Raw genomic sequence first — 138,891 nt, forward strand, 5'->3', positions numbered from 1 at the left:
GGCATGGGGTGCCACTGATGTTAATCCCTTGTAGTTTATCGATGAAGTCTCCTGTATCGCGAATATATGTGCTACTGTTGGTTACCAGTGGTTGAAGATGGTGGTCGATAAATATAGCTAGGGGCTGTAGAAGAGAGGATCTCGCAGATATTATGGGCCTCCCAGGTGGGTTGGTTTCTGATTTGTGTATCTTGGGCAAAGTATATAGTATAGGGCATACTGGGTGTTGTACTTGCAGAAATTCAACTTCCTCTTTTGTGAGCCACTTATTTGTTAGGCCCTTTTGTAGTAGGGCGTCAACCTGTTTTTTGAAGGTCGGGATGGGGTTGTGTCCAACTGATTTGTAAGTTTGCGTGTCTGATAATTGTCGCATGATCTCGGTGTGGTATTGTTCCCAGTCCTGTATTACCACCGCGCCACCCTTATCCGCAGGGCGGATTACTATGTCTGCGTTTTTTTGCAGGATGTTAAGGGCTACTTTTTCATCAGGGCTGAGGTTCCTGTAACGAGGTGACCTGGTTGTTTTCAGGATGTCTTGTTCGACCATGCGATTAAAGGTTTTTATACTTGGGTCGTATGTTGAGATGGGTTTAAAACCGTGGGTTTGTTCAGTGCCGGCGGAGTCTTTGAATTGCTCATGCAATCTTAATTTTCTGTTAAATTTATACAAGTCGACCGTGGCGTCGAATGTGTCGTGGTCACTCGTGGGGACGAACGATAAGCCTTTAGTCAAGAGTGATGTCATGGGGTCCGTCAGTGGAAAAGTGGAGAGGTTAAAGACTAGATTAGAGCTTGCTTCCGGACACGTTTGCCTAGTACCTCCACGTCTGGGGTGAGGCCTCTGCCCCTTCCTCTTGGTGGTTTGTTCCTTCTGTTTTGGGATCCACCGGGGCCTTGTTCTAAAAAATCGGTCCTTGTGCCGGATTGGTCTGTGTCAGAAGCAGAAGTTGAAGACCCTGTGGTGAATTGGTAAGGGTTCCTTTGTTGACATCTGTTGAAGGGGGGTCTTTGTTGTCGTCTAGTGCTTTGTTCACCGGTTAGCCACCGGTATACTGTATGGTTTTGGTAGTCTGCTTTAACGGTTGCAAGTTTATTCCTCTTGAAGGAGATTAGTTCTGCTTTGTAGGTTTCCACCTGGGTACGTATCTTCTCTATTAAGTTGCAGGATTTGTCGCTCTTGATCGTGGCGAGATGAGCAATCCCAAAGTCATCAATCTCACTCTTTACTTTTTTTAGCTCGGTCCCCACCTCCTCAACCACGAGTAGCATCAAGTCTAGCGAGCATTTGTTTAGGACACCACACCATCTGCTGCAAAATGATGGGCTATTTCGTCCTATGGTGGGGATGTTTGCAATACGAAAACCACGGGGGATCTGTTTTTTCCTGTGATAGTCTGAAAGGAAATGTCCATGGAGTGTTAAATCTGTCTCACGTTTTTTCAACTTCAGTAGGCGTTGATAGAGGTCGATGGGGGAATCTGTTGGTAGTGTATCAAAGTCGGCCTGATTGAACAGGACTTTTTCCGCGTCGTCGTCGGTCAAGGATATTATTCCTTGTTCAGCCTGGGATAGAAGGACCTCGTCCAGGAATCCAATGCCTCCACTGGCCATTTGGGGAGCGGTATGGAATATGTTTATGAAGTTTGGACTAGCAGGTCCACCTCTGGGTTCAGTCCTGTGTTTGGTGGAAGTCCAAAGGTTTGTGGGTGACCGGTCAAGAGTGGAGAGGTTTGTGATGACCTCTGGCTCATAAGTAGATTCTGTGGAAGACCGCACTCGCACGGGGTGTGTAATAGTAGCAGCGGGCGGGGTGCCTAAAGGGAGTTCATTTCAAGTATGAACACCTTAGTACAATCCGAGGGTTTCTCCGGGGAGAAAATAGGCACTCTCCTAAGTAAAGTCATAAACTTGTTGTAATCCAAGTATTTTGATTTATTAGTCATCCAATAAGTTGGTACAATATATTGTGCTCAATGATACTCCGACGTTTCGGTCCAATATAGGCGGACCTTTATCAAGGAGCCTGTATTGTGTAAAGGACATGCAAACAGCAATGTGAGAGCATGCAATCAAAACAATTACAGTGATGCACAAAGAAAAAACATAGGTACAAAAAAAAGGAACTTACATGAGTCAGCAAAGTACACATAATCATCGATGGGGCAACATGAAGTATGTTGGAAAACCTCCTACTGCAGGAGGACACCATGAATGAACCTGCCCGGGCCCGACCTTTATACCTGTGTGTTTGAAATCATGTGATGCCTGGATCCCCGCCCACCGGTGAGGCGTGTCCGGCCAGAAACAGGAAGTTGCATCACCGGAAGTGCAGGTCTCTGATGTACCACACCCTGCCACGTCTGAGTCCCCGGAGGCGGGTCTCAACATATGCTTTTTTAGTGCAGCTAATTGCAAGGGGCGTGATCGCCCGGAAGTGGGATGTGCGGCAGTGTCTGTGGTACTGGTGCATCACTGCTGAGAAAATGGGGATATCCGGTTTAAATGCAAAACTGTAAACCTAACAATTTTGGTATAAATCACTATATACAGGAAGGTCGGGGTTCCGGGAGGGATCACCCTAGTACTGGGGTAGCCAACCCTAGTCCTCGAGAGCTACCAACAGTGCATGTTTTGCAGGTCTCCTCACAGAATCACAAGTGACCTAATTAGCTCCATCTGAGTATCTTTTAAAATGTGTCAGTGATTAATGAGTGCAGCTGTGCAGCAGCTAGGTTGTCTGGAAAATGTGAACTGTTGGTAGCTCTCGAGGGCTAGGGTTGGCTACCACTGCCCTAGTACATCTACATGGTTCTGGATGGAGAACAAGTCTCAACACATTAATAATGTTTACATTTATACACATTGCATAAGTTTTATAAGGTGCCGATGTACATTTGTCAGGGGATCGCTTCTTAGAACAAATGAAATAAACATATCCATACCGCTGGACGTGGGGAATGGTTGAAAAAATGGAACAGCAACAAACATTAAAAAACATTAAAAAACATTATTAAGAAAAATTGTTGAGAAAAAGTGTATATTGGAAACACCAGTTGGGGTGCCAAATCATGCCTGTTAGGCGCTAAAGATGGGATGTTTAATTTTTATATTGTTATGTGTGATATTTCAGATGTGGATTCTAAGTCTAATGTTGGGTATTAAGTAGTGGATCTAGGGATTTTTAATTTTTAGATTTTTAGCTAAAAAACAAGGGGGTTATTGTGCTTTTATAATGTCAATCGAACAGGACAACACAGTATTTTAAGGATTCGTATACGGAACTAGTAATGGGGGAGTGATGCTCACACCTTAATGTCATAGAAAAAATGTTATTTAATTTTTTTTTTAAAAAAAAATAAGTGTCTGAAAAGTGCCAGTTAATAGGCCAAATGGTGCCAGTTGGGAGCCATTAGTCAATTCTTTAAAGATAATGATGTTTTTAAGAAAAAATATTCGGGGGGAGATTGAATGTTTCATCCATCTCTTGAAAAAATGCTAATGGTGATGAAAGAATATTTTAACTATATTCCATAGTTATTATATTTTATATTATTTATTTTATTATAAATTTTTTATTTTTTAATTTTTTTTTAAATTTTTTATTTTTTGTTTATATTTAATTTTTGAAAAGGTATATACACACACACAAACACACACACAGGTGAATTGGGCCTAGCAGAGAGGAGTGCATGGAATACTGCAATGGTGGACAATGGTTATATCTATATGTATATGTGTATATATATATATATATATATATATATATATATATATATATATATACACACACACACACACACACCAAACACACACACAGGTGAATGGGGCCTAGCAGAGAGGAGTGCATGGAATACTGCAATGGTGGACAATGGTTATATCTATATATATATAGATCTATATATATACACACAAACACACACACAGGTGAATGGGGCCTAGCAGAGAGGAGTGCATGGAATACTGCAATGGTGGACAATGGTTATATATATACACACACACATGGCGCCCACCCGAGCAAACAGTGACATGGTCGGGTGCACGGTTGCCAAACCAGTGCTCTATACACACTATATACATTGGTGGCAACAGTGGGCATGCATAGGAGAGCATTGGGAGTGCAAACATACCAGGTTGTTGTTCTGGGAGATGAGACAAGAAGGAGAGTCCAACTGCTGCGCCAGCACTGTTTGCTATGTGGAAAAACATGGCGCCGGGGGAGTGTTTAGGAAATGCCACTCAAATAGGCTATATCAAACGACGGACGCACCGACGGACGGCCGACGGAGGCGGCAAAAAACACTCACGATCTGCATGTGATTGACGGTCGGTCGGCCTGGGATTGACGGATCCTACCTGCAGGACGTAGGACCAAAGATGCGACCAAACGAGTGGCGTGTACGTGCATCGGATCGGAATCGGATCAAATAAATGACAAAAATGCACAAAAGTACATACAATCTGCATACAACCGGTCGGAATTGGATCTAAATTGACAGAATCGGGCCCTAGTCGTCCTGGTGTGTACCCAGCATTACCCTTCACAGAGAACGTATCAACTGAATATACCCATGTAATTCAAGAACAAAACAAGTTTGAGGCTGGGGCAGGAGTAGACCAACCTTCCCCCCTCCTTCTATACTAGTGATTTTTTGCTACAAGGTAGGGGTGGCCATCGATCATTGATGATTTGAAATCATTGATTGCTTATAGCCAATGTTGAATAGTTTTGCCATCGATGGGGGGAACCAGATGGTTTCCCTTCATTGATGGCACAGCAAAACAATTTTTTATTTTTACTAAGTGCCGGGAAACGGAGCATAGCCACACCCCTGTTACCCGCAAAGCCCCGCCCCCATGTTTTAATTGGACCACAGGCCAATCCATTAAACCCAATGGGTGACCATCGATAGGTAAAAATATTCCCTACACACCCTACACCAGTGGTTCCCAAACTGTGTGCCGTGGCTCCCTGGGGTGCCTCGGGACACTTGCAGGGGTGCCTTAGATTGGTGGTCCAGGACTAATTCAAATTAATTATAGTCAATGTAAAAGGTAAAAACATTGCTGGTAGGCCGTCAATAATAAAATATGTGGACAAAAAAGAAGCTAATCCTGTCCCTCATCCATAATTAAACTTTGTATGACACATAAAACAATTTAATTTTTTTATTTCTGAATAAGAAACTTTTGACCTAGGAGTGTTGTGAAAGATATTCTGATGCTCTAGGGTGCTGTGATTTGAAAAAGTTTGGGAACCACTGCCCTACACCGTTCCCCGTTCACCCTGCAGTCGCCCACTATCAGACTAAAATTGTGGGAAGATGGTGCCATTCACCCTGAGTTGCATCCTTGTAGCCTCACCCACCGCACATTACAATGCCAGTAATGCAAGCATTGTATAGTGGGGGCGGGGCCATGATCACATCGCTATGCCCTTAGACCTCCCCATTTTTCTGAGCCACTGTGGAGCTGGCCAGGCTGCTGCTTCCTAAATGTAGTGAAATAATCTTTTCTATTCACTGTCCTGTGCCATATTTTTTAAAGATGTCGCTGCATATGAGGGGGGACCAGTTCTCTAGCACCAAGTAGGTATGTTCTGGGTGTAGGGTGTGTGCTGGCCGGCCTGCACCCATTATAAACACACCTATGTTTTGTAGGTGGTTGTGGATTTTTTATTTCCTTTTCTTGTGGTGGTGCTTGGTGGTTACGCATACATTACTGACATTGTTTTCCTACAATTAAATATGTTTTTTTTTTTTTTTGTATTTACTGCTGTAATAAATAGATTATAAAACCTCATGAATGAGAATTTAGCCTACTGTCCTCTGCGATAAGCGTAAAAATAATAATAATAACTTTCTCACAATTGACTCATTGGCCCTTATTCTGGTTCACTTGCAAAGGCAAATTCCTTCTCAAATGGACTAAACCATGTGCACTGCAGGTCGGGCAGATGTAACATGTGCAGAGAGTTAGATTTGGGGGAGTTATTTTGTTTCTGTGCAGGGAAAATACTGGCTGCTTTATTTTTACACTGCAATATAGATCTCACTTTGAAGTAAAACCCCCACCCAAATCTAATTCTCTCTGCACATGTTACGTCTGCCCCCTGCAGTGCACATGGTTTTGTCCATTTGTGAAGGAATTTGCCTTTGCGAGTGACCCAGAATAAGGGCCATTGTGCACTATGGGGGTTATTCTGGTTAATTCCACCAAACCCCGCCTTACGAATGGTTGGCTGGCGCCACCCATTTGCAAGGGTGGCTCACTCGCAGGGGCTTGCGAATGGATGGTACACAATACCATCCATTTGCAGCCTAATGGGATCCACCCACATCATTCGATGGTCGACGACCATCGAATGATGGGATAGATGCACGCATATAAAAGTGACTCTGAAGTCACTTACATATGTGTACATGCTAGTAAGGAAATGGGCGGGCAGCTGACATCCGGTGATGTCAGCTGTCCGCCACCCCGCACCCACGTCATGGTCTCATTAGCATGAGAATGACCAGCGTTCTCATGGGAATGCCCATGAAACACTGGGCATTCCCATATGCTGATGGTGACGCCCGCCGACCCACGCCCCCCTCTCTGCCCCCGCCCGCTGTCCTGGGTGTGTGCACCTGGTGATCAGTCTGTTCAGGGTGGGTGCATGCACCCTGCGTATGCACATGCGCAGTACAAAAACATTGGCCCCTGCTGCGAATAGACCAGATTAAGGCCTATATTTGCATTTAGAACAGAAAATACAAAAATATGTGATAAGAGAACTTAGCAGTAAGGTCATATTTTGATTAGGAACTAAATGGACATTAGTGAAATATGTGAGTAGGGACAGCTTCAGTCTTGTCTCGAACCTGAAGAGTGCGCAGCTGAACGGTGTATACTTACCCATTCATACGTTATGGTCTCTCTGTCAGACGGGCGTTTGGCTGGTGATGTCCAGCGGGTGGGGGTCGCGGGCAGCTGCTTGTTATCTTGGGTTCAGAATACTCTCTGCTGGTTCCCAGAGACGGGCATCACCATCTTGGGCTTGGTCATATGACAACTTATGGCCAATATTCCTATACTGCTACTTTCTTTGACCAATGGCATTCCTCCCTGGGGTTTAAAAACCGCTCTCAGATTTTCTCCTGTGCTGGAACAACTTCCATTACAACCCGGAGTGTTTGGAAGCTTTGCTGAACCTCTTCTCCAGTGCTGCCGCTGTCTACATTAACTTACAGCAGTTTCAGTTATTTAGGTGTCTCCAGATCAAGCCTTCATTCACTGAGTCCAGGTGCAAGTTCCGTTATTCCGGTGTCCCCGGATCAAGCCTTTGTTCACTGAGTCCAGGTGCAATTTCTGTTGTATCCCCAGATCAAGCCTTATAGTATCGAGTCCAGGTGCAGTGTAAGTTATTCCGAAGTTCCCGGATCAATCCTATATCAATGAGTCCAGGTGCTAGTTTCGTTTCTTCGTGTTCCAAAGTTTAGTTCATATCCTGCCATCATACTCCAAATTAATTGTAGATATTCCTAGCAGAGAGCCACGACCTGCTTGTCAGACACAGCAAAATCTAAAACTCCTTGCATGGGTCCAGAGGAAGACCACTGCTTAGGGGATTTACCTTCTCCAACATTTGGTTGGTTTATGCACAGGGACTACATCCGTCCACCTTACGCTCACCAAAGCTGCTTCAAGCTGTCCACCAGAGTCGGATCCTCAAACCTCATCTACCATGGCAAGTCTGAGGGCAGTGAGTACTATAGAGTTGGAGCTGCAAAACTTGACCCCCATATGAATTCAGGGAGATCCTACAGTAGGTACTGCTAATAGTCCTTCATCTCCAGATCACAGTAGGTGAGTGGAGAAAGGTCAGAAGGAGTGTCTATTCCGCTCCTTTGTCCGGATCACATATAATTCCCTTTTTTTTTTTAAATCTTTTGTTTTTCACACTATTTTTTGTGTTATTTCTTTTTAATTCCCTTCAACTTTTCAGCAGTAGTGGTGCTGCCCTTCTCTAAATGTATGAACATATGCAATGGGAGAAGAAAAAAAATAGAGATCTTTAGGGTGCACACTGGGAATATTTATGTGAAAAATAAATATTCCCAGTGTGCAGATCTCTATTCTTTTTCTTCTCCCATTGCAAGTGGAGAAAGGTAACTTGTGCCCTTGTTATGTAGGTGTATGTATCTCTTGTCTGCACTCTTTCCCTGACTTTCGGCCTGATTTGGGCAGACACCCCGCAACCCTGGTGCTTCCTGGGCAAAGAATGTAAGCTCTCACGAGCAGGGTTCTCTACCCTTGTGTTCTTTTCCTTCTCTTCCTGAAACCATTATTGATGACACCAAATTCTCACCAAACTTGTTTTCTTTTGTATTCAGCTGTAAAGGTGGCCATACACTATAGGATATGGCCCTTTTTCACACAATTTCGGCCCATTGAGCCATAAATCCTGTAAACAGCGCCGTATGTGTTTTACCTCCAAACCGGATCCGATGCAAAAGGCGCACATGTGATTTATCAAAAGCGATCCTGCAGCTCCTTGGCAAGTAGTTGGCATGGTATTGCATGCAAAGAACACATGCGGCCTGATTAATTGGTCTGGGAGTATTCAGCCACCCTACCGAGCTCCCTCCACCATGTGCACGGCTTCAAATGTATTTGCAGTCAGAAAATGACTCACCATCAAATGATTTTAACCCTGCTCACAGCGTTGAGTAAGTCTAGACTCCCTGGGCCCTGTAAAGGCCACGGGGAGGAGACCGCTGCTGACGTCAGCTGCCAGGAAACACCTGCATTCCCTGGAAAATGCCAGTGTTACATAATTCGAGGGTGCACAAAGAGGGAACAGGGGTAAAATTATGCTGGGAAGGAGTGAGCGGGGATCTGGGCAGGCAAGGATACAGGGGGGGGGGGGGGGTGATCGCCCCACCGCTAGGGTCCTTCCACCTCATGCTCTCTGCTGTCTTCAGGCTGGGGCCAGGCGTCTGGGCAGGACGGTCACAAATCACTGTCCTGCTGCCATCTACATGGGCTGCACTCTGTAGGGGCATTACTGTTATCCTCATCCTGTATGTGATCTCTGCACTACAGCTACGTAATGCACAGGTCTACGATCATCAGCATCTATACAGTGGATGGGACTTGGAGGGTTATATCGGCCATGTAATAAATGGATATATTCCCCATGTGGTGCACTTTGACTGTAATCTGTCTGCGTTTCTTACGGTAACTGCAGCCCGGGGATTTGTGGAGTGCTATCTGAGGCTACATCCTCCGAGCACAGAGCCCTCTTTTTTTGTCATATATTACAATGACAGGCTAATCTTAATTTATTAGTATGCCAATATGTAATGTGTGTGTTTCAAATACTCTTGCGAGGCTGATGTCACAAGGAAGTAGGGATGGCCATCGACCATCGATGATTCAAAATCATTGATGGTTCATGGCCGATGTCGAATACTTTTGCCATCGATGGGGAGAACCAGATGGAACAGCAAAACAATGTTTTGCTTTTTTTTGTTTTTTCTTCTTCAAAGTGCCGGGACACGGAGCATAGCCCCGCCCCTGAGAACCACAAAGCCCCGCCCCATCCCAAAGGCCAATCAATCAAACACAATGGATGACCATCGATATATAAAAATATTGATGGTCATCCATTGCATAGTTAAGCACTATCGATGGCCAGTTGCAGAATTGGCATCGATGGCAATGGCAACGATGGCCATGCCTACAAGGAAGGTGCTAGTGTTTATTGACTACAAGCTATAGCAGGACTGGAAAGAGGAGGAGCCATGACTTGGAAGGGGAGGAATCAGGACTGGGAAGGGGAGGGGTCAGGACTGGACAGGGGAGGGACAAGATTAAATTGTAAACCACCCCCCCACAAAAGAGTCTAGATCAGCCCCTGGATTTGGGGAACCGATTTCCAGCACCTTCCCGGCCATTCTGTCAATTATGAATTGGGTGCTATGGATACCTTGTGGCGTATAAACAAAGGATAATATTTATATTAATAAACCTGGGTTGGATCACTGGGTAACTGGACCCAGATTATTTTCCTAACACCATCACCTGGTTAATCGGACAATAACCCCTATTGAATAAACTTTGAAATTGCAAAATTTGGAAATCCAATTTATATTTAAATATTAAAATGATATATGTGTGCTAAGAAATATATACATATTGGTCAGATGCAGGGAGTAATGTACCATTATCTGGCTCTGCTGCCTGTGGTAAGTGTAACAAAGACACTCGTAATTATTGCTGCGCACATATATAGCCCGCCGCCATTGCTCTCCCATAGCGGGGAAAGGGCTGGTGGGTGACGGGGAGAGAAAGAATAACTTTTCTCTCCCAGACTTCAGCAGCTGCCCGCCCATCACCACCCACACTAGCAGCAATCCCCCAATCATTCCCGGCGGAAGTGCTGAGTCTGGCTGAGTGCGCCGCAACAGCAGCAGCAGGTAATAGTCCACGCGCAGGGACACGAACCCTCACGCCCTTTCAGTTCCCCACATCCAGCGTCTCGTTGCACGGCGGAGGGATCCGGACGCGCGGCGCGGGGAGGGTTTATAGGAGGAAGGAAGGACGGAGGCCGCCATTTTACAGCTTCGACTCAGAAAAACGCACGGAGAAGAAACAAACAGAATAATATAATAATCCTAATAATAATAATAAGAACGAGTAGTGATCATACTATATAACGCTATACGTCGGGAGACACCGCAGCGAGACACGGCCGGAAGAAGAGGAGAACACGGCGGGGAGGCATCGGACGTGTTCGGGGTGCGTTGTGTGATTGGGACCCGGTGGGTGAGGGAAGGAGGGTGCGGGTTGGGTGACGGCCTTTCGGGCCTTGTGTACAGGGGAAGCCGAGGGGGTTGATGGCGGGGTTTGGGCTGGCTGTTCGTACTGTACTGGGGCGGGCAGGAGGTGGGTGGCAGCTAGGCCTCAGCCTCCCCTCCCCCCCGCTCTCACACAGGGTTAGGCCGGCTTGTTTACTTGTGGCTGTATAGGAGGGGTGTAAGCCCTTATTAGGCGTGTGTAACCCGGATATAGCCGCTCAGTTCGCCTCCCCTGTGAGTGTACGTGTAGCCTGGCTGTACATACTGCTAGGCCGGCAGGTATGTACAGTGCTATGGAGGGGGACCCTGACCAAATGGGTAGGATTAGGTTATTCGGGAATGTGACTTAAGGTGCCCGTACACTAGGGTGGTTCCCTTGCATATTTGGTCACTTTGCATGTGATTGAGGTGACCAATTGCATGAAAAGCATTAAAATCGCTTGTGATTGTGCATCACAGCCTGAAGATCACTCAGGCCTCAGGTAACGCATCAGTCACATCGCCATATCCGGGATTGTGAACGATACAATACATCATATGCAAAATTATGACGTACAATGTATTGTGCGGTCCTTCTGCCCTGGAGATTCCCAGGTGGTTCAAGGAGGGATTGTGGGGGACGCCATTATGTATGGCCACCTTTAATGGGTAAATTTACTAGAGGTATGAGGTGTTGACAATAGCAACCAGTAGGATTCTACTTTTCCTTTTCATCCCACGCTTCCAAATACACTCACTTCAGTAAACTTACCCCTTAAGGCCCTCATTCAGTAGCGCAAGGTACAGCTGTTATACTGTACCTTGCGCTACTGAATGAGGGCCTTAAGGGGTAAGTTTACTGAAGACGGCAGGATGGCATATGGTACACCGTATGCGCTCCTTTCGCATATGATGTATTGCATGCAATCCCAGTCATTGCTGCAGGATCCAACAAATCCTTGTGGCAGCCTTGACTATCTCCAGAACCAATCCTCACAGGGCAGTGGATCATAATCAGAGGTAAAACACATACAATATAGCACTTTTCACACAATTTTATAGGCCAGACAGGTCAAAATCGGGTGAAAAAGGGCTGTCTCGTGGAAGTGCATGGGCACCTTTAGTTTTTGATACATTCAGATGTTAGCACTGAGCTGCTGCTGTGTGTAATACAGCGGTTAAGGTCATATGGGTTGACCCATATTAGGTTGCCATGGCTTAGGTTGACACAAACGTTAGGTCAACAGTCAAAAGGTCAACATGAGTGTTTCCCACGAATGTTGACATTGTGCTCACATTGCTCGCTGCACTTGACATTCTTCGGTCCTGGTGCCTCACTGCGCTTGGCACTCTATTCTCCCTCTACGCCCTAGTGGATGGTAGGGCATGAAATACCTCAAAAACATGAAAAACTCATGTCGCCCTTTTGGCTGTCGACCTTAGCCATGGCAGCCTATGTCATCTGTCAACATTAGCCATGTAGACATTAAGTGGTCGACCCAATGCGTGTCTACCTAATGACCGTTTCCCGTAATACAGGTGTCAGCTTGTTTGCTTAATCTCTGTAGGAGAAATCACCCCCAACATAGTTTTGCTAGGCTTTTTATGTTTCATATGCACAAATGTAGTATTTCTAGCAAGCCAAGCTGTTAGGTAAACTCTTGATCGATGCTATTGTAATAATGTAATGGTCCACCAATCAGCACAAAGTTCTGCCAGGCATCTGTTATGCCCGGCTGGGCACAGGTCGGCAGATTATGGTAGCCCCCCAGCGATGTGAGGCAGAACTTGTGTGATATAGTGTCAATTGTGTTCTCAACCTCTTTAAATCTTGAAGCAGGCTTGTCCAATATAAAATGTTTTAACTTTTGTTGCATTTTCCTGCAGTGATTGAAGGCAGCCAGGGAGGAAAAAAACAGAGCTCTGGCCTTAAAAGATAATGACGTTAAAAAAAAAAAAAAAACTACTGCAAATACAGCGGTGTTCCTCCACAGCTGTCCCTAGATGGTGCTTGTTTGATCAGTTCAGGTGCATTTACTGCAGGGTGATGAGCTGCACAAAAGTTCATGGTTTGGACAACTCCTTGACAAACCTGCCCCAGCAATACTCACCCCTGTTCCTGACTTCTGGTCTCCTTCAATCTTATTACTGTAGCTCCCTGATGCCATTCACACTGCAGCAGTGACCAGGTGGGGGATGGGACTCGGGTGCCTGAACTCCCCGAGCAGGGCCTGCCACCTTGTCACTGATGCAATGCGAATGGCGGCAGGGGAACTCGGGTGTACGATCGCAAGAGGTCAAGGGGGAGCACCGGGAGGATGCCACTAGAGGCGGCGTACAGCTGGAAGCAGCACTAGCACATCCGTACCTACTAGTGGTATGCCCGGAAACCACCCGGGACAGCCTGCTGCGGCATACCACCAAAGTGGTAAAAAGCTACTGTATGCATGGGTAAACCATGGCAAATACCCCTTTTAGACATAATCGCAAACTACCAGGTAAAGCAGTTCTACCTGGTAATCTGTGTAGTCTGAAAGGGTCTAGCCGGGTCTTAAATCCCGGATTACTGAACCTGCTTTTTACCAGGTCGTGGACCTTGGGTAGTCCCTTTCACACTACACCTGGGGTAGCCAACTCCAGTCCTCGAGAGCTACCATCAGTTAAGGTGCCCATACACGCACCGATATTCATGTGCTGTGCGTTTTGAACTGTAAAGGTGCCATGCTATTTTGGCACCAGAAGGGAATCGTTTTAAGCCCACAATTCTGATCCGATGCGCGTACCCGCCGGTCGTAGGTCGGATTGAAGATCCTACCTACTGCAGTAAAGATCTGTCAATCCGACCTCAGATTGGGGGGATCGTTTGACGATCGTAAGTAAAAAATACACCATCTTATGCAAATGTGAGTCTGGGCCCGGGGTAGCGCTCCTGAGAAGTTCACAGCAAATTGGTTCACGATCGACGCACGATCGTGATCGTTCTGGTGTGTACGAGGCCTTATCGCCCGACAGTATCCTGCATACAGGAGAAATCTTGTGAGATCGCTGGTCAGGGCCCTTGTTCTCACCTGGGGAACACTGGCACTGACAGATCGCTCGGCACACCATGCTGACACAGCGCTGTGTGCTGAGTGATCTCCATTGCTCAGCAGTGTCACCCTGTGTGTAGGCCCCATTAGTCTCCACAAATGTTTTGTTTATCATACTACGACTACCAGAGGTTTTCAACCAAGTCCCAACATAATTATTTTGAATAGAGATTTAGTCTTACATTTAACTTATGCTAATTGAATGTGGGCCTTAAGGTGTGACCACATAAAAATTGCCTTGCCTGCACATCCTCTCGATGGTAGGCGATTCTGACTTTGCTGGGCGGCGCATCTGTAACTTTAGCAGGGGAAATGGTGAGATTTTGTCTAACCATCTAGGCAATTTTTACTGTACTGTCCAAATCGCCTGGAAAATCTCAGTGTACACCCCTTATCTCTACTTGTGATACTGACCAGGGCTGCGCATCTGAATTGCAATGGTGCCCATATAATTGTACGATGTGGGACGATTTTATCAAATCCAGACGGATCCGGCTGAGAAATCGGCCCAAGTCGGATGTATGGCATCTTGTCCGACCCGATGCGCGGTACTCAGATCAGACCCATCAGTGGCACATTGCGGTGCTTTTTAGCACCCCCAATATTTTGGTCCGATCCGTAGGTGTGACAGCGGTGAAACACTGCTGTCACACCTATGTGCAGCTGCGGTGTCCGTGCAGGGCATAGTCAGCGGGGTCTGTCACATCCCCCCCCCCCCCCCCCTGCTGCCTCTACCAGCTCTATGAGGAAATACATGCAATAAATCGCATGCGACTTATTGCATGTATACGTTGGCACGTCAAGTGCCAAATCTTGAGCAGCCTGCCGGGGGGGCTCACAAGGGCAAACTGGGACAAGTCGAACTAGTGTATAGGGGCCTTCACCACTATGTTAATTTACTGTATAATTTTGACTAGTCAAAACTTTTAGCCAAAATAGTAGAGAGTACACAGCTTAAGGGTATGCTGTTCAGGTGCCATACCTGTATAAATTTCCTCTTTGGGAAGGGGAAACTTGTCAAGAAGTGGGGTGTTCCAACTTTACTTCCACTATATTGGGAAAGACAAAAATCACTTGAGCTCCATTTAGTGTATTCACAGCGTTCTCTGAAAATGTCCCTAAAAATATATTGCTTTAGCTCCTGCGAGTGTAGTGATGCCAAGGAGCTCATTAAAGGTTACACTGAATTATGGTTTTGAGAGTTTTTTTTTTTTTTTAAATACCTCTATGGACTGCATAAACAAATGTGATATTAGTTGCTGAGCCGTGCCCAAACATTGGTAATGCACAAATGAAAGTGATCCCATATATGTATATGGTGGCATCTTGCGAATTGCTGTGACAACAGTATTGTTGGGTTGTGTATGTCCCCGTCCCCCCCCCCCCCCCCCCCCCCCGCGCTGATTACAGCAAGGTGAATACTGATTGCAACAAGGTAAATATTTTTCCTCTGAATTGTAGAACTCTCCCTCTACATATCGCCCTAAATGTGCGCACCCAATTGTGATACCACTTTTAGACCGCACTCTAGACCCGGGTTATTGCTGTCTCCTTGCAGCCCCAACACGGGTCGAGGTGCGGTAGGAAAGGGCCACCTCGGTTCAAGCAACACGGCAGTTCTACCCTGGTCACGACCAGGGTTGAACACTGCTCTAACCCATGTCAGGTGCCTGGGTCGGGCAACAAGGGTCCTGTTCACAGTATGGAGGAGGTGCTGTCAACTCCAAGCGCTGCCTCCCTAGCTCCCTCAATGACACGCCGTCGCTCATCCCTGCCCCATGTGACTTCACTGACCAGGCAATAAGCCAGGTCAGATGCGAAGCTTTCAGACCGCAAATATCGGGTCGCTCCTGAGATGGACCAGTGTTCTGATCCCGGGCGTGACCTGCACTTGCGATCTGAAAGCGGTAGAAGTCACAACTGATCACTAAAGCATTCAGTTGCTGCTTGAATAGAATGAACATTGCAACATGCAGTATATTATACAGGCCCAAAATGCCAATTCAAATGTTATAATTGTAAACGTTTACAATTGTGCTGGCATCACCTGATTGCAAACTGACCATCAGTTCCCCTGTTTACAAATAGCTGATAGTGTTATACCACTCGCATCTGAATTTATCCGGCAACTTCCCCATTCTTATGGCTATTCCAGGTAACAGTGGTGTTCCTGACCTTTCATTGCACTAAATTGGATTTGTAGTTCCTTTTGTGACTGCACCAGATTTTGTTTTGACTTCATTCATTTGTCTTCATTACTGTCAAATTACTTGGTCAGTGGACTACAAATTCTATAATGATTCTCCTTGGAAAACATTTTATCTAGGTTATTAGCTGGTACATAACTGGCAGTGTAACAGTGTTAGGAATTGTGGGCCATGTAATTTGGACAAGGGTTTGACTAGTGAAATGCTTTCTGAAGTACGTTTGGCCACAGTGTCAGGACACTGGCTTGCATCTCTGCTCTGCAGTGGCTTCCAGCTAGCACTTATTACAGTGATGGCATTTGTACAATCATTGAACATTAGGCGCTAGCTGTACAGTCAGCAAGTAACCTTGCATGCTTGGAGTTCTGGACTTCAGAGTATATTGCAAGCAAACCACTTTAACAATCCATTGGAATTCTAGCTCTTATGGACAGCTTGTGTCTGCTAGAATGGAAAAGGCTTCTAGATACAGCCCGCAAGCATGATGCGAGTGCTTGTTCGTATTTACTTACTGGAGCAATCTGGACCTGGCCAGTTGATTCTTTGCCTCTGAAATTACTGTGTTAAACCATGTGTGGAATAAGTGTGCTTTGGTTCCCTGGTAAGACATGAACCATGTTAGAATAGCTCAGTAGCTACTGTACGGCTAATAGTTTTTAGCGTCTCTGTAGTCCGATTAAAGCAGATGGTGGTACTTGTCTCAGGGATATATGATGAAAATCAGAAGGTCTTTTGCTGTAAAAATAATAAATATTGTATCAGATTGACTAAAAATTTAGTGCATCTTGTTGCCTGTTACTGTACTACGGGAGCGGTTTAGTTGCTTCTTGAGGTGAGAAGCAATGTGTGAAATTCAGCGGCTTGGGCAAAGCAAGTGCAATATATAATTAATGGGTGCGGGAACAACTGCATTGTGGAGCAGTGCACAATTGAATAGTATTATTTTGCCAGGGTGCTATAATTGAAGTGTGCACTAGTGATTCAATTATTTGAAGACACAGCTGCAGTGGTGCAATTCAATTTTTTTTTTTTTCTGCGATAGTTTTGTCTATGGAAAACAGATTGAGAGTGTGTGGTTGCTGGTGCAGCTACACCAGGTACTAACAGGCACGCACTTGTAACTGTATGTCACTGGCTGTGTTTGTAGAGGAAGTGAGATGATCCAGATACATTGCTCAATTTCTCCAGTAGTCAAATATTTTTAGAACTATCACAATGTACTTAGGGCCGTATGCAATTGTCATATTGCATCTGATCACTGCAGAAGATCGCAGGATGATCCGAGGTTGATAGTTTTTCAGGCTGATCGTGCTCATTAAGGTCATTAACTATCAGCAGTACCACTGGTCAAACAAAATGCATACACACCGAACGATGTTAGACGTCAATCCATGATGTCACTGGGTCTGAGGCTGTGAATGCATTGACGACATGGGGGTGTCAATAACTATGTGCCGCACATTAACGATATTCAGCATAGACACTACACTTTTTTTTTTCTTGATGTATATCGGAAGGCCCCGAGCGATATCTTTGTATGGGGCTTTACTTTGCAGCTCCCTTAATCATAGTGTATGACTGTTCCCAATCAATTTTTTTTTAAACCCTGTCCCAGGGTATCAGAATTTTCTTCACGGCACCCCTAGCCCAAAAGTTGATTGAGAAATTTAGAAAGAAAATTAAATTTAAGTAAATTGTATTTAGAAGTTATCCTTGGGTTCAATTATGTGGTGAGGGACAGGATTCACTTTGTATTACATATTTTGATTGGAAGCCGCAAGCATTGGTTTTGCCTATTACATTGATCATAAGTTATTTAAATTGTCCCAAGCCACCCCAGGGTGCCACGGCACACTGGGAACCACTGGTGTAGGTGTCTACACATAACACATGCTGTCAAGGTAGTTTGTAAATATATTTATATATGTTTATTTTGCAGCTATGTAAAGAACTACCTCAGCTTGTAATGCGTATCTGTTAATAGAGCGCTATATCAATGCCTGAGGCGCTCAGCAGTTTGTGTTCTCCTTGTCAGTGACGTTCTAGTCTGACTCATCAGCTGCTGAATAAGATCACATGGGAACGCTGTTGGTTTGTGCTTAAGCCCATTCAGGCCCAGCAAAGGCAGCATCACTAAGCAGTGATTTAAGAAATGAGATTAAGTGGTGCATTTTAATAAGGGGGGGGAGAGAGAATGAGTTGTGAGTTATGGATGCTATATTGCGCATACCGGCATATGCTGCTATACTCGGAATGAAGGCTTGTAGAAGCAGTCATCCGTGGTGGAGCAGTCGTCACATCTTCTAAAGCTGAATTTCAATGTCTACATGTATTTGCAGCTGCTATTTACATGATGTAATTGTCGTTTCTTTTCTTCTAGAGAGCATTGATAGAACATACGTGAAATCTATGTCTGAGGGCTTTTTTTTTTATAAAGAAGGTTGATTTGGTGCATCAGAACAAGTGACTTCACAGTTCAAAGACTTTTAGCAAGAACAAGCACTTGTTTACGTTGCAATAACAAGGACTCATTTATTGAGCAAGACTTTATCTCTTCATTTTGAAGAGTCCTATAAACTGTTATTACAGTCTCTGTACTGACTTTCAAACCTTGTGAAGTTGAAGAAAACTTTCAAAGGGACACTTTAATAGAAAACAAAATGAGCACCACAAGAACAGAGAACCCTGTTTTAATGGGTCTGTCCAGTCAAAATGGGCAATTGAGGGGCCCAGTGAAACCCAATGCCGGGCCTGGAAGTGGGGGAATACAGACGCAGCAGATAAACCTGCTGAAAAATGCCAGCACAATCAATAATGGAAGTCCGCAGCAAGCACAGAGTATGGGCAGTGGTATTAAGTGAGTATTGCATTTTTGTTTTTTTGTCTTTCTCTTCTTATAAACTCAAGGGGAGGGGGGGGGGGTGTAACTCAACTGTGCACTGTGACATTGTGTTCATTTGAAGTTGTTCCTAATTTGTAATATTTGTAACTTCTTTAGTTTTCTATTTTCTACACATGCCGAGCAGGAAATATCTTTATACAGTTTTTTTTTTTATGGATTGTCCTGATTTTATTTTCCCAGTAAAAAATTTTTTATTGTAATGCATCATACATTTTCCTAAACATGGATATTTGTTTTGTCCCGTGTGACAGATAGCTACATAAGGAGGAATTAAATTGTGTAATTGCAGCAGTTTGTAAATGGCGATTGGTGGAGTAATTCAATTATTGCATCCATTGGGTGCAAGTGTGGCTGGCACATACATTCCTGGGTGGGGAACAGAAGTGAGGTTTGGGCGGGTTTAGCTTTTAGGTGCGACAGGCATGATTGGCATCCAATTGAATTTCTCCCTTGGGCCCACATTTATTATAGCTGCCCAAAAACAATTGAGTATTGCCCCCTTAGTGTGGACTATTCACATCGGAATTCCTCATTTTTTACATTTCCAGATCTTTTTTCCTGCTTTTTTTTTCCATTAGGTATTTGAGGTTTGCAAATATGACCGGACAAGTAGTTTTTATAAATTGGGACATTGACATGCACTTGTTTTCATTTACTGAAGCTAGTGGTTCTTTACACTGATTACTTTCATTCTATAACTTTCATTTAATGTGACTTTGAAAACTTACTGCAGAATAAAGCCTGAAGTATGAGATACTTTGAATAAAAGAACAAACCAGTCCTGTTGATCAGCTGAACATCTTATGGATACAAAATTCACTGTTCCAAACTGTAATGGAGGTACTTGTTTCCTATCTGGGCGCCCACGATTTTAATCGGGGGTAAAATCGGGGCCATCGTGGGCATCGCGGTCGATAAAAAATCGGGTGCGATGGGCCAGACGCGATGCCCGCGATTTTCCCATAGAGAACAATGTTAAATGCCTCAATTTACCCGCGATGACCGCGATTTACCATAGGAAACAATGTTAAATGGATCAATTTCCCCAAATTATCATAGGGAACAATGGGAAATGTGGCAAAAACACCCCTGAACATAAAAATGTCCCCCCAAAAGTAGTTGACTCCACCCCGCCATCAACGTGAACCTGAAGCGTGGCGAGCGCAGCGGTACGCGTCCTCCGACCTTTTCATGCCCTACTATCCACTAGGGCGTGGAGTGAGAATAGAATAGTGTGGCGAGCGCAGCGAGCCACCGAGCCCGAAGCGTGGCGAGCGCCCGCGGATACCTTCACAGGTAAACGCGTCCCTTCGCGGGCTTCCCAGGTGTCCGCGACGCCATGGACACCTGGGAAGCCCGCGAGGGGACGCGTATAACTGTGAAGGTATCCGCGGGGCTCGCTGCGCTCGCCACGCTTCGGGCTCGGTGGCTCGCTGCGCTCGCCACACTATTCTATTCTCACTCCACGCCCTAGTGGATAGTAGGGCATGAAAAGGTCGGAGGACGCGTACCGCCGCCCCTCGCGGGCTCGCTGCGCTCGCCACGCTTCGGGTTCACGTTGATGGCGGGGTGGCGTCAACTACTTTTGGGGGGGACATTTTTATGTTCAGGGGTGTTTTTGCAACATTTCCCATTGTTCCCTATGATAATTTGGGGAAATTGATCCATTTAACATTGTTTCCTATGGTAAATCGCGGTCATCGCGGGTAAATTGAGGCATTTAACATTGTTCCCTATGGGATAATCGCGGGCATCGCGTCTGGCCCATCGCATGTCATTATAATGACATGCGATGTACCCGTGATGCCCGCGATGGGCGCCCAGATAGGAAACAAGTACCGTAATGGACTATGTAGTGGGAATATTTTGCTGAACTTTCTTAAAAGTTGCATTTAATGCAGGTGTTTGATACTGATTCAATGTTGCGCTTTGCAACATGACTGCCACATTTTATTATTTTATTTATAATGCGCCAAAAGTGTTTCGCAGCGCCGTACAAAGGAACAATACAGGGAGACAAAGCTTGGCATAACATTGAATAAATAACAAAAATACAGTACAAATAAAGAGCGCCACAGATCAATACACATTACAGCTTAAATGTAAGTAGTGAGGACTCGATCAACATACAACTAGAGGCTAGATGCCAATGATGGAGATGAGTATGCGGACAAAGATGATCACTGAGTGTTGGAGTATAGGAGAGCTGTGAGTGACATGTGAAGAGAAGAGGGCTTTGACAACAGGAGGGAAGAGGGCCCTGCTCAGAGGAGCTTACAATCTAGTAGGAAGGGGAGACAGACCGATTACAAGAGGTGCACGCGAGTGGGTGGTGGTTAGATAGCAGTATGTAAAAAGGCAAGGTCGGAGAACCAGCTGGTTTATGCAGTGGAAGGGTATGCTTTGATGAATAGGTGAGTTTTCAGTGCCCGTTTGAAGCTTTGGAAGGTCGGGGAGAGTCTAATGGAGCGAGGGAGTGCGTTCCACTGAAGGGGGGCAGCACGGGCAAAGTCCTGTACTCTAGCATGGGAAGCAGTGATCAGGGTGGAGGAGAGAAGACAGCCGTCGGCCGACCGTAGAGGGCAGGAGGGTGTATGAATGGAGATGAGGTTAGAGATATATGGAGCAATGGAATTAGAGATGGCCCTGTATGTGAGTGTGAGGTGTTTGAAGAGGATTCTGTAGTGGAATGGAAGCCAGTGCAGATTTTGTTGAAGGGGAGTGGCAGAATTAGAGCGGCGGGAGAGGAAGAGAAGCCTGGCTGCAGCATTGAGGACAGATTGGAGAGGAGCCAGTTGGGATTGAGCGAGGCCGGTGAGGAGAACATTGCAGTAGTCGAGCTGTGAGATGACCAGTGAGTGGATGATCAGCTGACTGCTTTATTACCAAGTGTGATCTTAAAATGGTGGAAGATGGTCAACGTAGTCCCATCGGTTAGTTTGGGTTCTAGAGCAGTAGCTTTCAAACTTGGTCCTCAGGAGCCCAAACTGGTTATGGTTTCCAGGTCACTTGTCAGGCGGACAGGTGTAATCATTATTCCCAGACACCTTTTAAAGATAAACCGGTTCAACTTATACCTTGTGATTCTAAATAGACTTGGAAAACATGAACTGTTGGGGTACTGGGGGGAGAATCAGCGCTCAAAAGAAATATGGATTACAAGTGCTTGCATCAATGCAATAAAACATTTAATAATAATATAATTACATACACATACATTAAACATAAGAAAATAACAAATATGATTATAAAATGATAAAAATAGCAATGGACCTATTGGGAGAGCTGGGGTATAGGTATAGTCACCCATATGGTGTTAATGGGACCTGCACTGATCCAAGGGTGTGTGTCCATAAAAGTCCAATGAGCGTCTGTGTGATGTTGTGGCCTTGTGGGGGTATGTCCTGGTAGCTGCCATACTTTTAGGCTCAACACGGATTCAGAGGGGAGTTCTTTAGGACAGGATCAGATGGAAGTAAAGCAGGTTGTCAACACTTCATTATAGGGTTTGTTTGGGTCTCTCTCCAAATAGTGTCCAGCAAAACACCAACGCGTTTCGCTGTGTTGGCTCACAGCTTTTTCAAGGTGTCACCTTGAAAAACCCTATAATGAAGTGCTGACAACCTGCTTTACTTCCATCTGATCCTGTCCTAAAGAACTCCCTGTTGAGCCTAAAAGTATCCTGATTGCCTAATCCAACTGGAAGGACATCCCGGGCTGGCTATACACCATCATTTTTTGCCAACGGGCACACCTCCTAGGCAGCTACCAGGACATACCCCCACAAGGCCACAACGTCACACGGACGCTCATTGGACTTTTATTGTCCCCCCTGTCCTTGTTTATAATTTTACTTGGGGAACTGACCATCCCCTGAATCAGCTGCTCTATAAGGAGTCCAACTCGTATATAAGCGCTCTAATAGATTGACATAGGTCAGTCATTTTTCCAATTCACTGTTGGGGTACTGACTACAGAGTTTGATCTGTAATCTAGATGGCATAGCGCTCATTTGAAGATTAAGTGGGGTATTCAATGTGTGGCGATATTTGGAAATATCGTCGCACATCTATTTAATGCGGCAGATTTCGACTGCATTGAAACCCATGCAGAGTCTGCATTGTCAAGCGGCTGCTGGATTGTGGAATCGACGTCTGTTTTCATCCAACCACAGCCATTCCCGACTGTTCCAGCCATGTCTGACATTACATTGAATACCCCCTAAATACTGTGGTGTCTCTCAACAAGTATTTTCCCAAGCAGAGTACAGTCTTGTCTCTCTTGCTAAAACTATTCAATTCATGGTAAGTGAAAAACTTTGCGTTAAACTAGTTCTAACCAAGCTTTGAGAAGTCCAGTGTTGATGACCAGATCATATTGCTAGATCTGCAAGACCCAGCTGCTTACAGCGTGCAAGTGGCTTGTGAAATTAACTACCTTTTATATTTTTGGTCATGCATAGTTTTTATTCTTTAAAAAAAAAAAATATTTATCTCTATCATAAGGTCTTTTAATCCACTGAGTTATTAAACATAGGTATTGCATGGTAAAAAGCATAACTTAAACATGAATATTGGCCTGATTCTGATGTAGCTTAAAGGGGTAGAAAATGGTTTTGGATAGATTTCTGCTATCTGTAGTTTCACGTCTCTTGTATTGTTTATAGACCTGGTGATGACTGGAAGAAGACCTTAAAGCTCCCTCCAAAAGATCTTCGAATCAAGACTTCGGTAATATCTGGCTTCTTTCTGTTTCTAATATTGACAAAGTAGTGAAGTTGCTGGTTTAGGGGGAAATGTAAATGTTTTGCATGCCTAAAATTGAGATTTTCTTTTCCAACTAGTTTGTGGAACAGTGCCCATTACATGTTGCAAATTAATGCACTTTGTCTAGATTTGTAAAGTAGCTAAACCTGTCAGTACTCGTTTAGTTTCACGGCAGCCTATATATCGGATGCGATATCGGCCCATGCAATTTTTTTTACCTAGAACAAAGAGCAAGAAGTGTAAAGTAGCGCTAATGTCAAACAATCAATTAGCCTGATAAACCCCGCTGCTAACCAATAGGGACTACCAATCCCTGTAGAAAGAGACAATAATACAAACAGGAATAGAAAGCGCTCAGGTTTATAGGCAAAGAAAAAAGCCAGTTTAAAGTATGTAATATTTATAAATACACAAATTATACAGTAAAATATCAGAAATGGATCTCATAAGGTACCGGCCGATACCAAGCATTAATATTCTAAATAAAATAAATTCTACTGGGGATAAACCCAGAGAATAAAGTAAAAACATAAAAATCACACTGGGTGTTGGTGGGTTAGGATTAATCCTGCTGTGAGTTAGTTCCAACTTGATTAAAGTCTTGCTTAATTCTCCAAATAATGCAAAAATCAAAAAAGGTAATATAAATGCAGCCAGTCTATTAGTATTGAATTAGTAGGCAAGTATTCCAGCAATCAAGATAACAAATAGCTGATTTCAATGGTATGCAGGTATATGAGGATAAAGTACTCCCACAGTTAGATTCCTCAAACGTGTCCCAGTTGTTGGGAAGTAAGCCAAGCTCCAATTTAAGGGTGCAGATACAATTTGAATGGAGGAGGCCGGCCGGCTGGTCCGTTTGAGCAGAGATATGTTGTGGATCATCCTTCTCCATTCGAATTGTATCTGGACCCTTAATTTGGAGCTTGGCTTATTTCCCAACTACCAGGACACATGTTTGAGGAATTTGTGCATAGTGGGGTTATGAACAGATAAAAAATCTTATCGTCCGATATCACATCTGATATATCAGCCGCCGTTAAACTAAACAAGTACCAACCTGACTAAACTTTTAGCGTGCTGCCAAAAATGTGTACAAACCACTTGCACATGTCAGAGCAACAATTGAATACCATGCTTCAGGGTTGGCTTTTTTTTTTTATGTTGTAACTTAAAAAAAAAAAAAAAAACATTGAGGGAATTTCTGGTGGCATTACACATTCTTGTTCCTTGCAGTCTTTATCGAAGTAAGCAGAACCAATGCAGTAAATAACACACAACATACATATAGGGAGGGGAATTGGATAACAGGTGCCAAGTCCGCCTATAATCAAGCTGGCCCCCCCCCCCCCCCATCAACATTCATTAATCCAACTATTTCCCATTATTGAACAACTTCTAACTGCTCAATCATCTTCAGCTAGTGTAGAGTTTTATCTATTTAACTTTAGTTCAATTGAAGCAACAGTCCCTTGTAAAGGTGTCAGTCCCTTTGTAGTCTTCGTAGTGCGCCCGCCATGGCTGCCTCATCTGGTACTCTTGTGGATTGGATGAAAAATACATGGACCTGAGTATACATTGAAATCGCCCATTTTGGGTAATTGGTTTTATGGGTAATCTATTCCACCCATGGTAATCCTACGCAGAGCGCCTAAAATGGCTGCCGCACCTGGTAAGTTGACGGGGTGGAGTACACAACCCATGTAAGTTATTATCCAAAATGCTGCACCAATCCTGCATTATGCTTCAGGGTTTCTTTTGTCTGAGACTTGTCTGTTGTTGTACTACCAACATCCTCTGTATTATGCGCATTGGTTTTTAATGTCTGTAAAGTGCCTTGAGTCCTGTTGGAGAGTGCACTATATAAATTAAACTTGCTTACTTTGAAACAGAATGGGAATTGAAACTAAACTAGTGGTTTTAGTAAAAATGTTAAATGCCATTGACCCTTCCATCAGGCATTTGGTTATTATTTTTTTTTTTTTCTGGCAATCCAGTTCTGGATATTCTTTTGAATCGTTTGAGTGAAAGCAATGTTGGAAACGGGCAGGGTTTCTGAGAGATTGCTTTGCCTGCTGGAGACAGGTGAAAAAAAAAATCTCTGATAAACCAGAGGGAGCATCAGTCTAACTGGGTAAATTGGATAGCCCCTGGCAAGCCAATTAGCTGTAATTACTGATCAGTTCAGTATTTTGATCTACAGGTTTAAAAACAGTTTGAACTAATATCGAAACATTTTTTTTTTTAATAAAGTTCCAAAAAGGTAAACTAGCCGTAAAGAACCTACCCTTGGGATCGGCCTATTGGTAACATTGGTTCCCTGACTACCAGCCATCACTCTACTAATCTCCCGGTTCTCATCATTGCCTTGTGAAAATGTGGCACTGCAATGCTTTCAGTAGTTAACATTTCCATTTCCCTACAGGATGTCACCTCAACAAAAGGCAATGAGTTTGAAGATTACTGTCTAAAAAGAGAGCTGCTTATGGGAATTTTTGAAATGGGATGGGAAAAACCATCTCCAATTCAGGTAGGTTCTAGTCCCATCCCTCCACCACAAAATACCGAATGCTCCACTTTTATCACAATGGTTTTCTCCCTGCTAATCTTAGGAGGAAAGCATTCCCATTGCATTGTCTGGTAGGGATATATTGGCTAGAGCAAAGAATGGAACTGGCAAGAGTGGAGCCTACCTCATTCCCTTACTTGAACGGATAGACCTAAAGAAGGACTGCATACAAGGTAAGGAACAGTCACAGCGGTGTTACATGAAGCTGTGACTTCTACACCAACATCTCTTGTGGACTGCTGCTGTGCCGTGTACTCTAATGAGGGGTTTTCTGCTTCTGTCTACAGCAATGGTGATTGTACCCACTCGAGAGCTTGCACTTCAGGTCAGTCAGATCTGCATCCAAGTCAGCAAGCACATGGGTGGGGTTAAAGTAATGGCAACAACCGGAGGCACCAACCTGAGAGATGACATAATGAGGCTGGATGATACAGGTAATTGTTTTCTTCTAGCTTAATAGGTTAGCTTTGGACTATTGTGTGGCACTATTTATAGCTGGTTATACAGAAGTCAGACATCTGTAAATATTGCTTTGTTTTTCCTAGTGATTAAATACATAGTAAGAAAATGCCTACAGAATGATGCGTTACTGTTTATCTTAAGGGAATGTAACAAAAGTTTGTTAATCATGCTTAACAAGTGTAACGCTATATAGCCATCATAGTCTGTGATCACTGTGTACATACCTTGCGCAGAGTTGGGGAAGGAGGGGTAGCGCCTCCCTGTCATCTCTTGGCTTATGTTCCTCCTTGTGTCTAGACCTACCCCAATGAAATTCCTTCCCTTGCCAGTGACCCATGATTATTGTATCGGGATGATTTTAATCTTCTAACATTTATGTTGATCTCTTAAGGCAGGGCTCGACAAAACCCGGGGCCAGGTCGCCATGGCGACCAGATTCTGCTTCCTGGCGACCAGATTTATTTTGCAGGGAGGGTGGAAGCAGAATCTGGTCACATCAACGGCGCCCGACACCCCCCCCCCCCCCCCACCCCCCTTCCTGCAGGGAACAGACATAGAAGCGGCAGTAACGGAGAGCCGGGCAGGGGGAGCTGTCAGTGCTGAAAAAAAAAAGCCCATAAAATGAATGGGCAGCCTGTGATTGGCTGGGCGCTCTCAGCCAATTGCTGACTGGCTGAGAGAGCGCTCAGCCAATCACAGGCTGCCCATTCATTGTATGGGCTTTTTTTCCCAGCGCTGACAGCTCCCAGCTCCCCCTGCCCGCCTCTACGTTACTGCCGCATCTGTGTCCCCCGCAGCGTCCGCTGCCTCTGCACTACTACCAGCGTCCCCTGCACCCTCCACCTGCACGGTGCATTAACAGCTCCCTGCTATCCCTGCCCAACTCCTTCGCCGGCGGGGACCAGTCCGGGGAAGCGGCAGGAGCAGGCTGGGAGCGTCAGGAGATGGAGAGCAGAGACAAGGGGGCGTGGCAAATCCTATTCAAAAGACTGGGTGGCCACTGATCGGCTGAGAGCTCAGCCAATCAGCGGCCGCCCGGTCTTTTGAATAGGAATTCTTCCTATTCTCCTGCCGCACCCCCGGTCCCCGCCTGCCGCTCCCCCCGAACCGGTCCTCGAGAGGGGGGGGGGGGTCGGGCTCTGCTGCCCACGGCCACACTGGATCCAGCAGCAGGGGAGAAGACACTCCAGACTTGAATCTGGATGCTGCAGCTTCCTCCCTCTTCCTGTCACTCCCTAAGCCTCTTCTCTCCCGTTGTGCCAGGCCGCCTGCCCCTTCCGGTGTTGTGCCCCACCAGTGCCACTGCTTATTGCTGCTGGGACTATTGGCGCTGCATGGCTTCCTGCATGCAACCCCTGGCATGTAATGGGCATTATGGCACTTGCAAATTTTGGGTGTGCGCCTTTGGCACGCACTGTCGCTCTTATTATTTTATCTGGCTCCTAAATTTTCATCCTGGCTCCTAGATTTTAAATAAGTTTGTCAAGCCCTGTCTTAAGGAAAGCAAAGTAAAACCATGAATGACCTATTGACATCTGATTATATAGTTTTTGCAGTATACATTACTATTGTATGTTTTTAATTAAGTAAATTTGGTTTAACGTGTATTTAATATTCACATTCAGTGTAAGGATTTCTAGTTTAGAGTTTCTTATTCCAGTATGATTGTGGTGGTGTTAGTAGTTTGTGTTGCAAAATCCTCTTGTAATTAAGAAGAGTAAAACTGATTTTACTCTCCAATTAATACTGTTAAGCCCTTTAGTCTTAAAGTCTATTTAATTTTGAATCTTGCAAATATTTTTCACTCCCTGCAATGTGCTGCTTGAGAACACCCTTAACTTTCTTTTTTTTCTCCCTTTTTTGCAGTTCATGTAGTGATTGCAACCCCCGGGAGGATTCTGGATCTTATCAAAAAAGGCGTAGCTAAAGTAGACCACATTCAGATGATGGTTTTGGATGAGGTAACTATTTTGTTGATCTTTGAACAAGTTTGACCGTGGGTGACCATGCTTTTAGCCTCTGGATCAGGATTGATTCTCCAACTTTGTAGGAATAGCAAAAGTTCAAACATGCAGTGGGCTTGGCTGCTTGCGGCCTAAAGCGTGTACACACGGCAGCGATATGGGCTGATATTGCTGGCAATATGGTGACGGGAGTGTGCTCTGGCGATAATCGCCCGGTGCATGCTCCCGTTTTCAGTGCCATTATAATCACTGACCAGCTGATTACCTCTGCAGCTCCCCCGGCAGAGGTTTCTTTTCATCAGCGACCGTCTCTGGTCGCTGATGAAAAGGAGACATTGAGCGATATATTGCCCCGTGTGTACGCACCTTAAGAGTCATTCCTTTCTTCAAGGAATAGTGGTTCACACTTACCCAAGAGCAATAGGTACAGGTGTACATTTTGATCCCATGAAGCTGCTTCACCAAGTCATATTGTAATCATTGGGCTCCCCAGAGATCATGCAAGATGTCAAGCTTTCCGGGCCATTTATATTTTCCATCTTGGTGATTTATTTGCAGTGCCTGAAAATTGAAGTAAACCAGTGAAAAATGTATTCCAGAAGCTGGGAGGTTTCTCAGCAAGTGTTAACACGCTCGCATCAGGTCAGAGGTTGAGTCACCTGCCTGTAAGATCGACCGCTCCGGTGTCTATGCACATTGTGGCTGCTCTTTAGCAGCTGCAATATATACCTTCTGATTTATCGAAGTACCATCGGCAGCTCCTCGGGAGTCCTTCCATGCCAATTTTTTTTACATGCGCTATATCATGTAAAAATAGCCCATCAAACAAAATATGATGGTAGGACTCACTGGGAGATTAATTGGAATTTGATGCAACAAGTTGCAGTAATGTATGGGGCTTTAAGATGGGGTCTGATAAGTCAGTGACTGTGAATTAGTTATGGATAAACAATCTGTGTGTTCCATTCTGTTAGTTTACTTTTTCGTGTATTGTTGCATTGTTTAGGTCTGAGTCTAGGGAAAACATCTTCTGAGACCGCAGCAAACCTCCCCAGATACACAATTCAGCTAATTGCAGTACTAATAAGACAACCAAACCCTCAGATAGTTGCTGCAAAGTCTCATTGTGGATCAGGTTATGGAGTCTAATGCTTCTGACTTGTTTCCAGCCTCTGTTCCAATCTCAAGAGTCTGACTTCAGTTTAGGTTTCATAGATCTAGTGAGAACCTTATATTAAATCTGAAGCTTAATGAACTCAACTTGCAGGAGGTATTTTCTTAGAAGTCCAAGTAAAGCCCCATACACACAAGAAGATATAGTGAGAGCTATCAGAAAGCCCATTCTGAAAGATAGCTATTACTTTTTCTTCCATTGTCTGTAACAATGTGCGTTAACTACCCCCTCCTTATCCAGTCTGTCTGGGCAAGGGAGGCCCTCGTTAATGATGGCCATGCGGCAGCACGGCCATTGCACCCCCACCAGCGATGTCTGCAGTGTTTCTTAGTGTGTATGGGGCTTTAAGGAATCTATATTGACCCCTTAAATATAAATTGAATGAGTAAAAGCATCCGTTGCCTTTTTACCATTGAAACACTGCAGATATTTGAATGCTTATATCCCCAAAGTCTATAGTCTACTCAAGTGGATTCTGAGAAGTATTTGGTGTAAGTACACACCTCTGTTCAAGACTCTGAATCCAGTGTATTTGATAATTTCTTAATTACCTTTTATCTGGGCTGGATATGATCATTTAATTAGCTTCTATGAAGAAGTCAGCAGGGAGGGTCGACTTAGTGTAATCTGATCGTGCTTCTTGATTTCACAAAAGCTTTTGACATGACACATTAATTCACAAGAGGTTATTAATAAAACTAGGTAACTTAGAGTTAGGAGATAAAATTTGTAATTAGATTAAAAACTGGTTGCACAATCAAGATCACTGGTTGTAAATGGCATTCAATCCAGCTGGAGTCAAGTCCAAAATTGAGTCCTGCACGGTTCAATATTGGACCCACCTTGTTTAATGTATTCATAAATGATATAGGTAGTGACATAGAGAAAGATTGCAATATTTGCAGACACAAAATTGAGTAAGGAAATAAACACAGGAGACTATGTGGATACACCACAAAGTGACTTCAGTAAACTGGAAAGGTGGAAAATACGGTTTAATGTTGAAAATTTTTAAGTCATGCATTATGGCAACAAAATAAACAAGCTACTGGTAGGCTAAATGCCGTTCTTATAGGGAATTCTGCAATGTAGAAGGACTTGCAGGTAATCATAGATTGGCTAATAGTGCACACTGCTTAAGTGCCGCAACAAAAGCAAACCAGACACTGGCATGCATTTTAACAGGGGAATAGATTCAAGGAATGCTAATGTGATGGTGCCTCTTTACAAGGCATTGGTGAGACCACACTTGGAATACTGTGTTCAGTTCTGGGCACCGCACCTTAACCCCTTCCTGACAGAGCCAGTTTTTGCGTTCCTGACAGAGCCCTTTTTTTCAAATCTGACATGTCTCACTTAAGTGGGGATAACTTTTTTTTGCTTTTACTTATCCCAGTGATTTTGAGATTGTTTTTTCGTGACACATTGTACTTCAAATTAGTGGTAAATTTGGGTCGATACAGTCTGTGTTTTTTTGTGAAAAATACCAAAATATCGTGAAAAAATGGAAAATTTAGCGATTTGCAAAATGTTAAATTTTCTGCTTGTGAGACCAATAATCTTACCACTCAAAATAGTGAATAACTAACATAGACCATATGTCTACTTTATGTTGACATCATTATTTCAACTTCCTTTTAATTTTTTGGGACACTAGGAGGCTTCAAATATGAATAGCAAATTCTAAAATTTTCAAGAAAATTTCAAACACTGATTTTTTTAGGGACCAGTTCAGTTCTGATGTGACTTTGAGGGACTTGTATGTGAGACACCCCCATAAATGATGCCATTTCAAAAACTGCACCCCTCACAGTATTCAAAACAGCATTTTGGAAGTTTGTTAACCCTTTAGGTGTTTCACAGGAATTAAAACAAAGTGTAGGTGAAATTTCAAAATTTCTTTTTTTTTGCAGATTTGCAATTTTAATACATTTTTCTAAGGAACACAGTACATTTTACTAGAGAAATGTGACTGAAAATTGATTCCCCCAATTCTTTTGTTTTCATAAATATCCTATATGTGGCCCTAGTGTGCACGGTGACCAAACCACAGGCTTCATAATAGAAGGAGCACCTACTTGATTTTGGAGCCTCCTTTTTATGAGATTATTTTTTAGGCACCATAAGATGCTAAAAGTTAGGAACCCCCCCACAAGTGACCCCATTTTGCAAACTACACCCCTCAGGGAATTCATCTAGGGGTATAGTGTACATTTCAAACCCCCAGGGGTTTCACCAATTGTGGTACAACTGGGCAGTGAAAATGAAAAATTATTTTTTTTACACAAAAATACAGTTCTGGCTCCAAATTTGTCATTTTCAGAAGGTATGAAGGAGACAAAGCACCCCAAAATATGTGCCCCAATTTCTCCCGAGTACGGCAATGCTTCACATGTGACCAAAAAATACCAGTTGGGTGCATGGCAGGACTCAGAAGGGAAGGAGTGATTTTTGGATTTTGCAGCTCAGATTCTGGTGGAATTTTGGTGGGTGCTATGTCGCATTAGCAAGACCCCCAAAGCACCAATACAGTGGAACCCCCCCACAAGTCACCCCATTTTGAAAACTACACCCCTCAGGGAATTCATCTAGGGGTATAGTGTACATTTCAAACCCCCAGGGGTTTCACCAATTTTGATACAAGTGGGCAGTGAAAATGAAAAATTACATTTTTTTACACAAAAATGCAGTTCTGGCTCAAAATTTTTCATTTTCAGAAGGTATGAAGGAGAAAAAGCACCCCAAAATCTGTGCCCCAATTTCTCCCGAGTACGGCAATGCCTCACATGTGACCAAAAAATACCAGTTGGGTGCATGGCAGGACTCAGAAGGGAAGGAGTGATTTTTGGATTTTGCAGCACAGATTCTGGTGGAATGAATGGTGGGTGCTATGTTGCACCAATACAGTGGAACCCCCCCACAAGTCACCCCATTTTGAAAACTACACCCCTCAGGGAATTCATCTAGGGGTATAGTGTACATTTCAAACCCCCAGGGGTTTCACCAATTTTGATACAAGTGGGCAGTGAAAATGAAAAATTACATTTTTTTACACAAAAATGCAGTTCTGGCTCAAAATTTTTCATTTTCAGAAGGTATGAAGGAGAAAAAGCACCCCAAAATATGTGCCCCAATTTCTCCCGAGTACGGAAATGCCTCACATGTGACCAAAAAATACCAGTTGGGTGCATGGCAGGACTCAGAACGGAAGGAGTGATTTTTGGATTTTGCGGCTCAGATTCTGGTGGAATTTTGGTGGGTGCTATGTCGCATTAGCAAGACCCCCCAAGCACCAATACAGTGGAACCCCCCCACAAGTCACCCCATTTTGAAAACTACACCCCTCAGGGAATTCATCTAGGGGTATAGTGTACATTTCAAACCCCCAGGGGTTTCACCAATTTTGATACAAGTGGGCAGTGAAAATGAAAAATTACATTTTTTTACACAAAAATGCAGTTCTGGCTCAAAATTTTTCATTTTCAGAAGGTATGAAGGAGAAAAAGCACCCCAAAATATGTGCCCCAATTTCTCCCGAGTACGGAAATGCCTCACATGTGACCAAAAAATACCAGTTGGGTGCATGGCAGGACTCAGAACGGAAGGAGTGATTTTTGGATTTTGCGGCTCAGATTCTGGTGGAATTTTGGTGGGTGCTATGTCGCATTAGCAAGACCCCCCAAGCACCAATACAGTGGAACCCCCCCACAAGTCACCCCATTTTGAAAACTACACCCCTCAGGGAATTCATCTAGGGGTATAGTGTACATTTCAAACCCCCAGGGGTTTCACCAATTTTGATACAAGTGGGCAGTGAAAATGAAAAATTACATTTTTTACACAAAAATGCAGTTCTGGCTCGAAATTTTTCATTTTCAGAAGGTATGAAGGAGAAAAAGCACCCCAAAATCTGTGCCCCAATTTCTCCCGAGTACGGCAATGCCTCACATGTGACCAAAAAATACCAGTTGGGTGCATGGCAGGACTCAGAACGGAAGGAGTGATTTTTGGATTTTGCAGCTCAGATTCTGGTGGAATTTTGGTGGGTGCTATGTCGCATTAGCAAGACCCCCCAAGCACCAATACAGTGGAACCCCCCCACAAGTCACCCCATTTTGAAAACTACACCCCTCAGGGAATTCATCTAGGGGTATAGTGTACATTTCAAACCCCCAGGGGTTTCACCAATTTTGATACAAGTGGGCAGTGAAAATGAAAAATTACATTTTTTTACAAAAAAATGCAGTTCTGGCTCAAAATTTTTCATTTTCAGAAGGTATGAAGGAGAAAAAGCACCCCAAAATCTGTGCCCCAATTTCTCCCGAGTACGGCAATGCCTCACATGTGACCAAAAAATACCAGTTGGGTGCATGGCAGGACTCAGAAGGGAAGGAGTGATTTTTGGATTTTGCAGCACAGATTCTGGTGGAATGAATGGTGGGTGCTATGTTGCACCAATACAGTGGAACCCCCCCACAAGTCACCCCATTTTGCAAACTACACCCCTCAGGGAATTCATCTAGGGGTATAGTGTACATTTCAAACCCCCAGGGGTTTCACCAATTTTGATACAAGTGGGCAGTGAAAATGAAAAATTACATTTTTTTACACAAAAATGCAGTTCTGGCTCAAAATTTTTCATTTTCAGAAGGAATGAAGGAGACAAAGCACCCCAAAATCTGTGCCCCAATTTCTCCCGAGTACGGCAATGCCTCATGTGTGACCAAAAAGTGGCAGGACTCAGAAGGGAAGGAGTGATATTTGGATTTTGCAGCACAAATTCTGGTGGAATGATGGTGGGTGCTATGTCGCATTAGCAAGACCCCCAAAGCACCAATACAGTGGAACCCCCCCACAAGTGACCCCATTTTGCAAACTACACCCCTCAGGGAATTCATCTAGGGGTATAGTGTACATTTCAAACCCCCAGGGGTTTCACCAATTTTGATAAAACTGGGCAGTGAACATGAAAAATTACATTTTTTTACACAAAAATGCAGTTCTGGCTCAAAATTTTTCATTTTCACAAGGAATGAAGGAGACAAAGCACCCCAAAATCTGTGCCCCAATTTCTCCCGAGTACGGCAATGCCTCACATGTGACCAAAAAATACCAGTTGGGTGCATGGCAGGACTCAGAAGGGAAGGAGTGATTTTTGGATTTTGCGGCTCAGATTCTGGTGGAATGAATGGTGGGTGCTATGTGGCATTAGCAAGACCCCCGAAGCACGGTGAAATTATGAACCTAATATTCCATAGATGTGTGGTATATTTTAAAACACTCCTTTATACATAGGCCGGGTTTGTCGGGGCAAGTGTCACACTGGAAAATAGTTTGCTTTCTTATTCCCTTTTTATAGCAAACTTTGCACCTTTTTTGTGTCCTGCCCTTTTTTCCAGTGGAGGGGATTTCATCAGGAAAATGCTGCCCTGGTACAATACGGGGGCCAGTACTAGAAGTACTGGGGCCCTCTGCCTGCTGGTTCCCAAATATTAGGCCCTTTATGACTTCCTCTTGAAAGTGCATAAATGTCCCCCTCTGGCCGGTAGAACGGAATAGCACGTAAGCGTTATACAGTGCCATCTGGATGATATACACGGCCACCTTCTTGTACCAGATTTTTGTTTTCCGCAGGGCACTGTACGGCTTCAGTACCTGATCTGAAAGATCCACTCCGCCCATGTACCTATTGTAATCCAGGATACAATTAGGTTTGGAGGTGTGGGTACTGGTACCTCGTACAGGGACGGAGGTGGTACTGTCTCCGTGAATTGTTGTCAGTATAAGGACATCCCTCTTGTCCTTATATTTGACCAACAACATATTTTCGGTGCATATTCCCCTGCTTTCACCCCTTCTCATTACTTGGGCAATGTGCGTTTTTGGGAGGCCTCTTTGGTTCTTGCGCACAGTACCGCAAGCTGCTGTACCTCTTGAACCAAGGGCCTTAAACAGGGGGATGCTAGTGTAAAAGTTATCCACATAGAGGTGATAACCTTTATCCAGGAAGGGGTGCACTAAATCCCAGACAATTTTCCCACTAACACCTACGAGGGAGGGGGGGCATTCTGGCGGTTGAATTCTTGAATCCTTCCCTTCATAAACCCTAAACCTGTGGGTGTACCCTGAGGTGCTTTCACACAGTTTATACATTTTTATGCCATACCTTGCCCTCTTACTGGGAAGGTACTGGCGGAATTTAACCCTTCCTTTAAAATGTATAAGGGACTCGTCGATACAAATAAATTTTTCAGGGATGTACACCTCTTCAAATTTGGCACTGAAATGATCAATGACCGGCCTGACTTTGAATAGCCGGTCAAAGGTGGGATCATCTCTGGGTGGGCACTGTGCATTATCGGTGTAATGTATAAATTTAAGAATTGTCTCAAATCGAGTCCGGGGCATGGCCATACGGTAAAATGGAGTACTGTACAGAACATCTGTACTCCAATATTGCCTAATTTCTGGCTTTTTTACTATGCCCATATGAAACACCAGACCCCAAAACGTCATCATCTCTACTGCATCTACAGGGGTCCACCTAGCAAATGATGACGTGGGGTTTTGAGCAATAAACTGCTGGGCATATAAATTAGTTTGGTCCACCATTAAATTTATAAAATCATCAGAGAAAAATAATTTGAAAGTCAATTTCTCTGAGACCTGTGGAATCAAATTGGATTCCTGGCATGGCCAAAAACTCAGGAACCTGGGGCTCAAAATTGTCTGGTGGTGGGGTCCATACTAGATCAATTATTGGGGGGGGAATCTCAGCTGATCTACGGGGGCGTCTTTGAGGGGGTCCCTCATCACCAGAGGAGGAAGAGGAGCTTAAGACGAATCCTTCAAATTCCCCGCTTGCATCACTGGCTGTGTCAGAGTCAGAAGCAAGCATGGCATATGCCTCCTCCACTGAATACATTCTCCTGGATGACTGGGAGGACATTTGGGAGGACATTTGGGAGGACATTTGGGAGGACATTTGGGATGCCATTTTTATTTTTGTGTTACTGGTAGTGAAATGTTTCAACACGTGTATAGTGTAGGGGGGGGTACAAACTTTATTTCAATCCGGGGGGTATGTAGTGTGTATGTGGTGCAGAAAAAAAAAATACTTTATACCAATAAAAAAAAAAAAAATGAAGGGGTTAAAAATAAAAAATTGAAGGGGTTAAAAAAAAAAAAAAAAGGTCCTGCGCCAAAAATTGAGCACAGATGTTGGTCAGTAACGTCTGTCACTGAACAGCGCTCAAAGGCAACAGGAATCTGATAAAAAAAAAAAAAAAAAATTGATCAACCCTGTACCGAAAAAGCTGATCAGTGATGTACGTCACTGATCGGCGCACAGTGGCCACAGGACACCCACAAAATCAGTGTGTGTAAAAAAAAAATTAAAAAAAGACCCCACAGCACTCACAAAAAAAAAAAAAGGTGATCAGTGATGCGACACTGATTACCAGTGAGGGACAGCAGGTGCACAACCTTTGGTGCAACTGACAGTGCAACTGGCAGCAACTGACAGGTATATATATAAAAAAAAAAACCTCTGCGCCCCCAAAAAGTTGCTGATCAGCACAGATATACTGATCAGCACAAAAGGGGGGGTAGCAGACACAAAATATACACTCTCTATCACTCTCTGTCACTATCTCTCTCTATCTCTCTATCTCTCACTATCTCTCACTATCTATCACTCTAGGACACTGCAGCAGCAGCACTGACAGTTATATGTATAAAAAAAAACTGCACCCCCAAAAAGGGGGGGTAGCAGACACAAAATATACACTCTCTATCACTCTCTGTCACTATCTCTCTCTATCTCTCACTATCTATCACTATCTATCACTCTATGACACTGCAGCAGCAGCACTGACAGTTATATATATAAAATAAAACCCCTGCACCCCCAAAAAGGGGGGGTAGCAGACACAAATCTCTCTATCTCTCTACCTCTCACTATCTATCACTATCTATCACTATCTATCACTGTATGACACTGCAGCAGCAGCACTGACAGTTATATATATATAGAAAACCCCTGCACCCCCAAAAAGGGGGGGTAGCAGACACAAAATATAGCTCTCTCTGTCACTATCTCTCTATCTCTCTCTATCTCTCTCTATCTCTCTCTCTATCTCTCTATCTCTCTATCACACTGCAGCAGCAGCAGGAAGTCTCAGGAAGTCAGATCCAGGAAGCGTCCAGCACGCTACAAGCAGTGATAAGGTGATCAGGTAAGGTATTTGCAAGGATCAGGTAAGTATTAGCAAGGATCAGGTCGGTATTCACGGCAGGCAGGCACGGTGACCGTTCTGCACGCTATTCCAGACCGGAATGGCGTCTGCAGCGCAGTCACCGTCAGTTTAAATGTCGCGCCTTGGCTGTGATTGGTCCGTGGGTCCCACGGACCAATCACAGCCTTGGGGGCAGGTGGGATGAGGGTGGGGTGAGGTGTCATCGTCACCGATGACCCCCTCATGCCCCCTGACGCCCGGCGGTGATTGACACCTGTGTTACCGAGCGTCCGATTCGCTGGTAACACAGGAAAACGCTGTGAATGGCTGTTCACACTGAACAGCCAATCACAGCGATCGCCGACGGGGGGGCGACATCGCAGCCCCCCCTGGGCATGCAGGGACATGTCTGCTGTCAGGGACAGCAGACATCGTCCCTCTGTCACTGCGTCTCGAGACGCAGTGACAGTTTAAACTCATGACGTACATTTATGCCATGTGTCGGGAAGTACCTCCCGGCCATGACGTAAATGTACGTCAAATGTCGGGAAGGGGTTAAAAAGGACATCTGTAAATTGTAACCGGTGCAGAGCGGGCCAACTAACCTAATAAAAGGTCTCTAATCACTAGAATACAAAGATAGGTTAATCAGGTAAATGTGTTCACTCGAGAAACTGAGGTTGAGAGCACACATCTCATTGCACCCAACAATTGTACAGTGTATGGGCACCTTAAGGAAATCCTATAGATAAGTCAGTTACAAGTCTGATAGATTGAACTCAATGGACGAACTTTTTTTTTTTTTTTTTTAAACCTTACTATGTTAGGTTACTATGTCACATGTGAAAGTGTTAGGACATTCTGTAATGTCCTGATTGGCTGTTCACAGGAATACAAACATTCACTCGTTCTAGTCTCTGAAACGTTTAAGACTGATAATAAAAGACTTGCAGCAGACATGCTCCTTGTGGTTTTTTTTGTTAACTTTAATCATGGAAAAACTTTGGAGCAAACACTTGGAAACCAGTTTCTGTCAAGCTTTTAAGCTGCTTAACTAAACAAGGGCATGAGCCTGTGCCCTTGTTTGCTAACATCTTTACAGAGACTTTATGAACTTTCTTTTGTAATCTTGCTGGTTTTGTTCATCCAACAAACTGCACAGGTATGTTGACGTTCCTATGTTTAATGCATCACTGCAAATATAATTAGCTAGGTTGCTTGAATTGGGTAGGCCACCTAAAAGCATTTGGCTGCTTTGTTTTATAAAGGTAACTCGCTGAAGTGATGGACATGGAACACAGGTGACTTTCATAAGTTAGTGGTCACGCAGCATATATCTTCTACTTACTTCAAGGAAGCCGGTTTTGTGCCTCTATTATTGGTTGGATCAGATTATTAGCTAAACAGGCAGATAATTAAATAGTGTATTCCCATAATGGAACAGTTATTGAGGGGTATTTATTGCCTTCGATGAGGGAGTTTGTACGGCCAGGATGGCTATTCCTCTCTGAAAACAAGGCGAGCCTGCTATTGTAATCGCCGCACTCACTGTTTCCACCTTCCCTCAGGAAACATTCGAGATGGAAACAGTGAGTGAAGGAGAGAGAGTTGAATACACTGACGACGAACTATCGGCAGTTCTCGCCATCAGGGAATTGAATATACCCCATTATGTCGGACATGCAAACTTCAGCATGTCTTTAAGATCAATCAGTGGCATCTGGCAGTGTGCAAGTCACTCCTCATGTTCCTTAGCAGGCAAGGAATGCAGATATTGTGGCAACACTGAGATCTCAGTGTATTGCAGTGATATCTGATGGCTTTCTGCTAGTCTGATAATTGGTCTGAAATATATCCCAGTGTATGCCCAGCTTAAGGCAGGACAGACTGCTTTGTATGATCAGTATATGTACACACCCTCATTCAGCTCTGTGGCTACTGTTCTGCCAGTATTAATACTGAAACTGCCTTCCTGTAGCTTTGTTATCTGATTGAATCCGACTGTTTTTTAGTTTTGTGTTTTCACCTCCTCTAATAAATGCTGAATAAACTAAATCTTTACTGTGTTTGCAGGCGGATAAACTGCTGTCTCAAGATTTTGTGCAGATAATGGAGGATATAATTATTACGCTACCTAAAAACCGGCAGATTCTCCTTTATTCAGCCACTTTTCCACTTAGTGTACAGAAGTTTATGGTATGTACTTTTTTTTTTTTTTTATAATTGTGGAACGTTATGGCCTAATGACCTCTTCAGGAATCATTTTTAAAGTTGAAGGTTTTTATTCTTTGCTTTGTTTTGCCCTAGACTAACTTTACAGCACTTCATCTCCATATAAATTAAACCTGCAAGTTAACCTGTTTTGAAACCTTGGCCTGTTGAGCTTGTATTCATAAAGTAAGAATTAAGAACGCAGTAAAAAAAAAAAAAAGTGCTGCTGTATTTAGCTATTAATGAACACTCACTTTAGATGCGACAGCACCAGGCTGGGCTTTCTCTGACTGGTCGTATAGTCATGACCAGCCAATCTGCTCACTGCTGGAATAGAATTCTTCCAGCAACTACCACTCTGGGACCGCCCAGCCTCTTCTTCCTTGTTGCCTGCCGTGCTGGTCACTTCACATCGAGCAGCCCAGTTGCGTTCCACACATCATGTTTGCAGATATTTAGAAGCTGCTGGGGAAATGTAATAGTGCTACTTACCTTGTGTATGCTGTTTACATTGCTGCACAAAATCAGCCGTTGAGAATTTCTGATCAATGTACTGATATTTCAGTGTTTTGTTTTTTTTAATTAGTTATAGCAATTGTAAAATAAATGTAATGCTTTTCAATAGATTTTAACCTAATTCAGTCATTAAAAAAAGCGCAATTTTGAAAGGTTCTGCCAGTTAATACCCCTTTCACATCACAAACATAACGTCTAAAGGGGCCTTTTTTTAAATTTCCCTTTTTCGGCAACCTGGCATTCTGACCCAGGTTGCTATGCAGTGTGAATGGGGTAACCTGGGTCTAGTGACCCAGGTCCCTTTTTATACTATCGAGGAGGCAGCCCTGCCTCCTCACCCTCCCCTGAGGAAGAATATACTTATTGCTGTTCTGCTGTTGGCTTCTTAACATTACAAATGCCAGGTCGCTTCCAGGACGGACCAGTGTCCAAATCCGAGGTGTGACCCAGCAAGTGGTTCAAACTAGTAGGCCATTTAATCTGTGCTTTCCTCTAGATTGCAGTTTAGTCAACAGCACTTGTGGGTTTTGCTTAATCGTTTGTTCTGGTTTTGGATATATACAAACTAAACGTAAGTTTATACAATTCTTAAGTGCAAATTTTAACATTTTTCTTTTTCTGTTCCCTCTTCACCTCACTCCAATAATTAGTCCTCTCACTTGCAAAAACCATATGAAATTAACCTGATGGAGGAGCTCACACTGAAGGGAGTAACGCAATACTATGCCTATGTAACAGAGAGGCAAAAAGTTCACTGCCTGAACACGCTCTTCTCCAGGGTAAGTATCACTGCAAGACCTCACTACAGCTTCACTTATTACCTGATCACATCTATGTGGTTCTACAATTTGCATACTAGTACTTAAAGGGAAAGTGTGTGTATGCTCAGAAGCATTTCAAAGGTGACTTTAAAATGTTTCCTGTTGACTCTGCTACTTCAGTAGCTTTCTTTTGCTGTTCACTTTCATGTCCTAAACGTTACAAATGTAATATAACCTGTCAGTTGCAGTATGTAAAGTACATAAATCAGACACCAAACAACTTTAACTTTCAGAATCAATGTCAGCACTAAAGTTTTCTGCTTACTAACAAAGTTACCGTAGGTTTGCGTGCAGTGCATAATCAGTGCCAATAACTTTTTAATAGTGATGGGGGGGCACCATGTTAATACTGAGCAGAGAATGGGAATCCTCGGTAGTTGTAGTAGCCAATGTGGTGTGTAATGCTCAGTAATAAGTGACTAGGAAGTGCAACTTTCTTACAATTACTGCAATTTGCGGAGAGAACCTTCCAATTTAACCCTTTTGAGTGCCGACCTTTTGAGGTGCAAAAAGCTAAAAATGCCAGGGTCGCTCACATTTGTTTATTTTCAAATAAAAAATGTGTATAAATTTCCTATGCAAGGTAAACCTTACAGGTCATTATGATGAATAAAAATGTTTGTACATTTTTACACCTGTTTTGACAAATTCGCTCAAAAGGGTATATTCAATGACTTTTGCGAGATGTGACCGTATTCAACTGACCTCATGCATACTGTTTCCACCTCACTAGGTTTTTGTAGCAAAGGGGAAACTGTGTGCGGCCACTAAAACACGAGACTCGCGGCTAAACGCAGCGGGCTCCCTGCATTAGCCATGAGGATTCCCCTGAATTTGAATAGGGCAGGCGGCGTGGAGGTTAAATGGCGAGGATCGCTTGTTTTTGGCTATCCTCGCGGTTTAACACCCTTGCTGGCTGCATTGAATACGGCCCAAAGGGTGAACCATCTTTGTAGGATTTTATTATACAGATGGAGCCGGCCATCTGTATCTGCGAAAGGGGACGCGCGCACACGAGATGCGCGCGTCCCCTTCCGACGGCGCTTCCCCGGGGTCTGACGTGCTGCATGTCAGATCAGTTGGGATTGGGAGCAGATTTCATGTGCTTTTAAGAACATGCAATTTGTCATTAGATGGCTCATACAACCAGTCATGTGACACATTAAGACTAGTTAATATTGGCATAGCACAGCAGATGTGAGCAGGTTGATAGTTGCTGGCAACCTGTAAGTTAAAAAATCGCAAATTTGAGTTTTTGGCACTCTTATTCTGTTGATCCTAGTAGGCCAGACCCCTATTTAAATGAAGCTTCAATCATGCAGCAGATCCATTATATGACAGATTGTGAGTACATTGTGTCCAAAAACCACCAAGGACTGCTGGGGAGTTGAAGCGAAATTGGACACACTGATGAATTTAAGACCGGTCTTTCTTATGTATGGCCACTTGAACTTTTTTTGTTTGTTTCTCCCTCTTCTAGCTCCAGATAAACCAGTCCATAATTTTCTGCAACTCCTCTCAGCGGGTTGAGCTTTTGGCCAAGAAAATCTCTCAATTGGGTTATTCCTGTTTCTATATACATGCAAAGATGAGACAGGTTAGTACAGTGTGTGATGTGGTTCATAATTTACTATTAGAATGTGGGAATGGGTGCTTCTGACCATGCACAGTCATTGCATAACTTCAGAAGCAGAGGCCAAATTATGCAGCGCATGACGCAAAGTTGTTCACCGGCTGAGACACAGCTTGAACTGCTCTACATAGCAACTGACCTTTCAAGGCAAGATTGTAGCATTCTGTGAAACCCCTTTTTAACAGACCCAGCTGTAATGCTGCTGCAACCTTTAAAAAAATTGTAATAGTTAAGCAAATGTATCCAATTTCCACACACAAACGTGCAAGCACACTTGTGTGCTCTCTTTAACCCCTTGAGTTGGTGGGTTTTCCTAGGGCAGGACAAACCTACCAGGACAGGTTTGTCCTGCTCCAGAAATACTCACCGAAGGGGCGACAGGCTTCGGCTGTTCATGGCCGTTTGGAGAAGTTCCGGGTGTTTGGGTGCCCCAACACACTGGGGGGGAGGGGTGGTGCCAGTGACTCATCTCTGTAGGTACCACTTGCCCACTTTTATTTTATTTTTTTTACACTGCCATGCCCTTACATTTCTCAGGAGAGCTCAGAGGCAGCTCAGTCCGAGAAATTTCCTGGCATACAAATGAAGTGGGTAAGGGAGATGTACTGTACTAAGCCTTGAAAATTGAATAATGGGTAGGAGCTGACTGGTGGTTTATTACTCTCAATGTTATCACTTTTCAAGCTTCGTACATCTGGCTCTAAGTATTGCACTTCAGTACCTTGCGTGTGCTGGTGTTCGGCTGTGCAGAGCCAAGTGTTGCATTTATGTAATAAGTAATTCTTACCTCCGTACCTTTGAACCCAGAGATTAATGCTGTGCATAAGTGATAATGAAAGGCTTTACGAGCTTTGCCTGAAAGTTGCAGTTTTTTAGTTTAGGGCTTGGTTGTAAATGAAGGTTTCCTAGTTGAAATGCCACGAAGTATAAGCAAATACTTTTAGCATCTTTATTATAGGCACAATGGTATTAAATATGTCTGACACTTCAGAATCTGGCAAATAAGCTATGTATTCCTTAAGGGCCCCTTACACTTGTGAGATTTCATCCAATTTGAGTCAATTTATCTGACGAGATCTGATGTGCCGTCTGACAAAATCTGATGTGCCTGATGTGTAGGACACAATCCACAATCCTGTGCCATTGAGTATAACCAAGAGATTGGAAGAGATTGAACCTCCTGCACATAGGATAAATCTCGAGTCAATCGGGTTCAATTTGTTGAGACAATAAGTTGACAAGTGTAAGGGGGCCTTAACACTTTTAATCAATCTAGAACACTATACCAGTCGGAGCCCTTGCAGTACCTCTCTTCTGCCTTGGTTGTCAGCTCTAGTGCTGCAAGCACACTCTGGTCTGTGTCACAACACAGATCCAGACCAGAGTGTGGTAGTAGAATTAGAGCAGTAGGCAACACCCCAGGCAGGAAACCATGTTCTGTGCGGTGCTAGAAGGAACAACTTTTTTTTTTTTTTTCGAGAGAAAGTGACTAAAACAGTAACATTGTATTCACAGGAGCACAGGAACAGAGTATTCCACGATTTCAGAAATGGCTTGTGCCGTAACCTTGTTTGCACTGGTAAGTCCTCCCCTGCTTTGTGTTCTCTACTGCGATCTGTGTTTTTCCTCCAGAAGCTGACATTACTATTTTGTTTTCCCCGCCTCTCTAGATTTGTTTACCCGTGGTATTGATATCCAAGCTGTGAATGTGGTGATAAACTTTGACTTTCCAAAGCTGGCAGAGACCTATCTACATCGTATAGGCAGATCAGGTAAACAGCCTCCTAAGTAGTGGTCTGTTACCCAGCAAACATTCATCTACCCATCTGTTGAATCTTGTTTTATATAGAGACTGGAGTTATAGGTAGCAGGCCACAAACATGTTGGCTTTATGGAAGTAGTATTTATGTTTTCTTAAAAGTGCATCTTCCCTCCTATGTCAACAGGTCGCTTTGGCCATCTTGGCCTTGCCATAAACCTGATCACTTACGACGACAGATTTAACCTAAAGAGTATTGAAGAGCAGCTGGGAACAGAGATCAAGCCCATCCCCAGCAGCATTGACAAAAGCTTATACGTGGCAGAGTATCACAGTGAATCCGGAGAGAAGCATTAATCTGCATGTCAGTATCTTGTGCTTCTCATCTTTCTCCCTCTTCAAATGCAAAGCCTTTGTATTCTGGTGCTGGTTGCAAATGGATTACTGACAATATAGCTACTGTTTGGCCACTGGTGTTTAATATGGTGGTGGGAAGATAATCAGTATTTGTTTCCTAGAACGGCGCCCACTAAGCTATTTGCTTATTGGGCTATTCTGCGTAGTGAAATCGCATCGCATGGGCCATTTTAGTGCCATGTGATGCAATTTTTTTCATGTAATTTATTCACTGCTCTGTGCCCCAGGGCATCGCATCTCCGGCAAAATCGCATGCGATTTTATAGGGTATGCGATGCCATTACATTAGGTATATAATATGATTGTATAGGTCCTAAAAAGCGTTACGCGCAACCCCCCCCCCCCCCCCCCCCCCCACTATCCACGCCACCCCAAAGCGTGGTGAGCGGCGGCGGAATGTGTCCTATTTTTCATACCCCCACTATCCACGTCGGCGTGGAGTTGATTTGATATAGTATAGCGAGCCACCGAGCCCGAAGCGTGGCGAGCGGATGCGGAATACATGTAAAGTAATCCGCGGGGCTCACTGCGCTCGCCACACTATATAAAATTAACTCCACACCGACGTGGATAGTGGGGGTATGAAAAAGTCGGACGCGTTCCGCCGCCTCTTGCTGCGCTCACCACGCTTTGGGGTGGGGGGGCTAATGACCTGGCATCGCACACCCTATAAAATCACATGCGATTTTGCGGGAGATGTGATATAGTGGAGAAAAGATATCATTGAAAAATCGCATCACATCGCCTGCCGCTATAATGGCCCATGCAATGCGATTTCACTACGGTGCCGTATGTATAAAATCTGGGCTCCATTCTAGGAAATCAGTACCAGATAATCGCACCTGTGTTATCAGTTTCCTTATTGATTCTTACATTGGGGGGAATTGGCAGATACTTCTGTGACGTGCCTAGTAACTCAGCACTACATGCGGAGCAGGGCTTTCTCCTTCCTAGGTTTTTATATGTATAGCTTTTTTTTTTTGTCTTGTTTAAAAAATTTGCTTTTTGATTTGTCCTTGAATTAAGACCTTACATTGCTGATGCCATATTGAATAGTTGCTTTGTGTTGTAATTTGACAGGATTGCGTTCTTTTTCAGGTTTTCGCTGACCCCCAGAAGATAAGAACCTGACCATGCATAATTTCCTTGATGAGGGTGTCTCTCCCCCACTTGCCTCCCTTCATTTTTTTTATTTTTTATGTTCGGCCTCCTGGAACACTGACCAGCATAGTTTGAAGCCTAAGGATGTGTTTCTTTACCCCCAGATAATTTACAGAACCCCAGTTATCGTTCCCTGTGCAGTCACGGGATTTAATGTACTGTAGTTGCACTTAATTGCTTTCTCACATTGCATTCCCATGGGAGAAGGCAGCAAGCATTCTGGAGCCCCCTCTAACTTTCTTGAGGGCCCTTGCATTATTGGGCCTTGTGTTCAATTATCTTATTTGACTGCAACAGAGCCAGCAGTGCAATACTTTGTTTATGGCTGTCCCTTTTTATTAGAAAGTTGCAAGCAGAACAATGCTAGCTTTATATCATAATTCCTGTGCATCAGTTTGTGGCAGTAAGGAGTTCATGTCTTTAATGTGTGGTTTTTTTTTTATTTTTATTTTTTTTCTTGGTTTCCCCTCCCCTCCATAAAGCAAACTATTTTACTTGTGCGAAGTGCCTTATGCTACAAGACCATTCAAGATTCTCTCCACTGCAGCCCTTATAAGATGAGAAACAATAGTTCCACAACCTTGCTTCATTTTGTTTTTAAACTACATGTAAATCTGTACGTTACTACGCTGGTGGGTTTTTAGATGAAAACAACTAGCTGTGAAACTCTTCCATATGTACATTATTCCCCTTATTTTCATCTGGAATGCAAATGATTGCAATTTCGGGGGTACCCATAGTTTGTAAATATGTATACCTGTAATTACACAAGCAAAAAAAGCCAGTGTCAGATAACAATTTGGGAGGCTTAAGTGCAAGTTCTATTTTTTTTTTTTTTTCTCCAAACCTCCCTATTTTGGGGGCAGTTGCTGGTTTGAGTAATAGTTGTTCCCAGATAAACACTAAAATGTGTGGGGTTTTTCTTTAAGAACCAGCTTTCAGCAACACTTGTTCAGACATATTCCAAAGCCATGCTCCCTCTTACAAAAAGTGTCCCTTGCATGAGGGTAATGGGGGTAATTCTAAGGAATTTGATGTGTATACTTGTACAAAACAAATGTAAATATTTTTGTTTGGGGGGGTGGGAAATGTGGGGGGGGTATTTTTTTTTCTTCTAAGTTTCTTTTTATGATGGTTTGCTGAAGGTTTCTGTGTGGTTAGGACTGCAGCTCAAGTTGAGAGAGGTTCAGTTCGTAACAACATATTACAGTAGAGCGGTCTGAAAAGGGGGTGGAAAGAACCGAATTTAGTATTTTTTGTTTTTTTCCTTTTTATCCTCCCACCCACCTCCCTTGGTCATATGAAGTGACTCTCAGCCCAATAACTTCATCAGACCTCGGATTTAAAGTGTAAGAGAATGAAAACATAAGATGGGTTTGCAAGCTCTTAATCACCCACTAATGAAAATGCAAGTGTTGTTTTGAACTGACCCTCTCCCAGTATGCTAGATGCTTGGCCTTATCTACAGGCATAATGAGTGAGGAGCCATCACTTGTTCGTTTAGTTTTATTGTCCCTACAACGCCAATCACCTGGAGCGTGCAGTGCAGTAGAATATCAAAATTGCACATTTGACCATAATGGTGTATCCCTTCCTTATTTGAAGACTTCTGGATCGGATTCTGGCCTCTAGTACTGCACATCCAGGTGCACGTTGACGCACAGGACTGTACATACAGCTCCTGTGTAAGAGAACCTGAAACTTCAGTAATGCAAGAGCACAATTGGCAATTTTTTTTTTCTTGTTAATGGGGTGAATTATTTAATATACTAATTAATGGAGAACTGCTCTATTGCTCTGCTACTGAAGGTTTGCTCTTAAATATTTTTCTCTTGTGTTTGGATCATGGTGCAATAAGCGATTTCCTCTTGCCCAGTTCTGTCTAAGTTGCACCTTTCATTGTGCAATTATTTGCCACTGCGACGTTGAGCGGCAGTGCCATGCTGGTGCTAAGTCCATGATCCTCTAATGAATCCTTTGTTTGTTTTCCCCTCTCGCCCTTCTAAGACCCTATACACTGGAGGTAGTTTTCTCCAAGCGCCTCCGTTTGCACACAAGGGTTACACCTATTAAGGACTATGGAAATACATGTCGGTAGCAGTGTAGATGCGGCTGCCTCCTTTTTAGGTGCCTGCAAAACGGAAAGATGCTCTAAAATACCCAAATTTAATATTTTTGCCCCTTCCAATCAAAGTGCTTACTTAGATTAGTCAATTTGCACAGCAGTCTTCCGAACAAGCTGTTAGAATTCCAGATCTGCTGCTGTGCAAGGTGTCCGAACATGACTGCAAGTGAGATAGAAAAGGCAGCGTGGCTCTATAGGAGACTCCCAAAGCTGCCAGCAGAGCTTCTGGAAACCATTCTATCGGAATGCTCAAAGTACATCCTGAATATTTTATGCAACTAATTCGGATTCGTCTCCAAATTGGGTGTGGGAACAATGACGTAGGTTTAAATGTTTTTATTTTTTTTAGAATGAGATGGGAGCATCTTTCCTTTTGCATGAATAAAAATATAGCCAAAGCTGTTTGGACAGCAGATAAAATATGGTATTACTGTTTGGTGTCAGAGGAACAGGAGTCAGGGAGCCGCTCTGGCACCAAACAGGTTTAACGTCTCATTCCGTTACATTGTTTTATGGGGTTGGGTAGGGTTAGGATCTGCCGTTGAACATACCGGGATCAATCCCATAAGTAATATCAAATCTAAAAATGAATATTTATGTTCTTTGATGAAGATGAGTTTCCCCAGAGAGACTACGCTAGATACAGTATCTTTTTATTTCATGGGAAAGTATCTCTTCTGTTCCCACAGGAAGAAGTGGGAGGCAATTTCCGAAATTTGTTTTTTTTTCTCAGTTTCTTGTATGTTTTATGGCAGATCCAAATGGGCCAAGGTGGGGATGGCGGGTGGGAGGTACAACTTAATTTGTACCTTTGAAATATGGGGGGGTAATAAAACTTTGGCTGTCAAACCATTACAAAGCAATGCAGTGTCTTCAGACATATGTTTGGCTAGCCTGATCTCCGCAATGTGACCTTCTGATGCTGTAGTCCCTGAGACTTGAGCTCTGAAAGGTTTAGTAATGCCATTTTCTAGCCTACACACCTAATGTAGGTGACGGCTTAGTCGCAGCCACTAAGTTTGTGCAGTGGAAGTGAATACAATGGTAACCGTGGGGTGACTAAGCTGCTTTCATCTTTAACTTCATATGAAAATGGCCCAGTGGGAAATTTATATATTTTTTTTTTTTTTCTTCCATGTCATTGATGGGGACTGCAAGATCAGTCTGATATGTATGATAGAAATGGTACAATCTGGGTTGTATGTTTTTTTTGTTCATCCTAATAAAATCCCACTGGAAATCAAGTGTCGCATGGTCTCTTTAATTACTTTACAGCTTAATAGGCAGTGGCAAAGTCCTATATTTTGCTTTTGTTCTCATTCTGCCTTGTTTAGATCCCTGATATATGAAGTGTAGGCCAATTTCTCTACTTGTGGTCACTACCTGATTGTAACTACTGGCAGTTTAAAGTGGAATTTTATCTACGCATTCCAGAATGCAAAATGTCCAAAACTGTATTTTGCATGGGTTGCTTGTTGCACATTGAGCACTGTTTTGCCAACACCCCCCCCCCCCGCTTGGCAAAACCAGCAGCTTCTGTGTCCACAATTGCTCCAGCCTCCACCATTGACCACCTGGACATTGTCGACCCATTATACAGTATACCGTAACCTACTCAAGTGGCAGTTATTGATGTTGCACTTAACATGCCTACATAACATTTACAAGGTTTCTATTTGTGCTGGGTTTTCCTGGACATTACAGGTTTATCTTGCTTTAGAATCCCTTATTACAATTGCAGCATCAGGATCGAAAGCCGAAATAGACTGTGCAGGCAAGTCTAGATCTGCTTCGATGCTAGATCGAAAGGAGGCCTCCCCACTGTTCCTCCCTGTCTGAGTGTACACCCCATTATTAACATTGTATGCATGGAGATTTTAGCAATGGGCCGCTATTGCAGTAAGGGCCCCCCATACACTATGCGATTTGGGCAAGATTTCACCCGATTTGGATGAATCGGGCCGTGAAATTGGCCCAAATCGCACTTGTAGACAACCCATCCGATGTGCGGATCTCAGTCAGGAGGTAGGACGGGCTGCACATAAGATTTGCTAAATCTTATGTGCATCCCGGAGCCATGCGGGGTTCGTCTGGGTGGGATATGCCGGCTAATAGAGGCTGGGCAGGGAGAACTTTAAGCCGCTGGCTGCCGGACGGCGGTGGGAGCCGGGAGAAGCAGGACACTTGAGAAAAAAACCCCATAGAGGTGGCTCATTAAATCAGTTCTGGTTCCTTTGATAGCTCGACCCAGTTACTTGGATAACTGGTAATTCTAGTACCATACTCTTAGCTTCCTGCCTGGCTCTCTATTAACCGGCATCCCCCGCCTGCTGACTTCCCCTGCACGGCTCCCTGGGGACTGCATATGATAAATCCAATGCAATTTATCATATGCAAAACTTGCCACATAAAGTGCCTAATCGTGTGTCCCCCTCCTGGAGAGCGGCAGGGGAAATCAGGTTTGACTTGTCCCTAGGACAACTCTGACTAATGTATGGGGGTCTTAAGCAGTCCTTTGCAATAGGACACCTGGGTTTAGAATTGGGAGAGTTAAGGAAATTGGATTCCCTTTAGCAGGGAAATATAAAAGAAGCCCATAGGCTTCTAAAGTGCACTGCCTTCTAAAGATGGCATTGACAACTGCATCAAAGTCCCAGAATATATCACATTGTGGGTCTTGGTGCATGTGATTACCTCACATGCACCAAGACCCACAATGTGATATATTCTGGCAGCCAAACCTCTGTGAACTGCATTTTTTGGTGGGAAGTATGGCCACAGTTTTCATAATGAAGCATTGATGCTGATGTTCCATTGTATTAAATGTAGGGGTGTGCCCTGGACATTTTTCGTGTTTTGGATCTCCAGTAGTGTTCCGATCTGGATTGGTTTTGGCAAAACCACCTTTTAGTTTTGGAAAACTAATTTTTTTATTTTTTTTTATTTTATAAAAACTGCTAAAATCACTTGTGTATTGTTCCTGCGCTATTAACCTAATTAACATTAATGTCCACTCATTTTCAATCTATTCTGATCACCTTACAATATTGTTTTTAGGTAGATAGGTTGCACCGAGGTATGGTAGCTGGATGACTATTCAAAGTGGCACAAGTGGACGGCAGGATGGCAGTTGTAAAAACTAGGCTCCAAATCATATATAAAAAAAAATGCATGATGAAATTGTTCTTGGGCCCTTCCACCCACACTAATGAATTATAAATAGGATATTCAGTGTATTTAACAAACCAATCCTTTCAGCCACAGGGTCTAACATATCACTGTGGCTGAAATCAAAATCTGCTTTATTGGCCAGGTATACGTGCGTATACTAGGAATTTGTTTTCGGTTCCCTGTGGAACAGCCAGGTGGGTAACAAGTAAACAGCATACCGTATAAACAGGTGCAGGAACATGTACAGTCATACAGAAACATATTCCCGAGGGGGCCACATGTTGGGCTATGTGCAAAGGGTTATGGCGCGACTAGACAGGTGTTCATGGGTTTTTGTGTGGCAACAGGTGAACTGCTTGAGGGAAGAAACTCTTTAGGCTTCCGGTGGGATTAGCTCTGTAGAGTCTGGCTGATGGCAGCGGGTTAATCAAGCCATGGCCAGGATGTAGTTGGTCCTTGACCATCTTCGTTGTCCGCTTTTTTTGCTCTGGGAAGGTTAGTCCCGATCTCCGCAGTTCTGACTACCTTTTGGAGTCTGCATTTGTGTCTGTCGCTGGCGGATCTGTGCCAGACCAGTATTAAGGATCACAGTACAGACTCCACAATCGCGGAGCAGAAGCTTCTGTGGGATGCTGAACTTCCTAAGTTGCCTAAGGAAGAATAGCCTCTGCTGCGCTTTTAAGGTCCCAGGAGATTGTGGTTCCTAGGAACTTGAAGGATTTACTGTGGCCCACAAAAGTCATTAATCTCTCCCTGTACAAACTGGCTCTACAGAGGCAAATGGCATATGGTCACTAGGTCTACAGCTGAATGGCTGACATGCAGGAAGGTTGACATGAGGTTTTTAAAATAAAAATTGAGCTGACGTGCAGACAGGCGGTATTTCAACGCTACATTTCAGTGTCCATGTCGACTAGAAATTCGGAATAATAAAATGTGAAAAACCCTGTGTTGACCTAATGACCCAGTCAACCAAACCCATGTTGACCATACTGCTGTCTACCTAATGATCCATACCCAGCAAGATGTCCCCCTTCCCATTAAGTGTGTACATTCTCACAGATTATCAGATCTGCGTTCCACAATCGCAGATCCCTCTGGAGGCAATGGACCAGGTTCCTGGCTGCGCTAAAAACTCTTTTGGAGTACACACTGGAGGGGGTTAACTCAGGTAAAATAAAGGCAGTTTGTACAGTGGTCTCCAAATTGCAGACTGTCTGACATGTCTACTTGGATGCTGTCACCAATGTAATCCACCACCATTTGTTCAATGGTGATTGCATTGTATGCAGTGACTAGACTTGTTGGTAGGTTCTTCAATCCAGACCAGGTGTCCAAACTGGCTCCTGCATCACAGTCAGTGAGTTGTTAGAAAATCTGAGTTGTTTCTTTGCAGCCACAGGTGTGGGAGAGAATGAAGGCGGAGCTGTGGCAGTGTCACAGTCTGCTTAAGATGACAATCTCCTGACCAGCAGGCTGGTGCATCTCTGCAGACTTGTGTCTGCCGGTAACAGAGACACAACATAGGTTTTAAAATGAGGATTGCGCACGGTGGCCAAAATGAAGTGCTCTGACGTTAATAGACTGGTCATCCTCGTATCCTTGCAAAGCAAATTAAGGGCTTCATCCACAAGAGCTACATGCTTCATGGAATTGCTCCTCCACTTTCTCCAGCTCCTTCTGCAACATCCTGTTCAGGGGAATGACTTGACTCAAGCTGGCAGTGTCTGAACGGACTTAATGTGTATCAAGTTCAAAGGGTAGGAGAACCTTGCACAAACAGAGATCAATTTGCGATGCGCTTGAGTCGGGTGCATCTCCCCGCCTTTGTTACAGGTGGTTGTGTAGGCTTGAATTTTCCTTTTGCTGCTCCTCCATCCTCTGCAGCACCTTGTTTAAGGTGATTCAGGAGGGTTTGATGGTACTCCAGTCTTTGGCAGCCAGTCATAGAATGGCAAAAATATCCTGCTATTTAGTGGGCCACCGCAAGCATCTCCTGCACGCTCCTGTCACTTTTCAGGAAATGCTGCACCACCAAATTTATTGTGTGGGTGAAACAACGGGACATGCTGGAATTTGGCCAGATGTAATGCCAGCAAAATATTCGGTGGCATTGTCAGATACCAAAGTCCCCTGGAGATTCTTAAGTGGGTTACACCATTATGCTATGATTTCCCTCTGTTTCCCTAAGAGCTTAACTGCGTTGTGCCTCTTAGCGAAACTAAAGCTACACAGTGTAGCCTGCTGTGAAATGAGCTGGCGTTTCAGGGATGTTGTTGTTGGGGATGCATCTACCAAGTGGGCTGTCACAGTCATATAGTCCTTAGTTTGCCCTATACCACTTGTTTGTGGACGGTGGGTACAACCGCATTTTTCAGGACATTGAGGACACTTTTTCGGACATATCTATACATCCCGGGTATCACCTGCCTTGTGAAGTGGCATCTAGACAGAATTTGGTACCAGGGCCACACTATCTCCATCAATTGTCTAAATCCCACTCCACTGACGGCGGACACTGTATGCATGTCTAACACCAACATATCGGTCAAGGCATGATTAATCCGCTTTGCAATAGGATGACTGCTGTCGTACTTCCTCTTCCTGCCAGAGGACTGTTGGACAGTCAATTGCTTAGTGAAAGTAGTAGTGTTTCTACTTCCTCTCTGGGGTGATGAATGACTTCCAGCAGCGGCAGAAGGGAGAAGAGTCAGTCACATGGCCTGAAGGAATACTACCCTGACTGAGGAGAAAATTGATGAGGAGGGAGTTGGTAGTGTGGATGGCAGGCGCTTGGTTACAACAGGAGGCCGAAGGAATTTAGCTGTCACTGGAATGCCTACGCTTTTAGTGTAAAAACTTGATCGTGACTTATGACGAGCGGCAGATGATGTAATAGGGAGGCTTACATCCTTACCCCTACTACTTTTAATATCACATAGGGTACATATGGTGACACAGAGGTCTGAATTGGGGTGGTAATAATTACAGACCTATGACGTGGATCTTGTGGTCCTCTGCCCAGGCATGCTGACGTCCTTTTTTTTCTGCCAAACTGACCACAACTGTCTCACCCGGTGCCTGACTTAAACAAACCACATCACCATCCTCCTCCTCAGCGCCAGCTACACCCATATCGTCATCCTGGTGTACTTCAACAGTGCCATTCTGATTCTCTCGGAAAGGCAAAATCACTCTCTAATGGACAAAACCATATGCACTGCAGGTGGGGCTGATGTAACATAAGGATAAAATAGTGCTGAAGCTGCTGCCACTAGTCACGACATAGATGATGAAATGCCATCAACGTCAGCTGCCAAGGCCGATGCTCTATGTCAGGGGTGGCCAACCGGTCAGAGGTAAAGAGCCGAAAAATATCGGTAGTCAAGCTAAAGAGCCGACATTATGTGTGCGCTGAAGGCGCATGCGCCAAATAAAAGGGGCGTAGATTATTTTGACCTCTTGGGTGTGTGTGATATAAATATGCCTCCAATAGTGCAGTGCCATATATACATATGCCCCCAATAGTGCCAGATACACATATGCCCCCCACGGTGCCAGGTATGCCCTTATGGTGCCAGAAAGCTGGTATGCCCCCACAGTGCCACAAATTGCTATGCCCCACAGTACAAATTTCCCAGCAGCAGCACTCACCGTTGTTGCTGCTGCTGCCGGGTGGGGAGAGGACAGTCTGGTGTCCCCCTGCAGTCCTCATATCATGTCACTGATGGGAGGAGAGCACAGCACAGCACACCGCGCGTCTACTTCCTCCTCTCTTCCCTGTGACTGGGCTGTCCACCAATCAAAGCTCGCTGGCCGGCTCCTGATTGGCTGCTGGCCCGCAAGCTCTGATTGGCGGATGGCCCAGTCACAAGGATGCACAGTAAGGGGTAGGAGAGATGCGCGATGCGTGCTCTCCTCCCCTCAGAAGAGGAAGGGATTCAGGGAACCGGCAGCAGGGGGGACTGGGACGGACAGTGGTCAGCAGTGGGAGCAGGAGCCTCACTTTACAAGGGGGAGAGCCGCATGAGGCTCAAGAGCCACGGGTTGACCACCACTGCTCTATGTCATAGAGGGCATGTCATATAAAAAAGCCAAAGTTCAGTAAAATCACCCAAAAAAATGATATTTAAATCATGAGGAGAAACATAAACTTAACAATATGCCATTTATGACATGAAGTGGCAAAGTACGGCTAAGGCACTGGCATATGTTAATGACTAGTGGTTCAGCTTCACCTGATGATGGCAGCCCTCCTCCCGCTCGTAAAAATAAAAAAAAAATGAAGCACCACACGCTGCGATTTTGGATAACTTGCTAACACACCTTATAAGGTCCATACACACAACGATGATAGAGAAAATATCTGGGTTGAAAAAATGCTCAGTGCATACACAAAATGTTTTTCACCCGTTTTTGCGATTTTCCCCAGGGTGGACTACTTTATATAGCAGGACGCTATGGAATGCCATCCACTCCGCCACTCATCTGCTGGTAATACCTGAAGATAAGCGAGCAGGCCAGCGATGATGTGGGAGTGGGCATCACCGCTCATGGCTGCCCCGTACACACTGGGGTGGCTTTCGAGCTGAAAGCAGCTCAGACCAGTGTGTACGGGGCAGCCATGAGCGGTGATGCCCACTCCCACATCATCGCTGGCCTGCTCGCTTATCTGCTGGTATTATCATTTTAAGAGAAAGCTCAGTGTGAAACGCGCGTCGGCGTTGTCACATGAGCAGGGGCACCTTGTCCTACCTGTAATTGTGAATTGTATGTTATATTGTATGCCTAGATAGGTGAAGTGCGCCAAATACTGTCAGCCCTTGGGCGCCGAGATAAACTTCCAGCCGGTGTCGACTGTGAATGCTCTCATCAGCAGCCACACCGCAGTGAGATCTCCTGGTGTGTATCGGCGCTAGGAGATATCTGGGCGGCATAGGGGAATCTGTCAGCCCCCGGGCGCCGTGATAGACTTCCAGCCGGCGTCGGCTGTGAATGATCTCAGCAGCCACGCCGCTCTGCAATCATCTGGTGTGTTGCGGCGCTAAGTGATATCTGGGCGGCAGCACAGGGGATGATCATCACATCGTGGTCTCCCTGTCATGCTACAATAGTGGTATTCTTTTGAGATTTACCTGTTGTAACCAATATACAGAGAATGGAGCGGCCAGGACGCTGCCCGCACTGCTTCTCCCCTCTATTAGTAACGTGAAAAACACACTTTGTATATATGTAACATTATGTTACCATAACTAATTCTGTGCTACAGTGTGTTATACTTATTATAAGCACCCACTTCTGACATCTTTATACTACAGAGGTATTATTGACAAATGGTCCCCTGCCATGTCAGGATTTATATCCTTTTTAAATGTGTCCATCAGTGTGTAATTGTTGTATGTGTATTTTTATAAAGAATTTGCGGTACTTGTTTCCTAGAACGGCCACAATCGTGAGTGATCGTGGCTCTTAATTAAGGGACACGATCCTCACGATGTGGCCGATTTTTTGCAATTTTTTCCATTTGATTGACAGAAATCGGGTCAATCGGTCGGTCGCGACCAATTAAAATCGGCCGCGATGCGACCGACCGATTGACCCGATTTTTCCATAGACTTCAATGTTAAAAAATCTTTTAACATTGAAATCGGTCGGTCTTGTGCCATTATAATGGCACAAGATGAGATGGACTTGATTAAGTCCATCTCACATAGGGAAAAATGATAAAAAAGGTGAAATGGGCCAATATGACCCATTTCACATTTTTTATGTGCCCGCCATGACCCCACGATAGACGTGAACCCGAAGCGTGGCGAGCGGCGGCGGTGCGCGTCCTCCGACCTTTTCATTCCCCTACTATCCACTAGGGCGTGGAGTGAGAATATAATAGTGTGGCGAGCGCAGCGAGCCACCGAGCCCGAAGCGTGGCGAGCGCAGCGAGCCCCGCGAGGGGACGCGTATACCTGTGAAGTTAGACGCGTCCCCTCGCGGGGCTCGCTGCGCTCGCCACGCTTCGGGCTCGGTGGCTCGCTGCGCTCGCCACACTATTATATTCTCACTCCACGCCCTAGTGGATAGTAGGGGAATGAAAAGGTCGGAGGACGCGCACCGCCGCCCCTCGCGGGCTCGCTGCGCTCGCCACGCTTCGGGTTCACGTCTATCGTGGGGTCTAGCACACTTATTAACATTTGGGGGGGCAATTTAAACAAATCTGGTGGAAAAAAAAAAATCGGGTGAAAAATCGGTCGATCGGATCGGTCGCATCGTATGCGACCAAATCGCATGCGATGCGATCGATCCGATTTTTTATCTTACGACCACAACGATCTAAATCGTTGTGGCCGTTCTAGGAAACAAGTACCGAATTTGCAGTTCTTAATTGAATCATATAAAGTAAATTTTTAGGATTATTTTTCCTCTTTGGTGCACCCAATACGGACATTATTTTCTTTCCAAAAACCCTCAGAGGCCCAGAATGGCAGTCACTAAGGTGGTTTAGGACAGGGAGGGCTGCCAGAGACTGGGTGTCAGGAGTGGCATTGGGTCAAATGTTGAAGCAGGGAGTGGGCGAGGGTAATGGATGATGGCAAGAGGGTGTGGAAAAAGCAGAGGTCAATGGAGAGGCATAGGTTGGCTGGGTGATGGGATGGTGGAGATTGCCAGGGTGATGGAGACTTATGTCCACTTTGGGCCCTCCATGGTTATCTTTATGTAGATGAGGAATCCAGGAGTGCAGCCTGCTGGCGGCAATGGGCGGGATAGGAGAGGCGGAGCACTGGGTGAGGGCAGGCTGCCTGATGACTCCTCAGATCTCTAAACCAATGATGCAAGGAGTCTGAACAGACAATTCAACTGATTTGTAAAAATCCCCTGATCACAGATCATTTGTTTCCAAATATACTATTCATTTACATCTAACCAGCCCGCACTGCTATAACTTTATATATATTTGTACTCATAAGTTTACATACCCTAGCAGAATTTGTGATTTTCTGGCCATTTGTCAGAGAATATGAATAATAACTCACAAACTTTTCTTTCACTCATGGTTAGTGGTTGGGTGAAGCCATTGCTAAACAACTGTGTTAGCTCACAAACTTTTCTTTCACTCAAAGGGCAGTATTCAATGAGTATAATTGTGATGTGCAAGTTGCAACGAATCCTGTTTAGGATTTGCTGCACAGTCGCCGTGTTCCGAAGGGCTGGAGCCTTCGCTGCCAGCCCTCGCTGACACACTAATGCCGCAGGGGTTTGCTGCACCATACGGCGAATGTTAACCCCGCAAGGAGCCGGGGGACGGTGGCAGGCAGGGAGATGGAAGTCTCCCTGGCTGCCCCAGAATGTATGTGGGGGGTAGGAGAGCTCCCCGGGACCCAGGCAGCACAAGCTGCCCCCCCCCCCCCCGGGAGAGCTAGCAGGGGACCGGGTAGGAGCCGCTAACACTGCTCCCGATCGTGCATATGTAATGATCGGGAGCAGTGAATATATGAACATGTAATGAGCGGCTCTTGGCTCCCGGCCCCCTGCTGGCTGTTATGTGTAAAAAATATATATATTTTTTAAATTAAATATATATTTATGTGCTGTAAGCACATTAATAACAATAGCATGCCCCTTCTCAGAATAACATTCCTGATTTTTTTTACACCAAAAAAAAAAAAAAAAAATTTACTACACGGTGACACATGGCGAAAATCACTTAGAAAGCAATTCGCCATCTTCTCATAGAATACACTCACGGCGAATCACATTGAAAAACCCTTTGAAAAACCACAGCGAGTTGCGGAGAGTATCAGACGGCGAATTGTCTGTCATTCACTGTTCGCAGACAGTGAAAAGTGCACGTTGAATAGGGTGATTCACTTTCTGACACAAAAAATCACCTTCCAAAGTGAAAATAGCACAAATTTGCCATGAAACATGGCGAATTGGCCTCATTGAATACTGCCCAAAGAGTAAACACAGTTGTTTGACAATGGTTTCACCCAACCACTAACCATGAGTGAAAGAAAAGTTATGTTGTGAGTTATCATCCATATTCTCTGACAAATGGCCAGTAAATCACAAATTCTGCTAGGGTATGTAAACTTATGAGCACAACTGTACTAGAGAAGTCAGTGGCCTGACTTAAGCAACATGGAATTGTCTCCCCATGCTAAGATGGTCGCAACCTACATTGGGGTCATTACCACAGTCTGAGCACAGCTGCATTATATCCATAACTATCGCCCAATCCTTGTGCTGGCTACTCAGAGTGGATGATTGTATAACCAAATACTGTGGAATATTACGTACATAAAGAAAAAAGAAGCAATGGTGCATACATGTCAGCTTGAACACAAAATTATATTGGCCTTTGAGGCTCAATGTATCTGCTGTACAATGTATAACAACTGAAAACTCGGTACTTGTGGATTATCACGGCTCCCATCGCATGCCATCGCATGCCCTATATAGTGGCATGCGATGCGATTTTTGCAGTTTTTAAAAGTTTTTTGACAAAATCGCATGCGATTTTTTAACAGAAAAGCATCCAAATGTATTGAAATCAGTATGAAACGTTCAATGTTCATGTTGGTTGCCCAATGCAGTGGCGTAACTATAGAGGGTGCAGGGGGTGCAGCTGCTTGTGGGGGCCTGAAGCCCAGCAGATATCCCCCTGCACCCTCTTGAAGATTTATGGGTACTTATGTAATATCTGGGCTCCCGTTTTTCTTATGAGACCGCGTCCGCTCGCCACGCTTCGGGCACGGTGGCTCGCTGCGCTTGCCACACTATATAAAATCAACTCCATGCGTAGTTGGATAGTAGGGGTATGAAAAAATGGGGTGCATTTAACATGGGAGCCCAGATAATACATAAGTACCGCGGAAAATCCCATTCTCCCCTACCCCCCCCCCCCTCTTCCCCGACCATCACCTGTGTGCCACCTCCAGAGAAACTAAGCGTGAGTCAGGTAACTGGCTTTGGTGATACCCCCTCCCCGGCACTGCTGATCACGAAACCTCAGGCGGTGGGATGTTGCTGGGGAACTGGCATTGTAGACTACCCTGTCCGTCTTGCCGGCTCCGCCTCCAGCACACTGACCATGAGACCCAGCGGTGGGGACTTGGAGGCTCCCTCCTCCCCCCAGCACTGACTACAAGACTCCCGGCCAGAGTTTGGCGGCCCCCCTCTCCGTTGGGACGGTGCTGGGGAACTGGCATTGGAGGCTCCTCAGTCCGTCTCACCGGCTCCACCTCCAGCACACTGACCGCGAGATCATGCGGAGTTGGACTTGGAGGCTCCCTCCTCCCCCTGCACTGATCGCAAGACCAGAGCTTGGTGGCACCCCTCCCCCGGGAATCATTGTAAAACCTCCATGGGGAGCTTGATGGCTTCCCCTCCCCTGGCACTGGTCCCAGCAAGCCCCAGCACTTATCCTCAGACCCAGTGGGGGGGGGGGATGACTTGGTGGTTCCCTCCCTCCCCTGCACCAGCACGGATCAAGGAGGACCTTCATGCAGCAGCAGCTGGAGCTGGATTGTGCAAGCCAGAGAAGCAATCCCCAGGTCAGTGCTACCAACCACTGTCCCCAGCTCAGTGCACTCATGTCCTCGACCCCAGCCAGTGCAGCTCCCATCTGACCAACCATCCCCAGCCAAGTGACCCCATCTAACCAATCATCCCCGTCCCCAGACCAGTGCCCCCCATCCTCTGTCCACAGCTCAGTGCCCTCCATCCCCTGTCCTCAGCTCAGTGCCCTCCATCCCCCCAGTTAACCAACCATCCCCTGCCCCCAGCCCAATGCCCCCCCCCCTTCCCAGTGCCTTATCACCCTGCCCCCCCTTCCCTACTCAGTTTACTGCCCACATCCCACTGCCCACCACCTAACCCTCAGCTGGTACAGTCACAGCCCCCCCATGACCTTAATCCTCACTGTCATGTCACCTCAACCAGTATCCAGTCTGTCTGGTCCTGCCGTCTTCTGTCATACCCCTCCCTATCTACTAATCTGACCCCATACCCCCCCCCCCCCATTCTGGCAGAATACTGGGGGGCCCTTTCAAAATTTTGCAATGGGGCCCAGACAGTTCTAGTTACGCCTCTGGCCCAATGCAACATCCCATGTGAAATACAACTCACATCTTAGTACAGTAATTTCACTGTGTGTTATATAAAATAGTATAAAATACATTCAAGATGTTTATTTAATAGTTAGACCAAGAAGTAAAGAGGGTACTTCCACTCAGACTTACTCATCCCAAAAAGTGAAATCCAGCTGTCATCAGGTGACGAACCTACAGGCACATTTCTGCCATTTGCGTAAAGGTGAATACAAGTGAGTAATGTTTATTTGGTGACATGACTGTTTGCTTATTACGTAGCCATCTTTGTGCCTTAAATTTCAAACATACTTTCTTCATGTCCAGTTCCAGATGACTGAAATGAATAAATGTATTTTGCAGCCCCCTAACCCCCTAACAAGTGGACAGGCGTGCCCTGATTTGTACTTGGCATAACTACCTGTTTACAATGTGCATTGTGGTTGGATCTTACTCAGTGATATCACTGAGAGTCACAACTCCGTGAAATCCCGACAAGCCATCATCAACTTTTTTGTGTATAGTTTTTATGTCCTTTTGATAATTGCATAATACACAAGCTGAAATTAGCTCTTGGGAAACTAATGTGAACTTTGCACATCTGACGTGGGCATAATATTCCCTAATATACCTGTATGGATTAAGGGAGCCTTTCTGAGTTTCGTGTATGCACCCTGCAATGCGCTCAATGCGATCTAGAATAGTTTGCCTTAACAAATATATATATGTGCAGTTCGATTCTCCAGAAATCTACTCACCATGTTTCTGTATTTGCGTGAGGCCTATCAGTGCCTTAACTAGACATTATGGTGCCCCCCCTCCATAGTCACAATAGGGACATTGTGTGCCAAAAATGAATAGATGTGCCTTCATGGGAAAGTGGCGTGTCCACATAATAGTACCAATAACACTGTAATGCCCATTACACATTATACTGCATACCGTAATGCCCATTACACATGATTCTACACAACGTAATGCCCCTTACACATTATGCTGCACACCGTAATGCCCCTTACACATGATGCCGCAGACCATATTGCCCATTATACAAGTTGCTGCACACTGTAATGCCCAATACACAAGATTCTGCACGCCATAATACCCATATCACATTTTTACACATCATGCCCCCACATCATGCCATTAGTAGTGCCCCTTATACGAAGCACCCAAAAATGCCACTTACATTTTGATATGAGGACCAGCCCAGATTTCACTTCTGCTGCAGAGAGGGGAGGAAAGCGGAGTAGCTGCTACAATGGTGAGAGGAGGAGAGTGCAGAGCGCACTTCTGCTCCCCTCTTGGTGAGTGCAGCGGTAATTTTAAATATGGTGCTGGCTCTGTGAGCTCTGATAGGCTGGCGTCTGGCACCACATTTGTAAACTTTGTCGGTGGGGAGTGGGGATCAGCTGGGGGTGGGCCACTCCTGACTCCTGCACAAGAAGTCAAGGAGGAGGCAGCAGGGAGGGGCAGAAGCTGCAGGGCCACTCTGCCCAACTGGGCTGCTACAGGAGAAGCAGCCCTGAGGGTGCTGTGATAAGTAGCCATCTAGCTGTGCAGTGCTGCTGCTGCAGCTACCACTCGCAGCTGGCACAGACAATCCTATTGCAGTAGGCAGTGGAATCCTGGGGCCAGGTGCTGCTAGTGGTACTGCCCCCACAGTGCATTTGTGCTGTGGGCAAGGCAGCACCAGCACATCAATAGTTACGTCCCTGGGGCCTATGAAGAAAGACAGACACTGGCCAAGAGTGTAGCGGATCCAGTACAACCTGTCATGATGTATGGTACTGTTCTCCTATTATTCTTAATACTATACTTATATATGTGGGGGATCTGAATAATAGGTCGACATAGACAAAAGATTGGCACAATCAAGTTTGATTTCCTGGATTTTATAAACTTTACCATCCATGTGGACTACCGCAGCATGGTGCCTAAAGTGGTACACTGATTGGGGGTTCATGTGCTCAGGTGTCAACAATGATACCCAGAAAATGCAAAAAGCTCATGTTGACATTTTTCAGTGCCTACCTTTTGGGGGTCAACTCCATGATCCACATCCCATATGTGGGTAGTTCCTAACTGCATTCTAATACTCAACTGATGTAAGGAGTACAAACATGAAAGCTTTGCTTGGCTCAAAGGGAAGATATCTCATTTATTTGTACTCACGTTTATCTACTTACGTGTATTTATTATGTTCAATACCTTAACAGCAAATGTCTCATACCGTGCTGATCAGGGATTCCTCATTGACGAGCCATCCACTAAAGGATAATTCATCAAAGTGCATCTAGTATCTTTCCTTAGGGGGTCTATGTACTAGGCCTGGACATAGATAAAGTCCCAGCCAATCAGCTCCTAGCTGCCATGTTACAGGCTGTGTTTGGAAAATGAAAGTTAGGAGCTAGTTGACTGGTACTTTATTTCTGACCATGGCTTAATAACTTGACCCCTTAGGGCTATTTCACATGCTCCGGCTCCTACCGGGCGGCGAAACCCTGCACGGCCAAGAAGAACCCGTGCCGCACTCAGAAGTTTTCAATGGAGGGGATGGCCACAGCCCGGCAGCTGTCTCTTCCAGTGGTGGGATCCGGCTGCAACCCCGTGTGAATGGACACAATCGTGTCCATTAACAACTACTGTGTGCGGCACGGCATTTGCCCGTGCAGGGTTTTGCACCCCCGGCAGGAACCAGAGCGTTTGAAATAACCCTAAGTCTTCAAAGCCTGTATAGTTACTATAATATTTTGATTGTCTAAAAATTTTAATTTGCTGTAGTGTAAACAATAAGTTTTGAAAAAAATAATTGACAATCAGTGTTATGTCAAATTGGAAGTATAATAATAGCACCTAGGGTTCTCTGCTTCCTAGTGGCATATCTGTAATTGGTACAGTGCGTGTGGTGTACATGCACCCCTTAGTTTAGGGGGACCCCGATTACACAATCTGCACCCATGTTTTGCAATACTTTCCAAAGTCTGGAATAGACCCTGTGCATGGGAATTATGACAAATTTAGAACATAAGTTCTGTGCGACAAATCTAAAGAACAAGATATTCATTCATATCAGCTGTAATCTTTTTTTTTTTTACCAGGAATCTTGATTTGTCTCAATTGTCAGTTGGGACACGATTCTGGATGTACAGTATCTGCCAATATTTATTTGAGATAAAAAAATTTTACCCCCCCCCCCCCCCCGCCCATGTAAAGGGTGTAGGCTGTGCGGTGCACTCCGCCCTGTCGAAAGGTCGATGTGACAAAGGTAGACAAGATGAGTTTTTTTACATTTTGGGGTGTCAATGTCGACGCTATTGAGGACGACATGCATCGGGTTAACCACTGAAGGTCGACAGGGCTTAGGTTGACACCTGAAATAGGTCGACATGGCTAGGGTGGACAGTATTGGAAGGGCTACACAAGCATTAGGTTGACAATAGGAAGGTTGACATGAGTTTTCCACTTTTTTTATTATTTTTTGTAGCTAACGTGCCAACAGGTGGTATTTCATGCCCTACCATCCCCTATGATGTGGCGGGAGAATAAAATAGTGTGTGTGTGAGCGGACACGGTACACTTTGATGGTGTCCATGTCGACTATGTACACATTCGGGACAAAAACGTGAATACTCATGTCGACCTTCCCATTGTTGACCTAATGCTTGTGTAAACCTTCGACCTTCAGTGGTTGACCCAATGTATGTCAACCTAAATAGGGTTGACCCAATGACCCATTCCCTCGACAAGGACCCCGATTTTTGTACCGTGTGCTATGCTTGGCACACTATTGTTATTCTCCCTCTATGTGACCTGAATGGTAAAGTAAGAACAGGCCGGTATTAAAAAATATGTCGCCCTTGTCATGCGTCTACTGACCCTGTCGACATTTTGACCTTGTTGACCTATTGCATGCCAATCTTTTGGGGTGGACCTATTGACCATCTTTCTAGACACTGTAGATCTATCAACCGGAACCAGCGCGGATCAGCATTTCACCATAAAGAGACACCAAATATGACATGTCGGGGGGGCTTGGGGAGAGGACTGAGAAGGTCTGATGTTCCTGAATTTTTTAATTCATTTAAAAAAAGGCGATTCAGAGATAAAATGAAATCCTTTAGTTCTGTATACTGTACTTTTCCCACCTTCCCATTTGTGCACTTGTCCCAACTTCTGGTTCAGTTGTTTACAGAAAAGGTTTCAAGACTTTGTACTAAGATCAGGTTCATAACTTAGGTCAATGATCCAGATGTAAGGAGTTAAAGTGACAAAGCACATGGGCGGAGGAGGAGAGACAGTGGCATGCCAGGAGGCAGAGTATTAATAACTCACTCACCCTGATCTCTCCTGCTGTTTTCCCTCTGTGGACCTCTGAGCAGGACGTGGTTGGGTTTTTGTCTCTGAGACCTACCATGGCAGGGTGGCTAGACTGGTGGGTGACTTTCTCCATGGCGCTATGTGTCTTGCACATGTCTGGTCTTGCTGAGGACTTACCTCCTCCATGTGATAGGTGAGTATTCAGCTCATTTTAATATTCCAGAAGGGTTTGTATTTGACATATTAGAGACATACTGTAGAACAGGTGTTCCTAAGCTCGGTCTTCAGGACTCCACACAGTTCATGTTTTCCAGGTTCACGGCAGGTGCGCTCATTACTCATTGACACATTTTAAAAGATCAACAGGTGGAGCTAATTATTTCACTTGTGATTCTGTGAGGAGACCTGGAAAATGTGCACTGTGTGGGGTCCTGAGGACCGAGTTTGAGAACTTGAAACCTAGAACATGTATGTATTTGCCGATATGATAAAATATTTGCATTATGGACTTCATGCCCAACATTAACAAATAATTTTTCAACATATAGGCTTATAATAACAATTCTTGGAATATGGGTTATCAAATGTCCTTATAAGTAGCATAAAATAACACCTGTACCAGCTAACTTCTGCTGGATGTAGCATGTGCACAATTCAAACCAGTTTCCGACACAGCTTGTATTGGAAAAACATCTACATAAGATGTCGGAAACAATGGTTACAGGACTGGAACAAGACACGTTTCTCACATTCCAACTTGGCGACATTGCCAGGTAAGACTTGGCAGCAAATAATACACTCACTAAAATGTACATAGTTACATAGTAGGTAAGGCTGAAAAAAGACTTGCGTCCATCTAGTTCAACCTGGTATAGATATCCATTGCTGATTTGGTTGATTCTGGTATTTTACAGACAAATTATATTTCTTATTTGTACCCATGGATGTTTTTCTCCAGTAAATGTTTGTCCAACTTTGCCTTGAACGCATTTAATGAGCCAGCCGTTACCACCTCTCTGGGAAGAGAGTTCCAGAGTTTGACTGTTCTGACCGTAAATAAATTCTTTCTACTAGCTGAATGAAATCTTTTTTCTTCTAATCTATACTCATGCCCTCGCGTCCTAGATTCCTTTCTAGTAGAAAATAGGGTGTGTGACAGTTCCTTATATTGGCCCTTGATATACTTGTACATGTTGAGCATGTCCCCCCTTAAACGTCTCTTTTCTAATGTAAATAGTCCCAAATTGCTTAATCTCTCCCCGTAGCTTAAATTCTCCATTCCCCTAATAAGCTTTGTTGCTCGCCTTTGGACTTTTTCTAATTCTATGATGTCCTTTTTATAGTGTGGGGCCCAGAACTGTACTCCGTACTCTAGGTGAGGTCTCACCAATGCTTTATATAGTGGCATAATTACCCTTGAGTCCCTAGTTTCCATTCGGTAGACGGTAGATCAAAAAATACATCATGATCAGATTAGGTATTTATCAAACAAATAGATTAAAATGCTGGCGGATAAACAGATTAATACATCTGGCACAGCTAAAACGTCATTCGGAAAAAGTCAAATAAAACAATAATATTTATTCTACGCTGAAATCCAGAAAGATGTAGAGTTTGGAGCAAGCGGACTCCGGGCGGAGGCAACACGCATGAAGCATAGAATTTTACATGTGATACATCCCGCCACTGATTGCAAACATAGTAGCATTTAGTAACACTCTATGCTGTCCTTTGTGATATAAGGATTTCTGGATTATAACGCAGGTGACCTACAGCGCATTGGCTGCCATTGGCCAGCGAGCCATGTCTAGATACCTCTCTGTGTACAATGCAGTGCGAAGACTACTTATTATTAGGCAATACCATCTATAGATGATGTTACCAAAAATGGCACAAATGGGGAATGTGGCCAAATCTGCTTCGAAAGTTGAGATTTGGTCACAATTGTGCCATTGATGCATCCACCCCATAGGTCTTTATTCATTTAAACTTTTTTTTAAAGGAAATTGCTATTAGTAAGTCCACGTTTCTGTGCCCTGACCATTTTGTGTCATTCAAAGTGCCTAGAAAACTAGCCATTCTGCCATATCAGTCTGGTATCGGTGCCCATATTCATCTCAATCTTCCACCAGTGGCCATATCACTCTGGCTCCAATGCCCATATCAATCTGGTATTGGTGCCCATATCAATCTCAATCTGGCACCAGTGCCCATATCAATCTGGTATTAGTGTGCAGTGGCAAATGCGGGATTTTTAAAAGGGGGGTTTCCAAATGTAACCCAAAAATATCTCACTCTGCAACGCATTGGAGTAAGTACAGAAGTCTGGGGGAGCAGTACCAGCCCTGAAAAGTGGTCTTTTTATACATTAGATAGTGTATGGAATACAGTACAGATGTTCTATAGTATAGGCTGTTTCAAACATTTAAATATGGTAAGTGGTCAGGAAAAGGTTAAACATATAATAAATACACAAACATAATAAAACCAGTACTGCACTTTCTATTCTCCCAATCTACCACTTCATGGTAAGGCTCCGGTCTCTTCCTCCTGGCAGCTGCTCTCTGGTCCATTGCCATGTTTGAGGGCTCAGATTCACACCTACAGTAAATGTGCTATAAGAAGCTGGTACACAGGGATGTGCAGCAGCTCTGCTCTGTCCCTTACACTCTATGATGTGGTGGCAGCTTTATTGATCATATTACATACCAGTGCTATTGTTGTCATAATTTAGTGATGCTCGGCCCCGTGTGTCTCTATTGCCCGGCAATTAATATCCAGCATTCTGGCTAAATCTAGTTAATTGGAGGTCAGTGCCAGTGTTCTCACCGGGGAACACTGTCCCTGGCAGATCGCTCACTGGCACATCGCTGTGCAGTGCTGTGTTCTGAGAGATCTAGAACATCTCCCGGTGTGTAGGCTCCTTAACTCTCCCATTGTACCAAATGTACAAGCTTTGCAAAGTCATTTAAACATGGACATCAGGATTAGTTTTACTTCTCCTAAATGTCATCACTGCCTAGATTACCAAATGATTGGGAGTATCTGTAAATCTGCTCTCTTGGCATGGGAAGAGTTTGACTAAAGTATTATGAGCGGGATTCAAAATCTGGTTCCTCCACCATGTGTACACACACACCCTAAATTAAGGTATGGGTGCGACTGCACAAGTCCACTATAACATTACGCTAGTAAATATAATGTGATGACAGTGTAACACCTTACAATAATAATCATCTTCACTATTCCCTACTGGTTCTCTAGTTAAGGGCACAGTTCATTTAAATAAAACACCCATCTAACATGACGTTTGTTCAGCCGGTAAATTCAATTTATTTCATCCTTAGATTTTTAGGGATAGTATTTAGCTCGCTGGAAGCCATTTGACTTGCTAACAAGCATCATACAACTATTTGACTACTCTGATTCCAGAGGGGGAACCAACTATCATTTTATAGAATAAACTAGATAAATGTTTAGTATTGTCCTCTCCTGAACATGATGGATCTAATATGTAAATGGCATAGATAACACGAGTTCATCATACTGTGGTAGGTTTGAATAAATGGGATCACCCAAAGTGTTCTGACAACCCCTATTACTGTGGATCAGGGTCAGCAGGAGACTATAGTGGTATGTCCTTAAGGTTAAATAGAGCGGGGCCACACTTGCATAAAAACGATGAAACACATATAAAGGTTTCTTTAAACATTCATCTGCCTCCAGAGACACTCAACATCTGTAATCACTATTAGGGTAGGTTGTGCGTACCATACTCACTATTTACAGAGCTGCGATTCCCACATCTGGGTATCTTTCTGGAGGCGGTATGTTCCTTCTGTTCTGGAGATCTATCACTAACTTAATGTTACATATAATAAGATAAGTGTGCAAATAATTAATCGGCCTGGTTCCATTAATTAAAACGTTTTAAAGAAAGCACACATAAATTATACAATAAAAAGGTATAAAAACATATAAAAGATAAGTGGGTACATCAAAACAGCATTAAAACAGTACAGTAACTTTGACTATTGCGCCACCTGCACATTAGAGTAATACTGTTGAATGTGTTCTGTGTATTATTGATTGCTTACAAAAATGACCTTTGATATAATACATATGCTGCCTTTTCATCTGTGTGTGTGTGATTTGTTCTTTCCAAAATTCTCCCAATATATTGATTTCTCTTCTTTCCTTCCAACCCCACTTACACTGACCACTATCCCGTCTTCCATCACCCGCAATCTCAGCAAAATCTATTGCACAGGAAATGTCCTTCATCATGTCCAGATGGCCAAGATTTTTGATGATGATAAACATTTTGTTGACATGGGTCTCAAGGACACGCCAGGTGAGTTCCACTTTTTTATTCAAGATTATGCCAATGTTAATGTTGAAGAAGTTGTTTACAGGACCTGGAATTTGTATAGCCCAGTGGTTCCCAAACTGTGTGCCTAGGCACCCTTGGGTGCCTCAGGATGTTTGCAAAGGTGCCTCGGGTTGGGGGTCTATGACCAGAACAAATTATTTTTGCTCAAAGTGAAATGCATAACCAGTGCTGGTGGCTGCCAATCATAAAATGTATGGACAATTAGAACCACAGCTATGTTCCCCACCACATATGGGTGACAGTTAAGCACAATTTACTTTATTTTATTTACTTATCCATAACAAACTTTTTGACTAGGGGTGCCTTGAATAAATGATTATAGGGCGCCCTGATGAAGAAATTTTGGAAACCACTGGTATAGTCTGATAAATTTACCTTTTTGTGTTCCGAATACAGGGAAAAGCGGACTTGTATGAAATGTCAACAGTTTGACCACTATTGGCCGATAGTCAAAAGGTCGACACATCAGAAAGGTTGATGTGCATTAGTTTCAGCGTGCTCAAAATGTCGACATGAGTTTTTTTACTTTTTTTATCTGTCAACATCGGTCGACGTGGCTCGCTGTGTTCGCCATAATTTGGCCATGGCTCCTTGCTAGCACTTGCCACACTATTCTATTCTTCCTCTATGCCCACTGGGTTTTTAAAGTATGAACAAGTTGGTTAAAAAAAAAAAAAAATCATGAAAAACTCACATCGACCTTTTTCATGTCGGCCTTTTGACCATGTCGACTGATAGTGGTCAACTTTGGACCGTCGACCCAGACACTGTCAACCTTATGACCGTGTCCCCGAAAGTGCATATACTAGGATATAGAATGGATCATACTTGCCTACTTTTGAAAACTAGTTTTAGGGAGATTATAGTTGATAGTAGAATTTTGCACACCGCCTCATTGAGGGGGCGTGTCATGCTCCTCCCAAAGGGTGTGTTTAGTTCCATATATGGAGAGATTGTGAACGTGGCACCTAGAAACGTGGGTGTGCACTGCTACATCTGAGAGGAATCTTTTAAAATGACATATCCAAATGTAGAGGATCCCCAAAGGAGTAAGAGCTAATATACTTGGTAAAGTGCTGGGAAATGGTGCTGATGATTCAATGTAAATGTATCTGTCTCTCATTCCTTTTTCCCCCAAAAAATGTAACAGTGTAATGTGGGCTAGGTGACATGAGGGAGATTGCTAGACTAATGAGGGAAAGAACTGCTATTTCAGGGAGTTTCCTGCAGAATGCAGGAGGGTAGGCAACTTTGGAATGGATACTGTTATTTATTCCCCTTTCAGATCTACTGCCCAGAATTTTAAACCCGGTACAGTTCCTGGTTTTTAAAAATCCCGGGTCCATTGCAGGTGCGCAGGACTCGGGATTTTAGTCAACTAAAATTCCGGGTAGAGCCATTCAGACATATGCTAGTCCCGGGATTCTGCGAGTGCATGTGAAAAATCCCTGGATTTTTGTGTTTGTCTGAAAGGGGTATAAGTCAATGCCCTTACTGCATCTACTTTCATATTCACACCGTCTTTCGCTAAATGTTTGTGAAAAGGTTAATTAGTACACAAGCACCTGGTCTGTAGAGATGACTAAACCTAGCCAAATTGACACTCACTTTTTGTGTAAAACTGCTCACTCAAGGGAAGGTCAGTTCCCATATAATGGACAAAAACATGTGCACTGCAGGTGGGGAAGATGTAACATGTGCAGAGAGAGGTAGATTTGGGTGTTATTTTGTTTCTGTGCAGGGTAAATACTGCCTGCTTTATGTTTACAATGCAATATAAATATCAGTTTGAAGCACAAACTCCACCCAAATCTAACTCTCTCTGCACATGTTACATCTGCCCCCCATGCAGTGCCCATGGTTCTGTCCACCAGAGAAATTGCTATTGCGAGTGAACCAGAATCAGGCCCAGAGTCTATACAATAGCAAAAGGGATGGAGAGGAGTACTAACATATTGTGAGTAGGATAAATTGGCTATAAAAAAAACATAAAAAAAAATGCAAATATGCAATTGAACAAATTAAAACAAAAGACATATGCACTTCAAATATAATAATAAATAGTGTATATGGACACAAAGAAGAAATATCAGTATACTTAGTATGAATCCCTCTTGTTCCTATATTGGTCAGTCCTTTTAATAGGTGAAGTCCCCAATTGACTTTCAAACACTGTTGCAGCCCTTGTACCTGGTTTGGCTTGGAGTACCGCTGGAATATATTAGGCTCCTGGAGTTGGAGATCCAAGGATTAACAGGTGGTGATGTCCCAAAGGAAATAGCTAGAGGGGGGGGGGGTGTTTAGATGTCACCCAGATGGCGTAAGGCAGTGGTTCCCAACCCTGGTCCTCAAGTACCCCCAACAGTGCACGTTTTCCAGGTCTTCACACAGAATGACATAATTAGCTCCACCTGTGGATCTTTTAAAATGTGTATAAATAATAATGAGTGCACCTGCTGGGTGGGAGTGGTCTGGATTGGTGCTGATATAAGGAGGAGACACACTTGACCTGGGTTCTCTGGGTGCTGAGTTGGGATCTGTAGGGCTGTGGATTGGACTGGCATTGGACTGGTAACTGAAGAAGACAGGTGGGGACCGAAGGGACTGATTAGTGAGCTTGAAGTAGAAGAGTTGCATACTTAATCAGGGCTGCTACAGTATCTGGCAACTGTAGTGCAGAATCTGTATGCAGCCACTGGAGACCTGGAGCCAAAGATTGAAGTAGTCGACAACGTTGCACTGGCAGCTTGCTAGTGCACCTTGACAGCCTTTAATACCCCTTGTTGCCCTTGGATTGGTGGCCTGATTCACATGGCTGAATCCTGTTGCATCATTGGTGATTGAGGGGTCACCTAACATAACCCAAGATAGCTAGGCTCTGTCCACAGACCTGGAGGGAAAAGTACAAGGGCCAGAGCAGGCCTGAACTCTGGAATTATGTGCTGCTGCCACAAGAACACTGAGACCCCTGCTGGAAGAGAGTCAACCATCTTCATACAGATAAGTGATGGAGAACCAGATGCTGAATCCTGACGCCCTTCTTAGAGAATCTTGTAGATTTCAAGTTCATTTGGATTGTGGAATAAATTATCCAAACAAGTGTTGTACACTTTATATGTGTTTTAATGTGTTATTTGCATTGACGTAGAAATACATATTGAGTAATTATCGTACATATTCTCTCTGCAGCCAGGATACATAAGAAATTTCAAAGTGTGGTGTCAGGCGCTACTGGGGGAATCGTGGATCGGGAGAAGATAATAAAATTTCTCAACACATCTTTTCATCCTCCCGGAATAGAATTCTCACCATGGGCCCCCCCAGACTGGCATGAAAGGTACATAGTAAAAACAACAAAAACTGAATTGTTTAACCATTACCCTAAGGGGCATAGCGAGGGGATCCAGACGGTGTGTATGTGTGTGTGTGGGGGGGGGAGCGGACATACTATTTTGTAATAGAGAAACATACTTCAAGATTTTGAGACATCAAGTTGAAATAAAGTATTCATGTACCACTAATAATGTAGCTGACAATATGCTTATTTATTTACCATAATTCAAAGAAGGCTTTTAAAAAAAACTGCCAGAAATAAGGGTGTATTCAATGCTTTTTGCGAGCTGTGACAGTGAGCAGTGCTGCCTGCTCGCTTTCACAGCTCGCAGGGTGAGTATTTAATTGACCCCCTGCACACGCTGTTTTCCCCTCATTAGGTTTTTGGAGTGAGGGTGAAACGGCGTATACGGCTGCTAAAACAGCGAGGCTTGCAGCTAAATGCAGCGGGCTCCCTGCATTAGCCGCAAGCCTCGCTGTTTGAGGGAATCCTCACTGTCATCTGACAGCAAGGATTTCCCCAGTGCGTTGAATAGGGTGAGCGGCCGGCGCAGGGGTTAATCAGCAAGGAAAGCTTGTTTTTGGCGATCCCCGCCGTTTAACCCCTCCGGCCACATTGAATACGGCCCATTGTCTGAACTAGTCTAGAACTAACAGTATATATGTACTAAAGAGATTATGTCCAACAGTCTCTTATTCCTAATGGCTCATTGGTTAGTTTGATCCCAGCATTAATATTGTGGTCTAGGATTTGCCTTGCACAGAAAGGAAAACTTTGTCTTTATAGCGCCTACCATATACACTTTTTGTGTTTTTTTTTGCTTGTCTAGATACATAGCGCGATAACCCCTATGGATTGGTTGGCTGCAATTTGAATTGCGCAACAGAGTTCATTTCCAATTGCTTTGCCCAGAGCCTACTATGCTGTTAAGATGACCCTTAATGTACTAAGCTTTGGAGAGTGACAACGTGGAGAGTGATAAAGTGTCTGAAAATCAGCTTCTAACTGTGGGGCAGATTTATTAAGCTCAGTGAAGTGATAAAGTGTCTGGTTTTTATCACCGGCCAATCAGCTCCTACCTGTGAAGTTACAGGCTTGGTTTGAAAAATGACAGGTAGGAGCTGATTGGCCAGTGATAAAAACCAGACACTTTATCACTTCACCGAGCTTAATAAATCTGCCCCTGTGTTTGTTACAGGCTGTGTTTTATAAACTGTCAGCTAGGGGCTGATTGGTTGATATTTGTTTTATAAGCCTCTCCAAGGCTTAGTACATCTCACCTGGAGAATGACAAAAAGTGGCAAATGTATTTTGGCATCAAGTCTTTATGGAAATGTAATGTGAAGAGCTGTAAGCGGATAGGCAATTGCTTTAAACGAAGACACATTGGTTTTGTTATAGTTCTGAGGTTGATTTACTGTTGGTGTTAGGAACTGGCACCAATTAAGTGGTGATACAGTTAACTTCTTTTAGTCAGTAATATGGATAGTTTGTGCCATAGTCACAATGAATCTGCTGCAACAGAAAACAGTCAGAGATCAACTCAAGTCAAAGTCAAAATTAGTAGGGAGTTTTTTTCCACAAGAAAGGGTGTTTGGGGGGTACTGTATATGTCTGGAAACCGGTGTCATAGTCTTGGCAGATGTGCCAGCGAGAACTGCCAACTCTAGGCAATATTATAAAGTGAAACTCAGCTGAAGATTCTACTAATACTTGGATTCCTGGCATGCCTACCAAACAAATGAACAAAGCAGGCTTTTAGCACATGCAAGTAAATGATACAGACAACTTTATTGACTTTGAAACTGGTGTCCTTTGCGCAAAACATTAAGGGAAGAATGTGGGCAGTAGCAGAACTTCTGCGTTGCGGGCCCCGGTGTAAACATGTAATCTGGGCCTTCATCCTCTGCCCTATGGGAGATGTAGTGGATGAATGGGCAGAAGCACTAGTGGGTGACAGCGGGAGAAGCTGGTGGCGATTGGAGAGTCAGTTAGTGACAAGTAGAGGTGGTTGAGTGGCAGGAAGATAGTGAGAACCAGTGGGTGATTGGGAGAGGCAGAGGGTAATAAAGGAAGTCAGAGGAAGACAGAGACGGGAAGTTGGCAGAGAGTGCTAGGGAGAGGCAGAGGAAGACAGAGAGAAGTAAATAGGGAGAGACAGAGGGTGACAATGATAGGCAGAGGGAGGCAAGGGTGATAGGGAGAGAGTGGGTGACAGGAGCCCCTTTTGCTCCTACTTCTTACCTCCGGCCAGAATGCACCTCCAGGGTCCTCTAGTCATAGTCATGGACCACAGAGCGGTGGTAGTATTGAGTCTCTCTTTAACTGCCAGCCAGCTTTCGATAATGGATTGAATACCCCCCTTAGCCTTGGGCTCTAAAACCTTTTGCTTCTGATTGTGTTTATGGCTTAAAAGCAAAAGAACAATGCGTTTACTAGCGGTCATCTGCTGGTATTAAGGTTTTAAATACTGAAAAGTGAAACTGCCTGCCGATGATAATGAGTTTTTATTACATATAAGATGGCGCTGGCTAAGTCTGTCCCTGAGGTATCTGCCATTCATTATGTGTCTATCTTTCTTCTTGCAGCCCTACATTTTTGTCTCGTATCGCGGATTCAGACCTGCGTACATATGCAGCAGAGCTAAATGACATATGGAAGTCTTTGGGGAGGAAGGTAATGGTAGATCATTTTGTAATAATGGGCCTGATTCTATGTCACATGCACTGCCGATTTTGGACGCAGAGGAACTATTTGTTTCTTCTACGTAAGCATCGGTCTCACTGCGCTTGCACCCAGATAGCCTGCATCCAGGAGGCGCAGTGTCAGAAATGAGTTGAAAATGTAGTGGGTGATCTTTGAACGTGACAGCGAGGTGGTTTAGAGAACACGCGGAGATGGGCTTGTCGAGAGCATGTCGGCTAAAATAGTTCCATACACAGATATCCATCCGCCACATAGGAGGCCATACTCATATAGAGATGACCATCGACCATCGATGATTTGAAATCATCGATGGTTTATGGCCGATTTCAAATACTTTTGTCATTGATGGGGAGAACTAGATGGTTTCCCTCCATCAAGGTTTTGCTGTTTTTTCCCCCCCAAATTTCCGGGACACGTAGCATAGCTTCGCCACCCGGCACTCGCAAAGCCCCGCCACTGTGTTTTAATTGGCCCACAGGCCAATAAGTCAACCAAAATGGATGACTATCAATAGGTAAAAATATTGATGGTCATCTATTACATATTTTAACACCATTGATGGCCAGTTGCGCTATTGCCATCGATGGCAACCATCGATAGCAATGGCAACGATGGCCATCCCTATATTTAGATGGATAATCTGCACCTGTCAATGGGCTGCTACAAGTTTTGATGGGGAGAGTGATGATGCACAGGAAGAAACCATAACTGGTATATCAGCGTCTACTGGCTCTGGCCGTCCTCGCACATTTGTGTACATCAGGGAAGGGATTCGTAGCACGCTCTGGATAATGCTTGCAGATGGAAATGACACCGACATTGACGCAGCTGCATCCAACCCTGAATCAGCCCCGAGTGTTTTGATTGGTGCCAAATAAGAATAAGATTATATATTATATACCTGACTCGATCCTATTTGTCTTACAGATCAGCGAAGACGTAAAGGAGAAGCCAGATCGCTACTCACAGATCTATGTGCCAAATCCTATTATAGTGCCGGGTGGTCGGTTCCGAGAGTTTTATTACTGGTGGGTTAAGATCAGCATTGTGTATATAACATACTGTATAAGATAAGGGCCCGCATTCAGATGTGATTGGAGATGCTATCGCTGCTTACATGGAAGTAGTAGTGATAGCGCTAATATGGCATTACAGCAGAGGCATCACGCCTTCTACTGCATTACTGATTATGGTCTTAGGGTGGTTTTACACTGTCCGGCTCCTGCCGGACGGTGAAATCCCGCATGGCTTAAAAGCCGTGCCGTCCCTGCAGTGTGTAATGGACAGCTATGTGTCCATTCACACGGGACGGCCACGGCACGGCTACCGGGTAGCAGCCGGATCTTTCCACTGCAGTGTCCGGCTGCCGTGCCGTGGCCGTCCCGTCCTCACAGGTCAGTGTGTGCTGAGGGCGATGGGGGCCTTTCACACACACCGGTCATTTGGTGTCCGGTTTTAGCTCTCCACCGCCCCCAAACTGACGTCACTTCAGTTTTTACCCTCAAATTTACATAGCACCGGCTCACTGAGCCGGTGCATGTGAAAGAGACAACTGTCAGGCAAAAAGCCGGACAAAATGTGTCCGGCTTTTTGCCTTCCGGACAAAACCGGAGTGTGTGAAACCAGCCTTAGGGTGCAGTATCGGATCCTTCCCTGCACCGTTAACCAGGGGTGTGACCCTTGGAGCCTTCTGACCATCCTGGCCTCTTCTCTCCCTCTGAATGGCAATGACACGCCTCCTGGCTGACCCCTCCCTGCACACATGCCGTATCAGACTGTCAATCACTGGCAGTCTGATGACACTCTTTGCCCATCGTCGCCAGACCTGTTCACTCCTATGCAGTATGGATCCTGTGCAATAGGTACTCTGCTACTGACGCAGCCACTTTGTACACATCTGAATAACCCCACATCTGTAAGTATTTGGGAAATGAATAATACAGTAATTTCTCATTATCAATGCAGTAACACAAGAGTTAGTTAACAGCCATACCATCGCGTTTGAATAACCCCCATAGACCGCATGCATGTACACAAGCTTCCTCATATGTATTCACCACTGTGTTCTGAGACTTTTATATTAGATCTGATGACATGTATTTTCTTCTTTACTCTTAGGGATTCCTACTGGGTTATTAATGGACTTCTTCTCTCAGAAATGAGTGACACAGCCAAAGGGATGATAGAAAACTTCCTGTATATGGTGGATGGGTGAGAGACAACTTCCTGTATATGGTGGGGGTGCCGGATGACAGCTCAACAATCGGGATCTCGACAGTCAGTATACCGACATCGGGATCCTGACTGCCGGTGCCTCGACATGGGGGATCCTGACTGCCAGGGGTTATGCTCCCTTGTGGGGGTCCACGACCCCCATAGAGGGAGAATAGAACCTGTAGCGAGCGAAGCAAGCCACCGAGCCCGCAAGGGTCTTCTTTGCACTCGCCCCCCCTCCCCCTGTCGGAGCACCGGCACTCAGTATACTGACTGTTGGGAACCCGATTGTCGGGGGAAGGGGGGTTTGGTGACGTCACTAAGCCCCGTCCCCATGGCGGCAAACTGCCGAATTCACGGATCTCCGTGGAGGGGGCGGGGCTAAAATGACGCAATTGTGCCATTTTAGCTCCGCCCCCTCCTCTGAGACCCGAGGATTGCAGCATTTTAATGCCGCGATCTGGGGCACAGGGGGTTCCCCCCTGAATCCGGGAGGGTTGCCCACCATTCTGGGGGGCCGGGAGAGGTCCCGATTTTCGGGAGACTCCCGGCCATTCCGGGAGAGTCGGCAACCCTGCTGTATATGGTGGATGGGTGAGAGACAAAAACAAAAATTAGATTGGTGATTTTTATCAAGGCTTAAACAAAGCGTAGTGATAGGCGGAAAAGCAAGGAACATGGTCAGGGAATGTTTGGGCAAGGGGAGGAGCAAGGAGAGGCGTGGTAGGACCGCGTGTAAGGGCCCTATGGTAATACACAGCACTGATATCCGCTCTGCTTCCTGACTTTACCACTGTAATCTATCCTAAGCCAGACTCACTCAGCTCTACACGTTTCTCAGCAGTTTGTTATATCTCTCACAACAGCTGCTGACACTGTCCTGTCCACCCGTTACAGCAGGGGAGGGTGGTGTACACCCCAGCTCCCACTGTGCATGATGGCGTGGAGACAGGTGGTTAGCTATACCAATATATACATAGTGCCCTAAACAACATCATAGGTAAAGATTACTGGGGAGTTTGGGACAATAAGAGGGATAGTTACCATTCACATATTTGTAGTCAAAAGGTCGACACCCCAGTGTCAACAGTTAAGATGTCGATATTATAAAAATATCTACAGGTACATGTTGACATTCTCAGACAATTTTAAAATGTCAACAGGTGAAATGTCGGCATTGTCAGAATGTTGTCATTAGGTTTAGGGAGTGGCAGGGAGGGTTATGAGTAGGGTTAAGGATTGTTGTCAAATACTGTTACCGGAACACCAAAGGACCTTAGGTCTGAACTGGAAGTCAGTCACATGACTGTTGGGATTGGGAAGACCCTGCTGCAGCCATCAGCAGCAGGTAAGTGACCAATGGGCCACCAGGATAAAAAGACAGCATTCTACCATGTTGACATTTCATCGCTGTCTACATGATGAATGTCAAAATGGTTAATGTCGACATGATGACCCCACTGATAATTATACATTTCTTACCCAACCCAGTAGAAAACAGATTATAGTAAAGACACGGGTACAGATCAAGGCATTTGTGCTGTGGGGATGTAGAGAAGGGAGCACAGAACAGGGAACGGCTCTTCTTCAGGATAAAGTGAAGAGAACTTTTGTATGTTCACAGATATGGAATGGTCCCCAATGGGGGAAGAATATATTACCTGCGCCGGAGCCAGCCGCCATTCCTTACATTAATGATGGAGAGCTACATGACCAAAGAGCGGAATGTCACGTTTCTCAGGTAATGCCACTTGCTACCTGTATGAGACAAGTACTTATCATTCTGCATGAATACTTACATGTATGTATTCCCTCACAAAGAGAGAGCATCCCCCTCCTGGTGAAGGAGTATGACTTCTGGATGCAGAACCGGAGTGTATCGGTCACACTGGACGGGAAGAACTACACAATGAATCGCTATTATGTACCAGTAGGGGGACCCAGGTGAGCTCATTCTAGTTATGCTAGCACCCATGCAATATATATATACCTCCTGCAGTGTGTTAACAATGGATTACTGAGTAGGCTACAATATGGTATTAAATCCGGCAACAGATCTCTTGCACCTAGTATAGGGCTGGTGTGAATCCCTGTTGATAGTGATCAGAATCCCCGCTGATAGTGATCTGAATCCCTGAGTGATTTAATGGCCAATGATTTTCACATCATTGTACGGCATACACACTGGGCAAAAACGCCTAGTGTGTATGTACCTTAAGATGTGCAGATAGATTGAGACATTAGAGGTGTGTGTCCTAACTCAGTCTGTTCTGATGGAAAAGTAAAAAAAAGAGCTGTTCATCATATGTGGGCTACATGCAGAAGCAGCCTGTATTTACCCTGCATGCAAACAAATGTATGAATTTGCTCTCCCTTCAGTACAGCATGGCTTGCCAAGTGCACAGTTCTTTGCTCTTTCTTTCTCTATTTCCAACTCAGTATCAGACCAATTGTATGATCTGAGAAGAAAATGTGTGCATTGTGTGTTATGTGGGAGTTCACATACCCCACATCAGGGTTTGGATTAAGTTTTGCAGGGGCACAGCAGCAAATAAGTTGTCGGAGCCCCCTCCACTAAAATGGCCGTTGCCTTGCCCACTTTCAATATGGCCCCTAGCCTTGCCCACTCTCAATATGGCCACAGCCTCCACCCGTTTGCTGTGCAGATAACCCCCATCCCCTTGATCCCACTAATCTAGTTCATTGTATTCACATTATACAGTAGCTCACGCTGCTTACTGAATACACTCCTACGTTACCAAAAACCAATGGACCTCATGCAGGAAAGTCACAAATAAAACGTAATTAGCTGTAATCAATAACTTGCATTGTTTGGTGTCAATTACAGGCCTGAGTCTTATTCTGCTGATTATGAGCTTGCGGAAAACCTCACAGCAGGTACACCCCATTATGTTTGCCTTGTCGCTCTTGTAGCTCTCATCCCAATGTACTATAACGCAGCCTTTTCTATTTAGAAGCAAAGGAGTCTGTGTATGCAGAGCTGAAAGCCGCTGCGGAGTCTGGTTGGGACTTCTCCTCGCGCTGGTTCTATGGGGCGACGGGTACTCTGCTGGACACTAACACCAGCCTGGTGGTTCCGGTGGACCTCAATTCCATCTTGTGCCGTGTGGAGAGAACACTGGCCAGGTTCTATACTGAACTAGGTGAGACACCGTCTAAACAAAGAAGTTTATGATTAACCATTCACTAAAAGCACCGTATCATATGTTATCAGCATACAAAGGAATGTTTTTTATAAATTATCTAATCAAACCGGACTATGGATCAAGTCATTTATTGGTTTCAGGTCAGTTGGCATTTTTCCATTTAAATATTTTTTTGTGCATTAATTCAAATACTTTAGTACACAAGTTTCTTCGATAACTACACACATTTCTTAGATTAATTAACAAATTTCTTAGATTAATACACAACTTTCTTAGAATATACAGAAGGAATTTAACCATGAGATCACATGACCTCTTTTGTATACATCAGTTGTGCTGCTGGAAAACATTGGGTCACCTGCACTATAGGCCTTTTCTCACACCCCTATAATGATCAATCACATTGGGCCTGACGCGGAGTCACACAATGCCGGTATACACATCGATCATGGTTAATGTTCACCTGCGCACGTGTCTAAGGGGCAGATTTAACAACAAGTGATATTCTTATTATCACTCATCACAAATGATAAATGGTGCTTCAGCCAATCAGCTCCTGCCATTTTTCAAACACATGACAGTTAAGATCTTATTGGCTGGAGCACTATTTAATATTTGTAATGGATAATTACAAGAATATTATTCTTTGTTAATTCTGCTAAATCTTAAAAATCTCTCCAGAGCAAAATTAAGGGTGCGCCCAGGGCGTACATCATACCCCCAGGCGTGGTATTTTTATGGGGCCCCTTTGGGACTCTGAAGATTCGCAGCCCATCGATCAGGTCTGAATCAGGCTCAAGATACGCTCTTTTCTTACAGCGCCCCTGCGCGTATGCTCTGTGTCTGCCTCTTAATGTACTTGTTATTCCTCCTGACATCACATACAAATGGAGCCTTCCTCAACTAACCTTCTCTGGTGAGTCATGGCTCACCATGGCTTATTACCATCTATTGTTCTCACCTACAATACCATATATATCAGGGGATTAGCAGAGGCTCTGGCTCACTTAATCCTATTTAAGGGACAGATGAGGATGGCTACATGTGTATACACTGCTACTGAGACAACGGACCTATGTTCACTTTTATGGTTTTATATTTAATTAAACTCTAGAACATTTTTGAACCTTTGCAAAAATTTGCTGTATTATAGTTTCTATATTGTATCATTTCTGTTCTTGTCATTTGCTACAGATATGCCGGAAGAGGCAGCTAAGTTTTCCAAAGCTCTCCAACAGCGACTCGATGCTGTGCAGGCTGTTCTGTGGGACAAGGAACTAGGAGTCTGGCTGGACTTTAATATAGAGGATAGCAGACACAATCCGAACTTCTACCCCAGCAACTTGGCTCCACTTTGGGCCTCGTGTTACTCTGGCACCGAGGTTGTGGACAAAGCAGTCTCCTATTTAGAGGTCATTAATTATCTTGTATTATAATATTGTTTTATTTATTCCTAATTGTATTGCGTACTCCCATGGAATTGATTCCATCTGTTGATATCTTAATTCGTGCCGACTCTGTGCGTGCTCAAAACCTGGACACTTGGCAATACTCTTATGGGTAAATGCAACTAGTGCGGTATAATAGATTGGGGTAGCACAGATGGTGTAATGGTTAGCATTACTGCCTCACAGCGCTGAGGTCATGGGTTCGATCCCCACCATGGCTCTAACTGTGTGGAGTTTGTATATTCTCCCCGTGCCTGTGTGGGTTTACTCCGGGTACTCTGGTTTCCTCCCACAATCCAAAAATATACAGATAGGTTAATTGGCTTCCAACAAAAAATTAACCCTAGAATGTCTGTGTGTTTGTATATGTGGTAGGGAATATAGATTGTAGGGACTGATGTGAATGTTAAAATATTCTCTGTAAAGCGCTGCGTAATATGTGTGCACTATATAAGAAACTGTTAATAAATAAATAAAATAAATTGACAACAAATGTTCAACAGGGTCAAAAGGTCGGACATGGTCAACACAAAAAAATGGTTAACAGATGTTTTTTTTTTTTTTTGGCCACATTGTTTATATTTCATGTTATATGGGTCATTGGGTCAACCCAATTTAGGTGGAAATGCATTGGGTCTACCGCTAAAGGTCCACACCTGAAATAGGTTGCCATTGGGTAAGGGCGACATGGCTGGAAGTTCGGAACAAGCATTAGGTCGACAATGGCAACTTCGACATGAGTTTTTCAAGATTATTTTTATACCGAATGACCTTTATTTAATGTCCTGTACTTGGACACACCAGACCCGATGAAAGGCTAACCCGGGGAGTACAACTACTGAGGATAATTGTGGGCCTTTCACACTGAACTGACTATTTATATCCCTCCATGTTTGGAGATTATTGGATCTGTCTTATTTATTAACTTTTATGGGTAGATTTAAAAAAACCGGGAGATCTCCAAGTCAGTTGCTAACTGACATTTCTCAAACGCAGCCTGGCTGTAATATGGCAGGTAGGAGCTTATTGGCTGGTCTAAAGAAAGTGCTCCTAATCAATGAAATGCCCTTTGTGACTTCTGCAGGAAAGCACCGCATTGTCCTTCCACAATGGACTGCCAACCTCGCTCAATAACACCGGGCAGCAGTGGGATTTCCCCAATGGATGGGCACCTCTACAACACATGGTGATTGAAGGTGAGGGCAACCAGACAAATAAGTCCAACAGTTTGTTTAAACTTGAGACCAATACTTGAGACCAATACCATGTATAACGGTCACATAATGTATACTGAAGTGTGCAATGCTCCCATACAGTATTACTGTTATTATATATTGCTTGTAATTCTCTACAGTAGAATAAAGTGCTTTAGAATGCTAAGGAATGTTGTAGTTTACAGTAAGGACCATAATACCGATGTAACACATGTTTTGCCACTTTCAGGCTTGGAACAGACACAATCTTCTAAGGCAAAAGAAATTGCTTTTAAATTGGCCCAAAAATGGGTCAGAGTCAATTATAAAGTCTACAAGAAGTATGAGGCCATGTTTGAAAAAGTAAGTGAGGGATTCAGGAGCGGTGGGATCTCTGAGGCCTTGCACAACCAGGGGAATAGGAGCAGAGGTCGGGGAGGTTGTTGAAAGATTAAATATTTCACTTGAATTATCCTTGAATCACTTGAGTGGTATGCCAGGAAATTTTACGGGCTCAGCTGCGCTGCCGCAGCGGGCTGTCCCGGAAAATTTCCGGGCATACCACTAAAATGAAGGTGTGCGCCAGTGACGTCCATGTGTTCACCACTGGCGCATCACCTGTCCGGGCACCCCCCCCCCCCTCCCAGTGGCCGCTCTGCTCTCCCCTGAATCCCCCTCACCTCTCAGGAATGGCGATTTTACGCCACAGCTCCCCTGCCCCCGCCGCCATTAGTTCTAGTAATAAGCAGGCGGCAGTCTCGGATGTTCTGCGCGGCTCGGGGGGACTCTGGATTTCGGGAACCCGAGTCCTCCCGAGCCGCTCCTAACATCCCTGAGCCTGCCACCTATTATGATCGGCGGCTGGGGCAGCGACAGGGCACAGGAGTTCCGGCGTACGGCGCGGGAGCAGGGATGAGGGGCAGGGGGAGCGACTGGAGGAGGGGGGGAAACGCGGGGGGTGGCCCACAACTCTGTGGTGGGTTTTGATGGGGCAGGACAAACCTTATATTAGGGCAAGTAGGGAACTATACTTTGGGGTTATTCAGACCTGATCTCTGGATTGCCACTTTTGCAGAGTCCTGATATCAGGTAATTGCTGCCCAGCCAGAGTGATCTCCTGCCCTGTGCAAGGGTATGGGTCAAGCCTGTGAAAATATCGCAGATCGGCGATTAGCTGCAAATCCATATGCAACTCACTCACCATGGAATGCGTTATCCACTATGAGCAGCCCAGGACTTACTCAGCCAGAGCGATACAAACAGGCTGATCGGGGCTGGAGCTGAAATCACGCACCCACCCTGAAAATGCCTGGCTACGCCTGACACTCCCAGAAAGCAGCCGGTTACCACCCCCAAATTCCGGCTTCCTGTCAATCACCTTGCAACCAACCAGTGATTAAAAAGGCACTGGAGCTTATTGCCAGATGGCCTTCATGTGTACTGAAAGCCTTATGTGTCGATTATCCCCCAGGCCTGCAAATTCGCAGCCCTGTGATCAAATCTGAATAACCCCCTTTTGTCCTAGACTCAAAGTGATGTCCCAACCAGCTATAGATAAATTTACACCATTGATGGGTAAGGTCTAACTGAATATATCCCTATGGGGCATATTTACCAAAAGAGGAAAAAATTATTTGCTTTTGTGACCCCCCCCCCCCCCCCCCGCACTTGGGCCGGATTTGTATTTGCAGAGATGTTCCCAATCACTGGGAATAGCTAGGAAAAAGTGGTTTGTGCTTCTGTGTATCCTGTGCGCTGACTGCTAACTGTTATTATATTTATTGCTCTACAGTACGATGTTGAAGGTGATGGAGAACCAGGAGGTGGGGGAGAATATGATGTACAGGTAATACCCACAGATGGAGCTGCTCTATATTTATTGGATGGTCTTTTTCTTCACACTGATCCTTCAAATTTACAGACCCGTGTCCTGGCCATGATTACTGTTACCGGCCTGTTTTATGTTACAGTTCCTACAGACCTGTGTCCTGGCCACGATTACTGTTACCGGGCTGTTTTATGTTACAGTTCCTACAGACCCGTGTCCTGGCCACGATTACTATTACCGGACTGTTTTATGTTACAGTTCCTACAGACCCGTATCCTGGCCACGATTACTGTTACCGGGCTGTTTTATGTTACAGTTCCTACAGACCCGTGTCCTGGCCACGATTACTATTACCGGGCTGTTTTATGTTACAGTTCCTACAGACCCGTGTCCTTGCCACGATTACTATTACCGAGCTGTTTTATGTTAAAGTTCCTATAGACCCGTGTCCTGGCCACGATTACTGTTACCGGGCTGTTTTATGTTACAGTTCCTACAGACCCGTGTCCTGGCCACGATTACTGTTACCGGGCTGTTTTATGTTACAGTTCCTACAGACCCGTATCCTGGCCACGATTACTGTTACCGGGCTGTTTTATGTTACAGTTCCTACAGACCCGTGTCCTGGCCACGATTACTGTTACCGGGCTGTTTTATGTTACAGTTCCTACAGACCCGTGTCTGGCCACGATTACTGTTACCGGGCTGTTTTATGTTACAGTTCCTACAGACCCGTGTCCTGGCCACGATTACTGTTACCGGCTGTTTTATGTTACAGTTCCTACAGACCCGTGTCCTGGCCACGATTACTGTTACCAGGCTGTTTTATGTTACAGTTCCTATAGACCCGTGTCCTGGCCACGATTACTGTTACCGGGCTGTTTTATGTTACAGTTCCTACAGACCGGTGTCCTGGCCACGATTACTATTACCGGGCGGTTTTATGTTACAGTTCCTACAGACCCGTGTCCTGGCCACGATTACTGTTACCGGGCTGTTTTATGTTACAGTTCCTACAGACCCGTGTCCTTGCCACGATTACTATTACCGGGCTGTTTTATGTTAAAGTTCCTATAGACCCGTGTCCTGATGTGTCATTTTAGCCCCACCCCCTCTCCGCTGACCCGCGATTTTCGGTAAACACCGGAAGGGGAGTGCACAGGCTCTTGGCGGCAAGCGGGAGACTTGCCCACCTTTCCAGGGGGCCGTGAGGCAGACCCGATTTTTGGGAGCTTCCCGGCCATTCCGGGAGAGTAGGCAAGCCTGACTCACAGTTATTATTACAGGAAACAATGCAAGCACCAGTTACTGTGATTCAAGTTCTGCTACAACATGTGATTACTTTTATCATGTAGGATTGTAAAAGTCTCTGACTGTTCTGTTTTTCCTCCTCAGCTGGGCTTCGGATGGAGCAATGGAGTTATACTGCAGTTGTTGGACAGCTACGGATCCCGCCTGACCAGCTCTGCCATCTGCACAGCATTCTCCTGGACTCTTGTCACCCTGCCTATATTAATTATTGCTGTATGGTTATAGCCCTCTATTACTTCTTAGCACAGCCCACTACGGCCTGAATCTCTCCTATGACCACCTAGTGTTAAACATTACATAAGTCTATTCTCTTCATTTCCAATGAATGTGGGCATTACTGCCTTCATTGTGTACAGTTATACTTCTTGTTCTGTTTGTTCCTGATTTCATGTTCCCTACTGGCCGCTGTTTGCACTCTATCACACGGGGAATGTTACGGCAAGGTCACAGGTCGCCAGGGCTCTTCCTCTCTCTAATAGGGTGAAAGACTGTTCCAATCAGGAACTATAGGTGCGCCATGTATCCCAGATTTACAATGACAGGCCAGGTTCATGCCACCGAAAAGGTTAACTTAATGCATAATTACTGGTTACTAATGAAGTAATATATAAGAATATGCACTTAATAAAATAACGTATGAAGTAGCTTTTATGAACTTGGCAGAGTATATATAATGGGGTATATTGGTTTGCAAATCCACTGTACTGGTTTCTGATTTCCCTACAGTATTTGGCATGATGTAACATTACGTATTTGCTTTCTCAATGCCAAAACTTTTTTTGTAAACTTTTTGGAAAATAAAACGGATTTAAAATCTTGCTTATATTGTATTATTTATAAATAGAAATAAAGATTTTCATAAATAGACAAGCAGGGTCCTCATCCCTCGTGAGTCGGAGGTTGGACATTCGGCGGGTACTTTACTTAATTGCACCAGACCCTTCGGTTATCTCAGTGCCGCCTGCTGATGTAGCTATAGTCATGTGCTCTGTACTTGTCCTTTATTGTATTTAGCTGTTATGCTGTGTACACACAGTACAATCCAGCATGAGATTTTGACTATATGGTCAAAATCGTATGCAGATCGCACAGGTTTTTTACCTTGCGATCCCGATGAGCGTTCTCGTGACAGCACAAATTGAAACCCAGATAGACGGGGCAGCAATGACTATATACTGCGAATCAAATGCAGATAGCATGAATTGTATGTAAATAGTACAGAGATAGCAAAGATTGCATAGCACTCGAATCTTAATTTAAATAGCAAGGGAATCTCACCGTGTGTACACACCATAAGTCACTGTTTACATTATTTGTATACGTACGCTGTAATTGGGCGCTGTGGATCCTTTGTGATGCCATATAAATAAAGGAAAATAACCATCATTATATGCACTGACCCACTTGTTTTGGATCTGTACTAATTTTTGTGTTCTTTATTTTATTTCAAGATTTGCAAAACCACCCTCATGTATTCTGGTCTTGGATCTGTATTTATATTAAACAAATCGCAAAAAAAGAGCTAAAATCATGTCATTTGGGCCTGCTTTTGTCCCTACAGTAATTACCATTCATTTCCAATCAATTTTGACCACCACAAAGCTCACAATCTGCCCGCTAATATCCATGTGGGAGCCGGTATCTGATAGTTGGCTCCCACAGTTTGATGTAACATAAGGTACATCTTTCCACTGCTGCCAGTTGCCGGCAGCTGTGTGTTCCCTGAGCGGGCTTGTTTTCGGGTAATGGGCTGTATCTTGCTACAGGTTGGTGTTATGCAAATATCAGAATTCAGGTGTCTAAATCAGTAAGCAAGTGGATGAATAGTGCCAAAACAGAGGCCCAGAGTCTAACATGCCAGGGATTTTCACCAAGGACCCGCGCAAGGAGATTTGGCATAACAGCACAGCATCTATTCAGGCAGGCAGATGGGCTAGGAGCATGGCAGCAGATAGATCCCCTTTCCCAGGAGGACCTTTCCCATCATGAAATTGGTCTACATCTTCTTTAAGAAAGAATAGTAACCTGCGGCGAGGCAATGTAGAAGAAAAAAAGAAAATAACCTACATCAAACCTTGATTAGACACAAAATCCAAAACACTGTAAGGGCATCAAACAACTTCCACCCTCACCTGACATCACATCCTGGTCCTTTCGGGCGAAGGGAATTAGTCAGAATCAGCTGGGTGCATGGCCAGCAGCTCACACAGCATTGTGGGGGCATGGCCTTGCATCCATACTCCTGTTTGCACCCATTACACGTGCCTCCAGAAAGGGGAGCACAATAGTCATGTAACTGCCACCCAGAGCCGCTAATCTATATTACCCGAGTCTATCACTGCATTACATCGTGATAGGGAAGGGACTGATGGCGCCACCTGACAGCATCCAATCAACACTGGGAGGCGTGGCCATGCTTGGCATCCACTTGAAGGCGCTGCCACTGCCAAACCACGTGTGCCTGGTTGGTGGTGCCGACCTGGCAGCATCCAATAAGGAGCAGCCCTTTGGGATCCCAGAAGTGCAGATGCTCGGACGCGCGGTGTCACCATAGCAGCAGCGGTGCTTCTGTAGCTGGGCGCAGGGTGATGCTCTGTGCTGGCAGGGGCTGGGGAGTATTACTGTCCCGTGCTGTGTATGGCTGTGTGACAGGAGGACGGGTCGCGGCTGTCAGCATCAGCAGCGTGGTGGACAATATGGCAGAATCTCATCGCATCGTATGCAATATAGCGGCATGCGATGCGATTTTTAATTGTACGAGCACCCTGGGTGCTTACAATGTTAAATGCAGGCCCATCGTCAATGCCACCCCCACTATCAACGCCAACCCGAAGCGTGGCGAGGGCAGCGAGCCCGCGAGAGGCGGTACGCGTCCTCCAACCTTTCCATACCCCCACTATCCACGTTGGCGTGGAGGTGAATTTAGATAGTGTGGCGAGCGCAGCGAGCCACTGAACCCGAATTGTGGCGAAGGGACGCAGAATACACGTAAAGTAATCCGTGTCTCCTTGCGGGGCTCGCTGTGCTCACCACGCTTTGGGCTCACCACACTATCTAGATTCAGCTCCGCGCTGACGTGGATAGTGGGGGTATGAAGAGGTCGGAGGACGCGTACCGCCGCTGCTCGCCACGCTTCGGTTTGGCATTGATAGTGGGGGTGGTGCTGACAATGGTGGTGCATTTAACATTGCAAGCACCCATCATTGCAAGCTTGTACAATTAAAAATCGCATCGCATCGCATGCCATTTGCTGGCATGCGATGCTATGCGATATTTAATTGTACATTCCGGGTCATTCATATCACTTACCATCGCATACCTTATTTAGTGGTATGCAATGGGCGCCGTAATAATACACAAGTACTGTTCATTTTATAAAGCGTGGCGAGCGCAAGCCACGAGCCTGAATCGAGGCGAGCCCCGCGAGGGGACATGAAAAACGATCCCGAAGCGTGGCGAGCGTAGCATGGATTACTTGACGTGTTTTCCGCGTCCCCACGCCGGGCTCGCTGCGCTCTCCACGCTTTGGGCACGGTGGCTCGCTACGCTCGCCAATATTTATAAAATCAACTCCACACCAACGTGGATACCGCGTCCACCCGCCATGCTTTGGGCTGACTTGGATAGTGGGCGTGTGCAAGGATGAAATAGCATGCAAATCGGCAGGAAATGGCTGAAAATCGAACGCAAATCGGATGCTAAATCGCATCGCGGATCGAATCGGCCGCAAATCGTATGCGATTTACATTAAATCGGGCGCCGTCATACTACACAAGTACCCATTAGGCTGACTTGTCCTAAGGACAAGTCAGCCCCTACTCCCACTGAGCTCACCCAGCAGCTCCCGGGAGACCTCACTAAAATTTGGCACTTGATGTGGCATTTTGTTACACGTTCTAAATCGCATGGGTATTATCACATGTAAGCTTGGGTAGAGACTACGGTAGATCCCTTCAGTTTTGATTACAGGATGAAAATTGTCAAAACTCACTGAACTTAAGGGGAGGATTGCAGCCGCAGCAGGAAAACTATGGTTCGTGCTGACTCCTCCCCCTGATGAGGACAGCGGGTCACATGGGTGGTGACGTCATCAAAGATCCTTTCCAGGAAGGGAAACTAGCGCTACGCTACCGTGTCACCATAGCAGCAGCGGCGCTTCTGTAGCTGGGCGCAGGGTGATGCTCTGTGCTGGCAGGGGCTGGGGCGTATTACTGTCCCGTGCTGTGTATGGCTGTGTGACAGGAGGACGGCTCGCGGCTGTCAGCTTCAGCAGCGTGGTGGACAACATGGCAGACAGCATGGAGCAGCGCATGGTGTGGGTGGACCTGGAGGTGAGAGAGCAGCAGGGCTCCGGGAGGGGGCACTGGAGATGGGAGGATGCTGACCTGTTACATTCAGGCTGCTACACATTATATAGCAGTGATAGTGGAATAATCACCCTGTGTGGTCACCTCAGCTAGGGGATAGCCAGCACTTTGCGTCCCTAGAAATGTTTTGTGCGTGGGGCCCCTGGCCCCAAAGCTTCTGGAGATAACTGGCGAAAAGAGAACGTAGGAGATAACGCACCAGCCAATCAGCTGAAATATGACAGTTGGGTGTTAATTGGCTGGTACGTTATCTCCTTCCACTTATACCGCATTCAGGGGTAGATTTATTATAGCGGTGCTAAACGTGCCGCTATAACAGTTCCTGCTTCGCCTCATTAGCGAGGCGAAGCAGGAGGGGACACCGACAAGATAAATCAACATCTTGCCAGCTGAAGTGGGGGAGCGTTAACTCCCCCCTCCGGCAATGTCCCCTCCGGGAGACATCGCATCAGTTAATACTGATGCGCTGTCTCCTTCCCCCCGGCCGGCGCACTGCGCATGCGCGGGATCTCGCTACTCTCGCGAGATCCCCAGCGCAGCTCAGAGCCAGCAGCAGGGACAGCGCTGTCCCTGCTGTAGGCATAGGGCATCGCCACCTGCAGCTGTCGAAGTCGATAGCTGCAGGCGGCGGAAAGGTCAGTGATGCTGACCGTTCATAAATCAGGCAGGAGGCAGTTGCGCAATGCAAAATATCGTAGCGGCGCTATGCCTCCTGCCCCACGTAAGACACCTGCTCAGCGGTGTCATAGATCAGGGGAAGCGCTATCCCCTGCCATAAGGCACGGGGATAGCACATATTCCCCTGATCGTCAGTTCGTAAATCTACCCCTCAGATATCAAATGTAGGGTTTCACCGGGACTTTGAAATGGTTCAGTGCAGGTGCGACCCTGCATGTTCGGTCTGTTCACATTGCCAGATTGCCGGTTTTCTGAAGTCATCAGGGGTGCGTCAGAGCGTCGCCCCATCATCGGAGGTGGGGGAGGAGGCAGCGCTTAGAGCTGGCGCTGCTCCAAGCACTGCCTTCTTTATAGTGTGAATGGGAAACAGGTCGCTCGACCCGTTTAAACCATTCACACTGCACAGGAGCACGGCAACGAACTGGTAAGAAAACTTTTTACCCAGTTCGGATTTCTGTGTTGCTACCGGTTAGCTGTAACCCGTAACCCCTTTCACATTGCACTAATTACCGGGTTGAACCGGCAAGATACCGGCTTGTACCCTGTAATTAGTACGATGTGAAAGGGGTATTCATCTCCACTTTGTCTCCAGTTTTTCCTCTTTGCCAGGCTTAATACATCTGCCTCAGGGTCCCTAATGTATATTATGCCGCATTGTAAACCCCCCCTCCAGTGCACTACATGGCACATTGTATCCCCCCTACTGCATACCTGGGTCTGTGGCTCCCTCACTGTCCCCATAGCAATGGTACCCACGATGCCCATGGGATGCATAATCGGACACTGAATGGTTCACAATTGATGGTGTTGCACTTTTCATCAAAAGCAGGAAACAATCAGTGGTTTGACCCGACAGCAGCAGCACTTAAGACATACATTAGGCCAGGCATGTTCAATATATGGCCCTCCAGCTGTTGAGAAAGTCCCATCATGCCACAGTTTTGCTATTAGTGAATGCTAAAACTAAGGCAAGGCATGCTGGTATCTGTAGTTTCACAACAGCTGGAGGGCCACAGTTAGGACATGCCTGCATTAGGCTGACTTGTCCGAAGGACAAGTCCACCCCTACTCCCCCTGAGCTCACCCTTGATGTGCCATTTTGTTACACGTTGTAAATCGCATGGGATTTATCACATGTAAGCTCGGGAGCTGCAGGAGGCATAATTGAAAAATCCTAATTAAAAGACTGGGTGGCTGCTGATTGGCTGACCAAGCTCTCTCAGCCAATCATCGCCCTTCTATTTGAGTGCCCACTTATTGGCTGAGTAGTCTCAGCCAATCAGTGGCCACCCAAAAAGGAGGAAGATGATTGGCTGACAGCTCTCTTAGCCGATCAGCAGCCGCCCAGTCTTTTAAATAGGATTTTTCAATTCTCTCCACTGCACCGTATCGGATGTAATACTTCACGGGTGCTTAGCATCCACGATGTATCGCTGATGGCTGCAGCCCATCTGACCTCCGATCCGAGGAGCATGGGAACGCGCATCTGGTCTGATCGGATGTCATACACTTGCGATTTGGGATGATTTTACGGGTAAAATTAGGCCCAAATTGCATAATCCCCAACCACTCACTTGGGGTATGGAGGCATCTTCTGGGTGTATATAGACAAACCCAAATTTCCTGCATCTGCCTGGACTCCAGTGGTCCCTCTGGCAAAATGTGGGGACTCTACTGCAGGCAGAAGGACAGGGGCGGAGCTTATTATATGGGGCGGACCTTCCGGTGTTCCTGGGTGAGGATGGAGGAGGCTTCAGCTTCTGAAGTATCTCCTCTATCTCTTGCTGAGGCTGCTGAGGAGGGACAATGGAGGACGGAGGAGGCTTCAGCTTCTCCTGTATCTCCTCCATCCTCTGCTGCTGCTGCTGCCAGTTGGGAGGAGGCTTCAGCTCCTCCTGTTCCTCTGTCCCCTGCTGCTTCTGCCGGGTGGGAGGAGGAAGAGGAAGCCAGCCCTGCGATGTATTGCAGGGTGAAAACCACACAGCAATGTGCGCCAGAGTACCCGGCGATGGCGATGGATTTCATCGCCACCGCCCTTAGTGCTTGTCCAGCGCAGAGTGCAGCCCCTTAGTGCTTGTCCAGCGCAGAGTGCAGCCCCTTAGTGCTTGTCCAGCGCAGAGTGCAGCCCCTTAGTGCTTTCACAGGATGCTGAAGAGTTCTCGCAGTCTGAGGGATAACACAGTCTTTTAATTATTATTTGAAAGAAAAATCTTGCATTAATTAGAAATGTTATTTTCGCTTATCCCAAATCCATATTTTCTGTTTGTCATGTTTGTATTGCAGATGACTGGGTTGAACATTCAGAAGGACCAAATCATTGAGATGGCGTGTTTAATAACAGACTCTGATCTGAACATCCTTGCTAATGTAAGATTGGGAAATAACTGGGCTATTAAAGATTACTTGAAGAATCATCCCCCCTCCAAAAAAAAAAAAAAGTTTACTCATTTGTCCAACCCTTCCCTTTGCTGCTTCGCTAAAAACTGTTTTTTCTCTCTAGCAATTAAGATACAGGGTTATCTTAATTGCTGGTACTGGAGAGAGAATGGGGAAAATATTTGCGCTGTAATTGTAATGTAACTCAAATTTGTTCTGCCTCCTCTTTCAGTAGGGCTGGACCTGATGCTAATAAGCCTATTGTTTACTTAAGGTTATTTCCAAAAGAAAACTCCCAACACACCAACAATATGTGGGTCTAAAGCCCACTGCCCTCCCCCCCTGCATTTGGTTTCTAGCCCTTCTCCAAATCACTGGGTATTACGCGTAGCAATTTAAAGGGCAAATTTTAACTCAGAATCCTAATCCTTTTCCAAGTGGACATTATTTTTGCATAAAACAACATAAAATAGTTTAAAGGCCAAATATTCATAGTTTGAACGGTGAATTGTACAGGATTTGGTTGCATAACTTGACAGAAGGCCTTGGCCCTTTTATTACCTTGTTGAGGGGTTATTTTTCTCTGCCAACACAGGAAGCCATGGAGGGATTTTTTTTATCAATAATACCCCTTTCATGTGACTCAGAATTTTGAGTCCCCAGGTCATTTTGCCGGGTGCAGTCTGACCCCCTTTCACACATTGCAGCAAATTGCCAATCTGATGTTAAAATATATCTGAAATTAGCTGTTTAACTTCAAGCCGTGGGTCGCTACTGTATATGTGTGCATTATCACCATTGCTTTTTTTCAGCAATTGTTAGTTATCATTGCATTGACAGTTTATATAGCGGAAGTCCATCAGTCCATGGTGGGCTTCCGATGTCCCTCCCTCATCTGGGGCTAATATTATGCAGTCTGGTAGATACCTGAGATTGGCTTGTGAGACCACCAGGTTGTGTACAGTATGTGGTGTTGCTCTGGAGCATAGGCATGTATCAAATAAACCAGTATCAAATCACCCAGAAACTGCAGAAAGAGCGTATGAGAAAATATACAGCGCATCGGGTACGTTCTCACAGGTTACATGTAATCCTGGTCTGTTGCTCTTATTAGCTTTATGGTAGATGCAATTTTATTGTATAGATAATTACTTTAATCATCTGTTAATCAAGTGCTGAAGACCGTACCCTTAAATCTAAATATTAATCTCCATTCATACGTCCTGCTTCCACCTCCCAGGTACTCTCTGTTCTCTATTATGTGCTATGGACTGGGAAGTATTTTAAGTACAGAAACTGTGATTATTGGCATTTTTCCTACAAAGTGATAGGTTTTATTTCTCATTTAATTTATTTTGTTTTTCCAATGGAAAATAGTTCTAATATACATATTTCTCTTAATGGCAGGGACCCAATTTGATCATTAAACAACCAGATGAGTTACTGGATGGCATGGATGATTGGTGCAAAGAGCATCACGGAAAGGTGAGCGTTATATCCAGTATCTTGTGATCGTTCTAACACAGGGGTAGCCAACTCCAGTCCTGGAGAGCAACCAACAGTTTTAGTTTTCCAGGTTTCCTCATAGAATCACAAATTAAGTAATCTGCTCCACCTGTGGATCTTTTAAAATGTGTCATTAAGTAATGAGTGCACCTGTGCAGCAGCTAGGTGCTCTTGAAACTGTGAACTGTTGTTGTTCAATACAACAATGATCATCGCCTGAATGTTTCCCACCTCACTTTAGAATAGTGTGGTGAAGCGGGTTAGTATTGCAGTCTTGCCACGCTGGAGTTGTGGGTGGGGGTTTTACAGCTTTTATACTGTAGACCAGGGGTGGCCAAACCTGTCCTCAAGATCTACCGACGGTGCATGTTTTCCAGGCAACCTGTGGATCTATAGTAGGAATGAATGCAGCAGGTTTTAAAATGTGACCGTTAGTAATGACTACAGCTGTGCACCAGCTAGGTAACCTGGAAAATGTGGACCGTTGGTAGATCTCGAGGACCGGTTTGGCCACCCCTGCTGTAGACTATATAATAAGAGCGTTTTGGCAATATCTATAGCGCCGCATCTGGTCTCCGCAAGACTAAAGATAAAGCATTCGTTTTTACAGAGAGGTCTGTAGACCATGGAATAGAGGAGAACTAATACTGATAAGTAACTTCGGTCAAACCTTAAGATGCCCATATACTAGGGCGATGTACATACAATGTGGTCACTTTTTATGCGATCAGTTGCATTAAAAGTGCCAAAATCGCATGTATTTCACAGCAGATACGATGCACGATTCCGTCCACATCATATTGGAGCATGTGAGTCGCACCGCAGGCAGTAGAGATCTGTCAGATCGATTGGCTTGGCTGGGGTCACATGTGATTATATCCTATGCAAAAGGACCACATAAATATATATATATATATATTGCATGCCATCCTGCCACCCTGGAGGTTACCGGGGGGATCGCGGGCAACTCCTGCGCTCAGAGAAGTTGCCTAGTGTATGACCAGCTTACATTTCTGTTGAGCTGCATTATATGGTTGATAAGTTTCCACACTACAGTATGTTTGGGGTAATTGGGTCGACCAAAAGATGGTTTACAGTCATTAGGTCGACATACTAAAAAAGTCGACATGGGTTAGGTCGACAGTCAAAATGGGGTTTTTCACTGTTTTTTGACCCGAATGTCGACACCGTTTTAAGTGCGCCGTGTCCCCTCGCATGGCTTGCTGTGCTCGCCATGCTCGCCATGCTTCGGGCACAGTGCCTCACTGCGCTCGGCACACTATTCTATTCTCCCACCACACCCTAGTGGATGGTAGGGCATAAAATACCACCTGTCGGCACATGTTGGCTCAAAAAACAGTGAAAAACCCCATGTCGACCTTTAACTGTCAACCTAATGCTTGTGTCGACCTAGACACCTGTCAACCTTGTCCAATGTCTACCTTGTCCCATGTCAACCTAGACACCTGTCAACCTGCCAGTATGTCGACTCAATGTTATCCACCTAACGACTATCCACCATCTTTAGGTTGACCAAACGACCATATCCCGTTTGGTGTATCTCTTATCCCAGCAGTTTACATAATAGTACATGACACTGCAGTGTGTATGGCACTAAGAAGTAACACATCAGATATATCCTGCAATAGTACAAATAGTACAATTTATTTAAAACTTTTGTGAGCAGTCTTACATTTGTTTAAAAAAAATAAAAAAATATATATATATATATATATTGTTGTACACTGCACGGTGTAATCTCTGACTTCATACTGGAACATTGCTCCATATAAGATTACACAAACGTCTCCAGACCAGCCAAGTGGCCCATGGGAGGTCGTGTTGCTGCATTCTTCTCTCAGGCTGTCTTCTGAGACCTGTCCACTATGGAAAGCCCTGCCGATGACCTAGCTCTCAGAATGATGACAGATCAAGCAAGATGTCAGTTCTTGCCAAATAATATGCAGCTCTATAGCAGTATACATTATAGCACATTACACTGCAGTATGTTTGGTGTATCCCTGCTCCAGCGGTATACATTATAGTACATCACACTGCAGTATGGTTGGTGTATCCCTGCTCCAGCGGTATACATTATAGTACATCACACTGCAGTATGTTTGGTGTATCCCTGCTCCAGCAGTATACATTATAGTACATCACACTGCAGTATGTTTGGTGTATCCCTGCTCCAGCAGTATACATTATAGTACATCACACTGCAGTATGTTTGGTGTATCCTTACTCCAGCGGTATACATTATAGTACATCACTTCAGTATGTTTGGTGTATCCTTACTCCAGCAGTACCTCCAGGGTACCCACAGGGTACTCCAGGGTACTCCAGGGTACCCACAGGCCTGGCTGATGCCGTGCACATTCCCACAGTATCTATTAACGCTAAGGCGGGGACCCACAGGCCTGGCTGATGCCGTGCACATGCGCACAGTATCTATTAACGCTACGGCGGGGACCCACAGGCCTGGCTGATGCCATGCACATGCGCACAGTATCTATTAACGCTGGGACCCACAGGCCTGGCTGATGCCGTGTACATGCCCACAGTATCTATTAACGCTGCGGCTGGGACCCACAGGCTTGGCTGTTTATAGCAGGCTGCATTTTGCCCTTTAGAAATACGGAACGGTGCAGCAGTGCAGTACTAAAACAGTGCACACTATAGACAGATCATATCAATCGTCATATTCCCTTTTCCCTCAGTGTTATCCTACACTGTTGTAATACCTTCAGTGATAAATGTGTGATTGTATGGGATTTACTGTATTGTATGTTTATTGTACGGGATTATAGTTCAGATTCATCATTCTGTTTTTCCTTCTTTCAGTCTGGCCTTACGCAGGCTGTGCGGGACAGTAAGATCTCATTACCGCAAGCAGAGTATGAATTTCTCTCTTTCATCAGACAGCACACACCACCCGGCTTATGCCCTCTGGCTGGTAAGTGGTCTGTTTTCTGTGTCCACATCCTCATATTGCGCCAAATAGTCCTAAGTATCTATTATACTATAGAAGGACTAGGATGTAACCTCAAGGAACTGGTAGCACAATGAATAAAAAAAAAAAAAAGAAAAGTACACAATCTAGTGTAAACACAAAAAACTGGTCAGGTAAGTGATGTGCACCATGCATCGTTATGCTTAATCTGTGACCTTATACCAAATACTTTGCAACAACAAATGAATCCTATGTACCTAGTACACTACGGGTCTAATTCAGACTGGAATGCTAAGCACATTTTTTTCATCATCGTTTGCATATAGAACCGGATTCGGACTTGATCCCAGGGCAAAATTTTTCTCGAATGGACAAAACCATGCAGCACTACAGGTGGGGCAGATTTAAAGTGCAGAGAGAGTTAGATTTGGGTGGGGTGTGATCAAACTGAAATCTAAACTGCAGTGTAAAAATAAAGCAGCCAGTAGTTACCCTGCACAGAAACAAAATAACTAACTCAAATGTAACTCTCTCTCTGCACATGTTACATCTGCCCCACCTGCAGTTCATGGTTATGTCCATTCGAGAAAAATTTTGCCCTGGGATCAAGTCCGAATCCGGTTCTATATGCAAACGAGGATGCAAAACTGAGTGCACATTAATCGCACTAGGTGTCTCCGGTCATGGCACAGAAAGGACAGGTGTGTGAGCGCACATCTGTAAGCTATATATATTGAGCAGCTGGGGCGCCTCCACAATAGGAAACATCCTGCACCCACCTAGTACTCTCCAGGACACCGCAGCAGCCCATATACTGTATGTGGTGATTGTACTGTCAGGTGCAGCCTTTCCTCCTATACTGATGGCCTGGGTAAGCTCTGTATGCCCGCTGTAAGCACTGATGCCTGTGGGCAGCGTTCAGGGCTGGGGTAGCACAGATTGTAACGAGATGGCACAGATTAAGTGGCAGATTGCTGATCATGCAAGTACAAGGTGAGATTTTGGGACGTAATTATGTCATATAAATCTCATATACTAATGTGTCTCATACGTTAATGGGAGTTGCAAAGTGATCAATGTCCTGAGAATGCCTGAGGCAGTATACTGATACAGTAACAATGTGTCTATTTCTGCGACCCCCCGCCATTAAACCCCCGTGCCGGCCGTATTGAATACACCCCTATAGTGTTCCACATCAGTGTCCTTGTGCGAGCTGCCTGATGCTGATTTCTTACAGGGTGAGACTGGGCTGTTCCTCCTTCTCTTCCTTGTGACTCCTACATCTGAATGTCTGGCTTCTTCATTTTGTCCATTCCAACTTTAGGTAATAATGGTTTCCCATGTGAGAATGTATATCACATACTGTCAGCACAATAATCCGAACCTTCTTTTCTGCAGGGAACTCTGTGCATGTGGACAAAGTGTTTCTGAACAAGTATATGCCTCAGTTTATGAGACACCTGCATTACAGGATCATTGATGTGAGCACGGTGAAAGAATTGTGCAGGTAACGTGTTTATGTAACAGTTCTGTTTCTTGCATGGTTCTTCCCTTAACGTGTATGTTCTGACTTTTTTTTTTTTTTTTAATCTATAGTCTTATCTAAAGCTGATTTACGATCCGCACTGTTCTATAAATGACATCTTGTAGCACACTCCCTTACAAACTCTAATGATCCATTAGTATGGTCTGCCTTAGAGGAGAATTCAAATACCCTAAAGATCCATTAGTATGGTCTGCCTTATGCTGGGTACATACTCTCAGATTGGCGATATTGTTAAGTGATCAGCCAATGTGTACTAGTGATATGTCTGTAAATGACTTTCAGACCTATTGCTTTTGCTGTGCAACACAGCCAATGGCCTCTCTATCTCTATCGTATGAGAGATCCGCCAACTACCTGTGCACAGGAGCTGGTGGTGATTGACAGCTCAACTTGCCTGCTTAGTCGTGACTCTCGCACCAGATTGGTACGTATGGAGAACACGCTGTTCGATCTGTCCAGAGAGATCGATGCATAGATGGCGGCTGGACTATCGCAGGTCTCCTATTCTTAGAAAAGCGATAGGATTTTGCCTTCAGGGCCCCCCCCCTCATCAATGGTAGAACATCGATAGCCCTCCCTATGTCGTAGGCCGCACCTACACTCAATAAGATATATTACAGATAGCGCCTGAGAGTTTGATGACTTTGATCTTAAATACTGCATCTCCCCGGATTGGATTAGATTTTATAGCCACAATTTGGTTGATAACAACAAAGGCCCGATTCAGACTTGTCCGCTGTGCTGCGAATTCACGATAATCAGACGACCGCGCACGTGAACGCATTTGCAGCCATGCACATGGACCAGGATTAAAAATCATTTAAAACTGTAGTGTTTCTCTTTCCTGGGGGCAAGATGGCTACATTTACTAAAGCTTCTATACGTGGGAGATGGGGATGTTGATAATAGAAAGCAATCAGGTGCTGCGTACTATTTTTTAGAGAGATCGCTAGAATTTGGTTGCTATGGGCAATATCCCTGAGAGTGCATTGATGTAACGCTGATCCCGCTAGGGGGGAGGTAGTGTTTAGTAGGAACCAACAGCGAGTGTTATGTAATGGGATTCGGTATGAAATCCCGACGATCAAAATCCCGAATGGGACAAAATCCCGACATTTAAAATCCCGACATGGTCAAAATACCGACATATAGAATGTGCAGTTGAAACTGTCAACATGACTTTGGGTTGACATGGGTTTTTTCACTGTTTTTTTACCTGAATGTCGACATGGACACAGTTGGAAGTGGACCTCAGCCCCTCGCTTCGCTCGCAATGCTTCGGGCACGGTGCTTCACTGCAGCACATTATTTTATTCTCCCACTATTTTATTCTCCTAGTGGATGGTAGGGAATGAATTACCGCCTGTCGGCACATGTCGGGTCAAAAAACAGTGAAAAAACCCATGTCGACCTGTCGACCCAAAGTCATGTTGACAGTTTCACCTGTGCATTCTATATGTCGGTGTTTTGACCTTGTCGGGATTTTAAATGTCAGGATTTTGTCCTTGTCGGGATTTTGACCGTCGGGATTTGACTGCATCCCATGTAATGTGTACTCTTCTGGCTAATGTGTATACATAACACCATACCTCTCCTGCCTGCTGGAACCCAAGACCATTGGTAACCTACAGATAAATTCCATGCCTTGTCTTCCTAAAATTCTGTTCTTCTCCCAGGCGCTGGTACCCAGTTGAGTATGAGCGAGCACCGAAGAAAGCAGCCTCTCATAGGTACAGTACATCACTTCCTTCCCTTTCTGTTTGTAGTTCTAACTATTTACAAGGCATTTAAACTTGGTATTTGTGTGGAACGGTTGAGTTATGGTTGACCTATGTCGACCTATAGACTGTCAAAGTGTACCGCGTCCCCTCACTATGCTCGCCATGCTTCGGGCACTGTGCCTTGCTGTGCTCGGCACACCATTCTATTCTCCCTCCTCACCCTAGTGTATCGTAGGGCTCAAAAAAAAAAATCAGTGAAAAACTCATATCCATCTTTTTGACATTCGACCTTGTTGCTGTCGCCGTAATGCTTATGTCTACCTAAGCCATGTCGTCGACCTTCAGTGGTCGACCCAATGCAATTCTGCCTTTTATATAGGTCGATTTAATGACCGTATACCAGAGATCAGCGTAGTTGCGGTTTGACAGGAAGCCGTTTCTGGGTGGAAACCTGATTTATGGGTGACGTGCCCAGGTGGTTTTGGAGAAGGTCTCTGACCGCAGCGCTGACCACTTCCTTCCTGTCTCAGTCACAGACTAGTGACAGCCTCCGACCTGCTCACATTTGCTCAGACGGAGGGGACCCTTCCATTTGTCTTCGGTCTTGCTTATGAATCGACACATCCATATCGACCTATGATGCATTCGCAATTTTGCAGTGGGCGTTTTGTCAGTCTGGACAGCGGCTTCCTATTTGCAGTCGACTGCTATTTCTCAGATTAGCGATCCAAGCTGAATCAGGCCCACGGTGCTTAATGTACTGCTGAATCCATAAGCAAGATGTGAGAGCGCACAGGTCTGCTTATGCACTACTATTTTATACACCATCCCTGAAAAACAGGAGCTGTACACATGAAGTGCAGTACCCAGGACCAACACAAGGTGTCAGCAGTAAAACACATAATCGCACAACATTCTACACGAGTCCACTTCAAGGTCTACTCTACACTATCACTTACTGCACTAACGGAATGCAGTGGGATTGGCTATTTGGCTGTACATACTGTATGCGGCTGAGTCTGTGCTATAAACTAGCACTCGATAAATGGGATCTACTGTACATGTAGAATTTGCGGTGACCGATGAAAGGGTTTACATGTATCAATCCTCAATACTTAGCGACTGTGCTGTATATCCGCTCTCTGCCCTACCGCCTATAGAATCCTCTCTCCACAAAGTAAAAAACAAGTGTCATGTAGAAGATCCCCTGTCCTCTGTCTTTGGGGATCACTGCTGCCTATGGCGCTTAACATGGTAACATACTGTAGGTTGTAGCTCTGTTTCCTGAGGCATAAAATATCAGCTCATACCCAGCTGCTCAGCCTGGCGGATACATGAGTTTCCCTGAGGCATGAAGGTGGGAGCCTCGACGTGACGGTTTTATAGTTTTCATATAGTGATTAGTTTATGTTTGCAAACACTGACTCCTAATGTCTTCCTCTGGGGGAAATTTACTAAGAAGGGAGTTCGATTTAACATGTGATGTTGCTATGGGCAACCAATCAGAATCTGCCTTATTTAGAAGCTTCTAGAAGATAATGGATACGATCTGATATGTTGCCCCTGTCATTTATGGCAAATTGAACTGAATCTCACATTTATTCTATTGTGTTCAAATCTGGTGAACAAGGAGGCCAACTCATGGGCCCTTATTCTAGTTGAATCGGACGGATGCGAATTTTCGGACAGGAACTGAGTGTTCTTACCCCCCCCCCCCCCCCCTTTCCGTATGGATCGCTCACACCGTCCAAATGCGGTAAGACGCCGATCAACCGGAACGCGAGTGTATTTTTCATGTGAACACCTCCTCCATCTGTGGGAACCTCCCCATCATTCAATGGTCGCCAACCATCGAATGCAGGACCGTGTGGTCAGGCAGCACAGAGTGCTCCAGGCCACTCGGGCATTTCTCCGTGCAAAAGCAGGGATATGGGCGGGCAGCTGGCATCCGGCTAGGTCATATTTCCGCCCCCCACAAGTGTGTCATGGCTGCATTACCATACGTACACCCAGCGTTTTCATGGGAACGCCCATGAAACGCGGGGTGTACGCATATGGTAATGAGCAAAATCAGCCCTGCACGCCCCTGCTCGGATGGTTCTGTACAATCATTTTCTACACAGATTTCACACCGTGCTTGGACGTGTGAGGCGTTCGCACATGCCAACTCGAAGCGTGGCGGTACGCGTCCTCTGACCTTTTCATTCCTCCACTATCCACGTCGGCGTGGAGTTGATTTTAGATACTGTGGCGAGAGCAGCGAGGCGAGCGGACGCGGAATACATGTCAAATAATCGAGCTTCGGGCTGCTCTCGCCACGAGCTTCGGGCTGCGCTTGCCAAGCTTCAGGTTGGCGTTGATAGTGCGGGTGGCGTTGACAATGGGGGTGCATTTACCATAGTAAGCACCCATCAGGGTGTACATCAGGCTTGTACAATTAAAACTCGCATCGCATGCGATCATTTGCCCTGCGATCAAAATCTTGGGCGCCGTGATAATACACAAGTACCGGGCCATGGTGCCAAACTGAAAGGAATGCATCTCTAGCCATAATCTAAAATCGCATCGCATTGCATCATATCGCACGGCACGTTTTTGTGCCATGCGATGCGATCTTACTAGTTAATTTATTCACTGCACCCTGACCGCCCATCACATCGCATCACATGCAAAATCGCGTGCGATGCGATTTAGCAAAACACCCCCAGTGTACATGTCTGTGATGCAATGGGATTTAGCACACCCCCTACTATCCACGTCCCCCCCGAAGCATGGCGAGTGGATGTGGAACGCCTCCTCCCGACCTTTTTATAACCCCACTATCCACGTCGGCGTGGAGTTGACTTTATCAAGTGTGGCGAGCCACGGTGCCCGAAGCATGGTGAGTGGACGCGGAATACATGTAAAGTTATCCGCGGGGCTCGGTGACTCGCCACACTTTATAGATTCGACTCCACGCCAACGTGGATAGTGGGGGTATGAAAAGGTTGGGAGGAAGCGTTCGCCACGCTTCGGGTAGACGTGGATAGTGGGGGTGTTTCAGGAACACATTCACATTTACCCAATCATACATCTGAGACAGTAATGACGACCTGTGTTAACTGGATTTTAGTTAATAATAAAGGAGAAAAGATCACATTAACAAATAACAATAATATACATTTATCATGACAAAAGAAAAAAATAAAGCAGTCATTCTTCTGATTCTACATCAGCCTTTGGAAGAAGTGAAAGGGCATAAAGAATACGCTCAAAAGCGTTTTGTGCGCCTACAGTCTTTCGCCAGATAAATTCCTGCAGGTAGGATTCCAGATTCTGGCACTCAGTGTCTTTGACATTTGTTGCACCATTTACAGGATCCCCACAGCCGTTCAATGTTCTATGTGTGAACGCCTGTCTCCGAATATACAAAATTGAACCGGTGGTTCACCCGAGCATGGTGGTACCCGCTCCAGCTGCTCCGTATTATAGGCACGCCAGCAATCGGAGTAGATGGTCATCCCCGGTTCAATGCTTTGGTTGATGGCGGCCATCAGGGTACTGGCATCACGTCTTTCTACACGTGTCACAAAGCACTCACCAGTCTCTCTGCAAATGCCTCCGAAAAGCCACTGCTGAGGCAGCATCCGTCCCACATGGCTCTTCCTCTGTACAAAGAGGCTCTTGTCGACTTCTAGAATTTTCCCCGGACTGCCAATTTTGCGTTGGGGCTGCGTCATCAGGTCCACAGTGCAGGCCTCACGCATAAGATTATATATATACTGGACCGCTGTTTTATTGGACAAGTTAAGTTGACGCTCACGTAAGGAGATAGTTGTGAGCTCCTCCGCCCATGAATAAATAAACCTTACAAGTGTCAAAAAAAGGTAAACGGCAACCCGGGAACCAAAGGCTCACCTTCTTACGGCGCGATTTAATAGGGCAGCGCCACGTGCACTCCTTCATGCTGAGGCGCATTGGGTGTCCATTTATACAATTCTTTGTCAGTGGCAGCAAATGGTGTTGCTGGAAAAATACCACTGACTCCTCCTCTGTCTGTGGCAAACTGAACATTGTCACAGGTTCTGCAGCCATTACACTGTCACTTCACCTTCACCTCTGACAGGGACACTATGCTACTTCTGACTGACTACGCTATGCAGGAACACTATGCTGATTCTGACAGCGCCGCTACGCTAACTGCGTAATGGCCACCGTGCTAATACATGAAATAAACAAGTACCATTAACCAGTGACATCGCATAGCATGGCATGAAACCGTGGCATGTGATTTCAGTACGCCAGCGTACGTATGCTAATTGGGAGCCCAGGATTTGGGATTGAAAAACGCTCAATCCTGGGATTCCCTATCATTTCTCCTATCGGATATTAATCTTACCACCTGGATTTATTCTCTTTCAGAGCGCTCGATGATATCACTGAGAGCATCAAGGAGCTGCAGTTTTATAGGGAGAACGTTTTTAAGAAGATGGGTGAGAAGAAAAATCTAAATGGTGAAAAAGTTCAGCAAATCTGAGCATGTTGTTACAGAGAACTGTTCTAAGAGTTCAGATGTCATCGCCATGACGCCGCAGGGCAGATACTGATTGATGTTGGCGGTCTCTGGAGCAGTACAGGATACCTCCTGGCAGAACTGGTTGCTCTGTAAGCCGGGGTGGGCTGCAAACCAGGTTCACACAGTTGCTTATTTTATTTTTTTGTTATTCGTTGTTCCCAATAAAATACTAATTTGAAGTTACTGTGTAGGACAAGTCTTCATTTATTTTTGGCTGAGGTTCGGTTACCTAGTGTACCTGTATTAACTACTTCGGTGCTATTCCCGGAAATCTTCCGGGCTGCGCTGCAGGAGCGGGCATGCCACTGCTGAGCAGGTGTGTGCCAGTGGTGTCTCCTGCGGTGCCAGTGTCCATTCCGGTGGGGCTGCCGTGACATCTGTCACCAAGGAGAGGAGAAGGGGCAGAATACAGCCTCCCTGCATGGTCCGGGGATGTAATAAACACCGGAGCGGTCCGGACCATATGAGGAGGCTGTAATCTGACCCTTCCCATGTCCCCAGTGAAAGCTATCACAGGTAACTCTCAGACTGGACACCCCCCAGACCGGACATTGCAAGCACTGGAATAGAGTTTGATAGTCCAGTCCGGTGTTCCATGGTCCGGTTCCGGTTTTCACTTCTGTACATAACCTCAAATTATACTAATTTATATCAGGCCAGTAAAGGTATAGAAGTACACCATGAAGTGATGTGTAGAGAACATTCCTTCACTGAAGAGGGGGACACATTGTAAAACAATGGAATTATTAGACCGAGGAAACCTTTTTGGTTCAGACCATTAGGGCTCCCGATCTTCTTTCTTCTCCTGAAAGGAATTATTTACAGATGTTTTCATATTTATTGTAGTCATTGCTGTTACAGAGCTCTGACATTTCTAATGGACGACTTCAATGGAAATAATCTGAAGCACTGATGGTGTATACTGTATTTCGGTTTTCCAGAAACCACCATGAGAAAGCTGGTCCGTCTATGATCCTATACTAACTTGGTAGCATTCTGCTCATCCTGGCATACAGGACATGGGTCACAGAGTGACCAGGATGCTTTCTACAGTTAGATCCTATGGCAGATTCACCCAGGCTTAGAATTCAAGCACAGATCGCTCCTTGTGTAGGCCCCAGCGATGGTGATGATCACATGAGATTGGTGATGCATCGCATGAGTGTCAGCTATGTGTGCAGAGCTGTATGTGCTTAATCACATCGCTCAGTACGGGGCTCCTGTTGCCCCATGTGTACGGGGCTTTAGAGTAGGCGCCTTTCATCACCAGGAGCAGGTAGATCCCTGGAGCCTTCTCGAATCATATTTGTGAGACCACATGGTGCCTATGTTTTTTTGTCTTAGGCACTTCTTTTTTCTGCAGAACGCCAGAATAGGAGAGATGAAGTTGTTGGACCATGATGCTTTGGTTTATATAAAACACAATCTCTCTCTCTCCCCCTTCAAACACTGATTGTGGTGCTCAGATGAGCTTCATCATGAAGACTTTAACTGGTGCCCACTATCTAGACCAGGCATGTCCAAACTGTGGCCCTCCAGCTGTTGTGAAACTACACATCCCAGCATGCCTTGCCATGGTTTTAGCATTCCCTAATAGCAACACTGTGGCAAGGCATGATGGGACTTTTAGTTTCACAACCGCTGGAGGGACATAGTTTGGACATGCCTGATCTAGACGTACATAGAGCAAATTGAATCTGCTTGGTTTTTGTGGGGAAAAGTTACTAAGATGGGAGTTCGATTTCATGTGGGATGTTGCTGTGGGCAACTAATCAGATACAATCTATTATCTTCTAGAAGGTGCTAAATAAATAAGTAGATTCTGTTTGGTTGCCCATAGCAACATCCCATGTGACCTAGAACTCCCATATTATTGAATTACTCCCTGTATGATTGAAAAAAAAAGTGTTATATTGTCACTGTATAAAGAATGTTACTTGTGGTAAGTTATCTATTATATAAAACAATTGTAGACCTGCACAGCTATTGATACTGGTCTCTATAAATACATATATACAGTATATAGGCAGTGTACAAAGGTCAAGGTGAAGTCCTGATGCCTGCGGGGTGGATGGATGCCGTTATCAGATACTCATTGGATGGTCTATTGCTGGGGTAGCCAACTCCAGTCCTTGAGAGCTACCAACAGTTAATGTTTTCCAGATCTCCTCACAGAAGTGAAGTAATTAGCGCCACCTGTGGATCTTTGAAAATGTTTCAGCTAGTAATGAGTGCACCTGTGCAGCAGCTGGGTTGTCTGGAAAATGTGAACTGTTGGTAGCTCTCGAGGACCGGAGTTGGCTACCACTGGTCTATTGACTTCAGAGTGATGTCACTTGTGTTTCATGGTTACAGATAAACTGACATTACATTTCCAGTTGCACCATATAGGGAAGTTCCCAGTTCCTCTGACACTTGGGAGAGCTCCAGGAAATCTGAAATTCTGTAGAATGACTGCTCCAGAGTTTTCTTCAAAGCAGCGCTTGTGATTAGCCACGTGTTCTATCTGATGATCTCCTAATTCATTGTAACAGCTCATTTCCTGGTGAAAGAAACAGGGGTTTTAATTTTAACTTTTTTTTTCCCCCAAAAAAAATCCAACAGCAAAACATCGGTTTTGTTGTGCCATCAACGGAGAGAAACCATCTGGTTCTACCCCCATCGATGGCAAAAGTATTTGACATCGGCCATACATCATCGATGATTTTGAATCATGGTCGATGGCCATCCCTACTCTCTGCCCATGCTTCCCCGTAGCACTGCGCCAAGCTGCTATCTATATGATGGGCTTCCCTGCAGAACATTGTGGTTGAGCAGTAGGACCCTGGGGTGGGTGAGGAGTTCAGGATCGGCGCCTGGGTAAGCTTAGGCACTTTGTCAGTATGCTGTGACCACTGGGCACCATTGATCGGAGTATGCTGCTCATATTAACTGTCGCAGTTATAGGAGAGAATCTCAGTATAGACTGGTAAAACTATGCTGGAGCTGTATTTGGAAAAGGAGATTGCTGTTTTATATCAACATTATAATCCAACCATCTGGCATTCTTGAAATGCTTGTTAGGGCTTGAAATACTCCAGCAGCAGCAGTGTGCGGAGAGGAACAGGGCCAGGCTGTGTAATAGAGACAACTGCTCCAAGGTTGTTTTATTTAATGTTCTGCAGATAGTTGCACGGCAGTCAGTTCCACCATACTGAGAGTAGGCCGCATTCACATTAAATGCCCTGATGTTGTTAACTAAATAGAGGAAAGAAGGTTCTGGAAGCAGAAGTATACACAATTAAAACTCCCTTTGTCTGATAAACCTTTGTCTAGCGCATGCTGCCAGGGCCAGCAACAGCAATCTTGGGGCCCGGTACACTAATACCTCTGGGTTCCCCCAACACTGCTCCCTTTGAGTAGCAGATATTATTACATTGAATAGTGAATGTGTTTTTTTTATTATCACAAACAAAAATTCCAGCTAATTAACAGTCACGATGCAATGTAATAATAATCTGCTGCACTACCGCTGATTACAATGGCCGTAATAGCACCTGCGCTGTGATATTACATTTACATTGCGTAGTGAAAATTTCATTGTCTTGGGTTGGGGGGGGGGGGTTCTCACAAGGTTGGGGCCTGCATGCAGCAATGACCTGAAAACCAGACAAAAAATTAACCCTTTTAATGATATTGTGGCCAAATGGCTACAACTATGGAATTTTTTAATGTCCTCTCGCTGTAAATCTGTCGAAATTTAGACATTGTGGCTATCTGGCAACATCAGACCGACTATTACCATCTGGTGGGGAAACTGGAGTACTGCAGCCATGAGGAAAAATATTTTAAAGTACTAAGGGAAATAGGTTAACAATGAGGCAAACAGAGCTCCAGCTCCTGATCTCTACATAGAAAAAGGCCCATTAGAATCACCCTATTGTTGATAATGTTGTGTGTGCAGGTGTTTATATTAAAGGTTTGGTTGCCATCGATGATGATATTTCTAGTGGCCATTGATCGTTTCACAAACCAATGGTCATCCCTGTTTACTTCTGGCTCACTGGCCCGTGGGCCGTTCAGAACCTCGGAGCGGGGTTTTGTGGGTGTCATTTGGCAGAGCTATCCTCCGTGTCCTGGCATTTTTTTTAAAAAGAAAAAAAAAATTAGTTATACTGTGTCCCATCGATGGCAAAAATATAGTCCCCCCTTCCCAGCACTGCTCTACTGAGCAGTGGTGAACAGATGCTGTGCGCATGCGCACAGGGTCTATTCCTGTAAACAGAGGAGCTGGAGGCATGGCCAGCACCTTACAGAGCACTGGCCATGCCCCCACAGCGGCAAACATGGGTTGTGGCCTCGGGAGAGCAACGCCATTTGTAAGTCATGTGTCCTGGTCGCTAGGCCACACCCCCAAATTTTGGCCACACGTGGGTGGATTCCGCTTGCCAAAGTAAGAAAGCTGGGAGGTATAAAACTATGATTAACCCAGTTACTTAACTAGTGGTACTGATCTATTGATAGATAGAAGGCACATCCATGTACACTGGCGATAAAGAGAGGGGTTTCATACAGCTCACCAGAGAGTGGGTGTATGCTGCAAACCATACCTCCCAACATGACCCTCTCCAGGAGGGACACAATGCTCTGTTCCTGGACTTCCTCTTAATGTATGATTACCATAACCTGTGGTAAAACACCTTTCTTTTCAATTAACCAGACCCACACAGGTGACGGCAATCCTAAATTAAGAGGGAAGCACAGGGCCGGTGCAAGGTTTCGTGGCGCCCTAGGCAAAAGTTCAGTCTATTGCGCCCCCCCATATTTCACCCCTCCCAGACAGTAAGGTGAAAGGGGCATTTTATAAGTAACCCTGTATGGAATACAATCCACTAAGGGCAGATAAAAGAGAGAGAGAGAGAGAAGGAGAGAGAGAGAAGGAGGGAGAGAGAGGAGAGAGAGAGAAGGAGAGAGAGAGAAGGAGGGAGAGAGAGAGAGGAGAGAGAGAGAAGGAGAGAGGAGAGAGAGAGAAAGAGAGAGAGAGAAGGAGAGAGAGAGAGAGAAGGAGAGAGAGAGAGGAGAGAGAGAGAAGGAGAGAGAGAGAGAGAGAGAGAAGGAGAGAGAGAGAGGAGAGAGAGAGAGGGGAGAGAAGGAGAGAGAGAGAGGGGAGAGAAGGGGAGAGAGAGAGAGAGAGAGAAGGAGAGAGAGAGAGAAGGAGAGAGAGAGAGAAGGAGAGAGAGAGAGAAGGAGAGAGAGAGAAGGAGAGAGAAGGGGAGAGAGAGAGAAGGAGAGAGAGAGAGAAGGAGAGAGAGAGGAGAGAAGGAGAGAGAGAGGAGAGAAGGAGAGAGAGGAGAGAAGGAGAGAGAGAGAGGAGAGAGAGAGAAGGAGAGAGAGAGAAGGAGAGAGAGAGAAGGAGAGAGAGAAGGAGAGAGAGGAGAGAGAAGGAGAGAGAGTACCCGCAACCCATCCAGCACACGTGTACCCGCAACCCATCCAGCACACGTGTACCCGCAACCCATCCAGCACAGCGACTACTGGAAGAAAGTGACGTTGCATACCTCAGGTGCTGCTGCCTGGCAACCAAAACAAACAAAGTGTACACAAAACAAAAAAAAACACCCAAAAAACTAAAATTATAATAATAATAACAACGGAAGGTTAACGGTTATGGGTCTAGGAGGCAGAACGTATTGTCGGATGGCTATACTGTGCATTCCACCCCCATCCCCCACAATGTGCATGCCACCCCCATCCTGTACATCCTAACTCCCCCACACTGTGCATCCCACCCTCATCCTTCATACTGTACATCCTAACTCCCCCACACTGTGCATACCACCCCCATCCCCCACACTGTGCATACCACCCCCATCCCCCACACTGTGCATACCACCCCCATCCCCCACACAGGGCATACCACCCCCATTTCAGACACTGTGCATACCACCCCCATCCCAGACACTGTGCATACCACCCCCATCCCAGACACACTGTACATCCTTACTACCATCCCCCCACACAGTGCATACCACCCCATCCCAGACACTGTGCATACCACCCCCATCCCAGACACACTGTACATCCTTACTACCATCCCCCACAGTGCATACCACCCCCATCCCTCACACAGTGCATACCATCCCCCACACTGTAAATCCCCACACTGTAAATCATCCTAACTACCATCCCCCCACACAGTGCATACCACCCCATCCCAGACACTGTGCATACCACCCCCATCCCAGACACACTGTACATCCTTACTACCATCCCCCACAGTGCATACCACCCCATCCCCCACACTGTACATCATCCTAACTACCATCCCCCCACATAGTGCATACCACCCCATCCCAGACACTGTGCATACCACCCCCATCCCAGACACACTGTACATCCTTACTACCATCCCCCACAGTGCATACCACCCCATCCCCCACACTGTACATCATCCTAACTACCATCCCCCCACACAGTGCATACCACCCCATCCCAGACACTGTGCATACCACCCCCATCCCAGACACACTGTACATCCTTACCCCCATCCCTCACACAGTGCATACCATCCCCCACACTGTACATCATCCTAACTACCATCCCCCACACAGTGCATACCACCCCATCCCAGACACTGTGCATACCACCCCCATCCCAGACACTGTACATCTTAACTACCATCCCCCACAGAGTATACCACCCCATCCCCCACACAGTGCATACCACCCCCATCACACACTGTGCATTTACCACACTTTACTACATCCTCCTAACTCCCCCCTTCCACACTGCATTTTACCCTATTCCCAATCCCACACTGTGCTCGTGCTCCTGCTCTTCTCCCCCATCCCCCCTCCCCCCCAGCAAAGTTGCACTCACCTACAAGACAGCCGGAAAGATTCTTCTGTCTGTGTCTCACCAGACCATGCTGCAGGCACTGTGTGTGCTGAGCTCTGCTGTCATTCATGCTGCCAGGCCAGTCTTCCTGACGCCGCTGGGGACTGGAGAGGCCGAGTACTGGAAAGGGGGCGGGGCTGACTGATCATTCTCAGCCAGTGAAGGCTGCAGCAGGGAAGTGCAGCGTCGCTCACCTGCTCACAGGGGAGGCAAGATGGGGGTGCGTGGCTGCTGGCTGCTGCCTGACAGCAGCAGTGAGAAGAGAAGGAAGCGCCAAGTCGGACAGGATCTACTCCGTCCGTGTACGGGGATCAGAGGATGGAGCAGTGAGTTGTTGTAACTCACTAGCTCCGCAAAGGAGCACTAGCTTCCTCCTGCTGCTGCTGCTGGCCAGGCCAGTTCACTACCGCCCTCCAGTGGCCGGCGCCCTAGGCAAATGCCTAACCTTGCCTAGTGGTGGCGCCGGCCCTGAGCACAGGAACAGAGCATTGTTTCCCTCCTGGAGAGGCTCATGTTGGGAGGTACAGATGGAGCCTTCTTCAGCTAGCCTTCTCTGGATAACCATGGTGAGCCAAGGCCTATTGTTCTCAGATACAATACATAGAACACTAGGGTAGGGGATTAGCATAGGATTAAGTCCGACAGCTCTGGCTCACGTAATCCTATTAAAGGGCTAGATAAGGATGGCTCTATCTGTATGTGCAAACATGGAGCATTCTGTCCTCCACAGGGTCACATTGTAAGCACAAGATGGCCCTGGCATGTTCTCAGCAGAGATCTTGGTGGCCATCTTGGGTTATTGATTGTAGCCTCCCTGGAAAAGAGGAAGACTGAGGTCTGCACAGTAGCACATGCCTCTTTCATCAAGCATGGACCAGTTAGCCAAATATTGAGGTATAAATCATAAATATTCAGATTTATAAAATCTCCTCAGAAAAAGATGCAATTCCATGTGTTCCTTAATCCAAGTCTGTCAGGTCCAAGTAACAGCAATTATCATTTGGGATTTCAGGTAAATGTGCCCCTTGCACCCCAAAAATATAAACCCCTGCAGTACTGAAGGGTTTATTTAGTGCCTTGTAATACTATAAATCACCAAATTTAGTTATTTGCTCATTAACCCCATCATGAGCAAAGGTCTATTTCGCCTATATACAATTGATCATTTTGTTCAAATATATTTATTTTTTTAAGGAGTCAATCAGCAGATTATATATGTATGCACATTAAGCTTTGTAGACATTTTTGTATTGCCAACACCCCCTATGCAGATTATCATTTACTTGCCATATAAAGTCCCTCTGCTCCACAGGTTCTCAAACTCGGTCCTCAGAACCCTCTGCAGGTCTCCATACAGAATTGCAAGTGAAATATTTAGCTCCACCTGTGGATCTTTTAAAATGTCTCTGTGAGTATTGAGTAGACCTGTACAGCAGCTGGGTGACCTGGAAAATGTGAACTGTGTGGAGCCCTGAGATCCAGCTTTGAGCATACTTGCTGATTTTTTGTTGCGCAGCCAGCTCAGTGCGGCAGGGGGAAGGGGCTATCACAGGAGCAAAAAGGGGCGGTTCGGGGTGGGCTACAATGATCACGTCATTTTAGCCCCACACTCCCACCATGCAATGCCAGTATTTCAGGCATTGCACTGTGGGGGGTGGAGCTAAAATGCAGCGATCGCGTGAATTGACCCACGGAAACAACCCCCCCCCCAGTATGGGTGGTGGTACTATGGGGCATAACATTAACTAAAACACTACAATGGGCATAAAATGAACTAGAGAAATACTGTAATATGGGTTTATTACCATAAAGGAAGAAGATGATGGTGATAGAAACAACCTTTTCATGCAGCAACCCAATGGATAAAAGCATTTATCAGTTGTTATTCAGACCAAACATCAGAATGGGGCAGAAATCGAAGCTACTTTAGGTGCGTTCACAGAAGTCTTTTTGTTAACCATATGCACAGTAACGATATTGTCAATGTTATTTTTGTGCATAATGTCCATGTGCATGCATTAATGATGCATGCTCACGTGGGTCGTCAGGGATGTTCTCCGTCATCTGTACATGCAGGAGGATGGAGGATATTGCTAGTGAGTTATTTTGGTATGCAAAGTGAATGGCATATCTGCTCATGAACCTGCCTTGTTATTGGGAGATGTCAGGGAAGAATGGTTAAGAGGAGTTCAGGGTGGCACTGCCCAAGTTTTCTTCAATCTTCAGTAAAGAGAGGGTGACCACTGGGAAAACCCCCTAAGACCATAGAGTAGTTGCTCTCAAGCTCGACCCCAAATTATACTTGCATATCCTCCCGAACGGCTGGGAGGCTCTAAAAATCGTGTGGCTCTCCCAGTCCTGGAAAGCTGTGTACACACGGGGGCGATAGGGGCTGAAATCGCTGGGAATATGGTCGCTGGCGACCATATTGCCAGTGATGGGAGTGTGCCCCGGCGATAAATCGATGGGTGTGCGCTCCCGTTTTCAGTCCCATTCTAATCGCTGGTCGCAGGAGCTTGCAATATATTGCAATATATTGCTGAGCAATATATCTCCCCCTGTGTGTACGCACCTGAAGAGGTGGGCAAGTCTCCCGCATGACCCCAGACTCCTCTGCATCCTCCTAGTCCGCCAATCAAATCCCAGCAATTGTGACTCTTTAGGGAGAGGGCAAGAAAGTAAAGTAAATCGTATCATATGCTTTATGATGCGATTTGCAAAGTGCAGGTTGGCGCCTGTTTTCTGGGTCTCTCCCAGAGAGGAGCAAAAGAAAGTAGGTGAGTATGCCCAGGGCCGGTGCAAACCCTGTCTGCGCCCCAGGCAATCCCCCCCCCCGCAGCAGGCACTACACGCGCTCCAGGGGTGGGGTGCGGGCGATACTGCAGCACGGGGGGGGGGGGTTTGGAGCGGGCGATGGGGGGGTGTCGGCCGCTTGAAAACCATGGTTTTGTCCAGAAGGAATATGCCTTTATGAGTGAACCAGAATAAGGGCCAGAGTCTACAGGTGGGGGGGGTTTGAAAGTTTGGTGTAATTGGAGTGGTTCAAAGTTTCCTCTCCCTTCCCAATAGACCAGGACACAGAATGCAAAATAATGTAATTTAGTAAAAAAACAAAAAACTCCCCTCTGTAGAGGGGAAACACAATAGGAAGAGGGTCCACACAGTCTCTCTCCCTCTCTCCCCCTCTCCCTCCTCCCGACCCTGGGTGAGAAAACACTGCTCTGAAAGATGAGTAATTATACACTAAGCTAATTGATAACTTCCAACCCAGCAGCATTGTGTCCCTCCTGGAGAGGGTCATGTTGGGAGGTATGTAGACTGAACTGAGACACTCATGAGTTAAGCTGGGTACACATATGTACAATTTCATTTTTCTTGCGACCGTTCGATCGACTGATTACACGTTCGGCCGTCCGAAACATACAGTACGACCGATCTGCGCGTACACATATGTACAATTTTACTTGCGACGTCCGATGTACACCCGTCCAAACAATCGCAAGAAAAAGATTGTACCACCGTACACACTCTCCCGTTCTGGCTATTCGCACGATAAAAATGTACACAACATTATCATAATGGGCTGGATTAAAAGAGCATACCAAAACGAGGCGTGATCACGGAACAAAGAATCGTTCGTGTAGTACAGTGAATAGAGCCGTGACTATTCAGATCCATTGCTAGCTGTACAGGATATACGTACGTTCGTTCGTCTATCGGTGCATTTGGGCCTTTTTAATTATGAGCTTGAGGAGAAGGAAGGCTCGTGCGTGCATTTTGGCTGCTATGGCCATTAGATTGCAGGCTATTAAAAAAAGAAAAAGGACCAAGAATCGGAGCTGCTGGACCAGAGACTGGCTTCTGAGGAGAGACACCTTCTCCCACATGCCATTGCTACAGGAGATACGGGAGAACAATCCTGATGATTTCAGGAATTATCTCCGTATGGATGACGCTACCTTCATGGAGCTGCTGACACTGGTTACCCCTTTAATAGAGAGAGAGGACACCTATTTCAGGAGGCCTATTTCTGCAGAGCAGAGACTGGTGGCAACGCTGCGTTACCTGGCAACAGGCAGGACCCTTGCCGACCTGAGATTCACCACCGCAATATCATCTCAAGCGCTGGGGTTGATAATACCAGACACCTGTGATGCCATCGTCCAAGTTCTACAGGACAAATACATGAAGGTAAATATGGAAATTACATACATGTCCCCCATATGTATAGCTGTGCACATACCTGTACCCTATATGTATATCTTTACAATGCCTGTTAATTTAATCTTTTACACCAGTGGGTGGGGGGTCATTTTGATAAGGCGGGTAATAGCTTTGAGGCTGCAATGGGGGAGGGCTGATGGGTCTAAAATCAACCCAACAGATTATTAATACGCATATACTTTTATATTGCAGTTTCCATCGACCAAGGAGGAGTGGCAAAATATTGCACGTGATTTCCGTGATCTTTGGAATTTCCCTAATTGTGGTGGAGCTATCGATGGCAAACACGTCAGAATCATGCCCCCTGCAAAGAGTGGCTCTTTTTATTATAACTATAAGGGGTTCTTCAGCATTGTTCTAATGGCCATCGCTAATGCTCGATATGAGTTTGTATTTGTGGACATTGGGAAAAATGGTAGAGTTTCAGATGGAGGTGCCCTGGAGAATACATTTTTCCATGACAAACTGAAAAAAAATGAACTGAATCTGCCAGAGCGGACTGAAAATGAGCACGGTTTGAACTTTGTTTTTGTGGCGGATGAGGCCTTTGCATTGCACCCTAATGTCCTTAAACCCTACCCACAAAGGGCACTGAACAGGGAACGACGCATTTTTAACTATCGCCTGTCACGTGCCAGGCGAGTGGTTGAAAATGCGTTTGGGATTCTGAGTAATAAATTCAGAATTTTTCACAGTGCCATCAATCTGCGCCTAGATAAGATTGACAAAGTGGTGCTGGCCTGTTGTGTGCTGCACAACTACATGCGCAGAAAAGCGGTGCACACACAACAACTGGGGGCTACAGTGGACGACAGCCAAGTTGTTGACGAGCCTATTGGTCTGACAGCTTTGGCAAATAATTTAAACACCAGAAATGCATCAACGCAAGCAAAGTTGTCAAGAGAGGAGTACTTGAATTATTTCAATGGTGTTGGGGCTGTGGAGTGGCAGAATGACATGATTGCTTAAAAATGTACGTTTTTGTCATTGTAAATATATTGTTTTTTGGTGTGTACTAATCAATATTTTGCCAATAAAATTTGTATACTCACAGTTCCGCACAAGTTGTCCTCTGCGTCTTCTTGCAGCAAGGAGGGGGAGGTGGAGGCCGAATCACGGCAAGTGAGTGGTAGTACTCAGGTGCCAGGCATTCCTGGAGGGCACAATGCCACGACACCTGGAGTGCAGACTGTACCCAGTACTGGTGTTTATGTACTAGCAAGTAGTTGCTCCACCACACCTATTTCTATGCCAATTTCTCCTGGTACTTTTGTACAGTCTCCAGGAGAAATACATGAAGGTAAATATTGAAACAACATGCATGTACCCCATATGTATATCTTTGCCCTATAGTCAACCTGCATGGTAAATGATATTTTCACACGGACACCAACTAGATTAGAGAATTTTTAATTTTTATATAAATTATTAACTTATAAACTTATAACAAATATAACATAAATAACAAGGAAATAAATAATAAAGAAATACTTAAACATAAAAATATTTAAACTATATTATTAAAACAATAATGCAATTAAATCAACTATATAAAATATTTACATCTGGTGGTAAACTTGTCCCACCCCATAATCCCCTGTATCCATCGGTGGTTGGGAGGGAGATGGACTTTCCACTAAACTCTGGAAGGGGCCACCAGGTGGACCTGGTGGGAGTGTATTAGCCAACGTTGCCGGTTGGTGCTGCCTTTGCCCAGTTGGTGGCTGGAAATGTTGGTACTGCGGATATTGCACCGGGTGAAATACCGCTTGTTGGGGTATAGGGGCAGGGCTGATGGGTTGAAATTCAACCCTAGGCAGAGGGGTCTCATCGGTGAGCCGTGTGTGCCGGGACAGAGTCCCCACACGGGCCCGGTACAGCGTTTCATAAAATATGCGCTCTACCTCCACCCTTGTAGCCGGGTCTAACTTTCTTAAATTGTCAGCCAATACACTCCCCACCCGGTCCGCATCATCCTCCTCCATGGTCATCAATCTGTTGGCAGACTCCAGGATCTTGGTGGTTGCCACGTCCGCAGCATCTGGAGTCTGCCTCGGCCTTTTGCGCCCTCTTCTTGATGGCGCTTCTGCTGGAGGTTGAGCGCTTGTTTGCGGTTCAGCGCTGGTCGTGGCGGTTGGTGTGGGGGTGGAGCAGAGGGCCGGTGAAGGCAGCTGTGATGCCACCTCCAGCGATGCCGAAGATTCCTCCTCGGCAAATAGCGATGGCTGTAACAAAACAAGATGACAATGATGTATCACTATCGATTTTTAAGACTTCCATATATTTTTATATCTACGCAGAAGAACGCAGCCCACACACCACCATGTTGCTGCCATGGATGAAAGTGAGCTAGTTGAAGAGGCGTTATGACTGGCATCTCTGGAAACTAATTATTTAGATACCAGACATACCAAATACTAATTTAAATACCAGAAATGCATCTATGCGTGCTAAATTAACCAGGGATGAATACATGCAGTATTTTATTGGTGTTGGCGCTGTGGATTGGCAGAATGATATTATTTCGTTAATTTTACACCACAAAAAAATATTACAATAATCCGCGCCAGAAAGACTACAACAGTGTAGATACCAGGGATTACCAATCCCAACCAAAAGTTCCAAATACAAAAAATGTGGTCAATGCACTTGCGATGTCTGAATATTGATCACTGTGTTCTCAGGCGCATAAGAGTATACCTCCACCACTGAGAAGAACCAGAATTATGGCCACAGAGAAGGTCAAATTGACGATGTATAACCAAAAGGGGGGGTATCGCCCCCTGCAACTGACCTCTCTGTTGTGCCCAACAGAGAGGTCAGTTGCAGGGGGCGATACCCCCCCTTTTGGTTATACATGTTCACAATTTTTATACTGTACTTGTTGTTATATTTATCTTGTTTAAAAAAAAATATTTAAAATAAAATCCGTCTACTTACTGTGCCGCAAATGGTGTCATCAGAAACCTCTTGGTTGCACGAGGAGGTGGAGGGGGCAGGCTGGTCCCTTGCAGTGTTGCTGACCGATTCCCTGGGCAGCTCCTGGTCCACCGTGAAGGCCAGCAGGTCGTAGTACCACAGCCTGGGCACATAGACTTGGTCTGCCCCTGCCCCAGACCGCTTTGAGGACTCCACCTTATTTAGTTCTTTTTTAAAGACGGTCCTCATATTAGCAATCCGAGTCCGGACCCACTCTACATTTGCTGTGGGGTAGTATGTCTGGCTCACCCTCACCAGCTCCTCCAGAGCAGATAGCCTCTTCTGCCGATTGGAATGGTCTCTGGATTTGGTGTTCCAGAGACAATTCTGATCCCTGTAGGCCTCAATGAAGTCCTTCATAAATTCGACATTTTTTTCTGCCATGGTTGAATTTCTGTTCGAAAAAATAAAATAAAAAGGCATATTATTTTCTTGATACACAAAGCACACCATAAACCATTTAATGTACAGGTGTTCAGTCTGTGGGCCACTAGATATACTGTAGCTATAGTACAGGAGTTGAAACTCTGTGGGACATAGGATACACGGTCACTACAAGCCCCAGCATACCCATGGCCCACAGATTGAAGTCCCTGTCATAGAAAACTACACATTTTGTTTTAATACTCACCGAAAGAAATGTCGATAAACAGTCCGGAAAATTCGCAGCGCAGCTCCGATCACTCGAACAGCAACGACGGAATATTCTTTCGTGCTGAACGTGGCTTGAAACACAGTGATTGGATGAGCGCAGGAATCTCCGCCCCACTCACGTGCTTCGCGTCACACAGACACGGGACATCGAGGAGCCATGTCGGAGGGTCTGGCGCCACCGCATATGGGGGAGACCAGTACAGAACCTTTGATTTCAAATTCAGCACTGATAACAACAGATAAAGAAATCGCTGAGAGACAGGACAACAAGGAGAAAAAAGTGACGCGCGCCTCCGCCATGTCATCTGCAGAGGTGGAACTGATGGTCAAAATGCTGGATAGAAGGGACTACGATTGTTCGCGAAAAACATACCCCAAGACAAATTATAGAAAAGAAATTATTATGCAGCGTGTATGCAAGGAGATAAAGGAGAAGTTTGGGAAAAGAAGGTCCAAATACCAGCTACAAAAACGGTGGTCGGACCTGAAGCACAAGGAGCAGGCCAAGCTCAAGAAAATTCTTGGAATTATTAAAAGAAGTGAGTACAATGCCCAAGGTGGCTTTATTAATATACTGTCTTGATCCATTACATTTTGTGTGTTTTGCTGACATGTTGCTTGTTTTTACTCAGAGGAAATCCAATCCAGGAGAAGACATGAGGAAGGCAGAGACAGGGTCTCCAACCTGAAAATAAAGAAGGAGAGTACAACAGGTAAGGTTTTGTACCAGCACACCAACACAACAACACATGTTTTATACACAAAACAAGGGGTAGTAATATGTCACTTTACCTTGTCACTATAGATGATATCCAGGCTGCGCAGCCGATGGAAGGGACCACAGAGGGCCACCAAGTGATTGCGATCACCAGCAGTGTAGATGGTGAGTGTATACAGCAAATCATCTTTATGGGACGTATCATTTGTGGAAAGGTAAACATTTCTTTATCTGTACTTATTATAGATATCATCGAGATTTCAGATGTCAGTGCAGAGGGGGAGAAGAACACACCATCACCTGACACGTCCAGCGACGAAAGCACAATTCAAGAAAACATGACACAAGTCCATAAATGTCTACAAGAACTAAGCGGAAAAGTCCATACCGTAGCCCAAAAAATTACGAAAATCCAAAAAGGCGTAGCAGTAGTACACTCTTTATATGAAAAAATTTATAACAGTTTGCATTATAAAGTCAAAAAATAGTTTGTGTACTTTATTTTACTTTTTTCTCCTTCTTGTTTATTTGGAGGCCAGCAGCATGCACCTTAAAATGGTGCATGTCATGGCAAGCAGTCCCACGGCAGCAATGCATCACATGTGAGCAGGCCGGGATGTTCCCATGTGATGCGTTGCTGCCGTGAGACCGCTTTCCACTACATACACCACCATGTTCAAATGTGTTTTTATGTTTTTTGGGTGGGTGGGCTTTCCTGCTACACCTTCACACGTGGCACTTATGTCATGGCAAGCAGTCCCACGGCAGCAATGCATCACATGTGAGCAGGCCGGGATGTTCCCATGTGATGCGTTGCTGCCGTGAGACCGCTTTCCACTACATACACCACCATGTTCAAATGTGTTTTTATGTTTTTTGGGTGGGTGGGCTTTCCTGCTACACCTTCACACGTGGCACTTATGTCATGGCAAGCAGTCCCACGGCAGCAATGCATCACATGTGAGCAGGCCGGGATGTTCCCATGTGATGCGTTGCTGCCGTGAGACCGCTTTCCACTACATACACCACCATGTTCAAATGTGTTTTTATGTTTTTTGGGTGGGTGGGCTTTCCTGCTACACCTTCACACGTGGCACTTATGTCATGGCAAGCAGTCCCACGGCAGCAATGCATCACATGTGAGCAGGCCGGGATGTTCCCATGTGATGCGTTGCTGCCGTGGGACCGCTTTCCACTACATACACCACCATCTTCAAATGTGTTTTTATGTTTTTTGGGTGGGTGGGCGGGCGTTCCTGCTACACCTTCACGCAAGCACCTGTATGTGATACTCTGTTCAGGTCCGACCACCCAAATAAACAAAGTGTTCACAGTATTTTTTGTCAGTATTTCTTAATAAATGTTAAGTGTTTATGCAGAACAATGAACATCACATATCTATCTATCTATCTATCTATCTTCTATAACTATATCTGTCAGGAATGCACACACAACGATTATTTATTTAAAAAGGAATGCACACACAACGAATATTCTTTAACAGCATGGCGCGGAAAGTACGGGGGAGAAGACTTCCTGTTGTTTACATGCTGCGCTGATGGAGGGATGACGCAGCTAGTCAACACCCACATGGGCGTGCTGCTTTTGGGAGGAATGATCGCAGGAACGGGCTGCATATCGATCGAACGTGCGTACACATGTCACTTTTCTTTCGATATGGAGCCGTCCTGTCGGAAGAAAATTAAGCAGCAAAGAACCTGCGACCGACCGACCGTGGACGGCCAAGAGCGTTTTTGGCCGTTTATCGATCGCAACGAAGGGATCGGGACAGCGTACACATATATACAATCGAACGGCCGTTCGTCCGCAGATCGGAAGAACGGCCCGACGATTGTACATATGTGTACCCAGCTTTACACAGGTTCTGTGTTTGGCTGACTTCCAACCTGTATTTCTCCTGGTTTTAACCCTTTTCCTGCCAAGTGATATGAATTTGTCAAAGGTGTGAAAATTGCCCCAAATTTTTTTTATTCATCATAATAACCTGTAATGTTACCTTATATAGGAAATAGAATATTTTTTACACAACATTTTTTTATTTGACTTTATATAACAAATGTGAGCGATGCTGCATTTGTAGCGGATATTTTGCACATCTCACATAGGCCCTTATTCTGATCGGTGCGGATATATCCGCGTGCGTTTGGCCCGCCGATGTTTTGTGTCTGCGCATGTGCGAGCGGGGCGTATGGCGAAATTCCGCATGATATGTGAACACTCCGAACAGGGGGTGGAGAGGGGCGTGAAGGGCTATTTGGGCTCATTACCATATGCATACGCCCCGCGTTTCATGGGAGTTCCCATGAAAACGCTGGGCGTACGTATGGTAATGCGGCCGTGACGCACGTGTAGGGGGCGGACATATGACATCGCCGGATGTCAGCTGCCCGCCCAGATCTCTGCTTTTGCACGGAAAAATGTCCGTGTGGTCTGAGGTTGCGGGAGCTGGTGGACCACTCGGTCCTGCATTCGATGGTCTGCGACCATCGAATGATGGGGGAGGTTCCCTTAGATGGAGGAGGCGTATTCCGTGAAAAATACACGTGCGGTCCGTTCGGACAGCTTCTTACCGCATACGGACGGAGTTGGCGATCCGTATGGAAGGCGGGGTTTCGCACGCACGGTCCTGGCCGCATAATCGGCTCCGACCGCACCGATCAGAATAAGGGCCATAGAGATGTTGACACTCAAAGGGTTAAGCAGCCACAGAACCTGTGTAATTCATGATTATAAGGAATAGTATGGTAAAGCTGGCCATACATCTACAGATCGGTTGTCAGATCTGGCTGGTTGGAACAAAAACCTGGTCATAGTTGAATGACAGTTTTTGGCAGTTTTCCAGCATTTCAAAGCAGATGGTCAACAGTCATTTGCTCTCATCCATTACCAGGATTTTGTTCCAACCAGCCCAATCTGACAATCGATCTGTAGATGTATGGCCAGCTCAAGCCTACTTTATTCTGAGTTTTATTATTTATGTCAGCTTTCCACATTGCCTAGTTGCCAGTATCCACACTTGGGGGGGGATTTGCTAAGCGGGATCGGCCGTATACGATATTTTCCGCTGTCATAGCCGTTCACATCCGTAACCATTCATATTTGTAGACATACCAAGGTGGCAGCATCGCACGGATCAGTGAGGTCCCCCCACATGACTATTACAAAGCCCCGTGCTCATTAAACTGGTCCTGGTTTTAGAAATTCAGGAGAACAAAAAACCGGGGTTACCCAGGGTTTCCAAAACCAGCACCAGGCTCATGGGCCGGTCCTGGTTCCCAAAATACAGGGGGACAAAATGGATAGGGGTCCCCTGAATTTTGACAGTCAGCAGGGTAATGCCACAGCCGGGGGAAACTTTTTATACAAGTTCCCCCTTCCAAACCATTAACCACCTGGGGCTTTGGTTTAACATGGACGTTAAAAAAGTGCACAACGTCCCCTCGCATGGCTCGCCACGGTCACCATGATTCAGGCTCTGTGCTGAGCGCACTATTATATTCGCCCACCACACCCTACCGCCTGTCGGCACACATCCTCTCAGAAAAAAAAAGTGAAAAAAACCATGTCAACCCATTGACTGTTGACCTAGCCCGTGTCGACCTAATGCTTGTGTCAACCTAAGGATATGTCGACCTAAGCCCATGTCGATCTTCCTACGTGTCGACATGACCCATCGTCTAGTGGATTCCCGCCTTTATATTGCAAGTTTGACCCTCTCTGATGGTATTATAGACACTAATACCAGCTGGATGTTGTGATTGCTCTATTAAAAGCCAAGAGAATAAAGAATGTTTTCATACCTAAACACTGGCACAGAGCCCGCTAGTATCCAGCAAAATCTCATGCCAGGAACAACAATGCCCTCTTTACCAGCACCCAAAACATTAGACCTTTTATCTTTGTTTCAACTGCGTTATGTATTAATTTTGCTTAAATAGTATAACGTCTGGCTGAGATCCCTCCGGCATTCCTCACGGTCTCCTGCCAGACCCGGGCCCCACCCTCACTCAGACAGTACTTTGGACATAATCAGGAGCAGCTCAGTACACAGGCAGACAAGATAGTCAGTGGTGCTTTCCCTGAGCACAGGAGAACTATGTCTGACTTCACAGATGCAAAAGTATATGAGGAACAGTTTGATCCGCGGCTGTATCTGGAGACATATTTCCATCTGGGATCTGGCAGCCTGGCGGATCCCTTCGTGAGGTTTTCACTTGAAAATCTGCATGAGACTTTCAAATCAGGTATGTGTAGTCACAAGGAGGGGCTCAGCAATGCTAACCGTACCCTACTCTGCTGCTAGATTAATCAGTGGTAAATGTACTTTTGCAAGCCACCACTTCATGGCACTTTAAGTGCAGACTTTTAACCATTAATGATATTAAAAGCAATCTATTGTATTCAATTTGGCTATCAACACGCCGAGGAGTGACACCATGCACCATGCTGCTAAAAGTGACTATGTGACAGGTGTGTAGTGTACCCAGCATTAGTGTGTCTGAGGACCAAGATTGGGAAACACTGGTCTGTGGTGGAAGCAGATGTTTCCAAGTCAGACTTGGTCCCATTAAGAGTGCGGGCACTTTGTAATTATTGTGTAAGTACAATTGGCAGTACCTAGCATTGTAATTGTGCAAAAGCACAAACTTCACGACCCTGTTACATATTAACAATGTTCCAGTAGTGCATGGAACAGTAGAGCAGGTCAGATCCAGAACTTGGTATCATGGGTGTGAAACACTTTTAGCCAGACTATATCATACTTGCCTACCTGACCCTCTCCATGGGGGAGAAAATGCTCTGTTTCTGGGCTTCCCTGGTAATGTAGGATTGCCATCACTTGTGGGGAAACTCCTTTCTTATCAATTACCTAGCTCCCCACAGGTGATGGCAATCCTACATTACCAGGGAAGTGCAGGAACAGAGCATTTTCTCCCTCATGGAGAGGGTCAGGTAGGCAAGCATGACTATATTGAAGTGTTTGCTATACTTTAGGCTTAAGGTGCGTACACACGGGGGGAGATATATTGCTCAGTGTCTCCTTTTCTTCAGCGACCAGAGATGGTCGCTAATGAGAAGGAACCTCTGCCGGGGGAGCCGCAGAGGTAATCAGCTGGTCGCAGGAGCAAGCTCCTGCGACCAGCGATTAGAATGGGGCTGAAAATGGGAGCGTGCACCTGGCGATTTATCGCTGGGGCACATCGCCAGCAACCATAGGTGCTGAAATCGCTGGAAATATCGCCCCCGTGTGTACACATCTTTACCCATACTATCTCTTCAGTCCAGGACACGCATTAATTATACAGGTTCTGTGGCTAATTACAACCAGGTGAAATGTGACCTGAACAAAGCCAGCCACATCCTGAGGAAGGCTTATTTACAAGCAGAAACGCGTTGGTGGGGACTAACTGGACATTGATACCGTGAACCTGGACTTCCTTGGCTGTTTACATCTTTGTTTCCACATCGGGAGGGTGGACCTTCTGCAGAGACCCGGGATCTCTCCAGGACATACTCTCCTCCTTGTTTATGTGACACAAATAGCCTTGATTATAAGGCCAGACACGGTACTACGCCAGTTGGCTTTTTATATTTGTTGGTTTTATAAATAAATGTTTGCATATTTACACTATGTGGAGCATTTAATTCTTAATCCGAGGTACACCTGAGTTTGTGAAGATTTCGCTTGATTGATTGAATCACGGACACCTGATCTATATGCGAGATATCTTGTGGCCTAAGTGAAGGCTCTTTTATGGTACGGATTTATTACTACAGAAAAAGAGGAAATATTATATACATTTTTGTCAGATGGTTTACACTATGAGGAGTGTATTTCTCCTGTGTTTTCTTTGAGGTATACAAAGAGTCACCGGAAAATCAAAAAGGAGAAAGAAAAGGAACATTTACATCATTCCTGTATCCCAAGTGGGAGCGCCTTATCCGATTGTTTGGTTGTTGTGTATTGATATTGCGTTAGTTTGGTGACTATATCTCAAAATTTCTTGCTCTCAAAGCCAGCCACAGAACCTGCGTGATTCACGAGTGTTCCGTTTTGAGTGATAGTATAGTAATCCTAGCTATACACTCTTGTCTACTATTAGTCTCGTCTATTGCCAGCATTTGGGGGGGCTGATCTTGATCTCCTCAAGCAGTGTGATTTGCGTCATTTTAGCCCCTTTCCAGGAGATGCTTGCCCCTTGCCCAATTTTCCGAGGGACACAATTTTCTGAAGCCTCCCAGCCGTTCTAGGAGGGTAGGCAACCCTGTACATGTGTACATACCCTGTGAAATCAGTGGCCCAAAGTCAACAGAACTTATTATGTTACATTTCAGTGCAAGTCTTACTCTAACAACCAGACTCTTAAGAACCTGGCAATTGCTTCAATGTCGGAGAAACGACCATCCAGCACCCAGCTAATACATGTAGCTCCCCTTGTAATGCTGCTAAACACACATTTATGGGCGCTCAACGACTCCCCAGTCATACTGCCCATGTGCATGTAATGAAGGTTATACAACTAGCTTGTAGGATCTAATGCTTGTGGTGTGTGAAGGAGACTTTGGCTTTAGGCTGCCCAGCTGGCGCTGTAGCACAATGTACAGTAATGGTTCCACCAGTAAGTTACAGTGGTCCAGTCATCTGGCAGTCACCTTAAGAACGTTACACCCCCATAGTACATCGGTATGGGTGATAACTAACAAGCATGGGATAAATTAGGCCTTAATTTTATGGTACTTGTGAGTTATCCGGGCTCCCGATTTTTTGATTGTATGCCTTAAGTTAAGGCATACAATCAGATGCGATGCGATGCGACATCGCATCGCATGCGACCATCGGATGCGATGATCCGATTTTTCCATAGGAATCAATGTTAAAATGGACTGAGTCCATTTTAACATGGAATTCAATGGGAAAAAGGGGTCCTTTTCATACCCCTACTATCCAAGTGGGCATGGAGTTGGATATAAACCTGTAGCGAGCCACCGAGCCCGAAGCGTGGCGAGCGGACGGTATTCTGTGTCCCCTCGCGGGGCTCGCTACGCTCGCCACGCTTCGGGCTCGGTGGCTCGCTACGCTCGCCACAGGTTTATATCCAACTCCATGCCCACTTGGATAGTAGGGGTATGAAAAGAACCCCTTTTTCCCATTGAATTCCATGTTAAAATGGACTCAGTCCATTTTAACATTGATTCCTATGGAAAAATCGGGGCATCGCATCGCATCGCATCCGATGGTCACATGCGATGCGATGTGCCCGACCCGATTTAGAAATCGGGAGCCCGGATAACTCACAAGTACCAATTTTATTCACCTACAAGCCCCCCCCCCCCCCTCCTTGCGCCCTAAGCTGCAGCCTAATCAGCTGATTGGTTAATCAGGCACTGCAATTTAAAGGTGGTGTCCGGGCAAAATGCAATATTCATGGTAACAATGTTATTTCATTAATTAGGTGCTGCGTCAGGAACCACACTGATTGACGTTGGCACAGCCCCAGGCATATACCAGCTCCTCTCAGCCTGTGAGCACTTCGATGACATCACAATAACCTGGCATACCAAGAGAGAGCTGGAAGAGCTGCAGAAATGGCTGAAAAATGAACCCGACGCGTTTGATTGGTCGTCCATAGTGAAGCATGTCTGTGAATTAGAAGGAAACAGGTTTGTATCAAACTATAGTTCTATAAACTGATTGTGAACCATTGTATTGTGCAGATTTGTATGACCCCGGAAAGTGCTGAGGTGAAACATATGTAATTGTAATATAAATATATATCGGAAGGGAAAAGAAACAGAAGCGCTTTATAGATAAAATTATTATTAGGATCCAAAATAATTATTAGGATCTTGTTTCATACTTTGCTGATTTATCCCTTTGGGAGATCAGGGTAGGTGCAGATGGGAGTGTGGGTGTCTGGCTCACAGATCACCTCTTCAGATAGTGAAATACGTTGTCCTATCTCTTGCCCACTGCATGGGGAGATGTGTCATAGAGCCTCAACCCCACTATGGGATGCAGCATTGCTCAGTGGGTGGTGGTCATTAACGATAGCCTCTGCATCTTCATCCATTTTTTTTATTGTACTTAATGTATTGTGTTTAATGTCATAGAAACTGAGCATGAATTGCCCAGAGAGAAGTCTGTAATTAAAAGTGTGTATGCAGCCCAGTAATTTTCTCCATAATCAGTCAGCATACACGCTGGGAAAAATCGCCCAGTGTGTGTGGACCTTTACATCTGCCACTCTGCAGTGCAGCATGGTTTTGTCCAGATGCACAGTTACTTGCTCTCTTTATTCCCAAATCAGAATGGGGCCTTAAATACGGCCTGTAGGCCTCTGTCTATGCCCTGGTTCTCTTATCTAGAAGGCCATCTACCTATTGAACTAACTGCCATAAACTATTTCACGAAAAATCAATCATTGGTAAATATAATTTGCTGTTTTAACCCAAGAGAATTTAAAACCTTGCCTGTGACACCAAATGTACCATCCTCGTTGTCTCTGCAACTTGGCTCCATCATCTTAAAAAGATGCTTAAGGCCACAATTATTACAATGCCAATACTTGACAAAGACCCATTAAATGACTACAGAGTGGCGGATTTCTAGGAAAAACATTTGTCCTAAACCTATAAACTCCGGTCAGTCTGGCTTTATCTTGGGAAGAAAGGTTCCGGCTAAAATATGTATATTTTATAATATTGTCATATCTGGGCTTTTAGAAGTCTGTCAAAAAAAGTCATTAAAAAAAGTGATTGAATCGGACTATACACATTGTTCTCATAACATTGGGTCTCCGGGGACCCTTTGTAATATCCAGTCTAATAGATATTAGACTGCATATGGTTCTATTTTTTTTTTTTTTTTGTCTAATGCTACCCAGTAGGACCTCTAACATCTATGGGAAAACAGGTGTTGTGTGTTGCGCAATCAATAGCGGCCGGCACAGGGTTTGTCAGGACCCTAAATTTAAAACAGAACAAGAGAGGTGTGTGCCAGCGCTTGCTGTTTCAATAATTGGTTACACGGTTCTCTAAAATAATTATTTAATAAAAATTAACATATAAAATACATACATACATTTATTATGAAAAATAAACGATCTAGTACTGGTGAATCATTTCTGGTTATATCACTTTGGAGTGTGATCTCATGTAGTTAATCCCTTAATAGGGGAATGTTTGAAGCTGAAATATGTAATGTTATATTACCATCCAATTTGTCTGGTGGATTTTGTAGCCTGTAGTTCTGTGGTGCCTTATAATTTCAAAGGCTCAGCACTCCCATATGACGATCTTCCTTTCTCTTGGATAATTAGGGATAATGCTGTAACCCAAAACGATTTGTATCCAGATTTTCAAAGGGATGATGAACTTGGTCACTTTTTGGATGCAGTCAGCAATATATAGTGTGCTCAACGCGTTTCCCCAGAATATACACCTCCGGCTTCCTCAGGAGCAATTGTCCTTGGATTTTATACCTGAGCTGCTGATTAACTCAATTGATTCACATGTGGACAAACTCAGTACAAAAAAAATAACTAAGCTATTTGTATTTTTATAGGAGGCAATATTTAAATAGATGGATCTATTTCACTTACAATAAACACAATTTTACTTTTAAAATCAGTATGACATATGTGCACTAGAGTCACGTGACCCGGAAGTGGGGCACTATTTTCGCAGACTTAATATAGTCCTAAAATCAGTGGATCTAAACTTTATTAACATGGATACATAAGCACGTGGGTTAGGTGGACATCTGTCCAGTAGGACCTCTGGTGAGTATGGGTCATTGGATCGACCAAATTAAGGTCAACATACATTGTGTCAACCACTGGAGGTCGGCAGGCCTGATGTCGACACAGACAAGAGGCCAACATTGGGAAGGTTGACAGTCAAAAGTTTGTCATGGGTTTTTCACATATTTGGCCCGTATGTCCTCATAGTCGACATGGACACTGTATCCCCTCACTATGTCGGCCATTTTTGGAGGGACAGTTTCAGCAGATTTCATATGGGCGGCCATACCCATTGGAATCTGCAGAGACCATGCCCCTCCCCCCTCCAGCACCGGCTCCCCCAAGCCACCGCTTGCTGTAGTGCTATTCTTAAGCCACTGATTTCAACCCTGGCAATGATGGAGCTCGCACCCTTTGCGGGCTGAATTTGCACAAAATTGCTCAGACCTCTATGGGGTAGCGGACATCTTTTGTGTGAGTTCGGGCCGCCATAAAGTGCCCCAAAGATGGATTGCCCCCATAGAATGAAATACTTTGGTAATTAAATTATTATTTATTATTGAGAAATGTAATTTCCGATTCTGTATTGTAGAGCGAGCTTGAAAGATAAGGAAGCGAAACTGAAGCAAACGATCAAACAGTGCCTGAAGTGTGACGTCCGTAATAGTAATCCGTTGGCTCCTATTGACGCACCCAAAGTAGACTGCCTTACTGCAACAGTGTGTCTGGAAGCCGCCTGCAAGACCTATGAAGGCTACGGTACGGCTCTGAGGAATCTCTCCAATCTCCTAAAGCCAAAGGGGCACCTGCTCATGGCCGGAGACCTTGGATGCAACTACTATGAGGTTGGCGCCAATAAAGTCTTTTCCCTTCCGGTGAGTGAGGTGTTTCTGAAAAAAGTCTTCGGTGAAAACGGCTACTCTATCAAAAAGTTGGTGACTTTTGGGAAGCCCGAAGATGCAGCTGGGGATGCCTCTGATTATGAGGGTTTTTATTTTGTCCATGCACAGAAAGTGTGAATAGGGGAAACCATGTAGAAGTTCCATCGGGTTGGGATCGTTTGGTCGAATGCATTATGGTCGAATGTCATTACATCGAATCCATTAGGTCGAATTGCTAAAAGGTCGACATGATTCTAGGTCGACATGGGAAAAGGTCGAAATGATTCTAGGTCGAAAGGTCATTAGGTCGACAAGGTCATTAGTTCGACATTGTCTAGGTCGACATTCACAAAGTCGACATGGGGTTTTTCACTGTTTTTTTACCTGAATGTCAACACAGTCGACATGGACACAGTTTAAAGTGCACTGCATCCCCTCGCATCGCTCGCTGCGCTCGCGATGCGTCGGGCACGGTGCCTCGCTACGCTCGGCACACTATTTTATTCTCCCACCACGCCCTAGTGGATGGTAGGGCATGAAATACCGCCTGTCAGCACATGTCGGCGCAAAAAACAGTGAAAAACCCCATGTCGACTTTGTGAATGTCGACCTAGACAATGTCGAACTAATGACCTTGTCGACCTGTCGAACTAATGACCTTTCGACCTAGAATCATTTCGACCTTTTCCCATGTCGACCTAGAATCATGTCGACCTTTTAGCAATTCGATGTAATGACATTCGACCATAATGCATTCGACCAAATGACCGCATCCCGTTCCATCAACACTGTTTTTAGGAGAGTGGTTTGCTCCATACCACAAGGGCTGTGTTAATGAAATAAACATTTATAAGCTGTGCTTTTGTTCATGGTTATTTCTATCAAGAATGGAAAAAAAGAAAATGTTCCAAACTGAATTTTTCTACGGCTGGATTTATAAAGCAGTGAAGAGTGGAGAAATTGCCCATGGCAACCAATCGGCTTTGAAGTAACTTTAATCAAGTGCATTCTTTAAAATTATACGTAGCAGCTGGTGGTTTCCATGGGCAACTACACACTGGCACAATTCTTCACTCTTTTCACTGCTTCATGAATCAGTGAAATCCTCATGTTGGCTAAAAACTGGGGCCTCATGAATGTTTTCCAGTGTTCGTGCCAGCTATTTTTATGACCACGCTTGCATCTGTTGCCACATGAGGATGCTGGTTCGATGACATTTTGTCTGGCTTCAATGTTGAATGGTCATCAAGGAAATCAGTCCATGTCTAGGGTCACCCTACTCTATCATGGGTATACAGTCAGCATTCCAGCAGTCAGGATGCTGGTGTTCACTATACACTGCCATGAGCCAGCCTGTATAATCATATCTATTGGTCTGCTGCCAGCCCCGACCCAGCCTGTATAATCATACGGTATCTACCGATCTGCTGCTTGCCCTGACCCAGCCTGTATAAAACTAGCTACGGAATTGCTGCCTGACCTGACCCAGCCTGTATTATATGGTAGTGTTCATTCTAGCACTCGCCATCTTTGAAAACCCATGCAGTTCCTCTTCCCTGCCTGGGGTGTCGTTGTCTGCTGTAGTGATTCTAGTACAGTGTGGTCTGTATATCAGCACTGATATGCAAACCAGACCAGGTAGGTGCTAGAATGAACACTAAATATAGTATCTACCGATCTGCTGCCTGCCCTGAACCAGCCTGTATAAACCTAGCTACCGATCTGCTGCCTGCCCTGAACCAGCCTGTATAATCCTATCTACCGGTATGCCGCCAGCTCTCACCGAGCCAAGAAAACTTGTTTGCATCCAACACAATGTTTAGATACATGTATTGTTTGTGGATAAAAACAAAACAAAAGCACAATACAAATATTTTTTTGCTTTCTTTTTATTAATTTAATACATTAATCGGGATTATGGCATTTTTGCATCATATTTTCTTTAGCTGTAAGCATAAACTTGTGGTGTTAAGAGGGATTTTTGCCGGAATAAAGAAACGGCACACATCAGCAATAAATATCAGATGTAATATTGATATTTACACATTATGGCACAATGTACAGGGCCGGTGCCTAGATACAATACTTTAACATGTTTCCACATATTGAAAAAACTAATTTGCAGTAAGAGTGTAATTCTAACACAAAGGCCTACATTAAATGTAGCTTGCAGTAGATCGGTCACATTTTATGCCTTGTACTAATTGCCTCTTTTAGAGGTTCTTACTTTATAGTTAAATCACATTACCCAATAAGAAGCATTTGGTGAAGGTTTGTTGTGTTGGCTGCAAAGTACAGTAATGTGTGTGGTGGCAGATTAGTTATTCATATAAAGGGTTAAACCTATCAATGTGAAGGTAAATTAATGAGTCTGCTTTAAATAAAGCTATACACCAGGTGTGACTAAACTGTGTCCCTCCAGCTGTTACGAAACTACACGTCCCAGCATGCCTTGCCATATTGTTAGCATTCCATAGTAGCAAAACTATGGCAAGGCATGATGGGATTTTTAGTTTCACAACAGCTGGAGGGCCTTCGTTTGGCCATACCTGCTATACACCACCCAATCAATGAAGGACCATGATGGTTAGAGATCACTTTGAATAAAACAGTATCTTGTAGCATTCTCAAACATAGTAAGCAATGATTGTAGAGGTACTAGCAATCATTATTATGCATCATCTAGCAAAAAGATAGGGAAATACGAATATTCCCTGCCAACCAACTACTGATAGCGCATACTGGAAGTTCTAACACCACTGCAGGTTTGGTCTAAACTAGAGTAACATATATCCTTCCATGCACTGCAATGATTTAAAGATGGAAATTACGGAGAACTGTAGCTAAGGGTTCCTGATAGCTGATGCTCAAGAAGCAAATTTGGGTAGAGAAAGTAGTTCCCGTGTTCTTTCTTCTAGTGCAAATTATCCATGCTTTACTGACCTACCACCAAATCTTGGAAGCAGATCAGCCCTTGCATTTGCGCATGCTGAAGTCGTGCGTGTGCACATGCCGGGAATGTGTGCACTGCGGATTCTGGTGTGCAGGAGAGAGGGGCATGGCCACATTTTATGCCCCCATCTCTCCTGGACCCGATCGGCACACAGAGAGAGCCATGGAGAGAGATATGGTGAAACCGCGCTCAATACTGTAGGGTTTGTAGGGGGCTGCCGAACTAGAGCTGTCCAGACTCCAGAAACAGGATTATAATATAGCATTGATATATTATAACAGAGAGAGAGAGCCGTTGTACTCTCTCTGTATCCCGATCTAGAGGCAATCCTGCCACCATACTGGACAAATTGGGCCATTTGCCAGAAGGAAAAATGGCCGGTCCAGCCCTGGTTTGCAGTGTAGCAGAGGCGTGTCCTCCCAGCAATGCTAGAGTAACATAACAGCCAAATGGTTACATCATCAGTGATGCTATCATAGAGTCATTGGGACCTCCCAGCCAGAGGGTGGCAAGGAGACTTATGGGCAATGGGGGTTATTCAGACCTGATTGCAAAGCACATTTTTGGGCAATTAGACAAAACTATGCTGTACTGCAGGTGGGGCAGATGTAACATGTGCAGAGAGAGTTAGATTTGGGGGAGTTATTTGCATCTGTGCAGGGTAGGAGAGTGAAATTCTGGGTAGACTCTTTCAGACATACGCTAATGCAGCAAGCAGGAGGAGGAGTTTGCAGGTGCACACTAAATATAAATGCTAGACCTTCTAGCATTTATATTTAGTGTGCACCTGCAAACTCCTCCTCCTGCTTGCTGCACTACAGGTCTCAGCAGGTAGCACCTCATATGTCCAGGGTGTGCAGTTTATGGCCCCTCCCCCCTGTAGACATACGCTAGTCCCTGGTTGATGTGCAATCATGCGAGGGGAAAAAAAAACCCAGGATTTTCGTATGTCTGTGGATATATAGGGTGGTGCATTGTGGGCAACAGGTGGAGAATGGGTGTGGCTAATTGTGGACTGTGGAGGGATATATGTATGTATGTATGTATGTAAAGCGAATTACGTGCTACAGGAGAAAAACGCTATGTAAATGATTTAAGTGCGTGTGTGTGATATATAATGTATAGTGGACTTTGTATACACTGCCATTTGAGATGCTGTTAGTCTTGGGCAATATACATTTATGCCCGCAGGAGCATCTGACTATACTACTTCCATGGATACTGAAAAACATTGTGTCACTGGAAAGTATACCTGGGGCTGTGGAAGTATCTTCCATGTTTTCGCAATGTGCAAGCATTGCAGCCAAGTGTAAGGACATACAGCTGATTCTGAATAGCATGCAAATCCACTTATGGCTAATTGGGTGTCACTGGGTGGTACTTGGTCATTCGCACCTTGGACACGGTTAGCAACTGTGTGTTGGCAAAAATGTGGAGACTCTGAGGATCTGGCTGGGGGTAATGGGGGTGGTTATGAGACCAAGCATGCACCTGATGTACACTAGGGGGCAATATTTTCTTTATTTTCTGGAGTAATCGGAGCAATATCTCTCCCAAAATATGAATATAATCCCAATGCAGAAGAGGATTACCCGTATACAGTGTGGAAAGGAAGGAATGGAAAGGAAAATGAGGTGCCTACTTCTATACATGTATGTTCTGTCTAAGCTCCCCATCCAGTAGCTGCCCATATTAGGGTTGACATGAATCCCAAAAGGTCAAAATGCACAAGGTCAACATGGGTCAAAGGTGAACACGGGAATGGTTGACACATGAAAAGGATAACTCGTTTTTCATGTTTTTATTAGTCAATGTATAGACTTCTATGCACATGGACCACGCATTATTGTATCTCTCATGGCTCGATTCGCTCGCCGTGCTTAAGAACCGGTTTACGACTTTCAATCATAGTCCACGTGGATGGTCACATATGAAAAAGTAAAAGAAATGAAAAAAAAAACTGTGAAAAACTCCTGTTGACCTTTTCACGTCTTGACTATTACCGCATTGACCTTTTGCTCGCTTTGCCAGCCTATTGACCATGTAGATCCGAATGCATGTCGACCAATAGTGGTCGATTTAATGCATATTGCCCCAATGTCCAGATCCCACTGCAGGAATGAAATCTGTTGCA

General features: G+C 45.0%; 4 protein-coding genes across 5 annotated transcripts; all 4 read left to right on the forward strand.

Moving 5' to 3' along the window:
* Positions 1–10,548: 10,548 nt before the first annotated feature.
* DDX6 (DEAD-box helicase 6) lies at positions 10,549–50,080 on the forward strand. 2 transcript variants are annotated; one of them, XM_083163045.1, is made up of 14 exons: positions 10,549–10,808; positions 18,500–18,976; positions 23,688–23,751; positions 26,213–26,317; positions 26,400–26,529; positions 26,644–26,790; positions 28,685–28,779; positions 40,267–40,389; positions 41,571–41,699; positions 43,222–43,338; positions 44,890–44,953; positions 45,045–45,146; positions 45,321–45,497; positions 46,649–50,080. In XM_083163045.1, exons 2-13 carry the CDS (start codon positions 18,780–18,782, stop codon positions 45,488–45,490), a joined length of 1,443 nt encoding a protein of 480 aa, XP_083019171.1. In that variant the 5' UTR covers positions 10,549–10,808; positions 18,500–18,779; the 3' UTR covers positions 45,491–45,497; positions 46,649–50,080. The 2 variants fall into 2 exon arrangements, with proteins under 2 accessions (XP_083019171.1, XP_083019170.1); XM_083163044.1 differs by having other exon boundaries at positions 10,549–10,785.
* Positions 50,081–66,469: 16,389 nt separating this feature from the next.
* On the forward strand, positions 66,470–88,831 carry TREH (trehalase). The gene is made up of 15 exons (XM_083163046.1): positions 66,470–66,605; positions 70,666–70,766; positions 73,995–74,142; positions 76,728–76,815; positions 77,773–77,873; positions 78,964–79,056; positions 80,684–80,800; positions 80,881–81,003; positions 81,908–81,957; positions 82,035–82,223; positions 83,421–83,638; positions 84,759–84,870; positions 85,118–85,230; positions 86,660–86,713; positions 88,091–88,831. The coding sequence occupies exons 1-15, from the start codon at positions 66,508–66,510 to the stop codon at positions 88,229–88,231; spliced, it is 1,746 nt and encodes a 581-aa protein (XP_083019172.1). The 5' UTR covers positions 66,470–66,507; the 3' UTR covers positions 88,232–88,831.
* A 3,252-nt stretch (positions 88,832–92,083) lies between these two features.
* On the forward strand, positions 92,084–107,891 carry REXO2 (RNA exonuclease 2). The gene is made up of 7 exons (XM_083163047.1): positions 92,084–92,337; positions 95,335–95,418; positions 96,835–96,912; positions 99,778–99,889; positions 101,285–101,393; positions 103,109–103,162; positions 107,555–107,891. Exons 1-7 carry the CDS (start codon positions 92,185–92,187, stop codon positions 107,667–107,669), a joined length of 705 nt encoding a protein of 234 aa, XP_083019173.1. The 5' UTR covers positions 92,084–92,184; the 3' UTR covers positions 107,670–107,891.
* Positions 107,892–127,200: 19,309 nt separating this feature from the next.
* LOC146042805 (nicotinamide N-methyltransferase-like) lies at positions 127,201–134,051 on the forward strand. The gene is made up of 3 exons (XM_083163048.1): positions 127,201–127,424; positions 130,635–130,842; positions 133,516–134,051. The coding sequence occupies exons 1-3, from the start codon at positions 127,277–127,279 to the stop codon at positions 133,940–133,942; spliced, it is 783 nt and encodes a 260-aa protein (XP_083019174.1). The 5' UTR covers positions 127,201–127,276; the 3' UTR covers positions 133,943–134,051.
* The last annotated feature ends 4,840 nt before the right edge of the window (positions 134,052–138,891 follow it).

The sequence above is a fragment of the Crinia signifera genome, chromosome 19 (assembly GCF_055691185.1).
Source record: "Crinia signifera chromosome 19, ASM5569118v1, whole genome shotgun sequence".
Classification (NCBI taxonomy): Eukaryota; Metazoa; Chordata; class Amphibia; order Anura; family Myobatrachidae; genus Crinia; species Crinia signifera.

Bases quoted from the DNA above. Each gene is read 5' to 3' on its own strand.
- DDX6 (XM_083163045.1), top strand. From the start codon at position 18,780: ATGAGCACCACAAGAACAGAGAACCCTGTTTTAATGGGTCTGTCCAGT. The intron at 23,752-26,212 runs GTAATATCTGGC...ATTTCCCTACAG, and splicing joins ATCTTCGAATCAAGACTTCG to GATGTCACCTCAACAAAAGG. The intron at 44,954-45,044 runs GTAAGTCCTCCC...CCGCCTCTCTAG, and splicing joins CCGTAACCTTGTTTGCACTG to ATTTGTTTACCCGTGGTATT.
- TREH (XM_083163046.1), top strand. From the start codon at position 66,508: ATGGCAGGGTGGCTAGACTGGTGGGTGACTTTCTCCATGGCGCTATGT. The intron at 81,004-81,907 runs GTGAGCTCATTC...TGTCAATTACAG, and splicing joins GTACCAGTAGGGGGACCCAG to GCCTGAGTCTTATTCTGCTG. The intron at 86,714-88,090 runs GTAATACCCACA...TTTCCTCCTCAG, and splicing joins GGGGAGAATATGATGTACAG to CTGGGCTTCGGATGGAGCAA.
- REXO2 (XM_083163047.1), top strand. From the start codon at position 92,185: ATGCTCTGTGCTGGCAGGGGCTGGGGCGTATTACTGTCCCGTGCTGTG. The intron at 95,419-96,834 runs GTAAGATTGGGA...TCTTAATGGCAG, and splicing joins ATCTGAACATCCTTGCTAAT to GGACCCAATTTGATCATTAA. The intron at 103,163-107,554 runs GTACAGTACATC...ATTCTCTTTCAG, and splicing joins AAGAAAGCAGCCTCTCATAG to AGCGCTCGATGATATCACTG.
- LOC146042805 (XM_083163048.1), top strand. From the start codon at position 127,277: ATGTCTGACTTCACAGATGCAAAAGTATATGAGGAACAGTTTGATCCG. The intron at 127,425-130,634 runs GTATGTGTAGTC...TTCATTAATTAG, and splicing joins GCATGAGACTTTCAAATCAG to GTGCTGCGTCAGGAACCACA. The intron at 130,843-133,515 runs GTTTGTATCAAA...TCTGTATTGTAG, and splicing joins TGTGAATTAGAAGGAAACAG to AGCGAGCTTGAAAGATAAGG.